Genomic DNA, 144,179 nt, shown 5'->3' on the forward strand with positions numbered 1-144,179 from the left:
CCACTAGGCTACCCTGCCGCTCCAAACACAAATGAAAGCATAATGCTAGCATGGAATGTATCGTCCCTTAGTGTAGCAATCAATAAAGACGTATGCGCTGATCCACCATCCTCAGCCACACTGTCAATCTATCATCAATACATCCACTCCTATTTACAGACTTTATCTTGTAATCTTGACAAAACCACTTTTGTTATGTCATGATCATGAAAAAATGATTGTGATTGACAACAAAAAAATGTATGTCGTGATCATGAGATACTGTACATAAATTGTGATCGACATGACGAGGGAGTAATTTTTTTATTCATGAGTCCTCTCTGGACTCAGCTGATAAGCAGGATGATATCGCCTGCGAGCTAGCTATCGTGTCCTACATGTCACCTAGCTAGGTTGGCAATGGCTGATCAGTTACTCAACATTTGACTTAAAAATTCATAGCTAAAGTTTTGCCTGTGCTGCAGACGGCTATATCAGTCAGCTAATAAAAGACAATTAAAACTTCTTACGGCTAGGGGTTCCACTAGCGGCACCCCTCGACAACATTCCGCTGAAAAGGCAGCTCGCAAAATTCAAAAATATTTTTGGGAAATATGTAACTTTCATACATTAACAAGTGCAACACACCAAATGAAAGATAAACTTCTTCTAAATCTACCCATCATGTCCGATTTCAAAAAGGCTTTACAGCGAAAGCACAACATATGATTATGTTAGGACAGAGCCTAGTCACAAAAACACACACAGCCATTTTTCCAGCCAAAGTGAGGAGTCATAAAAAGCAGAAATATAGATAAAATAAATCACTAACCTTTGATGATCTTCATCAGATGATACTCATAGGACATCATGTTACACAATACATGTATGTTTTGTTCGATAAAGTGCATATTTATATCCAAAAATCGCAGTTTACATTGGCGCGTTATGTTCAGTAATGTTTTGCTTCCAAAACATCCGGGGATTTTGCAGAGAGCCACATCAATTTACAGAAATACTCATAATAAACATTGATAAAAGATACAAGTGTTATTCACAGAATTAAAGATATACTTCTCCTTAATGCAACCGTGTCAGATTTCAAAAACACTTTACAGAGTAAAGGATAAGCAGCCAACAAATGCTCAGCATATGTGGGAACTCCTTCAAGACTGTTGGAAAAGCACTCCAGGTGAAGTTGGTTGAGAGAATGCCAAGAGTGTGCAAAGTTGTCAATTAAAAATGATCCTTGGTATGACCTTAAAACAATTCCATGTAGCTTAGTCGAACATAGACAGGGCTTTTACTGTAATGGGTTAAGCTATATAAAACAATGATTGTTTATGTGTACGGCTGCATTTCAGATACATTTTTGTACATTTGAATGTTGCAGTAATAGGACCTAGGCCTAGCATTTGAGTGAGCAAGAGAGAACATTATTTTGATAGCCCTGATCTCAAAGACTCGAATGCCCCCGCATGGAGAACCACTCACAAGGCTCATTTGAATTTCCTGATGCATCAGAAATATTCTCAGCGACAAAAGAGTGATCAAGTTAAGATCCGACATCTGTAGATGGTAACTTTACATGGAGTAAAGTTGTGGGGCTTGTTTAGCAGTTTACATTTTTTTTGTCATAGAGGAATACATTTAATAATAGAGCACTGAAGACAATGAGGGATTGTTGAAGTTTAAGAAAACCAAATACATCTTTTCACAACGTATTTTCTTGAAGTCCAGGGGGATCAGTCTGGGAAGAGGGACCCTCTGCACCTCTGCCCCCAGGGACACAAGTTAACTGAGCATAGCATACACAGGGCCATATACAATCCATTTAATGTTTTGCCTGATTCCTTTTTCTCTGTTTAGTTTTTCCAGGTTTCCTTTTTTTTTTAGGTTTTCGCTCTGAACACTCCAAAGGAACTAAGATCCCTCAAAAGAGCTACCGAAGCAAACCGAACTGAGACCATCTCGAGAAGTGGTCTGAGTTCCTATTCCAGGGTCAGGTTCCCTTTTTGAGTCCCAGGTGAATGCAAAGCTCCCCAGGTTCGCTTGTCATAATTCGTACACCACACACTAGACTACTGCAACACCATTTCCCCTGCCACAGACCCTAACATTGGTGCCACAAAAGAGAGACGATGATGTGCAGGTTTGCTGAAAAAAATGTGTGCGATTGTCAATGATGGACATATTCCAAAATGTGTCAAGTTTTTAGTTCAGATTATTTGTTTGCAATATGTGCATCATAGGCAAAGATAGCTTTATAAATGAAGATATCCCTCTAGTGGTGTGGGGGCTGTGCTTTGGCAAAGTGGGTGGGGTTATATCCTTCCTGTTTGGCCCTGTCCGGGGGTGTCCTCGGATGGGGCCACAGTGTCTCCTGACCCCTCCTGTCTCAGCCTCCAGTATTTATGCTGCAGTAGTTTATGTGTCGGGGGGCTAGGGTCAGTTTGTTATATCTGGAGTACCTCTCCTGTCCTATTTGGTGTCCTGTGTGAATCTAAGTGTGCTAAGTCTAATCTAAGTCTAATTCTCTCTTTCTCTCTCGGAGGACCTGAGCCCTAAGGACCATGCCCCAGGACTACCTGACATGATGACTCCTTGCTGTCCCCAGTCCACCTGGCCGTGCTGCTGCTCCAGTTTCAACTGTTCTGCCTTATTATTATTCGACCATGCTGGTCATTTATGAACATTTGAACATCTTGGCCATGTTCTGTTATAATCTCCACCCGGCATAGCCAGAAGAGGACTGGCCACCCCACATATGCTCTCTCTAATTCTCTCTTTCTCTCTCTCTCTCTCTCTCTCTCGGAGGACCTGAGCCCTAGGACCATGCCCCAGGACTACCTGAACATGATGACTCCTTGCTGTCCCCAGTCCACCTGACCGTGCTGCTGCTCCAGTTTCAACTGACCTGAGCTCTAGGACCATGCCCCAGGACTACCTGACATGATGACTCCTTGCTGTCCCCAGTCCACCTGACCGTGCTGCTGCTCCAGTTTCAACTGTTCTGCCTTATTATTATACGACCATGCTGGTCATTTATGAACATTTGAACATCTTGGCCATGTTCTGTTATAATCTCCACCCGGCACAGCCAGAAGAGGACTGGCCACCCCACATAGCCTAGTTCCTCTCTAGGTTTCTTCCTAGGTTTTGGCCTTTCTAGGGAGTTTTTCCTAGCCACAGTGCTTCTACACCTGCATTGCTTGCTGTTTGGGGTTTAAAGGCTGGGTTTCTGTACAGCACTTTGAGATATCAGCTGATGTACGAAGGGCTATATAAATAAATTTGATTTTTGATTTGATTTTGATTTATAAGCTGTTTATTGATTGTGTGGTTTGAATAGTGTGAGAAGACCCCATATTTGGTGTGAATCTCAACATAGGGTACAAAATCTATTCTCTCTCTTAAAGTGTACAATTTTCAATTACAGCATTATTTATTATGCAGTAATTATATTGCTATAATTCTGTTACCAATGTTAATAGTATCTTCTGATTACAATTATTACAGTGATTTCGGAAAAGTATTTGTATGACTTGACTTTTTCCACATTGTTACATTTACAACCTTATTCTAAAATTCAATCTACACACAATACTGCAAAATGACAAAGCAAAAACAAGTTTAGACATTTTTGCAAATTTATATTTTATTTTACTGTTATTTAACTAGTGAAAAAAGTCAAGGGGTCTGAACACTTTCCAAAAGTACTGTAAATGTCATAGTTTAACTAAATGCAGTATATTAGCTTCCAAAATGTAAGTTGTTATATCTAGCTTTCCAATAACGCATTCTGATTGAATGGTTTTTCCTGCACTTTGTAAAAACCCAGATTGCTTGTAGGAAAAATATATTGGTTCCTTTCTAAACATAGCAATGTGAATTTACAGATGACTTGGTCCAAAAAATTGTTGACGTGAACTGGCAAAAGAGTTGCGTCCTCACTCAATGGAAAGGGTAGTGTGAATACAAAGTGAACTGAATTATTTTGCTTTTTTTTTTAAAGAGAACTGAGATCGGTTCTTTTGAAGATAACTATATGTGAAAACACCCTTAAATAGCTGAGAAGTATACCAATATGTTATACCCTCTAAGTTTTTGTCTAAAGTGGTAAAAATGTCAGTTTGTAAAAGTTGAGACAAAAAGATGTTAATGTGGTAACTTAGCTGTCTTTTTTATTGGTATCAGCTAACTTTGTTCTGATTCCTGATTTGAATAGCAGAGAAGTAGACCAATATGTCGTACCCTCTAAGTTTTTGTTGTAAAAATGTAAATTGTTTGGAAGTAGAGGAATATTTCATTTGCTTTAACTTTTTGTTAAAATTGATGGGAAAGGGGTCAGAGTAGCGTATCTTTGTTCAAATTTGCATTGTTCACTGTGAATGGAATGTTGGGAGTCACAGGGAGTTGATGTCACAATGGGAACTTAAGAATGTTAAAGAAATCCCGTGAAAGTGAATGAAGGTGGACAAAAAACTTAATTGTTTTAAAAGTATAAAAGATACCGTATCAAAAAGTTGTATGCACACACTGGTCCTGACCGCTCTGCACATTTTAAAGTTTGAATGAGGTGTCTAGCATAAAGCTGCAATATGTAACTTTTTGGGGTTTTCCAATTCACATAGAAATGTGATTTATGGATATGTCATTCTCATTGAAAGCAAGTCTAAGAAGTGATATATGTTCTATGTGCGCTATTTCTATGATTCCTTGATTAAGTTTCCTTTTTGCATCTTTTACTTTTGGTTTTGTACACCAGCTCCAAACAGATAAATGCAATATTTTTTTAATTATGGAACATATATTTCACAGCGGTTTAGATGGTACAATGATTTTCTACAATATACATGCTTTTTTGTAACAAACTGAATTAGGTGAACTATTAGAATTTTAGCAACCAAGAAATGGTGGAGCGATTTCTGTGTAGTGCATTTTAAACGGTGTAAATGGATTCGTTTTCCAGATAGTAGTATATTTAAAGTTGGGACTTTTGCGTCACAAGTTCCATCTATGTAAAATGTCCTGTTAAGCCAGGCCAATGAGAGATGACGAAAGGGGGCGGGATCCTCTTGACTTCTGGTGCGCCGGCGCGGATGTTTGTGTAGCGCGAGATGATGTTTTTGTTGTTCTAATCTTCTGAATATGGCTTCGTAGTTCTTTTGACAAGGCGTAGGGAAAGCCCCCTCCCCAATTTATTTCAGCTTGCCTTCAAGCATCGCTGCAAGATCTGCGCTACACACACCGTGACACAGCCGAGGAAATGCGGACTTCTAGCCCTTGGGTTAAATGGCTGCAGCACCCACACGGTAGCAAGCTGGTAAGTAGTGCTAAACGGTGTAACTTCACGCTATGTATTTTTAGTCGTTCGAATGACCGGGTTAGTGAATAATATGAGCGCTAGGAACTATTAAGAAATATGGCAGTTGTAAGCTAATGATGTGAAGTGGCGGACTTTGGCACTCACTCTGTTTATTTGTTACAATAGTTGAGGTGCTCAACATTGAAGTTGCCCAATCTCAGTATAAAGTAGACAGTATAATATTGCTACTGTAACGGTATTGGAACTGTTGTACATGCCGTGAATTGAATTGCACTTCCTGACTGCCAAATCACAGAGTTTCTAAACCCAGAGGCACAACATCGTAAGACTTTCGGGAACGCTTGCGAAACAGACCAAGCAGTCCAGGTTTGAGAAGTCAGTGGAGAGTAATTGTTACTCAGTTAATTTTCATAAATCTAACGGCACAACCTTGATTCGAGCCTATGTCTTAAGTAGTTGAACACTCCAGTCTCTGGAAGATGACAAACGGACACGTTTTCACTTCATTCAGAAACAACTTCATATCGAAGGAGGGCCTTTATCTTACGACCTGCACATGCGCAGTTGGGCGCGAGACGACCGTTTGACCCATTTACGTGTTTCTGCGCATCAGTTTCGCAAGCTAACATCGCCATGACATCGCAAAGTGTGATAGGCAGAAACTGCTTCTTCAGTAGACATCCCCATCTTCATACTGTACTATCTTTGATCAAATTCTGAATATGCTATGCTATTATTAAGAATTTAACGTTTTTTTGACATAGGCTAAAATAAGAATATGCTATATATTTGACATACGTGCAGCTGTCTGTTTAAAATATGTTTGTTGTTGTAATATAGCATAATATCGTGCATGTCTAGTGTCAATTGTGTGCGTAAAATAACCGTGCGCAAAATATTTGTGTGCATAAACTCCAGCCAGGCAAAAGTTTTTAATTTGTCATTTTTCTTGGTTTTACATTCTTGTGCAATGGGGAAAAAGAAGGGTGGCAAAAATCGTTAGGTCTACCTGCCTTCATTCACCAACGTAAAGTCTGACCATTTATATGAATTAATGTGATAACTTGCTCAAGATATTCTTGATGATTGTAGTTCATCATGTCATACAGTGAAATAATAGCTTAGAATAGAACTTCATAGGCCAACATCTGCCAAGATGCGATTTCTAGAAATATCATCTTGAAATGTGAAAGCAAAGCATGCATTCATCCAGTTTTGGCTTACCTATATGCCAGTCATCTGTTGATTATGAATTCTGGAGAGCGCCCACTGCCCAGAATGAAATTACGCATAGCCTAGTGATGGGTTGCTTTGTTGGAAAAGCTTGAGTCAGTGCACTGTAGTGGGTCGCCTGTCAGAGAACACACATTACAGTAATGTTGATCGTATTTGATCTCCTCCTTAATATGGTGGTATGACATTTTCTGTGCATTTGTTATAGGACATGGTCAATATTTTTATTTTTTATTGTCCGCGTTTGACGCGATGCGTTCTTGGTTCTTTTTTTACACCCGTTAAAAGGTACTGCCGTCAAGGGCATTTTAGGCCAAACAGTTGTTAAACTATACCGTAGGCCTACATGACATGCCCATGATATAAAAATATGTTTTGCATGGAATCCTGAAGCATTTGCTTTGCATCTATTCCTTATTTCCTTCATATTTTCTATTACCCCATATATTAATTACTCATTAGTGCGGGTAACTTTAAAATCTGCATACATTTCTTTCATTTTTTTTATACTGTCCTTCATTCAGAGAGAAGTAGCTTGCTCTTTTGGAAGTTTAGAAGTTTCCCTGTGCACATTCCTAATAATCTCATTCACAACCCATCACCCGTTTCATTAGCAAATAAATCTACTCATTTCAATCAGGTCAGTGACCGGTCCAGTGGTTTCAAAAACCTGCCCTTTTATGTAATCTCTGTTGCCTGTGTCTTTTATTATTTTCCCTGTACAAGTGTGATTACAGCTTAAGTGTAATACTAACTAGCACCACCAAGACATTTTCTGACGGAATGTGTCCAAGATGCTCTCTGATCGCCCTCTGCAATTGGTTGGTCACTTCGTTTTGTTGTTCGATTCGATTTGTAATTGATTTCTGCCTCCTCTCCTAACGGCTAAGTAGAGAATGTCACTTCAATAATGTGTTGAAATATATTATTTTACTTACAATGTGTACTGCATTGAAACATAAACATGGTATTTTAAAACAAAAATCTTGTTCTTCTAGTAACTAAAATCAAAGAATGTTATTGGTCTCCTACACCTACTATATTTAGTAGATGTTATGTATGTTATGTAGGTGTAGCGAAATGCTTGTCTTCCTAGCTCCAACAGTGCAGTAATATATAACAATGCACAGAAATCAAAAAAAGTAAAATAATGGAATTTTGAAATTTTAGAAGGAGAAATGTCAGAGGCTGGAGTGCGTGTACAGTGCATTCGGAAAGTATTCAGACCCTTTGACTTTTTCCACATTTTGTTACGTTATAGCCGTGTTCTAACATTTATGAAATAATCTACACACATTACCCCATAATGACAAAGCAAAAACAGGTATTTAGAAATTTTTGAAAATGTATAATCTCTTAAGGATCGGCCCCTTTTTTTTCTATTTTCGCCTAAAATGACATACCCAAATCTATATGCCTGAAGCAAGCATGCATTTTCTTGGTACCACTTGAAAGAACACTTTGAAGTTTGGGGAAATGTGAAAGGAATGTAGGAGAATATAACACATTAGATCTGGTAAATGATAATACAAAGAAAAAAACTCTTCTTTTTTTTGGTATATTTTTTGTACCATCATCTTTGAAATGCAAGAGAAAGGCCATAATGTATTATTCCAGCCCAGGTGCAATTTAGATGTTGGCTGCTAGATGGCTGCAGTGTATGTGCAAAGTTTTAGACTGATCCAATGAAAGATTGCATTTCTGTTATTTAAAAAAAAAATCAAGACTGCCCAAATGTGCCTCATTTGTTAATTCATAACTTTTCATGTTCAAAACTGTGCACTCTCCTCAAACAGTAGCATGGCATTTGTTCACTGTAATAGCTACTGTTAATTGGACAGTGTAGTTAGATTAACAAGAATTTAAACTTTGCCAATATTATATATGTATATGTCCTGGGAAATGTTCTTGTTACTTGCAACCTCATGCTAATTACTTGCAACCTCATGCTAATAGCATTGGCCTATGTTAGCTCAACCGTCCTGCAGGGGACCCACCAATCCTGAAGATCAAATACAAAAAAAAACACATCACATTTACATAAGTATTCAGACCCTTTACTCAGTACTTTATCTTGGGTATGATGCTACAAGCTTGGCATGCCTGTATTTGGGGAGTTTCTCCCATTTGTCTCTGCAGATCCTATCAAGCTCTGTCAGGATGGATGGGGAGTGTAGCTGCACAGCTATTTTCAGGCTTCTCCAGAGATGTTCGATTGGGTTCTTGTCCGGGCTCTGGCTGGGCCAGTCAAGGACATTCAGAGACTTGTCCCGAAGCCACTCCTGCATTGTCTTGGCTGTGTGCTTAGGGTCGTTGTCCTGCTGGAAGGTGAACTTTCCCCCCAGTCTGAGGCCCTGAGCTCTCTGGAGCAGGTTTTCATCAAGGATCTCTCAGTACTTTGCTCTGTTCATCTTTCCCTCAATCTTGCTGCTGAAAAACATCCCCACAGCATGATGCTGCCACAACCACGCTTCACCATAGGAATGGTGCTAGGTTTCTGCCAGATGTGAATCTTGGCATTCAGGCCAAAGAGTTCCAATCTTGGTTTCATCAGACCAGAGAATCCTGTTTCTTTAAGGTGCCTTTTGGCAACTCCAAGTGGGCTGTCATGTGCCTTTTACTGAGGACTGGCTTCCATCTGGCCACTCTACCATAAAGGCCTGATTGGTGGAGTACTGCATGGTTGTTCTGGAAGATTCTTCCATCTCCACAGAGGAACTCTAGAGCTCTGTCAGAGTGATGATCAGGTTCTTGGTCACCTCCCTGACCAAGGCCCTTCTCTCCCGATTGCTCAGTTTGGCCAATCGGCCAGCTCTAGGAATAGTCTAGGTGGTTCCAAGCTTCTTCCATTTTAAGAATGATGGAGATCACTGTGTTCTTAGGGACCTTCAATGCAACAGAAATGTTTTAGTACCCTTACCCAGATCTCGTCGACACAATCTTGTCTTCAAGCTCCACAGACCATTCCTTTGACCTCATGGCTTGGTTTTTGCTCTGACATGCACGGTCAACTGTGGGACCTTACATAGACAGTGGTTTTTCTTTCCAAATCATGTCCAATCATTTTATTTTTATCACATGTGGACTCCAATCAAGTTGTGGAAACATCTTAAGGGTGATCAATGGAAACAGGATGCACCTGAGCTCAATTTTGAGTCTCTGAGCAAAGGGTCTGAATACATATTTAAACAAGGTATTTCTGTTAATGTTTAACCTCTTTCAGCTAGGGGGCACTATTTTTATGTTTGGAAAAATAACGTTCCCAAAGTGAACGGCCTATTTCTCAGGCTCATATGCTAGAATATGCATATAATTGACAGATTAGGATAGAAAACACTCTAAAGTTTCCAAAACTGTCAAAATATTGTCTGTGAGTATAACAGAACTGATATTGCAGGCGAAAACCTGAGGAAAATCAAACCAGGAAGTGGCTTCTACTTTGAAAACTCCATGTTCCATAGCCTCCCATTGCTCCATTTTAAGGGATATCAACCAGATTCATTTTCCTATCGCTTCCTCAAGGTGTCAACAGTCTTTAGACATAGTTTCAGGCTTTTATTTTGAAAAATTAGCGAGAAAGATAACATCACGTCATGGATACCTGGATGTTTGCATGAGTTTTGCTTGCGCAACACAGTGGGGCAGCCATTGACTCTCCCTCTCCTACTGAAAAAGAGACAGTGCCGGTTTATATATTTTAAAAACAACCTGAAGATTGATTATAAAAAAACGTTTGACATGTTTCTGTGGACATTACGGATACTATTTGGAATTTGTCTGCGTTCCTTGCCACCCATTCTGAAACGAACTGCAGCTCTTTATTAAGTGTTGCAGTCATTTCAGTCGCTGTAGTAGTTAACATGTATAGTGTTGAGTCATCTGTATACATATACACACTGGCTTTACTCATTTAAGGAAGTAAGGGGCCTAAGCACACTTTCTAGTGGGCTTAAATTGAAAATATGGAAAATAGGAGTGGCAATATTGTCTGCTATTATCCTCAGTAGTTTTCCATCCAACTTTTCAGACCCTGGTTGCTTGTCATTGTTGCTATATAACAATATTTTTTTCACCTCTTCCACACTCACATTACGGAATTCAAAATTACAATGCTTGTCTTTCATAATTTGGTCAGATATACATTACCAGTCAAAAGTTTGGACACAGCTACACATTTTTTTCTTTATTTGTACTATTTTCTACATTGTAGAAAGTAGTGAAGCCATCAAAACCATGAAATAACACATGGAATCATGTAGTAACCAAGAAAGTGTTAAACAAATAAAAATACATTTTATATTCAAGATTCTTCAAAGTAGCCACCCTTTTGGGAGCCCCGAGTTCCTTCAATCTGCAGTCCAAACCATCTCAATTTGGTTGAGGTCGGGTGATTGTGGAGGCCAGGTCATCTGATGCAGCACTTAATCACTGTCCTTCTTGGTCAAATAGCCCTTACACAACCTGGAGGTGTGTAGGGTCATTGTTCTGTTGAAAAAAAAGAAGAAGCGCAAACCAGATGGGATGGTGTGTTGCTGCAGAATGCTGTGGTAGCCATGCTGGTTAAGTGTGCCTTGAATTCTAAATAAATCAGACAGTGTCACCAACAAAGCACCCCCATAATACCACCTCCTCCGTGCATTATGGTGGGAAATACACATGCGGAGATCATCCATTCACCCACATCGCGTCTCACAAAGACACAGCGGTTGGAACCAGAAATGTCCAATTTGGGCTCCAGACCAATGGAGAAATTTTCACCTGTCTAATGTCCATTGGTCGTGTTTCTTGGCCCATGCAAGTCTCTTATTATTATTGGTGTCCTTTAGTAGTGGTTTCTTTGCAGAAATTCGACCATGAAGGCCTGATTGACACAGTCTCTTCTGAACAGTTGATGTTGAGATGTGTCTGTTACTTGAACTCTGTGAAGCATTTATTTGGGCTGATATTTCTGAGGCTGGTAACTCGAATGAACTTATCCTCTGCAGCAGAGGTAACTCTGGGTCTTCTTTTCATGTGGTGGTACTCATGAGAGCCAGTTTCTTCATAGCGCTTGATGGTTTTTGTGACTGCAATTGAAGAACTTTCAAAGTTCATGTCTGAGCCAATCAGTTACTTTAAAACTCATTAAGAAGGAAAGAAATTCCACAAATTAACTTTTAACAATGCACACCTGTTAATTGAAATGCATTCCCAGGTGACTACCTCATTAAGCAGGTTGAGAGAATGCAAAGAGTGTGCAAAGCTGTCATCAAGGCAAAGGGTGGCTATTTGAAGAATCTCAAATATAAAGTACATTTTGAATTGTTAAAAAAAAAAACGTGGTTACTGCATGATTCCATATTTGTTATTTCATAGTTTTGATGTCTTCAGTTTTATTCTACAATGTAGAAAATAGTAAAAATAAAGAACAACCCTTGAATGAGTAGGTGTTCTAAGACTTTTAACCGGTAGTGTATGTTTCACAAGTTTGGACATCAAAGTAGAGTATAGTACCTTTATCGTGTATTCAACTCTAGTACTGTATTGCACTATACTCTACTTTTATTTTCTTTACTATACTTTAACATAGTGTGCTGTCCAAAGTTGAGAACCAAACTGTGGTTTGTGATGACTATGATTTCCCGTTGATTGTAGCCAATTCTATTGACTCTTCCCTAAGTCCCGTCCCAGAATTTTTGGCAACCAATCGCAGCGCGCCAATGGATAGCAAATGTCGCCGAGTCCTACACCTCAGACAAGCACACGTTTGAAACGCACTACCAGTCAAAAGTTTAGAAATATCCTTGTTTTTTTGTCCATTAAAATAACATCAAATTGATCAGAAATACAGTGTCAGCATTGTTAATGTTGTAAATGACTATTGTAGCTGGAAATGGCTGATTTTTATAAAAAATAATACAAAATCATAAAATATCTACCTAGGCAAACAGAGGCCCATTATCAGCAACCATCACTCCTGTGTTCCAATGACACGTTGTGTTAGCTAATCCAAGTTTATAATTTTAAAAGGCTAATTGATCATTAGAAAACCCTTTTGCAATTATGTTAGCACAGCTGAAAACTGTTGTGCTAATTAAAGAAGCAATACAACTTCTTTAGACTAGTTGAGCATCGGCATTTGTGGGTTCGATTACAGGCTCAAAATGTCCAGAAACAAAAAACTTTCTTCTGAAATGCATCAGTCTATTCTAGTTCTGAGAAATGAAGGCTATTCCATGCAAGGAGTGGCCAAGAAATTGAAGATCTCGTACAACGCTGTGTAGTACTCCCTTCACAGAACAGTGCAAACTGTCTCAAACCAGAATAGAAAGGCACGTGCACCCTAGAAAAACAGCTTGCAGATACACCGGGTAGGCAAGTAAGTCTACATTATGAGACTATTGTGGATAAGAGCAATAATATTTTTATCTGTCAAATGGCAGTTAAACATTGATTGTCATATCACCAGAAAAGACAATCAATATTTATTGGAACGGAGCATCAAGCTCATCACCATGCACTTTCACCACCCTATGAAACATAACTTATTTAATCCGTAACTTAATAAACTGCATGGTGTCTCGAGGTGTAGTGGGAGGACCACACACCATATTGTCGTTTGACATGATGGTTATGGTTTCAATATATGCGCACAAAGGAACTTCCACTGCCATTTCTCGCATAATTAAGTTTACAGACACAAAAACATCCCACCACGTCAAACAAAATAATTCTGTCTGAATTTTTAAAATTGCACCGAAACTTCCAGTTTCCATCACAGTTGTTGTTTTATACAATTTGACTTTTGTGGCTGCAAACGTGGTTATGAGTAAGACTTGGAATCTAAAGAAATAGTCAAATGCCACCCACGGATACTCCAATCCCAACCCAATAAGTATGCAGTATCAGTTCTCTATGTCTGACAAGTAGGTTGGAGCTGCAGCCTGGAGTGTTGTTTCTTTATCCAATGTAATGTATTCTCATTGAATTTGGGGATTGTTTTTTGTCCATGTTCAGAGTTGGGACATTAACCTATCATACATCCTGGTTTTACCAGGTTCTGACCACTGGTGGTGTTAAGGTCATAGAGTATCTCTCCCTACAGTACAACACTATTTTTGCATAATGGCATGCAGTGTACTGGCCAAGGCAGAGTGGGAACACATGGGAGGCTTTTGTCAACTGTAAACCAACTCTGGGTCTGAAGGAGGTGTTTGTCACTGTGGGCAGAGAGTTATTACTTAGATTGGCTGGGCGGTGGTGTGGGTAAACTCCCTCCTCTGCAGGTTGCCTGCCGTGGGAGGTCTGTTTACTGGAAGACCCCTGACATCCAGCAACCTGTTGCCCTTTTTTTGAACACACTTAAACGGAGCTCCCACCTGTTGACTCTCCCTTGGGCCTATGTTTGTGCAGGGGAGCGCCCAACGGGTTATACTTCATTAGCATAGTTTATCATAGTCACCAGCGGTTACAAATATCCGCTGATATGCCGCCCGGTTACACTCAACGCACCAATAGTGATGGCAGCACTGGGATTCTGCTATACGAGGGAAGCTCTGTGGAGGGAATTTGAATTGGTCTTTCCCTGCCTTTCATGGCGTTGCTTCAACTACTTAGTTCCTGATGTTTTGGTATTTTAGTTGAAATTGATGGGATGTCTTTGCTCAGTTGTTGAGTTGTATGGTGAGTCATTCCATTTTTCATACAACTCCCTCTCTCTTTTCAAATTGTCATTCACCTTATATTATAGTTACCTTAGAATGACTCTATGGGCGCTATGGGACTATAGGCTGAGTGTGAGAGTTTTCTCTAGACAGAGAGTGTATGTAGAGGAGTGTGAAAGTGTAAAAATATTTGCATGCTGTCCTGACGCCCACACAACAGCAGCGAAACGTGGGTGGAGGGAGGGGCCTTGCGTCTAAAAATGACACATCCTCTTTCTATTTTTGTCTTCGATCTTTCCCTCATGCCATTGTGCATCACATTTTTTCTTTCCTTTGTGCATCTCTCTTGTCAGTTCTATGGCTCTGGGTGTTTTAAGGTTGGGTTCAGACAGCTACTTTCGCAGTTGAAAAGACTTAGACCGACAGTGAGTGTTTGGTTTCCTTCTGTTTGCTTTCTGTGTGGGCCTTCTTCTGACAGTTAAAAAAAAAAAAAAAAAAAAAATCATTTAACTAGGCAGACACAAAAAACATGTTCACAGATGGGTCGTTCCATCAATTCAGTGCCTTTTGACAAGTGTAACTTAAAATTGAACTTAAACTTAATTTTAACATGAAGAGCACATGTTCGTAAAAAAGCATGTTTATCCAAATCAAGAGGTAAAAAAAAGTGATTATCAAGGTGCAAATAAAGTAAGAGTTGACAGTAAAGGGGTTGACGATTTCTTCTTAAATCAGCCATAAATTCCCTTGTAACAGGGGGAATGGAAGCTTGTTGAGGTCACACAAGAAGTTTTGTCATGAATGTTATGTTGGCAGAATATTTGCTGGTCTGTGGAGTGAATTGAGGAGCAACCAGACTTGACACATTTCTGAAATTGCTTATTCCAGTTACTAATAAGCATGCACCTATAAAGAATTAATGTAAATACTGTCAAATCCCCTTGGATCGATGAGGAATTGAAAATTGTGTGGTTGAGAGGGATGAGGCCAAAGGTATGGCAAATAAGTCTGGCAGCCCAACTGATTGGCAAACGTACTGCAAATCAAGAAATCATGTGACTAAACTAAATAAAAATCAACAATACTATGAAACAAAAATAAATTATATAAAGAATGATAGTAAAACGCTTTAGAGTGCCTTATATGAAATTCTGGGGAAAAAGCAAACTCGGCTCGATCATTCATTGAATAAGATGGCTCATTTATCATAAAACCCACTGATATTGCTACATTAATGACTTTTTCATTGGCAAGATTAGCAAATTTAGGCATGATATGCCAGTAACAAATGCTGACACTATACATCCAAGTATATCTGCCAAAAAAATTAAAATGAGCATTGTATTTTTGAATTCCGTAAAGTGAGTGTGGAAGAGGTGAAAATTATTGTTGTTGTCTATCAACAATGACAAGCCACTGGGGTCTGACAATCTGGATTTAAAATTACTCATAGAGGATGATATTGCCACTCCTATTTGCCACATCTTCAATTTAAGCCTACTAGAAAGTGTGTACCCTCCGGCCTGAATGGAAGCAAAAGTCATTCCGCTACCCAAGAATAGTAAATCCCCCTTTACTGGCTCAAATAGCCGACTAATCAGCCTGTTAATAAACTTCAGATTTTGGGGGGGGACCAGATACAATGTTATTTTACAGTAAACAAATTGACAAACTTTCAGCACGCTTACAGGGAAGGACATTCAACAAGCACAGCCACTTACACTGATCACTAAACTGATGATTGGCTGAAAAAAATGGATAAGATTGTGGAGGCTTTTTTTTTTTTCAGTGCGGCTTTTGACATTAACGATCATAGTCTGCTGCTGGAAAAAGGTATGTGTTTTTTAATTTATTTTTTATTTCACCTTTATTTAACCAGGTAGGCCAGTTGAGAACAAGTTCTCATTTGCAACTGCGACCTGGCCCAAGATAAAGCATAGCAGTGTGAGCAGACAACAGAGTTACACATGGAATAAACAATTAACAAGTCAATAACACAGTAGAAAACAAAGGGGGGAGTCTATATACAATGTGTGCAAAAGGCATGAGGAGGTAGGCGAATAATTACAATTTTGCAGATTAACACTGGAGTGATAAATGATCAGATGGTCATGTACAGGTAGAGATATTGGTGTGCAAAATAGCAAGTAAATAAATAAAAACAGTATGGGGATGAGGTAGGTGAAAATGGGTGGGCTATTTACCAATAGACTATGTACAGCAGCAGCGATCGGTTAGCTGCTCAGATAGCTGATGTTTGAAGTTGGTGAGGGAGATAAGTCTCCAACTTCAGCGATTTTTGCAATTCGTTCCAGTCACAGGCAGCAGAGTACTGGAACGAAAGGCGGCCAAATGAGGTGTTGGCTTTAGGGATGATCAGTGAGATACACCTGCTGGAGCGCGTGCTAAGGATGGGTGTTGCCATCGTGACCAGTGAACTGAGATAAGGCGGAGCTTTACCTAGCATGGACTTGTAGATGACCTGGAGCCAGTGGGTCTGGCGACGAATATGTAACGAGGGCCAGCCGACTAGAGCATACAGGTCGCAGTGGTGGGTGGTATAAGGTGCTTTAGTGACAAAACGGATGGCACTGTGATAGACTGCATCCAGTTTGCTGAGTAGAGTGTTGGAAGCCATTTTGTAGATGACATCGCCGAAGTCGAGGATCGGAAGGATAGTCAGTTTTACTAGGGTAAGCTTGGCGGCGTGAGTGAAGGAGGCTTTGTTGCAGAATAGAAAGCCGACTCTTGATTTGATTTTCGATTGGAGATGTTTGATATGAGTCTGGAAGGAGAGTTTGCAGTCTAGCCAGACACCTAGGTACTTATAGATGTCCACATATTCAAGGTCGGAACCGTCCAGGGTGGTGATGCTAGTCGGGCATGCGGGTGCAGGCAGTGATCGGTTGAAAAGCATGCATTTGGTTTTACTAGCGTTTAAGAGCAGTTGGAGGCCACAGAAGGAGTTTTGTATGGCATTGAAGCTTGTTTGGAGGTTAGATAGCACAGTGTCCAATGACGGGCCGAAAGTATATAGAATGGTGTCGTCTGCGTAGAGGTGGATCAGGGAATCGCAGCAAGAGCAACATCATTGATATATACAGAGAAAAGAGTCGGCCCGAGAATTGAACCCTGTGGCACCCCCATAGAGACTGCCAGAGGACCGGACAGCATGCCCTCCGATTTGACACACTGAACTCTGTCTGCAAAGTAATTGGTGAACCAGGCAAGGCAGTCATCCGAAAAACCGAGGCTACTGAGTCTGCCGATAAGAATATGGTGATTGACAGAGTCGAAAGCCTTGGCAAGGTCAATGAAGACGGCTGCACAGTACTGTCTTTTATCGATGGCGGTTATGATATCGTTTAGTACCTCGAGTGTTGCTGAGGTGCACCCGTGACCGGCTCGGAAACCAGATTGCACAGCGGAGAAGGTACAGTGGGATTCGAGATGGTCAGTGACCTGTTTGTTGACTTGGCTTTCGAAGACCTTAGATAGGCAGGGCAGGATGGATATAGGTCTGTAACAGTTTGGGTCCAGGGTGTCTCCCCCTTTGAAGAGGGGGATGACTGCGGCAGCTTTCAATCCTTGGGGATCTCAGACGATATGAAAGAGAGGTTGAACAGGCTGGTAATAGGGGTTGCGACAATGGCGGCGGAAAGTTTCAGAAATAGGGGGTCCAGATTGTCAAGCCCAGCTGATTTGTACGGGTCCAGGTTTTGCAGCTCTTTCAGAACATCTGCTATCTGGATTTGGGTAAAGGAGAACCTGGAGAGGCTTGGGCGAGGAGCTGCCGGGGGGGCAGAGCTGTTGGCCGAGGTTGGAGTAGCCAAGCGGAAGGCATGGCCAGCCGTTGAGAAATGCTTATGTTATGGCTTTACACCTCCTGCTATATTGTGGATAGAGAGTTACTTGTCTAACAGAACACAGAGGGTGTTCTTTAATGGAAGCCTCTCCAACATAATCCAGGTAGGATCAGGAATTCCACAGGGTAGCTGTTTAGGCCCCTTACATTTTTCAATCTTTACTAACGACATGTCACTGGCTTTGAGTAAAGCGTATGTATGCAGATGACTAAAAGCATTGGATTTTGGGACAAATCTTTCACCTGAACTACATCACGTAATGGAAAATGTTGAAATTGAGCATGTTGAGGTGACTAAACTGCTTGGAGTAACCCTGGATTGTAAACTGTCATGGTCAAAACATATTGATACATCATTAGCTAAGATGGGGAGAAGTCTGTCCATAATGAAGTGCTGCTTTGCCTCCTTAACAACGCTATCAACAAGGCAGGTCATACAGGCCGTAGTTTTGTCGCACCTAGACTACTGTTCAGTTGTGTGGTCAGGTGAAAATTGCAGTTGGCTCAGAACAGGGCAGCATGGCTGGCCCTTAAAAGTACACGGAGAGCTAACACTAATGATATGCATGTCAATCTTTCATGGCTCAAAGTGGAAGAGAGATTGCCATCAACACTACTTGTTTTTGTAAGAAGTTTTGACATGCCAACTGTACCGAGCTGCCTTTAAAAAAAAATTCTTATGGCTGCAGGAGCAGTATTGAGTAGCTTGGATGAAAAGGTGCCCATTGTAAACGGCCAGCTCCTCAGTCTCAGTTGCTAATATATGCATATTATTATTAGTAGTATTGGATAGAAAACACTCTAAAGTTTCCAAAACTGTCAAAATATTGTCTGTGAGTATAACAGAACTGATATTGCAGGCGAAACACTGAGGAAAATCAAAACAGGAAGTGGCTTCTATTTTGAAAACTCCATGTTCCATAGCCTCCCTTTGCTGGATTAAAGGGATATGAACATCTGAACTCTGTCTGAGAAGTAGTTGGTGAACCAGGCGAGGCAGTCATTTGAGAAACCAAGGCTATTGAGTCTGCCAATAAGAATACAGTGATTGACAGAGCCGATGAAGATGGCTGCACAGTACTGTCTTTTATCGATGGCAGTTATGATATCGTTTAGTACCTTGAGCTTGGCTGAGGTGCACCCGTGACCAGCTCGGAAACCGGATTGCACAGAGAAGAAGGTACGGTGGGATTCGAAATGGTCAGTGATCTGTTTATTAACTTGACTTTCGAAGACTTTAGAAAGGAAGGGCAGGATGGAAAAAGGTCTAAAACAGTTTGAGTCTAGAGTGTCACCCCCTTTGAAGAGGCAGCTTTCCAATCTTTAGGGATCTCGGACAATACGAAAGAGAGGTTGAACAGACTGGTAATAGGGGTTGCAACAGTGGCGGCAGATAATCTTAGAAAGAGAGGGTCCAGATTGGCTAGCCCAGCTGATTTGTACGGGTCCAGGTTTTGCAGCTCTTTCAGAACATCTGCTATCTGGATTTGGGTGGTGGAGAACCTGGAGAGGCTTGGGCAAGTAGCTGCGGGGGGTGCGGAGCAGCCAGGAGGAAAGCATGGCTGTAGAGAAATGCTTATTGAAATTCTTTATTATCGTGAATTTATCGGTGGAGACAGTGTTTCGTAGCCTCAGTGCAGGGGCAGCTGGGAGGAAGTGATAAACAGTAATGTGCAGTCACTTCCATCATGGAACTTTTATTAATTGTTTTATTCTGTTACAACATTCAACCCACAATTTGTAGTGCTTGTAATGTAAAAGAAAATATTTGAAACCGAAATAAGTTTAATAAAGTTTATTAAAAAAATATTTATTATTAGTTTTTTTTTTTACTGAACCAACCTCAAGCACTAATCGGCCAGCACTAATGAGTTAAAAAATATATTATTAGTCTATTTCTCCCTATTTCTGTTTGCCATTCTGTCCTTGTTTGTCCAGTGTAGGTATCTTCTGCAGCATAGATCTGCCCCTGTGAGATGGAAAATGAGAGTGGGGTCCCCAGAGGGTGATGAGGGTAGTGAGAGAGGTGCAGGAGAGGGGGAGAGAGAGGCAGTGTGGTCAGTCTCAGTGTTTTACTGGATCAGATGTCAGATCTGGCTGAGAATAAGTATCGATCTGTATTAACAAAAGACTCGCATGCAGGACTCCATTAGTTGCCAGAGAGGCTAGTCGGCTTGAACCTCTCTTTCCTTCTGACTGGAGTGGAGCTGTGTGTTTGTGAGCATTCATAGGTGTGTGTTGACCTTTTGTGCTTTCTATCTACTTAGTTAAGGACATATTTGGCCCTGTAGGCCTGTGTTACGAAAAAGCTATGGCATCCCTCAAAGGGGCAGTTCCTTGAGTATAGTCTTTCTGCAGCAGTTGAGGTAGGCCTTCTTGTGGTATGTTTTTCACCCCCAGCCTACACAAATACAGAAAATGGGACAGACCCACACAGTGGCCCTCTATGTAAATTTTAACTAGATGGGCACAGTCTAAATGGATCATGTTTCTATCATAACACCACAGTCTGTGCACAGAGAGGGTTGGCTTAATGTAACCACCCACATCTTACAGTGCCTTTGCGAAAGTATTCGGCCCCCTTGAACTTTGCGACCTTTTGCCACATTTCAGGCTTCAAACATAAAGATATAAAACTGTATTTTTTTGTGAAGAATCAACAACAAGTGGGACACAATCATGAAGTGGAACGACATTTATTGGATATTTCAAACTTTTTTTTAAATCAAAAACTGAAAAATTGGGCGTGCAAAATTATTCAGCCCTTTACTTTCAGTGCAGCAAACTCTCTCCAGAAGTTCAGTGAGGATCTCTGAATGATCCAATGTTGACCTAAATGACTAATGATGATAAATACAATCCACCTGTGTGTAATCAAGTCTCCGTATAAATGCACCTGCACTGTGATAGTCTCAGAGGTCCGTTAAAAGCGCAGAGAGCATCATGAAGAACAAGGAACACATCAGGCAGGTCCGAGATACTGTTGTGAAGAAGTTATAAGCCGGATTTGGATACAAAAAGATTTCCCAAGCTTTAAACATCCCAAGGAGCACTGTGCAAGCGATAATATTGAAATGGAAGGAGTATCAGACCACTGCAAATCTACCAAGACCTGGCCGTCCCTCTAAACTTTCAGCTCATACAAGGAGAAGACTGATCAGAGATGCAGCCAAGAGGCCCATGATCACTCTGGATGAACTGCAGAGATCTACAGCTGAGGTGGGAGACTCTGTCCATAGGACAACAATCAGTCGTATATTGCACAAATCTGGCCTTTATGGAAGAGTGGCAAGAAGAAAGCCATTTCTTAAAGATATCCATAAAAAGTGTTGTTTAAAGTTTGCCACAAGCCACCTGGGAGACACACCAAACATGTGGAAGAAGGTGCTCTGGTCAGATGAAACCAAAATTGAACTTTTTGGCAACAATGCAAAACGTTATGTTTGGCGTAAAAGCAACACAGCTCATCACCCTGAACACACCATCCCCACACATGGTGGTGGCAGCATCATGGTTTGGGCCTGCTTTTCTTCAGCAGGGACAGGGAAGATGGTTAAAATTGATGGGAAGATGGATGGAGCCAAATACAGGACCATTCTGGAAGAAAACCTGATGGAGTCTGCAAAAGACCTGAGACTGGGACGGAGATTTGTCTTCCAACAAGACAATGATCCAAAACATAAAGCAAAATCTACAATGGAATGGTTCAAAAATAAACATATCCAGGTGTTAGAATGGCCAAGTCAAAGTCCAGACCTAAATCCAATCGAGAATCTGTGGAAAGAACTGAAAACTGCTGTTCACAAATGCTCTCCATCCAACCTCACTGAGCTCGAGCTGTTTTGCAAGGAGGAATGGGAAAAAATTTCAGTCTCTCGATGTGCAAAACTGATAGGGACATACCCCAAGCGACTTACAGCTGTAATCGCAGCAAAAGGTGGCGCTACAAAGTATTAACTTAAGGGGGCTGAATAATTTTGCACGCCCAATTTTTCAGTTTGATTTGTTAAAAAAGTTTGAAATATCCAATAAATGTCGTTCCACTTCATGATTGTGTCCCACTTGTTGTTGATTCTTCACAAAAAAATACAGTTTTATATCTTTATGTTTGAAGCCTGAAATGTGGCAAAAGGTCGCAAAGTTCAAGGGGGCCGAATACTTTCGCAAGACACTGTAAATAGGCTCCCCCCGCTGCTATGTTTTGGCCCTTTTTGAGGGCTGTGTGTCCAGTTAATGGGGTATAAACGATAACAACAGCATAAGTGATGAGTCAAAAGAGTTAGTCCAGGTAGCTATTGGTTAACTATTTTGCAGTCTTGTGGTTTGGGTGTAGAAGCTGTTCATGGTCCTGTTGGTTCCAGACTTGGTGCATCGTTAGCAGAGGGAACAGTCTATGACTTGGGTGGCTGGAGTCTTTGACACACAATGTTTTGGGGATCTGAGGGACCATGCCAAATTCTATCAATCTCCTGGGGGAATAGGCGTTGTTGTGCCCTCTTCACAATTGTGTTGGTGTATGGACCATGATAATTCCATAGTGATGTGGAGTTCTCAACCTGCTCCACTATAGCCCCATGGCTGTGGATGGGGGGCATGCTCGGCCCTCCGCTTCCTGTTCAACCAGCTCCTTTCTCTTGCAGATGTTGAGGGAGTTGGCATGGCACCACACTGCCAGGTCTTTGACCTCCTACCTGTACGCTGTCTCATCATCAGTGATCAGGCCTACCACTGTTGTGTTGTCGGCAAACTTAATGATGGTAAAGGAGTTGTGTGTGGCCATGCAGTTGTGGGTGAACAGGGAGTACAGGAGGGGACTAAGCACGCATCCCTGAGGGGACCCTGTGTTAAGGGTCAGTGTGGCGGTGGTGTTGTTGCCTACCCTCACAACCTGGGGATGGCCTGTCAGGAAGTCCAGGATCCAGTTGCAGAGGGAGGTGTTTCGTGATGAGTTTGGAGGCCACAATGTTGTTGAACTCTGAGCTGCAGTCAAAGAACAGCATTCTCACGTAGGTGTTCCTTTTGTCCAGATGGGAAAGGGCAGTGTGGAGTGCAATAGAGATCTATGGATCTGTTGGGGTGGTATGTGAATTGGAGTGGGTCCAGTGTGTCTGGAATGATGGTGTGGATGTGAGACATGACAAGCCTTTCAAAGCATTTCATGGTTACAAATGTGAGTGCTACGGGGTGATAGTAATTTCCACCGAAGTTCTTGGGTACAGGGACTATGGTAGTCTGCTTGAAACATGTACAGTGGGGCAAAATGGTATTTATTCAGCCACCAATTGTGCAAGTTCTCCCACTTAAAGATGAGAGAGGCCTGTACCTTTCATCATAGGTACACTTCAACTATGACAGACCAAAATGAGAAAAAAAATCCAGAAAATCACATTGTAGGATTTTTAATTAATTAATTTGCAAATTATGGTGGAAAACTTTTGTTATTGACCAAATACTTATTTTCCACCATAATTTGCAAATTAATTAATTAAAAATCCTACAATGTGATTTTCTGGATTTTTTTTCTCACTTTGTCTGTCATAGTTGAAGTGTACCTATGATGAAAATTACAGGCCTCTCTCATCTTTTTAAGTGGGAGAACTTGCACAATTGGTGGCTGACTAAATACTTTTTTTGCCCCACTGTAGGTAAGTCAGACTGGGTCAGGGAGAGGTTGAAAATGTCAGTGAAGACATTGGTCAGCGCATGTGTACACATCCTGGTAATCCGTCTGGCCCTGAGGCCTTTTCAAATCAAATTTGATTTGTCACATACACATTGTTAGCAGATGCTTGTGCTTCTAGTTCTGACAATGCAGTAACCAACGAGTAATCTAACCTAACAATTTCACAACAACTACCTTATACACACAACTGTAAAGGGATGAAGAATGTGTACATGAAGATATTTGAATAAGTTATGGTACAGAACGGCATAGGCAAGATGCAGTAGATGGTATCGAGTACAGTATATACATATGAGATGAGTAATGTAGGGTATGTAAACATTATATTAAGTGGCATTGTTTAAAGTGGCTAGTGATACATTTTTTACATCAATTTTTCCAATATTATAGTGGCTGGAGTTGAGTCAGTATGTTGTCGACAGCAGTGGCTGTTTAACAGTGATGGCCTTGAGATGGAAGCTGTTTTTCAGTCTCTCGGTCCCTGCTTTGATGCACCTGTACTGACCTCGCCTTCTGGATGATAGCGGGGTGAACCGGCAGTGGCTCCGGGTGGTTGTTGTCCTTGATGATCTTTATGGCCTTCCTGTGACATCGGGTGGGGTAGGTGTCCTGGAGGGCAGGTAGTTTGCCCCCGGTGATGCGTTGTGCAGACCTCTCTACCCTCTGGAGAGCCTTACGGTTGTGGGCAGAGCAGTTGCTGTACCAGGCGATACAGCCCGACAGGATGCTCTCGATTGGGCATCTGTAAAAGTTTGTGAGTGCTTTTGGTGACAAGCTGAATTTCTTCAGCCTCCAGAGTTTGAAGAGGCGCTGCTGCGCCTTCTTTACCACGCTGTCTGTGTGGACCAATTCAGTTTGACCGTGATGTGTACGCCGACGAACTTAATACTTACTACCCTCTCCACTACTGTCTCGTCGATGTGGATAGGGGGGTGTTCCCTCTGCTGTTTCCTTTTGAATTTTAACCTGTTTAAAGGTCTTACTAATATCTGCTACAGAGAGTGTGATCACATAGTCGTCCGGAACAGCTGGTGTTCTCATGCATGGTTCAACGTTGCTAGCCTCGAAGCGAGCATAGAAGGTATTTAGCTCATCTGGTAGGCTCACGTCACTGGACAGATCACAGCTGGGTTTCCCTTTTGTAATCTGGGATAGATTGCAAGCCCTGCCACAGCCGACTAGTGACAGAGCCGGTGTAGTACGATTCGATCTTGGTTCTGTATTGACACTTGGTCCATCGGAGGTCATAGCAGGATTTGTTATAAGCTTCCTGATTAGTGTCCCGCTTCTTGAGAGTGATAGCTCTCTTCTGGTTGGGATATGTACGTACGGCCACTGTGAGGATGACCCCCTCGATGCACTTATTCATGAAGCCGATGACTGATGTGGTAAAATCCTGAATGCCATCAGATGAATCCCGGACATATTCCAGTCTGTCTGTGCTAGCGAAATAGGGGCAAGGGAACGCTTTATATGCATCTCTGTTTGGCGTAAAGGTTTTTTCACCTCTAGTTGCACAGGTGACATGCTGGTAGAAATTAAGTACAACGGATTTCAGTGTTCTTGCATTAAAGTCACCGGAGCGCCGCCTCTGGGTGAGCGTTCTCTTGTTTGCTTATGGCCCTATACAGCTCATTGAGTGCAGTCTTAGTGCCAGAATCAGTTTGTGTTGGTAAATAGACAGATACAAAAAATATAGGTGAAAACTCTCTTGGTAAATATACTGAACAAAAATATAAATGCAATGGAAGCAACTACTCCCCCATTGTTGACTAGAAATGACCTATAACTGGGCTAATAACTCACTAACTAGCAAAGGATATAAACAAATGTGCACATGTGGTTCTCGCTTTGATCTCAAAACAAGCGCATCTACTCATGCTCATACTGTATTCTAAACACAGTCCAGTTCTGTTGTATAGCACACTGTATTACTTATACAACTAATATAAGGACAGGACATGAGACGGGAGTAGAAATTAACGTGGTCGTTATTTAATGCGTTTCACAGGACAAAACATTCCAAGAATTCTAATGTACGTAAGCAGGGCGGGTGTTACAGGTGCCCTAAAGGGACAAACTAGAATATCAATACACAAGTTCAAAGTAAATGGCACAGATCTATATATGGGAATGGCTATTTGCATATAGGCCTACTGCAACCCTGATTGGTTATGACACACCAGTGTGTGTAGAGTACAGGCCTGAGTCATGCCTGTCAATGCAATAGAATTCTACTCCAATGTGCTCTCCCTCAAGAAAATCTCTATGTTTTGCATAGTTCGTTTTGTTACGGTATGTTACATTGAAAGTGGCTAATATTGCGTAATTCGATCACAATTCCCACAGTAGAGCGCAACGTTGATAGTGTTAACTAAAGGGGAAAACTCTAGAAAGTTGAGTGATGTTCAATCTAGTGCTTCTTTGTGCTGGCTGATATTTCTGCAGTCTGAGGGGAGCTGCACGCCCCAGCACACACGCAGTTTAGAGGGAGCATTGGTCAGGAGACCATAAAAATGGATGCTATTCCCTCCAGCACCGTTCTCAAACAATACTATCCAGGTCTGGTTTGCGGTCAGTATCTCAATTTCAATCCATTTATTCAATAATTGAATTGTGCTCTTATGGAGTATTCCCATGATGTCCAATTGAACTGACAAGGATTGAAGTAATCCAAGCTCTTGTCCAGGAATTTACAACTTGAATCTGATTCCTTTGTTATGTATGGAATTATTGAATTTCCTACTTGTTGTATCTTATTTTCCAGAGAGTAACTGAGCTTGCAGCCTGGTCCCCAGCCCTTCTTATCATGTCAATGTGTAGCAGCTTCCCTGTCAATCATGTCCACAGAGGCTGTATTGTCGCTACCTACCGCCCATCCACTAAGCCCCACTCCTCCCCCAGTTTGAAGAACAGAGGACAAAAGGATGACGGATGGGTGAAACTCCCTCTCTGGGGAGTACAGTATGGGAGGTGTGTGCTAGGGCTGCCATACAACGGCCACAAAGATCACATTCAACCCAAACACAATACAGTACAATACTATAGAGCCCCTTCGGCCAGGACAGGACCGGCCCCAGGCCAGCACAGCACCACAACGCCTGGCTGCTACACAGAGCTGGGGGTTAGGGTTAGCACCAACAACTAAAAATAGAGAGTGGGACAGCAAAGGGGTTGAGGAAAAAGTGGATAAAAAGAGGAGAGTAAGAGAGAGGGACCGAGATGGGTGAAGAGAAGGTGGATAAAGAAAAACTAGCTGGGGGACAAAGGATAGCAAATGATATAGAGAGAGAGGGAAAAGTTGTTTTTGACCAAGGTTTAGAGACTGTAGAAACCTCCGTAGTGACCCCCACTGTGTCTTCCACTGTATCTCATGCCTGCTGCCCAGTAAGGAGAATGGTAATTGTCCAACTGGGTAATAATTAGCAGACTGCACCTCCCTCCCTTTGTCAGTATGTGTGCCGGTTGAGCTCGCTGTGTGCGACTGTTTATTTTCGAGTATGACTCACACTTCCTGTGCCCAACCAATGAGGCCTCAATGGAACAGTAGGGCCTCCTCTCATTCTCAATTCCACACAGCAATAATATTTTTCAAACTGTGCGGGGTACTTGAATGGATGAGGTGGCTCTGGCATTAATTTACTAGTGCACAGGGACTGCGGTAGATTTCTTTGGAAGGTAGATTTTTTTAAATGTAAAAAATAGAGCACCACGACTGATGGCAGGGAAAAGGCCACCGTTAGACACAGTCATTGCATTCCAGTGTTTCTTGAGTGAAATCTTCTGGGAATTCATCACGCCATCATCACTACTTCTGCTTACTTAGTCAATAATGGTTGGCGATGATGACGGGTTTCTAGGTTTTTCTGCAGGATCTGTCTCCCTTCGGTGTCCTGCCTGCTCTCCGGGGGAAAGACCTGTTTGTAATGGAATCTACAGCCCACTGGGCCACTTTATTAACCTCTTGCAGCTCCCCCCCTACTTTGTGCAATTTCCGCCTGAAGACATACCCAAATCTAACAGCCTGTAGCTCAGGCACAGAACCAAGGATATGCATATGGGGGGGACAATTTCAGTGAAAAACATCAGAGGGCCACAGTACTTGTGCAAAGTTTCAGAATGATAACTTCCAAAATGAGTGTGCTACATGACATTTATCATGAAGTCACCCAGGTGTCCCACACAAGTAGCCCAAATGTACCCATGTGGCCAAATTGGTGAAGGTATACATTTTGAAACAAATAAGTATACAAAATACCAAAATGCTATTCTAACACACCCCCCCAAAAAATTGAGTAAAATAAATGAGAAAAAAAATAATGGAAAAAAATAATAATTATTGATTAAAAAATATATGAAAAAATATATAAAAATACATTTACAAAATAACATGGCTAACTATTTACACACTTTCAATATTTGGAAGACCCTCTATCAAATCAAATCAATTTATATTGCCCCAGCCTAAAACCCCAAACCGCAAGCAATGCAGGTGTAGAAGCACGGTGGCTAGGAAAAACTCCCTAGAAAGGCAAAAACCTAGGAAGAAACCTAGAGAGGAACCAGGCTATGAGGGGTGGCCAGTCCTCTTCTGGCTGTGCTGGATGGAGATCACAGTGGTTGTAGAGGGTGCAACAGGACAACACCTCAAGAGTAAAAATGAACAATTTAGGGTTCCATAGCCGAAGGCAGAACAGTTGAAACTGGAACAGCGGCAAGGCCAGGTGGACTGGGGACAGTAAGGAGTCATCATGCCAGGTAGTCCTGATGCATGGTCCTAGGGCTCAGGTCCTCCGAGAGAGAGAAAGAGAGAATTAGAGAGAGCATACTTAAATTCACAGAGGACACCGGATAAGACTCCCATTCAGAGTCAGTGTCACTGTGAAAGACAATGTTCAGTTAGAATAGTTTTACATATGAGCCCTGTATCAACAGGTATAATAAACAGATATATATATATATATATAGAGAGAGAGAGTTGAAGGTTGAATATATTAGGTTGAATTATATTATTATTACCTGCTAGATCTACTGTCTCTTTTATATTATGAAATTTCGGCTAGATCTACTGTCTCTTATATTATGACAGACCAGCTAGATCTACTGTCTTTATTATATTACAACAGACCAGCTGTATCTACTGTCTCCATTTCACTTTGGCCATTGATGTGGTCCTGCCCTCCCCTCAACAGCCTCAAATAGGCTATTTCATGTGGGTTGGGGTGGGGCGGCAGACACACGCATCTCACATTTCATGACATTATATGTTTATATATTGCTTCTAAAAATTTTTTACAAAATCACTAATAATATTTTATATTATTAATTTCAAACAAGGGCATTAGCATGATAAGAACTTACCAGTCCAAAACGATGTCCTCTCCCGTTAAAAATATTCCTCCACAATCGCTAAATGAAGCATCCTACAACAATCTGTCTCACCTTCCCAATCAATTTATTCTAAAACATCTGTATATCTAGACTTAGATTTAGCTTTCCCTGACTTAGTCGTCATAATGATTGATATATAATTAGCCGAATCTGCGCGTTCACCAAACAATGCAGTGCGTAATATGCGTAGCTTCTTCCGGTATGAAACTTCAATAGCGAATGACTCACTTTACGCTGAAGCTTACTCCATGGGTTGGTCTTGCAACACATAAACATGGCGTATTGTCGTTTAGCTCAGCTCATTGGCTATCTACCCAGCTAGATTTCAAGATGATCAGTGGTCATTGGTTAAAACGAAACAGCGGGCAAATCATTGGTGCACAATGATGTCATGACTTTGTGTTACAAACAAACCAGTTGATTGCAATGAAACCAAACATGACTGGAAAAGTCACGTTCTGTGTGGGTTATTTACCTGGAATGTGTCGTCGTAAATGGAATGAGACGGAATTCACGACACAAGCGGTTCACAAAATGTTTCGTGTTCGGCTATAAAAACAGATTTTATCAAACAAAAGATCATGCATTGTGTAACAATGAGCATTGGAATTGCAAACAGACGAAGATCGTCAAAGGTAAATTTATTTATTTTAATGCAGTTTGTGATTGTTATGCCTGTGCTGGTTAAAATTGTTTAACAATCGCATTGTATACTTTCGCAGTAAATCCTTATTTAAATCTGACAACGCAGTTGGATTAGCAAGATTCTAGGCTTTCGATACATGTGAGACACTTGTATTTTCATGAATGTTTAATATGACTATTTATGTAGCGTATGTCGTGGAATTTCAGCCCGGTTCCGTGCGCAGAGAGGTTAAAGGTGCACAGGAGAGTAATTGTGATAAAGTCTCAAAGCAAGGGGTTTCAGACCTGGTTTGAATGAGTGTGTTTTCATTCTTAGTCCTGGCACTATGTTTATTCTGCTCGTAAAGTCTGACCACAAACTTTAATATTAGGGATGCATGATATATCAGTAAGCACATCGGAATCGGCCGATATTTGCTAAAAATGCCAACACCGGCATTGGCCCGATGTCTAGTTTAACGGCGATGTGCAAAAAGCGAACGTGCATACCTAATATAATGTAGGTAGACGACGTAATGACGCCACGAAAAATACAGAGCTACACATGCAACAGAGCAATTCCTAACCTAGCCCACAATGTCTGCTGCGTGGATCTATTTTGAAGTTTCAAAGGAAGATAACAAAATGGACATATGCAACGTTTGTGCCGCTATTGTTTCCCGAGGAGGGGAGAAGGTGAAATCATTCAATACCACAAACCTAATTACTCATTTGAAAGTGCATCACCCCCAAACGTTCAGCGACTACTTAGAACAAAAGCAGAAAAAAACTAAGCGCACTTCTAACAACTAAACAAGTTCAAGTCGAGCAGTCATTTGAAAGAATAAGAACATTTCAGCGAGACAACTCAAACGCAGAATCCATTAACGCCAAGATAATGGAATTCATTGCCCTTAAAACTTCTTACGGCTGAAATCCTGTTAAAGGGATCGACAGCCAGTGACGGTGCATGGCGCCAAATTCAAACAACCGATATCTCATCATTTAAATTCCTCAAACATACAAGTATTATACACCATTGTAAAGATAAACTTGTTGTTAATCCCACCACAGTGTCCGATTTTGAAAAAGGCTTTACGATGAAAGCACACCATCTGATTATGTTAGGTCAGAGCCTAGTCACAGAAAAACACAGCCATTTTCCAGCCAAAGAGAGGAGTCACAAAAAGCAGAAATAGAGAGAAAATTAATTACTAACCTTTGATCTTCATCAGATGGCACTCATAGGACTTCATGTTACACAATACATGTATGTTTTGTTCGATAAAGTTTATATTTATATCCAAAAATCTCAGTTTACATTGGTGTGTTATGTTCAGTAATGTTTTTTCTCCAAAACATCTGCTGATTTTGCAGAGAGCCACATCAATTTACAGAAATACTCATCATAAACGTTGATTAAAAGATACCAGTATTATGCATAGAATTAAAGATATACTTCTCCTTAATGCAACCGCTGTGTCAGATTTCAAAAGAGCTTTAAGGCAAAAGCACACTATGCGATAATCTGAGTACAGCGCTCAGCCACCATACAGATACCCGCCATGTTTTGGAGTCAACAGAAGTCAGAAATAGCATTATAAATATTCACTTACCTTTGATCTTCATCGGAATGCACTCCCAGGAATCCCAGTTCCACAATAAATGTTTGTTTTGTTCGATAAAGTCCATAATTTATGTACTAATACCTCCTTTTTGATTGCGCTTTTAGTCCAGTAATCCAAATGCACAACGCGCGAGCACTAAATCCAGAGAAAAAGTCAAAGTTCTATTACAGTTCGTAGAAACATGTCAAACGATGTATAGAATCAATCTTTAGGATGTTTTTATCAGAAATCTTCAATAATGTTTCAACTGGACAATTCCTTTGTCTTTAGAAATTAAAAGGAGCAAGTGCTCGCTTTCACGGCCTCGTGCGAGACTTAACTCATTGCATTCTGCCAGACACCTGGTTCAAACAGCTCTTATTCGCTCCCCCTTCACAGTAGAAGCCTGAAACAAGGTTCTAAAGACTGTTGACATCTAGTGGAAGCCTTAGGAAGTGCAATTGAACTAAATTTACATCTTGGATAGGCAAAGACTTGAAAACCTACAAACCTCAGATTTCCCACTTCCTAGTTGGATTTTTTTCTCTGTTTTTTTGCCTGCCATATGAGTTCTGTTATACTCACAGACATCATTCAAACAGTTTTAGAAACTTCAGTGTTCTATCCAAATATACTAATAATATATCTTAGCATATCTTAGCTTCTGGGCCTGAGTAGCAGGCAGTTTACTCTGGGCACCTTATTCATCCAAGCTACTCAGTACTGCCCCACAGCCATAAGAAGTTAGCAATCAACCGTTCTCTGTGGATGATGTTTGCTTTCGCCGACTGGTCGAGCACCTCAAGCCCCGGTAGGCGCTATTTTTGTAGATGTTGCCCTACCGGAGTTACACAGTATTGTTGAAACGCACATCTGTGAGCTACTTGCTATGGGCATCACTGCTATTAGCTTCACGACTAACATTTGGACCAGCGATGTCAGCCCCATGAGCATGCAGAGTTTGACCGCACAGTGGGTCAACAAGGATTTAATCCGGAGGAAAGCCGTATTGCATGCTCAAGAATGTGCTGGTTCTCATACCGCTGCTGCCATGTCAATGGCATTTGAGAACATGTTTGAAACTTGGAAACATGAACACCTAGCTCCATTCGAACAACTGACTTGAGAAATGAGCTCAATCATTCTCTCTGAGCCTCTTTACTGTGTTGCCACCATGCTCAATGCTAAGTACAAGGACCGCTACTTCGATACAGACAAGAAACAGGGTTTACGTGAAATGTTAGACCTAGCTAGACAAGTTGGAAACGGACACAGTGACAGTGCATACTGAGGAAGAGGGGCCACAGACAGACAGAGCTGGAACTTCACTGCTTGACCTGTATGATGAAATCCTGGTTGAATGAAATGACTAAACAAATGAACAACGAAATAGCACAGAAAGTAAGTGAAATAGATAGGTTTTGATTATGTTTTACTGGTAAGGGGGACATATGTAAATGCCAACAAAATAACTTTTTGGTGTGTGTGTGTTTGAACTATTTAACTACTGGAATGCTTAAAAGGCTGTTTACATTTTTAAATATTGCTATCGGGTTTTTTGGCGAGGAAAATATCGGTATCGGCCACAAATGTCATATCGGTGGATCTCCAGTTAATATGCTTCGATGTTACAGCGATGATGATGATGTTGATAATGTTTGTAATGATGATGGTTATTCTAAGGTGGCAACTTTGGAGGTCCCTCCTATCTCTCTCACTTTTTTTTCTTCCCATCCCTCTACTTTCCATTACAGGGCTAACACTTGTTAACGCTTTCTCTCCATCACTCTCTTTACGCCTCACCCCCTCCCTCTCTAAGAAACACACCCTCCCAAGCACTCATCTGCTCGCTCTCTCCCCGCATGTCTCTGTGACTGAAGCTCCTCTGAGGGGTGAAACCAGGCTACTCTCTCCCAGGTAAACTGTTCTCCATCCTCCCTCATTTTCTCTCTCTCTTTCCGTCCTTCATCGATCTCTCTGTCCTCATTCACTATCTCACTCTTTCGCCCACTCTCCGCTCTCCTCTCTCACAACTCTCTCTCTCTCATACACCCTGAGGCTAAATGGCCACTGTAATGGGATTAGTCTGTTAGATTGGGATTGATAGTCCTCATAACTATATGTTGTGTGATTTGCTGCTGTACCGTAGGTAGTGTTTCTATCTGTGTGTGCTTTCTCTGAATGGGATGCCGTTCCTGATTGTCTTCTTTACTCCAGTTTGCTTGAGTGTGTTATGTACTGGATGTGAGTGTAGCAGCTACCTGGATTCTAGGAGTTCTAGTTCTTTCATGGTTGAGTGCAGCTAAATGGGAGTGTTTTAAAGAGCATCGCTGAAAAGCAAAGTCCTCAATACTCTCCATTTGTTTTTGGAGGGTTAATGGTGGCTAGAGAGAGAATGACTAATCAGTGTATGTGAGTGTGTGTGGTCTACATATGCATGATTCAGTTATACAGGCATATTCCCTCCACTTCCTGGTGTGGGCGTGCTCTTTGCCTTTCTTGATACGTCGAAAAGGCAGTAAAATAAATATTGACAGCTTCTACGGGCTAATCAGCCTGGTCTTACTGGATTGGGTTGAATGAATCCCTAGACTTTGAAAATATGAGAACAGCACTTTGGTTAGAGCTCCTCTTCTTATAGTTTATAATGTTACCTGAATACATGATCAATGACCTTCATCCTAGCCCCTTGTTAATTTCTGTCAAATCCCTCTGGGTTCTTCTTGTGGTTCAGATTACTGTTGTGAACGTTTAAACATTTAATTAATGTTAAAAATCCCAACTTCGTTTAAGAGAAATTATCACAACTCTCTCTCTCCGAGAAGACGATCAAACTTGACTATCTAGAGGAAGTAAAAGTCGTAACAAAGTTTCCGTAGGTGAACCTGCGGAAGGATCATTCTGCCAGAATCTGGCTCGCCTGCTCTTTCTCTTCGCTTATGATGAGTGTGTGTGTTCAGTCTTCGGTCTGTTGCGTGTTGAATATCCTAGCCTATTCATTGATGACAGGCCAGCTTTACTGGAGTTGCAAGACATTGCAAGCCACAAAATTTCAAGGTACAGCATTCCATTGTGATATACAGCTTTTGATTGCCGATTAGAGTCAGGCCTAGTGCACAGTTCTGTCTGCCTGGTGGCGGATCTGCCTATACTGTGCCCCTCCCCCCTCGCTATTAAAGATGCGAGTGTTTGTGTTCTTGAAAGTATGGAAATGAATCAGTCTTCCTAGCGGAATCTAATCTTGACCCTCGGAAATGGGAGTCAACATGCAAGGAGTCGAGGAATAAACCATTTTGGAGTCTGCTCTCTGCCACTACGTCATCAGCAGCAAAGTCCTGTATGGCAATTATTTTAAGTTAAATGAGAACGAAATGCAAACTTTACGAGCTGGAATTGAGGTACAGTAATGGTAGTACAGGTGCAATGCATAACCATCTGAGAGACAAACTGTTGCTGGCAGCAGCGCAGCTGCATTGTGAAATCGCGTGGTTATTATAGTTTATCTTCTTAGGGCTGGGGGCAGTATTAAGTAGCTTGGATGAATAAGGTGCCCAGAGTAAACTGCCTGCTACTCAGGCCCAGTTTATAATATATGCATATTAGTAGGCGATTTGGATAGAAAACACTCTGAAGTTTCTAAAACTGTTTGAATGATTTCTGTGATTATAACAGAACACATATGGCAGGCAAAAACCCGAGGAAAAAAATCCAACCAGGAAGTGGGAAATCTGAGGTTTGTAGTTTTTCAAGTCATTGCCTATCGAATATACAGTGTCTATGGGGTCATATTGCACTTCCTAAGGCTTCCACTAGATGCCAACAGTCTTGTTTGATGCTTCTACTCTAAAGGAGGGATGAATGAGAGCTGATTGAGTCAGGGCTCTGCCAGAGTGGCATGAGCTGATCACGTGAGAGTTAGCTTGCGTTCCATTGCATTTCTACAGACTAAAGAATTCTCCGGTTGGAACATTATTGAAGATTTATGATAAAAACATCCTAAAGATTGATTCTATACTTCGTTTGACATGTTTCTACGAACTGTAATATGACTTTTCGTCTGAACTTTCTTGCCCGCGCCTCGTGAGTTTGGATTGTGTACTAAACGGGTGAATAAAATGGAGGTATTTGGACATAAATTATGGACTTTATCGAACAAATCAAACATTTATTGTGGAACTGGGATTCCTGGGAGTGCATTCTGATGAAGATCATCAAATGTAAGTGAATATTTATAATGCTATTTCTGACTTCTGTTGACTCCACAATATGGCGGATATCTGTATGGCTTGTTTTGTTGTCTGAGCTCTGTACTCAGATTATTGCATGGTATGCTTTTTCAGTAAAGGTTTTTGAAATCTGACACAGCGGTTGCATTAAGGAGAAGTTTGTCTAAAAGTTCCAAGTCTAACACTTGTATTTTCATCAACATTTATGATGACTATTTCTGTAAATTGATGTGGCTCTCTGCAAAATCACCGGATGTTTTGGAGGCAAAACATTACTGAACATAACACGCCAATGTAAACAGATTTTTTTATATAAATATGAACTTTATTGAACAAAACATACATTTATTGTGTAATATGAAGTCCTATGAGTGCCATCTGATGAAGATCATCAAAGTTTAGTGATTCATTTTATCTCTATTTCTGCTTTTCGTGACTCCTCTCTTTGGCTGGAAAAATGGCTGTATTTTTCTGTTTTTAGGTGCAGACCAAACATAATCGTTTGGTGTGCTTTCGTCGTAAAGCCTTTTTGAAATCGGACACTGTGGTGGGATTAACAACAGGTGTATCTTTAAAATGGTGTAAAATACTTGTATGTTTGAGGAATTTTAATTATGAGATTTCTGTCGTTTTGAATTTAGCGCCCTGCATATGCTGTTGTCATATCGATCCCGTTAGCGGGATCTAAGCCATAATTAAACATTACAGTTTTTTTCCCATTCGTCACATCCCTAGTTTAGATGTACATTTCGCTATGCCTTTGTGCTGCTTGTGGTTGATTTGGAGGGAATTGACCTTCAGGCCCAATCGGCTAGTGTTTAATCAGTCTTATCGAAGCTGTCTGAAATCCTGCTCTGCCTGCTCACGGCCTCAGAGGCACAGCAGAGCAGACCTCAAAGAGATGGTATGCAGTTTAAGAGAATTCCCTCTGAGTGTATACATCTCCTACTAGACACAGTGGGAGTAACCCTAGGTGGGTCTGGGGAACGTTGGTCTTAAATGCCATCTGGTTTTGAGAGCTTTCTGTCTTCTAGGTTTCGTTAATTGTAAGTTCTAGTAAAAATAGCTATATTGTGTTTTTGCCCCTTGGTTACAATAACACCCTCAAGTTCAGGTTTGGGCATTAGTTTGATCTGGTAAAAGTGCTTAAACTCTTTCTGAGAAAGAATACCAAGAACTGGGCGAATCTCTCCACAGGACATATGTATGACTATGGTATGAGCTAATGTCACTTCCACAGACCTAAGTAATGAATGTAAACAAGTTGCCCCGAGACACTGATCTTACAGCAATGTAGCATTGTCATGGTCTGATGGTTATGGTGACAATTTGATGAAGGTGAGCTGGGCCTAGATCTGTAGGCTGCTTTCTACCTTCAGCGACCCTCAGGCCCAGGGGTCAGGGGATAGGGGCTGTTCTGCATGAGTGCAGAGGTCAGGCTGTTCCACCACTTTCTCCTGCCAGCTTGCGTCCGTGCCCAGAGAGGGGCATGTAGTCCTCCAGCTCTCTCTCCATCTGCCGTACCTCCGAGTAGACCTGTTTCCATGGGAACCAGTGAACCAGCAGCACCAGGCTAAATCGAGGAAAGGAGAGGCGGGAAAGAGGGTTTATCGGTTCTCCAGGCACAAGCTAATTTAATGTTTAGCTCATATTTTTATCCATCATTACCAGCTGTGGAAAGACCTTCCACAATGAGCACAAACTCATAACCCAGACTGCTCTTTGTTCTTGGTGTCTGTGCATATTAATATGGAGACAGTTCTGATATTGTACTGTTACAGCTTTTTATGTATTGAGTGACTGAATGGTGCTTGTAATGATGCCTCATGTTATGTGACCTCAACTTATCAAAGTTACAGTAGATCTCGATTTGTTGCTGTGTCTCAATCTTCAGATGTTAAGGTTAACATAGCAGGATTTCCAGCAGACCTGGTTGCTCAAAGAACTCTTTAACAACATTATCACAATGTTTCTAGCTGTTATTGGCATGGTCAGGTTTCCTCTCTCTTTTACAAACATCCAATGTCAGAATAATCTTGCTCCCTAAAGAAGTTAGAACATTACACTGGAGCCTGGGTGAACATTTTGCTTAGCTACTCAGTGCTGTTCCTCATGTCGTCCACACATTACAACCACTTACAATCAACATGTTAATACCGTTTCAGCCAAGGTGCTTCAAGGTGCCATATTGATAAGGCTGATGCCCTACAAAGCTTATATCTTTTGTGTTGATGAAATCCATTGGTAACCCCTCAAGTCTTTGTGAGGACATTTTAAATGCATGACACATATCCAGAGAAGGGATATTTAACCTGTCCTGTATTTTTAAACATGTCTCTGCAGACTCACTGCAAGTGTTCCATGGAACAAGAAGAGCGGCATGAAGGAGAGCGAGACTGCTTCTTCCTGGGTCTCCTTTCCCCTGGGTACCGCCATCACTGTTTGTGTGTCTGCTGACAATGCACCGCACTCACACTCCCCCTCCTCCACCCACAACCCCCCTCCTCACTTACTGGTCTGAGCTAGGCAGGAGCTAGGCAATCCCTTTCACAGCATGATATGCACTCCTCACACGCATGCACACAGAGACATAAAAATACACTCCGACCACACCCCAAGTCTACTTGGTACTGTTTCCAACTGATGACAGCAAAGGAATGTACTGTACAGGCAAAGGTTAAAGATAGACAGTAGAGAGGTGTGTCCCATTACAGGTTCCCACACTGAAGGACCTGATTCTGCAGAGTAAAGGATTCGCTGTTTAATTTTCTGATACTGATATTAGCTCTGGAGTTTTGCTTGTGACAACTCCTCTCAAAGGAATGTGTCACTGTAAGAAAATGGAACACTGCTGCATCGTCGGCTTCACTAACAGTACATTCACACCCTATAAGACTATAAATAGATCTTTGTGAATGAGTGAATCAGCAACTTTTCCCCGTCTGCATTCATCCACAGTAGAATTCTAATTACCATCCTGAGATTCCAGCATTGAAGTGTTTTGACTGTCAGCCTTCAACTGCTGTGCATTTTCTGTCTCACTTCCTTCATATGGTTCCTTTCTACCTGGTTATTGTAAAGCATTAAGGTAAGGGGGTCAGTGGGAAGGAAAAGCCTTTGTGAAACAACAGGAGGAAACATTGAGAGGAACCAGAGCCACTGGGGAATGGCAGGATCTCTTTCGGGTCTGGTTTGCTTACCTGATCTGACTGTCAGAATGGATTTGAGACAGACAGGCTACAGAGGACGGTGTTCTGGGCAGTGTAACGTGGGAGAGAGTTTGTGTGTGCGTTTTCAAGAAAATAACATGAGAGTCTCTGCCATATTTCCCCAACCCAAAGTGATTGCTCCCTGTGTAATACAACGATTATGAATTTGCCTATTATTTCTAAGCAGTGTAGTTCCTTATCCAATCTCAAATAATTGTGAAAGGAATACAATAATGACAATGTAGCCAAGTGAAATAAACGTTATTAATACATTTAATTAATATGATGACAGTCTGTATAGGATTAAGTGTTTGATTCATGTCTCGTGTAGCAGCAAGAACCAACTCTGGAGTTCCAAGCTCTAAACAACCATATATTTGAGCCAGTTGAGATGAGTTTCCAGGTGATCCATTGTCTCTCCAAGGGTGTGCCTCTTGACTGGTAGCCATTGGCAGTATGGTTGTTGAGCTTATGCACCATCAGAATGCCTCAGCACCGGACTCATCTTTTGAGTCAAAGTAAAAGTCACCAGACTCAGTCGGACTGTGATGGCGCCGAAGAACATTATTTTGTAATATTTTTTTTTTCGTGTTTTGTGTAACTTTTTTTAATGTAACATAATGTTGCTGCTACCTTATGACAAAAACAAATTCTGGACATCAGAAAAGTGATTACTCACCGTGGACTGGAAGAAACTTTTTCCTTTAACGTATCCAACGAGAAGGATATCCTGCTTTCACTGGAACAGGCCCAGATCCACGCCTATTGTGTGAAGAAAAGACGCCGGAAAAGGGGCCGCAGATCGGGCATTCTTCTGAGAATCCGGAGGCGAGCGAGTGAACTCCCACTGCCTTCCATTCTGCTGGCTAACATGTAATCATTGGAAAATAAAATTGATGACCTATGATTTAAGATGATCTTACCAACGGGACATTAAAAACTGTAACATCTTATGTTTCACCGAGATGTGGCTGAACAAAGATACAGACAATATAGAGCTTGCGGAATTTTCCATACACCGGCAGAACAGAGACGCTACCTCTGGTAAGACGAGGGGTGGGGGTGTGTGTCTTTGTCAATAACAGCTGGTGCGCAATGTCTAATATTAAAGAAGTCTCGAGGTATTGCTCACCTCTCTCTACCAAGAGAGTTCTCATCTGTATTATTCGTAGCTGTCTATTAACCACCACAAAACGAAGCTGGCACTAAGACCGCTCTCAACCAACTCTATAAGGCCATAAGCAAAGAAGAAAATGCTCATCCTGAAGCGGCACTCCTAGTGGCACGGGACTTTAATACAAGGGAAACCTAAATCAGTTTGACCAAAATTTTTACCAGCATGTCACATATGCAAATAGGGAAAAGAAATCCTAGATCACATTTACTCCACACACCAAAATGCATACAAAGCTCTCCCCCACCCTCCATTTGGCAAATCTGACCATAATTATATCTCCCTGATTTCCTGCTTACAAGCAAAAGCTGAAGCCAGAAGTACCAGTGACTCGCTCAATACGGAAGTGGTCAGATGAGCAGATGCTAAACTACAGGACTGTTTTGCTAGTACAGACTGGAATATGTTCCTGGATTCATCCAATGGCATTGAGGAGTACACCACCTCAGTCATCGTCTTCATCAATAAGTGCATCGAGGACGTCGTCCAACAGTGACTGTACGTACATATCCTAACCAGAAGTCTTGGGTTACAGGCAACATCTGCATTGAGCTAAAGGCTAGAGCTGCCGCTTTCAAGGAGCGGGAGACTAATCCGGATGCTTATAAGTAATTCCGCTATGCCCTCAGATGAAAGATCAAACAAGCAAAGCGTCAATACAGGAATAAGATTAAATCCTACTACACCGGCTCTGATGCTTGTCGGATGTGGCAGGGCTTGAAAGCTATTACGGACTACAAAGGGAAACCCAGACGTGAGCTGCCCAGTGACGTGAGCCTATCAGATGAGCTAAATGCCTTTTTATGCTAGCTTCAAGGCAAGCAACACTGAAGCATATACGAGAGCACCAGCTGTTCTGGATGACTGTGTGATAACGCTCTCGGTAGCCGATGTAAACAAAACCACGCTGAGGCTCCCACGCTGAGGTCTGTCCAACGCTGGTCCGACCAAGCTGACTCCACACTCCAAGACTGCTTCCATCACATGGACTGGGATATGTTTCGTATTGCGTCAGATAACAATATTGACGCATACGCTGATTCGGTGTGCAAGTTCATTAGAACGTGCGTTGAAGATGTCGTTCCCATAGCAACGATTAAAACATTCCCTAACCAGAAACCGTGGATTGATGGCAGCATTCGCGTGAAACTGAAAGCGTGAACCACTGCTTTTAATCAGGGCAAGGTGACTGGTAACATGACCGAATACAAACAGTGCAGCTATTCCCTCCGCAAGGCTATCAAACAAGCTAAGCGTCAGTACAGAGACAAAGTAGAATCTCAATTCAACGGCTCAGACACAAGAGGCATGTGGCAGGGTCTACAGTCAATCACGGACTACAAGGAAAAATCCAGCCCAGTCACGGACCAGGATGTCTTGCTCCCAGGCAGACTAAATAACTCTTTTGCCCGCTTTGAGGACAATACAGTGCCACTGACACGGCCTGCAACGAAAACATGCGGACTCTCCTTCACTGCAGGCGAGGTGAGTAAGACATTTAAACGTGTTAACCCTCGCAAGGCTGCAGGCCCAGACGGCATCCCCAGCCGCACCCTCCAGCTGGCCGGTGTGTTTACGGACATATTCAATCAATCCCTATACCAGTCTGCTGTTCCCACATGCTTCAAGAGGGCCACCATTGTTCCTGTTCCCAAGAAAGCTAAGGTAACTGAGCTAAACGACTACCGCCCCGTAGCACTCACTTCCGTCATCATGAAGTGCTTTGAGAGACTAGTCAAGGACCATATCACCTCCACCCTACCTGACACCCTAGACCCACTCCAATTTGCTTACCGCCCAAATAGGTCCACAGACGATGCAATCTCAACCACACTGCACACTGCCCTACCCCATCTGGACAAGAGGAATACCTATGTGAGAATGCTGTTCATCGACTACAGCTCGGCATTCAACACCTAAGTACCCTCCAAGCTCGTCATCAAGCTCGAGACCCTGGGTCTCGACCCCGCCCTGTGCAACTGGGTACTGGACTTCCTGACGGGCCGCCCCCAGGTGGTGAGGGTAGGCAACAACATCTCCACCCCGTTGATCCTCAACACTGGGGCCCCACAAGGGTGCGTTCTGAGCCCTCTCCTGTACTCCCTGTTCACCCACGACTGCGTGGCCACGCACGCCTCCAACTCAATCATCAAGTTTGCGGACGACACAACAGTGGTAGGCTTGATTACCAACAACGACGAGACTGCCTACAGGGAGGAGGTGAGGGCCCTCAGTGTGGTGTCAGGAAAATAACCTCACACTCAACGTCAACAAAACTAAGGAGATGATTGTGGACTTCAGGAAACAGCAGAGGGAACACCCCCCTATCCACATCGATGGAACAGTAGTGGAGAGGGTAGCAAGTTTTAAGTTCCTCGGCATACACATCACAGACAAACTGAATTGGTCCACTCACACAGACCGCATCGTGAAGAAGGCGCAGCAGCGCCTCTTCAACCTCAGGAGGCTGAAGAAATTCGGCTTGTCACCAAAAGCACTCACAAACTTCTACAGATGCACAATCGAGAGCATCCTGGCGGGCTGCATCACCGCCTGGTACGGCAACTGCTCCGCCCACAACCGTAAGGCTCTCCAGAGGGTAGTGAGGTCTGCACAACGCATCACCGGTGGCAAACTACCTGCCCTCCAGGACACCTACACCACCCGATGTTACAGGAAGGCCATAAAGATCATCAAGGACAACAACCACCCGAGCCACTGCCTGTTCACCCCGCTATCATCCAGAAGGCGAGGTCAGTACAGGTGCATCAAAGCTGGGACCGAGAGACTGAAAAACAGCTTCTATCTCAAGGCCATCAGACTGTTAAACAGCCACCACTAACATTGAGTGGCTGCTGCCAACACACTGACACTGACTCAACTCCAGCCACTTTAATAATGGGAATTGATGGGAAATGATGTAAATATATCACTAGCCACTTTAAACAATGCTACCTTATATAATGTTACTTACCCTACATTATTCATCTCATATGCATACGTATATACTGTACTCTATCATCGACTGCATCCTTATGTAATACATGTATCACTAGCCACTTTAACTATGCCACTTTGTTTACATACTCATCTCATATGTATATACCGTACTCGATACCATCTACTGTATCTTGCCTATGCTCCTCTGTACCATCACTCATTCATATATCCTTATGTACATATTCTTTATCCCCTTACACTGTGTATAAGACAGTAGCTTTGGAATTGTTAGTTAGATTACTTGTTGGTTATTACTGCATTGTCGGAACTAGAAGCACAAGCATTTCGCTACACTCGCATTAACATCTGCTAACCATGTGTATGTGACAAATAAAATTTGATTTGATTTGAACCTTTAAACAGGTCAACATTCACAAAGTCGCTGGGCCAGACGGATTACCAGGATGTGTACTTAAAGCATGCGAGGACTAACTGTCAAGTGTCTTCACTGACATTTTCAACCTCTCCCTGACAGAGTCTGTAATACCTACATGTTTCTGCTAGAAACATGTACTCAAGGAAGCGAAGGTTAACTGCCTAAATTATTACCGCCCCGTGGCACTCACGTCGGTAGCCATGAAGTGCTTTGACCGCCCCAGAAGATCCACAGAAGATGCCATCTCAATTGCACTCCACTGCCCTTTCTCACCTGGACAAAAAACCTCAGACTTTTGTTCTTGATTAATGAAAATATTCTTGGGAAATGCCAAGGGAAATTACCATGGCTGCTGGCACCAGCCTTGCCCTTCAATGTATCCTTGTTAAAGGATTTAGTGTACTCATTCCAATTACAGGGCCTCGAAAGAGTCCTGTATTGTTGTTTTTTGTCACTACCACCCCGAGTCGGGAACGGGTAATTTGCGCAACCTCCGGCCTTCCCTGGAGAACGGCCGGGGCACGTTTCTACCCTGTGAGGTGAGAAGGTGCAATCAACCGCGTGCCCAGCAGGATGCCGTGCACTGCCCGTGGCCGACTCCACAGGAGCCGGGGCGCCGCTCGAGATGACTTTGTCAAGCTGGAGGTTTTAGTAGGAACCGCACAACCGAGCCAACAACACAGTTTGAGAAACACACGTGTCTCTGGCGCCTGGTGCGTAGCAGGGTGGCCCCCTACCACAGGCATTGCTTCCTGTGCGTGCCACTGCCCGCATTGGAACACCAATGTAGGGCCACTGGGTCAGACAGGTCGGCTGGGTCTCGCTCGGACGGGGCTCGGCTGGAGCGTATCGGAGAAACGGGGTAAACCAAATCCGAAAGGGGCTCCACCAATAGAGGCAAATCCACGTGGGGCGGGAGGAACCATCCTGCCAACGGGGGACCTCCCAGGTGGATAACGGATGCAATTGGTCAGAAGGAATGAAACTGGCTGGACAACAGAGGAACCATGCATCAACCATGCATGCAAGGTGAACGTTGGGATAGAGCAGCTGCCAAGGACAGAGCTCAATATCCTCCCGCAACCAAGCTGGGAACTGGGCTCGAGCAAACAACAACCAAACGGTCGCCGAAGGGAGGATCACCTTCGGAGCGTTAAAACCGTGGTCCAGAACCCTCGAAATAGCCCATTTCTACATAACCACACGGGTCTTGAAGTTTGCCACCGTCCCCGGATCTCTAGGACATTGTTCCCAGGTTTCTGAAATCGCGCTGGTTCCTGTCTAGTCAACCTGGAGCTGAGTGAGGCTACTACCGGACAGGCCGCATTATCGACATTAGCCCTGCCACCCACAGTGCTTCAGTGTTTCGCCGCCGTTAGGGGTCAAATCCCCCAACCCCCGTTTTCATCTTTAAACGTTAATAACTCAAGGTTCAAGTCCAACCAAACCGTTTTTCAATAACATTTTATAATAGAAAATCGCGTTTGAAAAAATGTATAGGGGTCGGGGGAGAGAGGCTTCCTGTGGGTCCAGTTCCGGTTTGACCACCGAACTGTAGCCCGTCACCAAAGAGGGTACCAGTCAAAATGTGGGACCTCTAGCCCCTCAAAGTATTTTTTAAATATAATTTATTAGATATTTTATTTGAAAAATTGTCCACTTTTTTTTTTTGTCCAGCCGTGCAACTGGTGATTACGAGGTGAAAATTTTGTGATGGCTCTTAATGGCTTCAGGGGGGTGCTGGAGGTCCATGGGAGTAACTCCAACCCGGGATTGTCTACAGGGGGGCGCCACTGAGTATTCTAAGCCGTTTTTAACTACCAGCACCTGGGAACCCAGTGTAAGTCAATGACAGAGCGCTGCTGAAAAATTATTATATTCAGCTGTGCATCTGGTGATTGAACAGGTTACCAGGTGTTGATATGGGGAAATGGGCCAGCCCTCATCCAGTAGCCCCCCCCCAAAAAAGGGGGACAGAGCAGCCAACCTCCACAGAGAGCCCCCCTGAAGGACAGTGGAACTACGGGCCTCTGGGCCTACACTCCCTGCCCGGGTCAACAAGCCCTCTCTCTGGGCCTGAGAGTATAGCTTACTCCATGGAACTACTGACCTCCAGACCACTAGGCCTGCACTCCCTGCCCGGGTCAACACCTCTCTCTCTCACTCTCTCTCACCCCCCTCTGTAACCTCGCCCAACAGGCGAACCGGGGTACCCACACTTAAGCACCCCTCCTCAGACACTAAAGTATATAGCCCACTGTGACGAACCACGTGCACCTGGTAACCTGAAACAGCATCTGTGCACCTGGTGACCCACCCGCTTTCTGCTCAGAGACTAAGTCCACACATATGGGTTACCAGGTGCTGGTGGAAATTTCAACCTGGGTCTCCTCCTTCGCTCATCTGCTTGTCCTCTCTCTCTCTGGGCCTCTGGTCTCTTGTACTCTGGCTCCTGGCCCTTCTCTGTGCAGCTGGTAACCCGTTAGTAAAAGGAGGACGGTGGAGGAAGCCGCCTTCCGTCCCCGACAAAAGCCTGGATCGAGGGCTGACTTTAAATAGATCACAGCGAGTGAGTTGCTCTGCAACATACGAAACCCTGACCCAGAATCAGGTAATCTACCAGTGATTTAGCACCATGTTCCCCACAAACATGTGGTGCGCATCAGGAGAGGAGCAGCAACTCATCTGGCCACACCCCAACCCCGTCACAAACGGCTCTACTCACCTGCCAAAAGAAGCAGGCTATCCCGGGCCAACTGAAGATCAACAGCGCTACGGTATCATTACGTTTAGGGGGGTTTAGTCATAATCCCACAGATGGTAGCTTCACACCATTGGCTCCTCAGCCAAGCACATACACCAAATGTCTGAACCTGCGGTTCCTCTTGTACTGAGAAGGATTACTATTGCAACAACAAATCATCAGTAGGGTAAAACTAACTTGTCTCACGACTGTCTAAACCCAGCTCACGTTCCCTATTAGTGGGTGAACAATCCAAGGCTTGGTGAATTTTGCTTCACAATGATAGGAATAGCCGACATCAAAGGATCAAAAAGCGACGTCGCAATGAACGCTTGGCTGCCACAAGCCTGTGGTAACTTTACTGACACCTCCTGCTTAAAACTCAAAAAATCAGAAGGATGGTCAGGCCCCGCTTTCCGGGTCTGTATTCATACTGAAAATCAAGATCAAGCGAGCTTTTGCCCTTCTGCCCATTCTCGATGCCTTGTTTTAATTACACAGTCGGATTCCCCTGGTCCGAACCAGTTCTAAGTCAGCTGCTAGGCGCCGGCCGAGGTGACCTGCCAGAGACCCTGCGCAAATGAGGCCGGCGAGCGTCGTAGCTGGGGAGATCAGCGAGAAGAGCCTGGTACGCATCCAGAGTCGCTGCTGCCAACCACCGGACCCAATCCATCACCGGTCCGCCTTTGGCCCACTGGCAGACACCACCCCGATGAACCCCCGCACGCAGCCCCTTGCGAGACCACGCAAGATAGCCCCCGAGAAGAGTCAAACTTCCAACGTTGGCGAGGGTGACTGAGCAACTGCTCCCCCAGCTGCGGCTTGAGATCTGACTTGCCGACTTCCCTTACCTACATTGTTCTAACATGCCAGAGGCTGTTCACCTTGGAGACCCCCCCCGAATGGCGTTCGCCCATCTCTTAGGACCAACTGATCCATGTTCAACTGCTGTTCACATGAAACCCTTCTCCACTTCGGCCTTCAAAGTTCTCATTTGAATATTTGCTACTACCACCAAGATCTGCACCCGGGCCCGTGCCCTAGGCTTCCGTGCTCACCGCGGCGGCCCTCCTATTTGTCGCGGTGTAGCCCTCGAGGCTCCCGTGGCCGGCGACGGCCGGGTATGGGTCCGACACTCCAGTGCCATCCATTTTCAGGGCTAGTTGTTTTGGCACGTGAGCTGTTACACACTCCTTAGCGGATTCCGACTTCCATGGCCACAGTCCTGCTGTCTATATCGACCAACACCTTTTCTGGGGTCTGAGGATCATCGGCATCGGGCGCCTTAACCCGGCATTAGGTACATCCCGCAGCGCCAGTTCTGCTTACAAAAGTGGCCCACTAGCGGCTCACCTTCCACAGTCGGCTCCAAGCCAGCGAGCCGGGCTTCTTACCCATTTAAAGTTTGAGAATAGGTTGAGATCGTTTCGGCCCCAAGACATCTAATCAATCGCTTTACCAGATAAAACTGCGAGACTTCGAGTGCCAGCTATCCTGAGGGAAACTTCGGAGGGAACCAGCTACTACATGGATTGATTAGTCTTTCACCCTTATACCCAGGTCGGACGACCGATTTGCACGTCAGGACTGCTACTGACCTCCACCAGAGTTTCCTCTGGCTTTGCCCTGCCCAGGCATAGTTCACTATCTTTCAGGTCCTATCGCACGCGCTCACGCTCCACCTCCCTGACAGAGCGTGTGAGACGGTTTCCCCACAGGGCCGGGATCCCACATCAGCCGGCGCGCACCGACCCTCACTTTCATTGCGCCACGGGGTGTGTTCAGAGAAAGCGCTCTGACTTGCGGGTTAGACTCCTTGGTCCATGTTTCAAGATGGGTCGCCACTGACCCCTGGCGCCAGTTTACGTGAGCCGATCCCCGACCTGGTGACGCAATGCGGTCGGGTGCACACTGAGGACAGTCCGACCCGGTTGACAGTCGTGCCGGGGCCAGGGGACCCTGTGCCCCCCGCAGGGGGACATGATGCGGCCCGGGAAGCGGCGAGTACGGAGAAGGGGCGCTGTAAAGAGCATGGACGAAACCGGTAGCCACATTTTCCCCCAGCCCTTTTCCTCCACTTAGTAGTATGCTTAAATTCAGGGGGTTGTCTCGTCTGATCTGAGGTCGTAGTCAAAGTAAATGGAATGTGGCTGGGCGTCCGGGCTCACCTTTTCAATCCAGTTCAGGTCGGCGGTCAGAGCTCAGCGGCCCAAACTTAACCCCGAGCGCTACCCTGAGAACTGGTGGCGGCCTGCGACCCAGCCGCGGAACCCCGTGGGTTCCGGGGATGGCAAAGCAACCCTCAGACAGGCGTAGCCCCAGGAGGAACCTTGGGCCGCAAGGTGCGTTCAGTGTTGCTGATCAATGTGTCCTGCAATTCACTTTAGTTCTCGCAGCTAGCTGCGTACTTCATCAACACACGAGCCGAGTGATCCATCCACGAGCCGAGTACAAGGTTTGAGGTTGAACGAAAAGCATCCGGGTGCGCCACCACCGCGACGGACTGGGAGACATTTAAACCCTCGCCTGCACCGGGGTGCAGAGTGGTTGGCTAGGTTCCCTGAACCGTTCGAGGGTCCTGGGTGAAACCCAAAGCTTAATGTTGGAGACCAAGGCGGGAAGACCCGCTTCAATGGCAATCCCCTTCGGATGCGGCTAACACACCTGCCCACGGGGAAAGGTGGGGTGGAGCCGGCCGGGCGCAACCCAGATGACATGGAGATGCAGGGAACCAGGCTGGGGCCGATGCCACCCTCCCGGCCAAGAACCCCACCCCGAGGGAAGGGAGAGGCGGGGGGCGTGAGCCCCCAACCCACAGCAGAGTTGTTATTTTTTGGAGCACAGCCCCGTGCCGGCGGCTGGAAACCCGTTAATGATCCTTTTGCAGGTTCACCTACGAAAACCTTGTTACGACTTTTACTTCCTCTAGATAGTCAAGTTTGAGCGTCTTCTCGGCGCTCCGTCAGGGCCGTGACCGACCTCCGCAGGGCCGATCAGAGGACTTCACTAAACCATCCAATCGGTAGTAGCGACTGGTGGTGTGTGTACAAAGGCCAGGGACTTAATCAACACGAGCTTATGATCCGCTCTTACTGGGAATTCCTTGTTCATGGGAAATAATTGCATTCCCCAATCCCTATCATGAGTGGGGTTCAGCGGGTTACCCACGCCTCTCTGTGGAGGGTAGACACAAGCGGAGCCACTCAGTGTGCCGCGCGTGTAGCCCCGGACATCACAGACCTGTTATTGCTCAATCTCGTGTGGCTGAAAGCCACTTGTCCCTCTAAGAAGTTGGACACCGACCGCTCGGGGCCGCATGACTAGTAGCATGCCGGAGTCTTGTTCATTATCAGCGTTCAACACCATAGTTCCCACAAAGCTCAACAATGAGACGACCTATAAGGAAGAGGTCAGAGAACTGGCAGTGTGGTGCCAGGACAACAGGCCCCAATTAACATCGACTGGGCTGTAGTGGAGCGGGTGGAGAGTTTCAAGTTCCTTGGCGTCCAAACGTAACAAGACAGTTGTGAAGAGGGCACCTCAAAACCTTTTCCCCCTCAGGAAACTGAAAAGATTTGGCATGGATCCCCAGATCCTCAAAAGGTTCTACAGCTGCACCACCTGTGTGTGCGTCCTCACACACTATTGAACTAGGTGATTGATTAGCAATGCATATGGAGCTGTCTGACAATCTACTGACAAATTTTCAAAGCTAATCAGTAGCCTACGTCAGCTAGCTGCCTAGGCAATTTTGTGTTGTTGTATAACTCCAGGATTTTTGGAGTCAACTCTGACTCTTGTGGTCAAGGAGTCGACTCCACTACTATTCATTAGTGTGTGTGTACACATGCTTGTGTGTGTGTACACATGCTTGTGTGTGTGTACACATGCTTGTGTGTGTGTACACATGCTTGTGTGTGTGTACACATGCTTGTGTGTGTGTACACATGCTTGTGTGTGTGTACACATGCTTGTGTGTGTGTACACATGCTTGTGTGTGTGTACACATGCTTGTGTGTGTGTGTACACATGCTTGTGTGTGTGTGTACACATGCTTGTGTGTGTGTGTACACATGCTTGTGTGTGTGTGTACACATGCTTGTGTGTGTGTGTACACATGCTTGTGTGTGTGTGTACACATGCTTGTGTGTGTGTGTACACATGCTTGTGTGTGTGTGTGTACATGCTTGTGTGTGTGTGTGTACACATGCTTGTGTGTGTGTGTGTACACATGCTTGTGTGTGTGTGTGTACACATGCTTGTGTGTGTGTGTGTACACATGCTTGTGTGTGTGTGTGTACACATGCTTGTGTGTGTGTGTGTACACATGCTTGTGTGTGTGTGTGTACACATGCTTGTGTGTGTGTGTACACATGCTTGTGTGTGTGTGTGTACACATGCTTGTGTGTGTGTGTGTACACATGCTTGTGTGTGTGTGTGTACACATGCTTGTGTGTGTGTGTGTACACATGCTTGTGTGTGTGTGTGTGTGTGTACACATGCTTGTGTGTGTGTGTGTACACATGCTTGTGTGTGTGTGTGTACACATGCTTGTGTGTGTGTGTGTACACATGCTTGTGTGTGTGTGTGTACACATGCTTGTGTGTGTGTGTGTACACATGCTTGTGTGTGTGTGTACACATGCTTGTGTGTGTGTGTACACATGCTTGTGTGTGTGTACACATGCTTGTGTGTGTGTACACATGCTTGTGTGTGTTTATGTGTGTGTGCACGTACATACTGTATGCATACTTGTTTAAATGGGTGTGCTTGCATGAGAGATGATGATGTGCTTGCTCACTCTGGCAGGCTTTCCCCTTGTCGTCCTGGCAAAGCCCTAATGTGTGTTTCCCTGCTCTGAGCTGGAGTCTAGACTACACTGCCATGCATAATTCAGACGGTGCTCTCCCCCACCCTAAAACCGCCTAATCATTCTGTTTAAAGGTTGCATCAATACTATGCCAGAGATTATTACGCCTTACACTGTGATGGCCAACGTGTGCTCAGTTCAAACAACACAAGTAGGAAGGGGGAAGTCACTTTCCTTTCTTCTTTTTTCTTTCTCTCTCTCTCGATATTTCAAAATACAATATGTTTCGCCCTCCTACGCACTCTGCCTTCATAGTGGGGTCTTTTTTCTCCCCATTCATCTTCCCACTCTTTACCTGTCTTTTCCTGTCTCTCCCACTCATGCCTTTTTTATTTCTCAGTCTCACACTCCTGTAGTATTCTCACACTCACTTTTCTTTCTTGGGAATTGTGTGTGAAGAGACCACATTGGTACATGACCTAGCTACAGTATAAAACAATCCCTTTTCTAACTATTCTAGCTAATTCCCAAGACTTAACACCACAATGTAGCTGGACAGCTCAGAACATTTTCTTGTCTACCTCTCTTACTGTGAGGCATTTGAGTTCATTTTAATGCTGTCACACTACTGTTGATGGTACTCTGCTGTAAACAAAGTTAACTTCTGTTTGGCGAAACAGACTAAATGGATGATCATCATATGTGGGGGAACATGGAAATGGAGCTGATAATCTGTCAATTCACTTCCAAAAAGGAAGAGTGTTTCTGTTTTATTTTACATTGTAATGAACCCAGACTGTGCTGTGTTTTTCAGGAACATATGGAGAGAGAGAGAGAGAGAGACCCGGGCTCATGTCAAAACCTGTCACCGCTGCCCAAGCTGGAGTCTGTCAGACTAGTCTTCTGCTAGGCCTGTTTAGCCAGCCGCTGGAACACTGAATGACTCCACACAGCCTCTCAGAGTTCTCTCTCTCTCGCACACTCACTCACCCTGTCAACTTGTCAGCCTCTGCCACTGCTTTTGCCTTACCCAGGGAAGGTGGGAGGAGACACTGTCTTACACACTGTCTTCTGAAATATTATTCAGACTAAATTATGATTTACTCCTGATTGATTTAAAATAAAACTTGTTAAAAAGTATTATATATTAAGATGTTATCATACTTTTATTGATTGTTATACTTATGCACCTGATTACCTAATAGTGTGGCCTATTATGAACACCAGAGATATGGAGGGATATCTTTATATCCTGTTGCAGCAGGGAGGAGAACACAGTTTAAAATGCAAAGATCACTATGCACATGAGCAGAGAGAGTAAGAGAGTAAGCTATCCTGAGAAGTGTGTGTTGATGGCTCTGCTCTGATGATGATGATGGATGTCAGTGGATGGGCCTCAGCTCGGACTGTCAGCAGTTGGCTACGGCAGCTCAGTGACATTTGCTCCCAGAATGTGTTTTGATTGGCTGCGGTACAAGATTTCTGTGTGTGGAGTTGAGACCTGGGTTTCTCCTAATGTGGGAAATATAGCAGCAGATATGTCTTGATAAAAGAGGGGAGCACTTCCTCATCTTCCTGCAGTCTTTTTTTTCTCTTCAGCTACTTCACCCATTGCTGTCAACTCATTTTTACTCATTACAAGAAGATAGCCCCCCTTTCCCTAGCTTTAGAACAAGATCAAATAAGCTCAGGCTGAATTTCAAACGTTTGTTTAGACTTGGTGCCATGACATTGTGTCACACTTTTACCCCCTCTGTTGGTGCTGCTGCCCTGGATGTTGACCTTGCTTGGCCATCTCAGAGCAGTGGTGTCTCATGCAGACTGTGCTCTAGCCAGATGGTTTGGAGTCAGAGGTAGATACACAGTGGTGTGGTAGACTTTTCTCTCTCACTGTGTCTGATCTCTTTTTGGAACTAGGAGGTTTTATGTTTGATATTGCACATTAGTGCATTGAGACCATTCGAGCACATTTCTGCATACCGAACCAATATTACAGGGTAGAGGTACACTGAAATAGACATGTTCTGTATGTGGCAGAGACCCTTCAGCATACAGGTAGGGCAAGAACAGATCAGAGCAATAACAGTATTACCGCAATTACGTCGCTAATGTGATCATTAGAACTCTTCCCCCACTCATCAGGCCAAGGAAATGTGGCCTTATTTGTCAGGGTATGATATGTGGCAGTAATATCAACGTGAGAGTCAGTGTTTGGTCACAGGGCTTTGACTAGGCCTCAACCCCATGACAAACAGTCTGTTTTTGGTGTCTGTGGGGACTGGCCACCTAGCCATTGATAGTGTCACGAGTCATAACCAATAATGATGAAACAAATGCCTAGGTGTATTTTGTCAGGTCTGCCTAAGCTCTGTGACTCACTTCTGCTTATTTCTGTTTCTGCAGATCCAGTGAGGTGCTTAGATTGACCAATGACGGCCTAAGAGGAACAAGAGAAGACCCAGAGGTTTCTACTCAGCAGAACCACAGTGTCAGAACGGTCCAGCAGTATGCCAAGCCAAACCCTCCTCTAGCTCCCAGTCCACGGTGAAGACCTGTCACAATGGCTCAGGCCGGATGGGAACAGGCTTACTCCGTGATGAGAGAGGATCTATGTTTACCTACATCCTCTATGCTGCTCTGGGGCACATTTTAATTATGTCTTATTTGATCCTCTTGAATGACTTTTGGCCTGCTCATAAAAAAGGTACTCCATTAGATGTTCCCTTGTCCCAGGCATCTCTGCGGCACTGTGGCTAGCCTCATGAGGCTGTGTGGCACACTGCTCCCAGAGGCATTCCCTGTGTGTCTGTAAGGCCTCCTCCCCACTCTATGGAGGCGGAGCACAGCCATCCTGCTGATGGTGAGCGATCCGGAAGGAAACAGCAGCCTCTGTCTGCTGAGGCCGCTGAGTCCCCCACAGGGTCCCGTCCACCTCAGCCACAGCAGCCGCCATCCAACCCCTGCCCTGTCCACGTTGGCCAGGGACGCCACCACCACCGCAAGCCCAAGCGTAGCGACCTGCTTCTCAGGCTTCAGCATCAGCACAAGACCCAAGCAGCAGCATGGCAGCTCTCAACAGACACCCCAGGTCCTTCAGGAGGCAGCATCTCCTCCCCCTCCCCCTCCACCTCATCCCTACAATCCTCCTCTACCCAAGGCCACAAAACTCAGGGGGTCCAGTCCCAGCCCAGTCAGGAAGCCCCAGAGGACAGCCCGTCTAAAAGAGGTGAGAGGAAGCCCCAGAAAACGGGGAAGTATGTGTGCACTTACTGCGGCCGTCCATGTGCCAAACCCAGCGTTCTCCAGAAACACATCCGCTCTCACACAGGGGAGAGGCCTTACCCCTGCGTCCCCTGTGGCTTCTCCTTCAAGACCAAGAGTAACCTGTACAAGCACCGCAAGTCCCACGCCCACCGAATCAAGGCAGGCCTGGCATCCAGCCAGGACGAGCTGAGCCTGAGCGGACCTGCGATGAGCGCCCCGGGAGAGGATCCCGAGGAGCCTACAGAGGGGGAGAGCACAGACTCTGAGGAGGAGTCGGGTCAGTACAGGAAGGAGAGGTTGAGCAAGCAGAAGAGTAGCAGCAGTTTGGCACTATTAGAGCAAGAGGGAGGCCAGAGGTCTGACGACTCACAGGCCGTGAAGCAGAGACTGGCCATGAGGCTGAGTGAGAGGAAGCGTGGCCCCATGGCCTCCCCAGAAGACCCTCCCTCCTCCTCCACCTCCTCCTCACTGGGCCCCAGCAGTAAAGGCAGCCAAGAGTCAGGCTACTTCTCCCTTTCGAGGAGCACTGAGATGAGCCGAGCTGACTCCCAGGTGAGCCCTCCCACCGCCAAAACTTATGCCGAGATCATCTTGGGCAAGTATGGATGGCTTGGAGGGCAGCGCGGTCCCCATCAGCAGCACGCCCACTCTTCTTCACCAGGGATGGAGGAGAAGAGCAGCATGCCCTTTAGCGTGCCCAAGACGCAGGTCATCGAGCACATCACCAAACTCATCACCATTAACGAGGCGGTAGTGGACACCAGCGAGATCGACAGCGTCAAGCCCAGACGCTCCTCACTCTCCAGGAAGAGTAGTCTGGAGTTACCCAAGTTCTCCTGCCCCAAAGACCCCTATATGTTTGAGCCTAAGGGAGAAAGCCCAAGCCCCAGTATGGCAGGCCAATCATTCTTTCCCCATGTCCAAGACGTGGACCCATCTGGGGTCCAGAAGTCTTCCTCCTCAGTGCCTCTGCTGAGAAGCCACTCAATGCCCACCTCAGCAGGCCAGGGAAACCACTCCACCACCTCTCCCTGGGGCTTCTGTCGTCTGAGCCACTCCGTTGATGAGCAGCAGGCCGTGGTGGCTGAGATGAGGGTGGGCGGGCAGCACCGTTTGCTGAGACGCCAGCCCGCCATCGAGATGCCCGTCGGGGCTGAACTCAGCCTGGAGGAGGCTGGCCCCTCCTACACAGTAACAGAAAGTGGTCTAACCAGGAAGCAGCAACAGCAGCAACGCAAATGTCCAAGGCTCTATGAGTGCAAGGCCTGCGGAGTCTGCTGTAAACAAAGGGAGAGTTACGAGGCCCACAAGGGCCTTTGCACAGGCCAGCCAATAAAGGAGCTGGAGAGAGGAGAGGTGGATGGGGCGTGCCGGGATGACCGTCCCCAGATGATGCACTATAAATTCCAGGCACTGGCCATGGCAGTGAGGAAGAGGAGGAAAGAGGAGAGTCTGGAGGAGGATCCTCCTAGCCCCGGGCCTACAGCTGTTGTGACCTGCAGCCACGCAATCACCACTGCAGTGCCAAGCCTGGTGGAGCAGAGTGAGGCCTTTTCAGGTGCTCTCTCACAGGCTGAGCAGCAGCAGCAAGATAGGAAGGGCATCTCTGTCATCCAGCACACCAGCTCCTTCGAGAAGCAGGAAAGTATGTCCATGGAGAGCCAGGAGTCTATGGGTCTCAGAGAGAGCCAGTCAACACTGCAAAAACAGCCGCAGCCAAAATCATCACCCTCCATGTCCCGCCTGGTCCGCCAGCACAACATCCAAGTGCCAGAGATCCTAGTGACGGTGGAGCCTGACGCTGATATGGTGTCAGTGTCGCCTACGGTGATGGCATCCTCGTCCAAGGAGCCAGAGAGAGTGGTGGAGGAGTTCCAGTGGCCTCAGCGCAGCCAGAGTATGGCTCAGCTCCCTGCCGAGAAGCTGCCACCAAAGAAGAAGCGTCTCCGTCTAGCCGAGGCTGCTGCCCAGTCTTCCGGGGAGTCCAGCTTTGAGTCGGTATCGCTGGGGCCCCGGAGCCCCAGCCAGGAGAGCAACATTTCCCACTCACCCAGCCGATCTGCCTCCTTTGAAGACATGGGGGGAAAACCTGCTGAGCCTTCCCCCTGGGGTTCCAGCTGCATCCAGGGCTCCCACATGCTAGCCGTGCCCTCGGGCCCCCACCAACAATATCAACCCCAAAGAGAGATGCGGCGCTCAGCCTCGGAGCAGGCCCCTGCCAGCCCACAGCATACGGACGAGGTTGTGGAGACGAGGAGCAAATCCTTTGACTATGGGTCCCTATCGCCGCAGCAGTCTGCATCAGCCTGGAGGGAGAGGAGGAAGTGCCTACTGGTGAAGCATGCCACCCTGGGCGAGCCAGACCACGAGGAAGGGGCCGTGGCCAGCCACTCGGGCAGACCAGGGAGCCCCAAGCCGAGCCCATCCTACACCAGCCACCTTGCCCTCCACCCAGCTGAAGCCAGCACCTCGAGGCTCAGCCCGGAGGCCATAGGGAAGACTGTGCAGCTGTTCCACCAGCCCCGGATACCCCCATTCCCCATGCAACCAACTGGGCATGATCGGTTCCCTCTTGGCCAGATAGCCCAGCTCCACCCTGTCACCACTGCCATCTCAGATGTTCTCTCCACCCACATCATTCACAGAACCTTCTTACACAAACACCCTTCTCCTCCAACCATACAAGTCCACCCAGGGCAGCTTCACGTGGCAGAATGCTTAGGCCTGCCCCTCCATCCTTTCTCAGCTCTGCTCTCCCTGCAGAACCCCACCGGGGCTGGCGAGACTGTGTACCTCCCTGTTTCCCCTGGGCTCACCATCCAAGTCCCCACACAGACCCCCATACCCTCCACTGTGGTTCTCCCTTCCCCATCTCCTCAGTCCTTAGTCCCCCTACCCTGCCTCTATCCCCCGCCTGTCATCGCAACGTGCCTGGCGCAGCTGACGCCAGTCGTGTCACTGGTGGTTCCAGTGCGTCTCCAGACCCACATGACCACCTATGCCAGTGCCCTGTACACCACCCTATCCCAGATCTTGGCATCAGCCCACTCCCAGGAGCCCATCTGCTGCATGGCCATGGTTATCATGGGCCAGCTGGAGCAGGACAAGCTGTAGAGGTCCTATCTGAAGATCCACACCCCGGACTTCAAGAGCTACCTGCCCCTGTCTCTGCCCCTGGTGCTGGGCTCTGTGTCCAGGGAGGGCTACGGGCCACTGGGGGCTGGAGGGAGCAAACGCATGCTCTCCCCTGCAGCCAGTCTGGAGCTTAGCACAGAGGCCCAGCGCCAGCAGAAACGAGTGAAGGAGGAAGAGAAGGTGGGAGAGGAAGAGCAAAATAGGGGTACTGGGGGAGAACCTGAAGCAGGGGAGGATGAAGAGAAAGAGCCGGAGAGGGCACAGATAGGAGTAGTTACTGTGAAAGTCGAGGAGGAAGAGAAGGTACGGGACCCAGAGGGGCACAGGGAAGAGAGGGAGATACAAGGGAAGGCTGAACCTAAGAAAGAAAAGGGGAGGGAGGAGAATGCGAGCCAGGGAGTGAGTGCTTCCTTTGTACCCCAGAGTCCAGAGCGAGCCAAAGCCCCCTCGTATACCAGCCTTCACACAACCACCTCAGTCAGCTGGTGCTACTTGAACTACGTGAAGCCCAGCCCATCTGCTCAGAGGGAGTCTCAAACCTCCGTTTACACCTCCTGGAGCGTCAGCATGCACAACCCCAACCTGCCAGGCCTGTCCACCAAGCTGGCCCTGTCCCTGCTGAGCTCCAAGCAGAAGCACAGCTCGGAGACATACACCATGGCCACAGCTCTAACCCCTGCAACAGGCAAGGTGGTCTCTGCCAGCAGCAGAAAGACCTACATTTCAGAGGTAAATATAACAGCAATATTCAATAACTTGGAAAACACAGCATGGGCCAATTAGACCAAAACTACCAAAACCACTGATTTAGTTTTAGTTATGATTTATATAGTATAATGCATACCCCACAATTCCACAGCTGGAAATTACCAGACACTATGCTGTTAGATTATATACTACAACCAAAACATTAAATGTTTGACATTAATTGTTGTTCCAATGTACTGTATATCATCATTGCCAACCACGATGTCAGAGTGCGTTGGTGAATTTGCCTGTGTCTGTCTTTGAGTGTAGGTACATGCTATCCCACCCAGCACCCCCGTCGAAGTGAAGGAGCCACCACAGCAGCCTGAGAAGAAGGGGAAGAGAGAAGAGCAAGGGCCCTCCACCTCCAAACAGAGCGAACCTCTCCGCGTCCAAATCTTCGAGGGCGGGTAAGAGAAAGAGGCCACAGGAGTACTGCATACTTCTCTGATCAGCTAATACTAGTGCATTTGTTCTATGAGCAGATAGATTTTTCTGCAAAATTCATCATGCAGATATTCAACTTTACTGACCGATAAAGGCAAAGGCAGTAGAGATGTAACAAAACAGTAGATGTGAGTCACTGTATTCAGATACGGTAGCCTTACCAGGCAGCACAGAGCTGCCACCAAATGCAGAGTCTCAAAATATAAATGCCACATTATTGAAGGGAAAAAAGGCAGTGATAGTGGAGAATGTTTTACACTTCAGTCTCCCAGAATAACAGAGAAACAGGTGAGCTAGCCCCCAGGGACTGAATTTATACCGACAGCAGAGCCTTTCCCATTCACAGCTGGTAGAAAATGTAGATCTGAATGTGTTGAATGGGGTTGGTATTTGTGCAGTGCAGCAAACAAGCAGAAGGCATCCATCCAGATTTTGTTTTGAGATTCTCATTTTTATCTGTATACCTTCCTCTCAATGACACGAGAGCAACTGAAGTTTAGCTACTGTACATACATGTGTAGGAAAGAAGTCACTGTAAGTATCTTGAGTAAAGGCAATATTTGGGTGTGGGGATTGAACAAGGCTAATTGCTGCGAGTTGTGAGTGTCAGTCTTCCCACTGCAGTATCTGCTCTCACTGTTGCCTCTGAGCGCAGCTCAGAAAGCTGCCTTTCCTGTGGCAGCTGCTACAGTCTAGCCAACAGATCGTGATCTGCCAAGAGCACAGTAAAAGACAGTGTGCCTGAGATGGAATTGAAAGGGAAAGACAGAGGGGAAATGGTGGAGAGAGGGAAAAATAAAAGGAAGCCTTGGACATTTTTTGTTTCCTTATGACAGACAAGGACGTGTGCGAAAGAGATGGAGACAGAAATACAAACGGATAGGTGTTGATAGAAAGATGTGTGATGGAGAGGTTTTTACAACGAATGACAGATGGACAACATAAGAAGTGCATGTGGGTGGGGGGTGATTAAGCTTACACAATGCTGTCTGTGGTCTAATTATTGACAGTATTTTAGGATATTAATAATGATTTCTCGTAAAATTGTTACTTATACATTGATTTATTATAACATTTGTGAAGAATGATAATTCCAGCTTTCCATAAATCACCATATATAATTTTCTAATTTAGAGAGCTTGCTTTGTCATAATTATCAAATCTGAAAAATTATAATTCTATATAGTTGGCTCTGAACACATCTACATTAATGTGGATGCTACCATGATTATGGATAATCATGAATAATGATGAGTGATAAAGTTAGAGGCATACAGTAAATATCATGCCTCCCCCCAAAACATACTAACCTCCCTTGTTATTGGTAATGGTGAGAGGCTAGCATGTTTTTTTGGGGCATGATCACAGTTTTCCACTAATGGAATATAAAGGGAAGGAATCTGTTAAATATAATGAAAATAAGTTATTGTGTTTAATACATGCAGATATTATAAATCAGCGTTCCCCAACTGGCAGTTGTTTTACTTGGCTCCCCAATGAAACCTTTTTTATTTTGGGAGGGGGGTGTGAAAGACTGTAAATCACAAGGAAGTCAGCTCCAGGTGATTTTAATTTTGGTAATCTGTTCCCAAGTATTCCCACGCATAATGGACGGGTAGGCTGTTTGGCTGGATTTAGGACCGTGTGGACACCACAAAGCGGGCAAACAAGCTGTGTGAAGGCAAAGCTTCTGGAAGGCTGGCTGGACCAGCACAGGAGAGTTGAACATAGTGGTGCACGACTCCAGGTTTTTTGGAGTCGACTTCGATTGGAGTCGACTCTTGCTCAACTCCCAAAACACGCTGAAACGGATGCGCACACACATACACCTCATTGTTGCAGAGTCCTACTAGGAAGACTACATTTGCATTCTAGAGGACTGACATGAGCATGTTGCTGCCCATTTGCCTATGAAAAGGTTATTCTGTTTGAATATAGAAGGTGATGTGTAGGAACTCGAATATTTCAGTGATATTTCTGCTGTGTGCCGCATTGACCGATCCCATGGGATGATGCAGTGCACTCTATGCTGATAAGGCTATTCTTTGCCATGTTCTAGCCCTATTCGGACAGCTATTACTAGATATGTTGGTTTTGTAATTATTATCCTAGCATGTGCCTTATTCCAGAGGAATTCACACAGGATTCGTTTTTCAAAACTGCCCCATGTAATTCTTAATTTTTCGAATTGAATCGACTCTTATGACGGAAGCCTGCAGATATTTCAACGTCATGTCAAGACGATAATAGGCTACACTGATACCTCGTGCTTGGCTTCCAAATGTATAGGTCTCCCCATAATATTTAAATGAATGAATTGTGATCATAATCATTATTTTAGCAATCCATCCATGGTAGACGTCCTTCCTAATAGCAATCCCCCCCATCCTGCTGATTTCCGCTGCTGAACCATATTTGCACTTGACCGTGTTTATGGATGAGAAAGTGAACTTGCTATTTCCAAAAGGTTTAGCGGGGATCCTGCTTTGTGATCTATTTCCTAGGACAGGGCTCTCCAACCCTGTTCGTGACATCAACAGCCAGCCAGGGTTTCATTCCTATAGCCTACATATTTTGATTACCTGCACGCTTCTGACTGTCTGCCTGGTGGCCGACATGCCTAACTATGCCTGGCTGTGCCACTTCTCTCGCTCTCACTCTCTCTCTCTCTCTCGCTCTCTTGCTCTCGCTCTCTTTTTCTTCTGTGAAAGATGCAAGAGTTTGTTCTCGAAGTAGACTACAAAAAGTGGTGTCCTTCCTTGCAGAAATACTGAATCTTCAGAGTCTTTTCCTAGCGGAATCTAAGCTTGAAACCCAGAAATGGGAGTCGATGGACAAGGAGTCATCTCCCCACCACTAGCTGAACATTGGCAGCTGCTGTCGGTGTGTACAGTGCCTTCGGAAAGTATTCAGACCCTTTGACTTTTTCCACATTTTTGTTAGGTTACATCCTTATTCTAAAATAAATTCCCCCTCATCAATCTACAGACAATACCCCATAATGACTAAGCCAAAACAGGTTTTTATAAATGTTAGCTAATTTATAAAAAATTCAAAAACTAAATATCACATTTACATAAGTATTCAGACCCTTTACTCAGTACTTTGTTGAAGCACCTTTGGCAGCAATTACAGCCTTGAGTCTTCTTGGGTATGACGCTAAAAGATTGGCACACCTGTATTTGGGGAGTTTCTCCCATTCTTCTCTGCAGATCCTCTCAAGCTCTCTGGTTGGATGGGGAGCATTGCTTCACAGATATTTTCAGATCTATCCAGAGATGTTAGATCGGGTTCAAGTTCAGGCTCTAGCTGGGCCATGCAGGGACATTGAGACTTGTCCCAAAGCCACTCCTGCATTGGCTTGGCCGTGTGCTTAGGGTTGTTTTCCTGTTGGAAGGTGAACTTTCAACCCAGTCTGAGGTCCTGAGCGCTCTGGAGCAGGTTTTCATCAAGGATCTATCTGTACTTTGCTCCATTCATCTTTGCCTCGATCCTGACTAGTCTCCCAGTCCCTGCCTCTGAAAACACCCCCACAGCATGATGCTGTCACTACCAATCTTCACCGTAGAGATGTGCCAGGTTTCGCTTGGCATTCAGGCCAAAATGTTCTATATTGGTTTAATCAGACCAGAGAATCTTGTTTCTCATTATCTGAGAGTTTTAGGTGCCTTTTGGCAAACTCCAAGCAGGCTGTCGTGTTCCTTTTACTGAGGAGTAGCTTCCGTCTGGCCACTCTACCATGAAGGCCTGATTTGGTGGGGTGCTGCAGAGATGGTTGTCTTTCTGGAAGGTTCTCCCATCTCCACAGAGGAACTCTAGACCTATGTCAGACTGACCATTGGGTTCTTTGTCACCTCCCTGACCAAGGTCCTTCTCCCCTGATTGCTCAGTTTAGCCGGGCAGTCGGCTCTAGGAAGATTCTTTTTGGTTCTAAACTTTTTCCATTTAAGAATGATAGAGGCCACTGTGTTCTTGTACCTTCAATGCTGCAGACAATACCCTTCTCAAGATCTGTGCCTCGACGCAATCCTGTCTCGGAGCTCTACGGACAATTCCTTCGACCTCATGGCATGGTTTTTGCTCTGACATGCACTGTCAACTGTGGGACGTTATATAGACAGGTGTGTGCCTTTCCAAATCATGTCAATTTATAAACGTACACCAAGGTATTTCTTTGTCATGTCTCATCTTACGAGAATCAGATTGTGATAGGGGTCTCAGCAGGGTCAGGCAGCCAGGGAAGACTCAGTCTGTGACAGTGCTGAGATACATTTTTAGAGATGCAAGACTTTATTCTCTCTGTGCAGCAACCACTGGACAAGCAAGATACTTCAAAGATTGAAACTATTTTAAGGCAGTCTGAAAAACCTCAAGTTGATTTCCAAACTATACCAAGGGTTAATAGAGGCTTTTCCCAATGACCCAAAACATGTCAAACAAAAATATTAGGAAGACCTAGTGGAAGCTATTGATGATGATTCATGGATTCAGATATGTTTGAATGCCCAGTCATGTTCATATAATCTCAGACATAAATTACTGCAGTTTTAAGACAGTCCATAGTACTATATGCCAGTGAAACTGAATTACATGCCCTCCGAAGTGTAATTCCTCTGCTGGAGGTGTAAAACTCAAAAGGGGACATAATTGCATAAGTTATGGTCTTGTGAAGGCCGGCTGAATTCTGGCAAAGAGTATGTTATTTTACCTCCGCATGTCTACAGATTCCCTTCTCCCTGTTTTTGTTTGCTTGGAAATGTTGATACTGGAGACTTATCCGAAGAAACTGTTGAACCAAGTATTTATAGGCATTGCCATTCATTGGAGGGTTGGTTATCCTCCCTCAATGTCACAATGGATGGCAGAAATATCAAGTTATGTATCACCAGAATTGATTTATTAAGGGTATACTGGGCACTTTCATAAGGTCTGGATGCCTTATATGTAATGTAGTACTACAAAAGGAGTCTATTGAAAACATGCCCAAGTCAGGGGAGATACCTTTTTTTGTCAATCCCTAGCTGCTGGACTGCTCAAACCTGGCCCTAGGGGTCTTCCATCTTGTGGGTTGTCACTCTGGCCTTGGCCTAACACACCCAAAACCGATCATTTATGTTTCTCTACGATCCTAAAGCTGAGTGGGGTGTGTTTGGTTGGGGCGCTGCAGGGTGTTGGACCCCTAGGAACAAGATGGGGCGACCCAGCTATTTTGTGTGCATGTAAAAGCAGCTCTACAGTACTATTAGGCCTATGAGATTAATTATATGGAGGATTTGCTGTTTCTTTGTGTTAATGTATATTCTGTTGAGAAAAAGTTGCGTTATGTACTAGACTGGTGGTGGTCGGGGTTGCAGGCGGCTCGGGCTGGCTGGGCAGTCTGGCAGAAATGTTATATAGATGATGTCTTAATAAAGACAATCAAGTCTTTGTATTTTGTTAATTTGTATGTCCTCCCACATCTATAACTATCATCAGTGGTTGCTAACAGGGGTTTACAATTTACAAGCCATAAAGTTTTGACCTTAAATGGATAGTTTAGTGATTTTACATATGTAAATATTTGTTTAAATTGAAAGTAGTCTATGGAAAAGGAGTAACTGCAATCCACACTTTGGCTTTCTGAAACTAGCCATTGCAAAGATTTGGCAACATTAGCATTTTGGGAGACCCATGCCCAAATCTCAACAAAAAAAATACCAATTCATTGAGTAACGCTATCAATTTAAAAGGTGATTTTAGCATGAAATGTGATACATGCTAAACGGGGAAGATTGACTTGGGGAATGGGGAACAGCTGCTGCTCATCAGGAAACAAAACAATGACCTAAACAGAATTTAGACATCTGGGAGATTTTTCTAGAAGCACTGTGCTCAAATCCAATTTCCAGGTTGCACAGCAAAAAATACAATATGTTACAGCTGACTTCTCTCTCGGTTCCGTAGCAAACCGATTAACCTAACATAGCGGGCGTAAAATAAACGCCTGAATCTAGATCCCCTACAATGGCCTACATACTGGTCTTGAGGAGAAGGGGAAAACACTGTTGGGAGGTGCTCTTCTGCACTGTTCAACCAGTTCAGTAAATGTGGGGGAAGAGTTAAGATGGAGCAGAAGTCCAATCACAGGCTCTCTTTCCATTTTCCCTGAAAACTGGAACTAGCGTTTGTTGGGGACTCGGCAGAGGTACTTGACATGCGTTTTCCACGGGTTAGTGCCGCTTTTCGTACGGGTGTCCCCTCTTAACACATCTCAGACTACAGCAAAAATATCAAACATGTCTGAACATTTTTGTGATGTCCCAGTCTTAATCTGGAGAATTTAACATCATCCATCAGGGCTCGTTGACCATCTCGCACTATGAGCAGAAGAATGCGCAAATTAGTTTCTCATGCGTGCATATTTCACCCTTCTCTTTAAAACTTGTCTGGGACACTTAAATCTTGCAAATATTGGGGAGCACACAAACACACACACAATGCATGTAGCACTCCAGAAACAGTGTGCCATTCATTCTACCTCTCTTCTCTGTGTTCTCAACCACGACTGCTGTCATCAGAACACAACACACATCACTACTTTCTATAAATACACGGCATGCAGGCAGCTCAGCTCTGTTTTTGTGGTTTTAATGACTTGTATGTTTCCATCCTGATCCAATTAAGTCACGTCTGTGAGAGAGGAGGGACTGACTGGGGGCTCTCTGGAGCACATTAACATTATTCAGTTGGAGAAACAGATGCTGTAACATGGTAGGCTTTTTCCTCGCTGTCGCTTTTCTCATAAACTAAAGGAGCCGTGGGCGTCCTCTGTGACAGCGGAACATTGGATTTAATCTCCTTAATCTGCATTTAGTGCAGCTGCAACTGTCTAGTTGCTCTTTACACAGCCACACATACATTTTTATGGAGTAAATACATTGTCACATTTTCTCATTGGCTTGGTGACATAGTCAGCTTTAGCTCATTCCACTGTTATCCTATGAGGTCATGATCAGTGTGTTTATCATATTGTGTTGTATGAAGTTCAACAGGATGCAGGCTTTACCATAATTCACAGTCACATTCATGACAACCAGAAACCGATTGAAATTGTCCATTAAGGTAATTTTTCACTTATTTTGTCCTGTTTCTCCTGCTGGGTGTATGCCGTGTGCCTGCACTCACAGTAGTGACTGAAAACACTGTTGCATTCCATCAATGGCATTATCACCATCCGTTGTTGCTGCTTTGAAATTCACAGTCCCCATCTAAAAGAGCTATAGGAAGAGTTGTGCTTCGTCACATCTGTTTACTCTATCAGTTATGCCATTGTAGAACTGGGAATGATTTGTCAGCTTCCTTGCAGGAACACCGTGTGTGCCCCCGATTGAAAGGCAGATGTGTGCAGCTTGAGTCTCACTCTGCTGGAAATGTGAGGCAATATTTTTAGCCATGCCATGAAATGTGTCAGTGTGCAGACACAGGCTGTACTGAGTGAATGCAATAGAATGGCACTCTGGAGACTGTTTCTCAGTTGAGTAAGAATGTGTTCAAAGTACTGTTGTTGCCTCATTGGAAATCTCAATGCGAATACTGATCTTTATTCATGTTGATCTAGTATACTGTATGACAAATTCTCTATTTAAAGATGAGTGTACATCGAGTTGGGTAGTGCATAGTATTTCCGTAAGCATTAAAAACAAAATATAAACTAGTCTTTTATAGAGTAGGGCTAAATGTAGAGTTGGATTTTGTAAGTATTGTAGTTTTGGGGCAGTTGGCTAAAGCCAGGCTTCCCTCTCTATAGCTGCTGCTGTTGTAGGCCGAGCCAACAAAACTGAGGATAAAGGTTGGGTTCTCTGTCTACCTGCCTGCCTGCCTTCTATGGGTGTAGACAGGCTGGAGAGAGCGAACTGTAGAGGGGGACTTAGTGGAAGCTGGGGTTTAGTGGGGCTAACCCGTTCTGATGTGAAGAGTGCCTTGTGTAGAGTAGGCCCAGGGAGCTATCTTTACCTACTTTTAACTTACTATGTATTTTGTTTTAATTTCTCACTCTCTCTCCCCCCACTTCCTCTCCCTCTCCCCCTCTTTCCCATCAGGTACAAGTCTAATGAGGAGTATGTGTATGTGCGGGGTCGTGGAAGAGGAAAGTACATGTGCGGAGAGTGCGGGATCCGCTGTAAGAAGCCCAGCATGCTAAGGAAGCACATTCGGACACACACGGATCTCCGGCCCTACATCTGCAAACACTGCAACTTCGCCTTCAAAACCAAAGGTGAGAAAGAGAAGGTGTGACCTTTCTACAAACAAATTACCAACCATTTCGAATCCCACCGCACCTTCTCCGCTATGCAATCTGGTTTCATAGCTGGTCATGGGTGCACCTCAGCCACGCTCAAGGTCCATAACGATATCTTAACCGCCATCGATAAGAAACAATACTGTGCAGCCGTATTCATTGACCTGGCCAAGGCTTTCGACTCTGTCAATCACCGCAACCTCATCAGCAGACTCGATAGCCTTGGTTTCTCAAATGATTGCCTCGCCTGGTTCACCAACTACTTCTCTGATAGAGTTCAGTGTGTCAAATCGGAGGGCCTGTTGTCCGGGCCTCTGGCAGTCTCTATGGGGGTGCCACAGGGTTCAATTCTTGGGCCGACTCTCTTCTCTGTATACATCAATGATGTCGCTCTTGCTGCTGGTGAGTCTCTGTTCCACCTCTACGCAGATGACACCATTCTGTATACTTCTGGCCCTTCGTTGGACACTGTGTTAACAACCCTCCAGACGAGCTTCAATGCCATACAACTCTCCTTCCGTGGCCTCCAACTGCTCTTAAATACAAGTAAAACTAAATGCATGCTTTTCAAACGATCGCTGCCTGCACCTGCCCGCCTGTCCAGCATCACTACTCTGGACGGTTCTGACTTAGAATATGTGGACAACTACAAATACCTAGGTGTCTGGTTAGACTGTAAACTCTCCTTCCAGACTCACATCAAACATCTCCAATCCAAAGTTAAATCTAGAATTGGCTTCCTATTTCGCAACAAAGCATCCTTCACTCATGCTGCCACATACCCTCGTAAAACTGACCATCCTACCGATCCTCGAGTTCGCCGATGTCATTTACAAAATAGCCTCCAATACCCTACTCAATAAATTGGATGCAGTCTATCACAGTGCCATCCGTTTTGTCACCAAAGCCCCATATACTACCCACCACTGCGACCTGTACGCTCTCGTTGGCTGGCCCACGCTTCATACTCGTCGCCAAACCCACTCTGCTCCAGGTCATCTACAAGACCCTGCTAGGTAAAATCCCCCCTTATCTCAGCTCGCTGGTCACCATAGCAGCACTCACCTGTAGCACGCGCTCCAGCAGGTATATCTCTCTGGTCACCCCCAAAACCAATTCCTCCTTTGGCTGCCTCTCCTTCCAGTTCTCTGCTGCCAATGACTGGAACGAACTACAAAAATCTCTGAAATTGGAACCGCTTATCTCCCTCACTAGCTTAAAGCACCAGCTGTCAGAGCAGCTCATAGATTACTGCACCTGTACATAAGCCCATCTATAATTTAGCCCAAGCACTAACTACCTCTTCCCCAACTGTATTTATTTATTTATTTAGTTCCTTTGCACCCCATTATTTCTATTTCTACTTTGCACATTCTTCCACTGCAAATCTACCATTCCAGTGTTTTACTTGCTATATTGTATTTACTTTGCCACCATGGCCTTTTTTGCCTTTACCTCCCTTATCTCAACTCATTTGCTCACATTGTATATAGACTTATTTTTCTTTATCTTGGCCAGGTCGCAATTGTAAATGAGAACTTGTTCTCAACTTGCCTTCCTGGTTAAATAAAGGTGAAATAAAAAATTAATTAAAAAAAACTGCTGTGTTGTTCAATGAACATATAACCAGTTAAAAACAACATAAGGAAATAGAGCCTGCAAGAAGAGCCATGTGGCTTTAGGCTATTCGACATGGAAAATATGGGATCCGGTTCCCAAGTAGGCTACACGTAAAGTGCATTCAGAAAGTATTCAAACCATTTGACTTTTTACACATTTTGTGACATTAGTCTTATTCTAAAATGATTTCTAAAATGGATCAAAAAAATTAAAAAATTCCCACAATCTACACACAATACCCCATTATGACAAAGCAAAAACAGGTTTTTAGAAATTGTTGCGAATTTATAAAATTAAAATAAAAACTGACATCACATTTACATAAGTATTCAGACCCTTTACAGAAACAGACCATTAGACCATTAACAGTACTTGGTACTTGCACCTTTGGCAGCGATAATAGCCTTAAGTCTTCTTTGGTATGACCCTACAAACTTGGCACACTTGTATTTGGGGAGTTTCTCCCATTCTTCTCTGCAGATCCTCTCAAGCTCTGTCAGGTTGGATGGGGAGCGTCGCTGCACAGCAATTTTCAGGTCTCTCCAGAGATGTTCGATTGGGTTCAAGCCCGGGCTTTGGCTGGGCCACACAAGGACATTCAAAGACCTTGTCTCAAATCTACTCCTGCGTTGTCTGCTGAACAACATCCCCATAGCATGATGCTGCCACCACCATACTTTACTGTAGGGATGGTGTCAGTTTTCCTCCAGATGTGACACTTGGCATTCAGGCTAAATAGTTCATTATTGGTTTCATCAGCCCAGAGAATCTTGTTTCTCATGGTCTGAGAGTCTTTAGGTGCCTTTTGACTAACTCCAAGTGGGCTGTAATGTGCCTTTTACTGAGGAGTGTCTTCCGTCTGGCCACTCTATCATTAAGGCCTGATTGGTGGAGTGCTGCATGGTTGTCCTTCTGGAAGATTCTCCCATCTCAACAGAGGAACTCTGGAGCTCTGTCAGAGTGACCATCGGGTTTTTGGTCACCTCCCTGACCAAAGCCCTTCTCTCCCGATTTCTCAGTTTGGCTGGGTGGCCAGCTCTAGAAAGAGTCTTGGTGGTTCCAAACTTCTTCCATTTAAGAATGGAGGCCACTGTGTTCTTGGAGATCTTCAATGCTGCAGAAATGTTTTTGTACCCTTCCCCAGATCTGTGCCTCGAAACAATCCTGTCTCGGAGCTCTACGGACAATTCGTTCGACCTTCATGGCTTGGTTTTTCTCTGACATGCACTGTCAACTGTAGGTCCTTATATAGACAGTTGTGTTCCTTTCAAAATCTTGTCCAATCAATTTAATTAGTTCAAGTTGTAGAAACATCTTAAGGATGATGAACGTAAACAGAATGCACCTGAGCCCAGTTTCAAGTCTCATAGCTAATGGTCTTTTACTGACTTGCCTAGTTTAAAAAAATTTTTTTTTTTTTTTTTTTTAAATGACGGTGCTAGCAGCCACGTGAGTGCTAGCTACCTACCGACTGGAACATTAGCCAAAACCAACAACATAAACAAACAGACTATACCAGTAGTGAGTGGAGTTATAAATGGACTACACTAAAGTTAAATGTCTTACCTGTGATGAAAAGTTTAACACACACATAGCTACAGTGCATTCGGAAAGTATTCAGACTCTTTGCCACATTTTATTACATTACAGCCATATTCAAAAAAAAATATATATATATTTTTATCCCTCATCAATCTACACACAATGCCCAATAATGACAAAGTGAAAATAGTATTTTATTTTTTTTGCAAATGTATAAAAACATATGAACCTTATTGAAGAACAAATTCTTATTTACAATGATGGCCTACCAGAAGACGTCATGAAAAGGGGCATGAGGGAAGCCCTACAATATTACTTTTAGTAATGAGAATGTTGAAAAGTAATCTTTAGACATGTTGTACTTAAATGTAATTTTGTAGTTGACTAAAACAAGCAGACAAGAAAATTCAGTTTTAAAAAGGTCACGTTTTTTCTGTGAGCCAATGGGGTAACCTAGATAACAAGAGGTGGTTTTCCTCACAGGCGGGCTGTGACATTCCATCTAAAAATGACTGGGAAATGGCTTAGAGTTGCAAAATTCAGGGAACTTTCAATGAATTCCCTGGTTTTACAGAAATTTTGGTTGGAGGTTTCTGGATTCTCTCCTGATTCCAGGAATCTTCCAACTGGGATTCTGGAAAAAACAGGGAATTTATTGAAAGTTCCCAGAATTTTGCAAACCTAGCTATGCTCGACTATTTGGTTGTACTCTGTTCTCTCCCCGCACCATCAATTATTCCTCATCTACCCTGCTCCGGTTCAGTCTAATGTGGCTTTGCTGTTCTTGTTTTCCTTGTCTTCATAGGGAACCTTACCAAGCACATGAAGTCCAAGGCTCATGGGAAGAAGTGCCAGTCAATGGGAACGTCTGGGTCTTCACTGGACGAGCCAGAGACCGAGGAAGCAGGTACAATAACATAGGGAGGAAACTTCACCCATCAAACATCTTTCCTCAAACCTGACTCGATAGCTAGCCTTGCAGCTATATCTGCTCCTCTAAAGAAACTGGAACTGGGCATGACATGTATGTTGGATATGTAAGGCAATATGTTGCTATTCTCGTTCCTCTGTCGTGCTAAAGAGAAATTAAAAATATTAAATTAATACATAAAAAATACATGGCCAAATACATTCCATAGAGTCTGTTTCTGGTGCAGGATGGGAGAGATGTACAGTGTTGTTTTCAAGGCTGCAGTCCTGGCCTTTAAAGAACAGCATTCCAGACATTCACATCCACCCCCTCTCTGTGCAGGCTCAATGCCACCCATCCCTCTCTCAATCCCTCCCGGTAGCAGACTGCAGTCAACACTGAGCCGAGGAAAGCCCATTCAAATAACCCTTCCATTCAAAAGCCAGCTGTTAGACTTCATGAATGGAAACAGCAGCACGATTCCATTAAATCAAACCTTGTCCGTCTGCTTGCTATTTATAACATCAGGTTGATAGAATGTTATGTTGGATAGGAAGCCAGCCTGTCCTGGTCCTTGTGCCCATTTCATGTGTTTGTGTGTTTATGTGTGTGTTCATATACAGTGAGCTCCAAGTATTGTGGTAGTGCCCAATTTTTTTATGTTTTGGCTCTGCACTCCACCAATTTGGGTTTGAAATGATATAATGACTAGGAGGTTAAAGTGCAGACTGTCAGCTTTAATTTGAGGGTAATTTCATCCAAATCTGGGGAACCGTTTAGAAATTACAGCACATTTTGTACGTAGTCCCCTCATTTTCAGGGACCAAAAGTATTGGGACACATTTAGTTATGTGTTTTAAAGTAGTCAAAGTTTTAGAATTTGGTCCCATATTCCTAGCATGCAATGATTACATCACTCTACAAACTTGTTGAATGCATTTTAAGTTTTTGATTGTGTTAAGAAATGTTTTTGCCCAATAGTAATGAATGGTAAATAATGTATCGTGTCATTTTGGAGTCACTTTTATTGTAAATAAGAATATAATTTTCTAAACTCTTCTACGTAAATGTGGATTCTACCATGATTATGGATATTCCTGAATGAATCGTGAATAATGATGAGTGCGAAAGTTAGACACAAGAATTATGCCCCCAAGACATGCTAACCTCTCACCATTACAATAGAAGGGGAGGTTAGCGTATTTGTGCGTCTAACTTTCTCACTCATCATTATTCACGATTCATTCAGTACTATCTGTAATCATGGTAGCGTCCACATTAATGTAGAAGAGTTTAGAAACATATTCTATTTTTATTGAAGCTCATAGTCAAATCCAAAGTGCTGGAGGACAGAGCCAAAACAACAACAAATGTCAGTGTCCCAATACTTTTAGAGCTCACTGTAAGTCCAGAGTGACTTAGATGAACTCCGCATCTGGAGAGCTGAATTGTCTGCTGGTTTTCAGTCTTGCCATTCAATCTGGAACTAGTTTAGATCAAGTGTTTCGTATTGGACAAGTTCTGATAGTACCTTCCCGTTTCACTCTGTTTCTGACTACTTTCTTCCATTTCGTGACTACTGAACACAACTGTGTTAATTTAGGTGTAGCCTGGAGGACTGAAGTTTGGAGAATTGGGCTTTGTGTAAGTTTCCCCCTCTTCTCATCAGGAGGTATTGAAGAGCATTTGTCTGGATCCGAGGACCAGGATGAGCACCAGTTCTCTGACGTGGATGATTCAGAGGAGGACGATGATGAGGAAGAAGAAGAGTCCTCATCTCACGATGAGCCGCCCTCATCCTGCTCCTCCAACTGCAGTCTGTCTGCAAGGGGGCACTCCAGCAGCGGAAGACAGTCCCAGCAGGGCATGCCTGACCCCTCAGCCCCAGAACCCCAGCCAGATCCCCAGCCAGATCCCAGCCCCTGTCCCAGCCAGGAGCTCTCTCCCACCCGCAGACTGTGGCCCAGCGGGCATGCTTCCTCTCCAAAAAGCCGGAGGGCACTGTTCTCCCGCCGGGGCTGGGACTCCTCCCCCAGAACATTCTCCCCTAGCAGTGAAAGCTGCTCTCCCATCCGAAGCCTTTCCCCCAGACGGGAGCTGGCCTCCCACAACCGACACCTCTCGCCTTCCCCCAAGAGAGGACCATCCCCCATCAGAGCTCTATCCCCGATGAACCCTATGCGGCCTCTCTCCCCTCTCCGGCCAATGTCCCCTAGCCAGTATCGGGTGTTGTGGGCCCGGGCCTCTCCCTCGCCCCTGGGGGTTCAGCATAGACCTCGGAGCTCACCCAGTCGTTTGCCATGGGACATCCCCAGTATGATGGCCAGCGATCGCAGACAGGTGGGTTCAATGGTAAGTTATGTATTTAATTCACTTTCTGATCCTGTAGTTTTTCATGTTATTTTAATCCACAGTTATTCTTGTCAGTTACAAAATGAGATGTAATTAGCCATCCGTCCACATAACTACATTGTCAGTAATGGTCAGTAGTAAACGTACATCTTATTGCAGACTAATTTCCCTTTTGGTACTAAGCTAACACTCACTATATGAAAATAGCAGAGGCCTAAATACATAACTATGCTATACTTTGTAAATGTACTTTTGATGGCTGATGGTGTTTAATGCCTGTGGTTGCGTCTTGTTGCTTCCCTCCCCTGCATTTTAAAACCTGCATTGGAAGCCCAGTTTAGCCAAAGGCAATGTGAAAACAAGTTCAGTGTTTTGTTCTACTGTGTGAAGTAATGATGTGGTCCTTGCTCCCCCAACAGGAGAGGATAGGAACACCAAGTGAAGGGCAGATTGGTCCAGAGCCCTGCCTGTCATTCCCCCCAGCTTTCCGTCTGTCCCCCAGTAACAGCCCTAAAGCCCAGTCCATGGACCGCATCTTCAGCCACCTGCCACTGCACTCACAGCAGGCCAGGGTGCCCTACCTGATGATCCCTATTGGGGGCATTCAGATGGTGCAGGCTCGTCCCCGCTCCCACCCCACTACCCCCACCTCGGCCTCCTCTCCACCGATGGAGGGGCTTCTACTGGGCCAGACCAGGAGGGAAGCCCCTTGGTGCAGGACCCCCAGAACTCAAGGGCTCAGAAATCCTGAGGACCACTGGTCAGACAGCCAGGAAGTAGTAGGAGCCAGCCAATCAGGGCTGTGCATTCCCAGTTTAACCCCACCCATACGTTCCAAACCCTCCACCTCGCAGCAAGGTAGGATGGACCCAGGGATGATAAACACAAAGCAATACGACAGCTCACACAGCTCCTCCCACTCACACAGGTCTGAGGCAGAGACCAGAGAACGATGGCCCTCACATGGCCAGGCAGGACCATCCCCCTAGTCAGCCAGTTCCCCCCCCTCCCACATACAGGATTGGACAGCTGTTTGAGAGGCAGAAGCTACCGGGGTTGGGGTCCAGAGCGACTGGTTCAGAATTGGTAGAGGGAGGAGCTAAAGGCGGAGACTCAACCAATCAAGGCCAGAGCACTTAGTCTCCACCCTTTGATATGTCATGCGTCCTTTATGCTTTTTGTTGCTACTCTTGTTTTTGGGTTTTGTATTGCTTTGTTTTTATACAGTTTTCAATACATTTGTTAACTTAAATATTTGTTCTGCAATATTCAGGTTTGTTATAAAATGCACTTTTTTCTTTTTGACGATTTCTTTAAGTATCTCTATTGATACTGCTATCTTAATATATATTTGAATATATAAATATGAATACATTTGTAAATGACCAAAATCTTTAATCAACAATAAATGCACATGTTGTTTTCTCTTTGTCCAGTATTACTCAAACTGTAGTTACTTGTGCCTTTTCTGTCTGGGTTTGTGTCTTGAGATGACGACAAAGATAAAAGGCTGTGATATGCACTCTGTGTTTCCAGGAAGGGGGTTCCTGTGTGGCGTGATGACTGTTTGTATCCGTATTAAAGGGATAGTTAAGGGTTAGAGGTAGTTTTGCGAGCCAATGCTAACTAGCTGTACCCGAAGACTTCCAGTCTTTGCACTAAGCTAGTTAGCATTGGCTTGCGAAACTACAGCACCTCTACCTTCATTCATACTGGATGCAGAGACATGAAAATGAATTGCCAAAACCCCAAACTATCCCTTTAAGGCCATTGCATTGATGTCAGGGTATTTTAAAACATGGTATATGAGGTGGTATATAGAAGGAACAGTGAGCGCTTTGCAAAGAAAATGCACTGAAGTCATATTTTTTTATAAAACAAGATTTGTCAATGTAATGCCTATGTACAGAGAAGTGCTCCATATTTATTATTTTGTTTAACTATGAAAGTGATTCTTGTTTAAGTTCTTTTACTTTGTAATTTTGGAGGGAAAAAAACATGTCTGTCTTTTTCATAATGTTCTCACAACTTGAAATGGAGATGGACAGGAAGGTCTCTTTAAGATTGGATATGGTACAAGGAGGAACAAGTGCCCTAAAGATTTTCACACATAGCAAATGTTTTGTCTCTGAACCAATAAAAAGTGCACCATACTTCTTTGAGGCTGTTTTACTGGTTCTTGTTTTTGAAAAATGTTTTTTTTTTAAATAGATAAACTAAAATAACAATTGATTAATACATATAGAATGCTTCTGTTTGAATTCCACAAAATAACAATTGGAGTTAAAATCAACAAAAACAAATACATTTGTCACTTGCTTCGTAAACTAACAGTGAAATGCATAGTTAACAATGAGAACAACAATCCCAACAATGCAGAGAAAATGTTTAAAATAATAGAATAAAATTCTAACACGAGGAATAAATACACAATGAGTAACGATTACTTGGTTTACAGTGTCTTGCAGAAGTATTCATTCCCCCTTGGTGTTTTTCCTATTTTGTTGCGTTACAACCTGTAATATAAATATATTTTTATTTGGGTTTCATGTAATGGACATACACAAAATAGTCAATTGGTGAAGTAAAATGAAAAAAATTACTTGTTTCAAAAAATAAATACAAAATTGAAAAGTGGTGCATGCATATGTATTCACCCCCTTTGCTAGGAAGCCCCTAAATCAGATCTGGTGCAAACAATTACCTTCAGAAGTCACACAATTAGTTAAATAAAGTCCACCTGTGTGCAAGTGTCACATGACCTCAGTATATATACACCTGTTCTGAAAGGCCCCAGAGTCTACAACACCACTAAGCAAGTGGCACCATGAAGATCAAGGAGCTCTCCAAACAGGTGAGGTTTGGGTTATAAAAAAATATCAGAAGCTTTAAATATCCCACAGAGCGCCACTAAATCCATGGTTTAAAAATGGAAAGAATATGGCACCACAAAAACCTGCCAAGAGAGGACCGTCCACCAAAACTCAGGGACCAGGCAAGGAGGGCATTAAAGCATGTGGGAGACTCCCCCAAACATATGGTAGAAGGTACTCTGGTCAGATGAGACTAAAATTGAGTGTTTTGGCCATCAAGGAAAACAAGGAGATTTGAGACTGGGATGTAGGTTCACCTTCCAGCAGGACAATGACTCTAAGCATACTGCTAAAGAAACACTCGAGTGGTTTAAAGAGGGAAAAAAATGTCTTGGAATGGCCTAATCAAAGCCCAGACCTCAATTCAATTGAGAATCTGTGGTATGACTTAGATTGCTGTACACCAGCGGAACCCATCCAACTTGAAGGAGCTGGAGCAGTTTTGCCTTGAAGAATAGGCAAAAATCCCAGTGGCTACCTGTGCAAAGTTTATAGAGACATACCCCAAGAGACTTGCAGCTATAATTGCTGCAAAAGGTGGCTCTACAAAGTATTGACTTGGGGGGGGGGGTGAATAGTTATGCACCCTCAAGTTTTTTGGGGGTCTTGTTTCTTGTTACACAAGAGAAAATATTTCTTCAAAGTGGTAGGCATGTTGTGTAATTCAAATGATACTAACCCCCCCAAAAAATTATTTCAGGTTGCAATGCAACAAAATTGGAAGAAAATGCGACAGGGGGTGAATACTTTCGCAAGCCACTGTATATACACGGGGTACCAATACTGAGTCAATGTACCTAATAGAGGCCAGTTTATTAGGTACACCACCCTGTTCACAAATGGTGAGACACGTGACTGTGGCTTGCTATATAAAGCAGGCAGACAGGCATTGAGGTATTCAGTTACTGTTCGGTTGAACATTAGAATGGGCAAAATGAGCTTTTCACACACGACAGTGTCTAGGGTTCACCAAGAATGGCGCGACAAACAAAAGTCTGTGGGCGCTAACAACTCGTTGATGAGAGGTCAGAGGAGAATGGCAAGAATCTTGCAAGCTAACAGATGGAAACAAATAGGGAAATAACGGCGCAGTCCAACTGCAGTGTGCAGAACGCCATTTTGGAATGCGCAACTCGTTGGCCCTTGTCACGTATGTATGGGCTATTGCAGCAGATGACCACACCGGGTTCCACTCCTATCAGCTACAAACAAGAATAGTCTCCAGTAGGTTGCGCGATTACGCCGGCTCCATTCTCCGGTAATCCCTCTTCGCACTGCTCAATTGAATCCCAGGCAGGCTCTGGCACTCTCCCTGGGTCGACCGACCACCTCTCTACCTCCTCCCAGGTTGTCTCATACTCCTCCTTGGGACGGTGATGTTCCCCAGCCTGCCTCCAGGGTCCTTTACCGTCCAGGATTTCCTCCCCAGTCCATGAGTCCCCCTTACCACGCTGCTTGGTCCTTTGGTGGTGGGTAGTTCTGTCACGGCCGTTGAATGAAGAGGACCAAGATTCAGCGTGGTGAGTGTACATATTCCTTTTTATATGATGCCGACAAAAACAATAAACAATCCAAAACAAGCTAAAGGCTATAGTGCCAACAAACAAAGTTAACTACCCACGATCACAGATGGGGAAAAAGGGCTGCCTAAGTATGGTTCCCAATCAGAGACATCAATAGGCAGCTGTCCCAGATTGAGAACCATACCCGGCCAAAACATAGAAATACAAAATCATAGAAAAACAAAACATAGAATGCCCACCCATCACACCCTGACCTAACCAAATAGAGAAATAAAATGGCTCTCTAAGGTCAGGGCGTGAAACTCGGTGTCTAATTTGATTTTAGCTCCTGGTGATGGGCAGGAGGTATGTTTGCAAATTAATTTGATTAAGCTATTAAGCCTATTCATTCCTTCTTGATGAAGAAATGTGAACAATGTTTTGTTTCTCTATAAAACGAGTCGCCTAGCAATTTTATAAAGTTGGCTTTTAGGTATCCAGCTAGATAAATTCCTAGTCAATCAACCTCATGACTAGCAAGTAATTTCCAGGCTATCAATCAAGTTAGAGTAGCTTGTCTAACTATCATAGCTGCCAAGCCTGCTGGCAAGGTTGCTAGCCTTTAGAAAAGCAGGCAATAACTACATGTTTTGAATAAGACTTGCATTCCTTTAAATCTTTTACCCAGATTTTAGCAGTGAAACACCATTTACTTTATAAAAAAACACTGGTCAGGAGGGTACAGACATCTCAAGCGGTATGATCAATATGCAGAAAAGCTGTTTCAGGTGCTTCCCATTAAGTTTTGTTTTTATTTTCAGTTTTGTGCACTAGTTTACAACAGCTGAAAAATACAATATGTTTGCATGTTAAAAATATACACTGCTCAAAAAAATAAAGGGAACACTAAAATAACACATCCTAGATCTGAATGAATGAAATATTCTTATTAAATACTTTTTTCTTTACATAGTTGAATGTGCTGACAACAAAATCACACAAATTATCAATGGAAATCAAATTTATCAACCCATGGAGGTCTGGATTTGGAGTCACACTCAAAATAAAAGTGGAAAACTACACTACAGGCTGATCCAACTTTGATGTAATGTCCTTAACCTCTAGTGACACCCCATCCCGTGAACGGGACCGTTATCATCTGACACTAATTAGCATAACGCAACGGACATATCTTCCTAGAAAATATTCCTATTCAAGAAAATCACAAGTGAAATATATTGGAACACAGCTTAGTCATCTCAGATTTTCAAAATATGCTTTACAGCCAAAGCTAGACAAGCATTTGTGTAAGTTTATCGATAGCCTAGCTTAGCATTATGCCTTACTAGCAGCAGGCAACCTTGTCACAAATCAGAAAAGCAATCTAATTAGATCGTTTACCTTTGAACTTCGGATGTTTTCACTCACGAGACTCCCAGGTAGATAGCCAAAGTTCCTTTTTTCCCAAAATATTATTTTTGTAGGCGAAATAGCTCCGTTTGTTCTTCACATTTGGCTGAGAAATCGACCGGAAATTGCGGTCACGACAACGCCGAAAAATATTCAAAATTAGCTCCATAATATCAACAGAAACATGGCAAACGTTGTTAATAATCATTCCTCAAGGTGTTTTTCAAATATCTATTCGATAATATATCAACCGGGACAATTGGTTTCTCAATAGAAGCGATTGGAATAATGGCTACCTCTGTATTTTACCCGAGAATTTCTCTGGGAGCATCAGGTGACAACTTGTGCAATGAAGCCGGGCATTCTTCAACATAAATGCGTAAAACTAGGTCACAATGCTGTAGACACCTTGGAATACGTAGAAAGCGTAATCTGGTTGATAGGGCATTCACAGCTCAATAGGGACTCATCAGAACGCAGGGCTTTCAAAAGATGAGTCACTTCCGGATTGGAGTTTTCTCAGGCTTTCGCCTGTAAAATCAGTTCTGTTATACTCACAGACAATATTTTTACAGTTTTGGAAACTTTAGATTGTTTTCTATCCTAAACTGTCAATTATATGCATATTCTAGCATTTTGTCCTGACAAAATATCCCGTTTAATTTGGGAACGTTATTTTTCCAAAAATGAAAATACTGCCCCCTAGTACCAACAGGTTTTAAAAGTCCAAATTATGCTCAGTAGTGTGTGTGTGTGGCCTCCACGTGCCTGTATGACCTCCCTACAACGCCTGGGCATGCTCCTGATGAGGTGGCGGATGGTCTCCTGAGGGATCTCCTCCCAGACCTGGACTAAAGCATCCGCCAACTCCTGGACAGTCTGTGGTGCAAATTGGTGGATGGAGTGAGACATGATGTCCCAGATGTGCTCAATTGGATTCAGGTCTGGGGAACGGGCGGGCCAGTCCATAGCATCAATGCCTTCCTCTTGCAGGAACAGCTGACACACTCCAGCCACATGAGGTCTAGCATTGTCTTGCATTAGGAGGAACCCAGGGCCAACCGCACCAGCATATGGTCTCACAAGGGTTCTGAGGATCTCATCTCGGTACCTAATGGCAGTCAGGCTACCTCTGGCGAGCACATGGAGGGCTGTGCGGCCCCCCCAAAGAAATGCCACCCCACACCATGACTGACCCACCGCCAAACCGGTCATGCTGGAGGATGTTGCAGGCAGCAGAACGTTCTCCACAACGTCTCCAGACTGTCACGTCTGTCACGTGCTCAGTGTGAACCTGCTTTCATCTGTGAAGAGCAAAGGGCGCCAGTGGCGAATTTGCCAATCTTGGTGTTCTCTGGCAAATGCCAAACGTCCTGCACGGTGTTGGACTGTAAGCACAATCCCCAACTGTGGACGTCGGGCCCTCATACCACCCTCATGGAGTCTGTTTCTGACCGTTTGAGCAGACACATGCACATTTGTGGCCTGCTGGAGGTTATTTTGCAGGGCTCTGGCAGTGCTCCTCCTTGCACAAAGGCGGAGGTAGCGGTCCTGCTGCTGGGTTGTTGCCCTCCTACGGCCTCCATGTCTCCTGATGTACTGGCCTGTCTCCTGGTAGCGCCTCCATGCTCTGGACACTACGCTGACAGACACAGCAAACCTTTTGCCACACCTCGCATTGATGTGCCATCTTGGATGAGCTGCACTACCTGAGCCAGTTGTGTGGGTTGTAGACTCCGTCTCACGCTACCACTAGAGTGAAAGCACCGCCAGCATTCAAAAGTGACCAAAACATCAGCCAGGGAGCATAGGAACTGAGAAATGGTCTGTGGTCCCCACCTGCAGAACCACTCCTTTATTGGGGGTGTTTTGCTAAATGCCTATAATTTCCACCTGTTGTCTATTGCATTTGCACAACAGCATGTGAAATGTATTGTGAATCAGTGTTGCTTCCTAAGTGGACAGTTTGATTTCACAGAAGTGTGATTGACTTGGAGTTACATTGTGTTGTTTAAGTGTTCCTTTTATTTTTTTGAGCAGTGTATTTCACAGTGGTTTAGATAATCATTGTACTATCTACACTTGTTGCTTGTTTTGTCACACACTGAAATTAGGCAAACTATTCGAATTTTAGCAACCAGGAAATGGCGACGCGATTTCTTCATATAGCACCTTCAATATTAATATTATACTCCCCTACTTCTTACTACATTTTAACACCACATTATTTTCTTACATCTGGAGTGACTGCTTGTTCTTTGATAGAGCAGTACCACTAGATGTCACTACTGATTCACATAGAGATAAGGGATGTTTGCACTTCTCATTTCTAGCTGCCTTGCTTGCAGTTTGTACTTCAGCATGGGTCTGTTCCCCTGCTCCTGCCTGTTTCTTGCTCCTGTTTTTCTAGTCCTTCTCGGTTTTGACCGTTCTGCCTGCCCTGAGACTGCCTGCCGTTCTGGACCCTTTGCACCCTCTCTGGATTATTGACCCCTGCCTGCCCTGACCCTGAGACTGCCTACTGTTCTGGACCCTTTGAACCCTCTCTGGATTATTGACCCCTTCCTGCCTTTGACCTGTCGTTTGCCTGCCCCTGTATTAGAAATAAACATTTGTTTCCTTGACACTGTTTGCACCTGGGTCATACCTGAAACGTGACCGTATCTTTGTTAGAGTTAATTTAGTACTGGTGTATTGTACAGCTGTGCTGTGCTCAGGGCACATTTGAAAATGGGTTTCCCCTGACTAAATAAAAGTTCAATAAAAAATAAATCTGAATTAATACAAAAATCTCATATTATATCAGAAAGTATTTTTGGGCATATCCAAACATACCTCTTGAGCTGTCTGTATCCTCCTGACTGGTGGTTCTTTTTAGCAGCTCTGCTAAAATCTGGGTAAAAGATTGAAAATAATTTTAATCTTATTCAGTACATTTTGTAATTGCTTGGTTTTCTAGCAACCTTACCATTAGGCATGCTAGCTAAGATCGTTAGACAATCTACTTTAACTTAATTGATTGTGCTGTTGTCTGTGGCCAGTAATGTTTGTACCATGTTTTGTGCTGCTGCCATATTGTGTTGCTACTATGCTGTGTTTTCATGTGTTCCTGCCATGCTATGTTGTCTTAGGCCTCTCTTTATGTAGTGTTGTGGTGTCTCTCTTGTCGTGATGTGTTTTGTCCTGTATTTTTATTTGATTTTTAATCCCAGCCCCCGTCCCCCCCAGGAGGCCTTTTGGTAGGCCATTGTAAATAAGAATTTGTTCTTAACTGACTTGTCTAGTTAAAGGTTCAATAAAAACTCAAATGGCATGAAGTCTAATCAGATCCAATTGTATATGTCACATGCGCCGAATACCACAGGTATAGATAGACCTTATAGTGAAATGCTTACTTACAAGCCATTAACCTACAATGCAGTTTTAAGAAAAAAAGAAATAGAAATATAACACAGACTTAGTAGCATGTAACGGCTCTCTTCTATCTCCTCCTCTAACGAAGAGGTAGAACAAGGATCGGACCAAAATGATGATTCATGATATATTTTAATGAAGGAAAACCTATACATACGGAAACTACAAAACTAACGAAATGAAAACCGAAACAGCCTATCTGGTGAAATACAAAACACTAAGACAGGAACAATCACCCACAAAACACACAGTGAAACCCAGGCTACCTAAATATGGTTCCCAATCAGAGACAACGAGAATCACCTGACTCTGATTGAGAACCGCCTCAGGCAGCCATAGACTATGCTAGACACCCCTACTCAGCCACAATCCCAATGCCTACTAAAACCCCAATACGAAAACACAACACAAAATAAACCCATGTCACACCCTGGCCTGACCAAATAAATATATAAACACAAAATACTAAGACCAGGGCGTGACATAGCAACAATAAAATAACAGTAGTGAGGCCATATACAGGGGGTTCCGGTACAGAGTCAATGTGCGGGAGCACCGGTTAGTCGAGGTAATATGTACTGTACATGTAGGTAGAGGGAAAGTGACTATGTCTGGATAATAAACAGAGTAGCAGCAGTATAAAAATGGGGGGTGGGGACAATACAAATAGTCAGGGTAGCCATTTGATTAACTGTTCAAGAGTCTTATGGCTTGAGGGTAGAAGCTGTTAAGAAGCCTTTTGGACCCAGACTTGGCCCTCCGGTACCACTTGCCATGCGGTGGCAGAGAGAACAGTCTATGACTAGTGTGGCTGGAGTCTTTGGCAACTTTTTGGGGCCTTCATTTGATTTCGCCTGGTATAGCGGTCCTGGATCGCAGGAAGCTTGGCCCCAATGATGTACTGGGCCGTACGCACTACCCTCTGTAGTGCCTTGCGGTCGGAGCCTGAGCAGATCCCATACCAGGCAGTGATGCAACCTGTCAGGATGCTCTAGATAGTTCAGCTCTTGAACTTTTAGAGGATCTGAGGACCCATGCCAAATCTTTTCAGTCTCCTGAGGGGGAATAGGCATCGTCGTGCCCTCTTCACGACTATCTTGGTGTGTTTGGACCATGATAGTTTGTTGGTGATGTGGACACAAAGGAACTTGAAGCTCTCACCCTGCTCCACTACTGCCCCGTCTATGAGAATGGGGGTGTGCTCGGTCATCCCTTTCCTTTGTCCACAATCATCTCCTTTGTCTTGATCACGTTGCGGCAGAGGTTGTAGCTTGTGATAAGGTTGGGAAATAGGGAACCTAAAGTCGACTTCATAAAATGACTAGGTGGCCAGTATGACAGAGAAACAACAGAACATTTTCGTCCAGCCCATCACCGGCAGCTAAAATCAAATCAAACGATGTGTGTTTGTTCCTTTGTGCACCTTGGAAGGAACCACTTACTATGGAGAAGAGGGGATGGGTCCGCTGCCTGGTCCAGTCAGTGTGCCCCCTCCGCAAAATACAGCTGACAGATATTTTATATAAATAATTATGATAAAGCGTGGCCTTAAGTTGAGTAATTGAAGTAATGAGTTTAAAATGAAAAATCTGAGGGGGCATGATGCCTCTGCAGACAGAGGTTATGAGTTCATCCCATAAGGCGCACAACCATTCTTAGTCTCTTCAGCAGCAACACACCACATGAAAAAAAGCCGGCAGCTGCCGACATCAAATCAATAACAATGGAGTGTCTGCAAGTCAGGGAAAAGCAAGATAAGCAGTTTATACACTTAGCCCTCTTCTCTACCTTCTAGACAGAAGGGGGTGAGTCTGAATAGTCTTCAGTCCTTGCTGTTGGTATTTTGTCTTTAATTAGCTACCACACCCCCATGCACAATTACTCAGCTTTAATAAACTCCCCAGCCCAACATCCCCTGCTTCCCTATCGGTCTCTGCACTTTGACCTCCTCTGCACACTGCCGTGGAGGAGGTAGCGAGTAATTCATAATCACTTCTTCCCTTCTATTTGGGACATGAAACCTACAAAATAGGGTGTCTCCAGATGTTTTGTGTGCAAGTCACTAAAGTATTCCCCTTTTTCCCCCTTTGATGTGCTCTGTCTGTCCGCAGTCTGTTTGAAGTGTAGATAATCCTACTGAAGTCTCTATGTAGATTTGTGAACGACCAAGAGTGGATGGATACAGTTGGGGACAACAGGGGTTGGGTGGGCAAGCAGTGGTGTAAAGTACTTAAGTAAAAACACTTTCAAGTACTACTTAAGTTTTTTGGGGGGGTATCTTTACTTTGCTATTTTATATTTTTGACATCTTTTACTTCACTACATTCCTAAAGAAAATGTATGTACTTTTTTACTCCATATATTTTTCCTTGACACACAATAGTACTTGTTACATTTTGAATACTTAGCAGAACAGGAAAATTGTCTAATTCACACACTTATCTCTAGTCATCCCTACTGCCGCTGTTCTGGTGGAATCACAAAACACATGCTTTGTTTGAGTATTGGCTTGAGCCTCTTGCTGTACGTAAATAAATAAAAACTAGAGAATGTGGCCATCTGCTTTGCTTAATATAAGGAATAAAAAATTATTGTTTACTTGTACTTTTACTTTTGATACTTAAGAATATTTAAAACCAAATACTTTTAGACTTTTACTCAAGTAGTATTTTACTGGGTGACTTAATTTTACTTGAGTCAATTTCTATGAAGGTATCTTTTTATTTATTTATTTATTTATTTATTTTATTTGACCTTTATTTAACCAGGTAGGCAAGTTGAGAACAAGTTCTCATTTACAATTGCGACCTGGCCAAGATAAAGCAAAGCAGTTCGACAGATACAACGACACAGAGTTACACATGGAGTAAAACAAACATACAGTCAATAATACAGTATAAACAAGTCTATATACAATGTGAGCAAATGAGGTGAGAAGGGAGGTAAAGGCAAAAAAGGCCATGGTGGCAAAGTAAATACAATATAGCAAGTAAAACACTGGAATGGTAGTTTTGCAATGGAAGAATGTGCAAAGTAGAAATAAAAATAATGGGGTGCAAAGGAGCAAAATAAATAAATAAATTAAAATTAAATACAGTTGGGAAAGAGGTAGTTGTTTGGGCTAAAATTATAGGTGGGCTATGTACAGGTGCAGTAATCTGTGAGCTGCTCTGAGAGTTGGTGCTTAAAGCTAGTGAGGGAGATAAGTGTTTCCAGTTTCAGAGATTTTTGTAGTTCGTTCCAGTCATTGGCAGCAGAGAACTGGAAGGAGAGGCGGCCAAAGAAAGAATTGGTTTTGGGGGTGACTAGAGAGATATACCTGCTGGAGCGTGTGCTACAGGTGGGAGATGCTATGGTGACCAGCGAGCTGAGATAAGGGGGGACTTTACCTAGCAGGGTCTTGTAGATGACATGGAGCCAGTGGGTTTGGCGACGAGTATGAAGCGAGGGCCAGCCAACGAGAGCGTACAGGTCGCAATGGTGGGTAGTATATGGGGCTTTGGTGATAAAACGGATTGCACTGTGATAGACTGCATCCAATTTGTTGTAGGGTATTGGAGGCTATTTTGTAAATGACATCGCCAAAGTCGAGGACTGGTAGGATGGTCAGTTTTACAAGGGTATGTTTGGCAGCATGAGTGAAGGATGCTTTGTTGCGAAATAGGAAGCCAATTCTAGATTTAACTTTGGATTGGAGATGTTTGATATGGGTCTGGAAGGAGAGTTTACAGTCTAACCAGACACCTAAGTATTTGTAGTTGTCCACGTATTCTAAGTCAGAGCCGTCCAGAGTAGTGATGTTGGACAGGCTGGTAGGTGCAGGTAGCGATCGGTTGAAGAGCATGCATTTAGTTTTACTTGTATTTAAGAGCAATTGGAGGCCACGGAAGGAGAGTTGTATGGCATTGAAGCTTGCCTGGAGGGTTGTTAACACAGTGTCCAAAGAAGGGCCGGAAGTATACAGAATGGTGTCGTCTGCGTAGAGGTGGATCAGGGACTCACCAGCAGCAAGAGCGACCTCATTGATGTATACAGAGAAGAGAGTCGGTCCAAGAATTGAACCCTGTGGCACCCCCATAGAGACTGCCAGAGGTCCGGACAGCAGACCCTTCGATTTGACACACTGAACTCTATCAGAGAAGTAGTTGGTGAACCAGGCGAGGCAATTATTTGAGAAACCAAGGCTGTCGAGTCTGCCGATGAGGATGTGGTGATTGACAGAGCCGAAAGCCTTGGCCAGATCAATGAATACGGCTGCACAGTAATGTTTCTTATCGATGGCGGTTAAGATATCGTTTAGGACCTTGAGCGTGGCTGAGGTGCACCCATGACCAGCTCTGAAACCAGATTGCATAGCAGAGAAGGTATGGTGAGATTCGAAATGGTCGGTAATCTGTTTGTTGACTTGGCTTTCGAAGACCTTAGAAAGGCACGGTAGGATAGATATAGGTCTGTAGCAGTTTGGGTCAAGAGTGTCCCCCCCTTTGAAGAGGGGGATGACCACAGCTGCTTTCCAATCTTTGGGAATCTCAGACGACACGAAAGAGAGGTTGAACAGGCTAGTAATAGGGGTGGCAACAATTTCGGCAGATAATTTTAGAAAGAAAGGGTCCAGATTGTCTAGCCCGGCTGATTTGTAGGGGTCCAGATTTTGCAGCTCTTTCAGAACATCAGCTGAATGGATTTGGGAGAAGGAGAAATGGGGAAGGCTTGGGCGAGTTGCTGTTTTGGGTGCAGTGCTGTTGTCCGGGGTAGGAGTAGCCAGGTGGAAAGCATGGCCAGCCGTAGAAAAATGCTTATTGAAATTCTCAATTATGGTGGATTTATCATTGGTGACAGTGTTTCCTATCTTCAGTGCAGTGGGCAGCTGGGAGGAGGTGTTCTTATTCTCCATGGACTTTACAGTGTCCCAGAACTTTTTGGAGTTAGTGTTGCAGGAAGCAAATTTCTGCTTGAAAAAGCTAGCCTTGGCTTTTCTAACTGCCTGTGTATAATGGTTTCTAGCTTCCCTGAACAGCTGCATATCACGGGGGCTGTTCGATGCTAATGCAGAACGCCATAGGATGTTTTTGTGTTGGTTAAGGGCAGTCAGGTCTGGGGAGAACCAAGGGCTATATCTGTTCCTGGTTCTAAATTTCTTGAATGGGGCATGTTTATTTAAGATGGTTAGGAAGGCATTTAAAAAAAATATCCAGGCATCCTCTACTGACGGGATGAGATCAATATCCTTCCAGGATACCCCGGCCAGGTCGATTAGAAAGGCCTGCTCGCAGAAGTGTTTCAGGGAGCGTTTTACAGTGATGAGTGGAGGTCGTTTGACCGCTGACCCATTACGGATGCAGGCAATGAGGCAGTGATCGCTGAGATCTTGGTTGAAGACAGCAGAGGTGTATTTAGAGGGGAAGTTGGTTAGGATGATATCTATGAGGGTGCCCGTGTTTAAGGCTTTGGGGAGGTACCTGGTAGGTTCATTGATAATTTGTGTGAGATTGAGGGCATCAAGTTTAGATTGTAGGATGGCTGGGGTGTTAAGCATGTTCCAGTTTAGGTCACCTAGCAGCACGAACTCTGAAGATAGATGGGGGGCAATCAGTTCACATATGGTGTCCAGAGCACAGCTGGGGGCAGAGGGTGGTCTATAGCAGGTGGCAACGGTGAGAGACTTGTTTTTAGAGAGGTGGATTTTTAAAAGTAGAAGTTCAAATTGTTTGGGTACAGACCTGGATAGTAGGACAGAACTCTGCAGGCTATCTTTGCAGTAGATTGCAACACCGCCCCCTTTGGCAGTTCTATCTTGTCTGAAAATGTTGTAGTTTGGAATTAAAATTTCTGAATTTTTGGTGGTCTTCCTAAGCCAGGATTCAGACACAGCTAGAACATCCGGGTTGGCTGAGTATGCTAAAGCAGTGAATAGAACAAACTTAGGGAGGAGGCTTCTAATGTTAACATGCATGAAACCAAGGCTATTACGGTCACAGAAGTCATCAAAAGAGAGCGCCTGGGGAATAGGAGTGGAGCTAGGCACTGCAGGGCCTGGATTCACCTTTACATCGCCAGAGGAACATAGGAGGAGTAGAATAAGGGTACGGCTAAAAGCTATGAGAATTGGTCGTCTAGAACGTCTGGAACATAGAGTAAAAGGAGGTTTCTGGGGGCGATAAAATAGCATCAAGGTATAATGTACAGACAAATGTATGGTAGGTATGGTATCTTTACTTTTACTCAAGTAGGACTATTGGGTACTTTTTCCACCACTGTGGGCAAATCAGTCCAGTCACTGCATTTAGAAATGCATTTATAAATGATTGTCATATCAGATAATTGCTGCAGTGATGGATGTGTTCATTTTTAGACAGAGTGATAAAGTATGATGCAGTATGAATGTGTTAACATAATAAAAACATAACTGGAGATGGCACCCAGCTCTTTACCCATAAACTAACAGAGATACTGAGATTTATTATTCTGTTCCTTAAATCTTGAAGGCTCTTTATGGCTCTGGGATGACAAGCATAATCTCCTTCTGACAAGGCAGATGAGGAGCACTAGTGACCTCTGCTCTACTGGGCCTCTGCACTTAGAAGACAAGCCATGAGGTTTCTCTTCTCGAAGTCAAACAGCCAAGCTCAGACACACTTGCCGCTGTACAAATTGCAAACAAGGCAGCTAGGAATGTGAAGTGCACACATCCTGAGTTAGTGTGAATCAGTAGGGACAACTTGTGGTACTGCTCTATCCGAGAACAAGCAGTCACCCAGAGGTTGTAGGTAAATGAAGTGTTCAAATGTATTAAGAAGTAGGGGAGCCGAATATTAATAATTCAGATAAAATATTAGCATGCCCTACCTCTAAACATAAACTGGCACAGTAAACGCATGCACAGATGATGGTTAGAAAATAGGAGCAGGGTTTATTGGGAGCGTGACTGTGTGTCTAACCAGAGTCAAACGATACACCACGGACTGGTGAAGTTATGTAATCCCTTTACCACCGACAATGCTTCTGTTTAGTGAGCTTGTATGGCAGTACTGATATTGAGACTGTGTTATTGGTTCAAATCACATGGTAAGCCTATCAGTGCTTATAGGACCAGTACCACATCCTCTTCATGCACAACTTAATGAACCTCCAGATGAGCTTCAATGCCATACAACTCTCCTTCCGTGGCCTCCAACTGCTCTTAAATGCAAGTAAAACTAAACGCATGCTCGTCAACCGATCGCTGCTCACAACCTGCCCGCCCGTCCAGCATCACTACTCTGGACGGTTCGGACTTAGAATATGTGGACAACTACAAATACCTAGGTGTCTGGTTAGACTGTAAACTCTCCTTCCAGACTCACATCAAACATCTCCAATCCAAAGTTAAATCTAGAATTGGCTTCCTATTTCGCAACAAAGCATCCTTCACTCATGCTGCCAAACATACCCTCGTAAAACTGACCATCCTACCGATCCTCGACTTCGGCGATGTCATAAAATAGCCTCCAACACTCTACTCAACAAATATGATGCAGTCTATCACAGTGCCATCCATTTTGTCACCAAAGCCCCATATACTACCCACCACTGCGACCTGCATGCTCTCGTTGGCTGGCCCTCACTTCATACTCGTCGCCAAACCCACTGGCTCCAGGTCATCTACAAGTCTCTGCTAGGTAAAACCCCGCCTTATCTCAGCTCACTGGTTACCATAGCAGCACCCACCCGTAGCACGCGCTCCAGCAGGTACATCTCACTGGTCACCCCCAAAGACAATTCTTCCTTTGGCCGCCTCTCCTTCCAGTTCTCTGCTGCCAATGACTGGAACGAACTGCAAAAATCACAAAAGTTGGAGACTCTTACCTCCTTCACTATCTTTAAGCACCAGCTGTCGGAGCAGCTCACAGATCACTGCACCTGTACATAGCTCATCTGTAAATAGCCCATCCAATCTACCACATCCCCATACTGTATTTATTTATCTTGCTCCTTTGCACCCCTGTATCTCTACTTGCACATTAATCTACTGCACATTTTACCATTCTAGTGTTTAATTGCTATATTGTAATTACTTTGCCACCATGGCCTATTTATTGCCTTACCTCTTATCCTACCTCATTTGCACATGCTGTATATAGATTTTTCTACTGTATTATTGATTGTTTGTGTATTCCATGTGTAACTCTGTGTTGTTGTGTCGAACTGCTTTGCTCTATCTTGGCCAGGTCGCAGTTGCAAATGAGAACTTCTTCTCAACTGGCCTACCTGGTTAAATAAAAAATTGAACAGAGGCGTGGCCCTAGGACCAAGTTTGGGAAACCCTGCACTAGAGTATCTCATGTCCTGTCTAGTCATCTCTGGTAACACTTTACTTGACACCCAGTGTCATAACACGTTAACACAGCATAACCATGTCATAATATGTAATAACAGCTGACATAACTTGTCATAAAACTGTCATGATCCATATATTTACTCCTGTTGTGACACGTGTTATTTTATGGCTGGTTATGAGGCCCACATAAGGGTGTCAAAACCCACATTTATTTATTAGTTTTTTCCCTGCCAAGAAGTTTCCTTTTGTTTGAATGTGTGTTTCTTAAATCATTTGTTGTTGTAATGAATTCTTCACTGTCCTGTTTTTTTCATCATATTTTAAATACCTTTTAGAAAATACACTTCATGACACAGTCAAGAAGCATTATGACCATCCTGTTTCACTTTACTTTGACTAAGAAAATACAAGTTTAGTAAAAGATGTAACATTTGAAAATGTTTAAAACTGGACAAATCTAGGATCATGTGACCCTTGAACGAGATGGCCGCATGAACTAAGAGCTTCGCACAAGTAGTTTCCAATTCTTAATCTTACCTCCAATTCAAGTTCATTTAGCTTTAGTCAAAAAGTCATGGCGGCTACAAAAGGCGACCATTACAGGTGACATTTTTACCCGGACTGAAGCATTAGCTGCGGAAAAAGCCTCTAAGAAATAGCTAGCTTCAGAAAAAGCTAGCGCCAGGAGCAAGAGGACCCGTCCCCCAAAAAATGTCAACCTCTAACTCTGTTGAAGACATCCTTTCTGAGCTGAGATCCCAATGTACAGAACTCACATCAAATTAGATGACATTAACTCTCTGCTCAGTGCAATAGGGGGCAAGGTGACAAACCTGGAATCCTATCCATGGAAAACTCACTGACAGACGCCATGGAAACAATAGCTATGCTAAAAAGAAATAGAGCATCTTGAAGAGAAAAGAGAGGACCTGGAAAACAGGGGGCGAAGGAATAATTGTGTTCTATTAAATCTGGGCGAAAAATAAGAGGGGAACATGCCATTGTTCCGCTACCTGCAAGACAAACTTCCCAAGTGGCTCCACCTGTAACGCTCGTCGTTGCATGAAGGAGTGGACCAAAGCGCAGCGTGGTACGTGTTCATGATAATTTATTTAAACTGAACACTGAGACAAAATCCTGGTCACTGAGAAATGGACCAATGACTAAAAGCGGTTACTGTTATTACTAATGGAGTAAAACAACATATAGCCGCCATCAAAAGACACACCTGCCCCGCTAAATGTCGTTATAGCCAATCGATTAGCCCTACGTCCTTTGGGGGATGTATGTGTAGGCTGGGCTATTGATTTTATTTAATATATATACAGTATACATATTTTTTTTCTTTTTTAAAAAATTGTTAGTTTTTTCAAAAGTCTGTCACATCTGTGAATGTGGAAGGTGTTTTGTTGGTTGATTGAAAAACAAAACTTAACTTTAAGTTGAATTGTTTTTTTTTTTTACAATTCTGAGGGGGCGTGTGACTTGGTGCCCCCTATGGGCATGACACCACTGTCTGTCTGATCCAGGAATGTGTGTAGGAATCTGGGCTATAGTGCAGCAGTATGGGAATTTCATCACCGTGTCAAACATTCCACTTATCTGTTGGTGGGGGAAATGGAGGAGGAAGTGTTTTTTTAACTTCTTTCCTCTGGTAGATATGGCAGATTAGCTCTGACAGTTGATACTATGAGATCCTGATAGATAAATCTGTTAATCTCTCATTCCCAACAGTCTAGCATTTGGATCCCATGATTCACCCTATGATTCTCCCATGATTGGAAACTCTACATTTTGAATAGTACCAAATATTGTTTGTCTCATTAATGTTATTGTCATAATTGATTTGTGTGTTTAGTTTACCCAGGAAATGTTGTCTGTTGTGGTGTAATCCATGTTGTGGCGTACAGCAGGTGAGCCACCAGGGGGAGACTCGTCAAGGTCTGGTGACAGACGGAGAATATATCACGAGGCGATAGCTCCATCTGCTGGACGTGCCAGGTCTAGACGGGCTCTCCACCCAGGACTAATTGGGGCTGATTGGGGAGTTGGTGAGTAATCAAGGGCTGATTGTTCACCAGCTGTACAAGCCCCATAAAACTGCCAGAAGGGCAGCACACAGGAGAGGACTGGGGGAAGAAAGGTGACTTCTGTGTAGTTGAAGACGGTGTCCGAGCTAAGACGTTTGTGTGCCCGACAGGATACAGCAAGACCTGGAGCCCAGGAGACGGTATCCCGGAAAGGGTCTCATGGGGGAGACATATCCTTTTCTTTTGATTTTATTATTTAATAAACACCCTTGAAACTGAACTAATCATACTCTGACCGTGTCTGATCTGTGTAAACATCTTGACCCAACCCCCTGGTCTGCCACAAGTGGTGGAGAATGCGGGCCTTCTGATAACGTGGTCAGATCAGGGTTGACGTGTATGCAGCATCAGCATGGATGAGTTGATAGCTCAGTTTGTCCAGGCCCAACAAGCACAACAGGCGGTTCAGGAACGAACGCTGGAGAAACAGCGATTACAAAACGCCCACCTCGTTGAGGAAATCAGGAAGCTGCAAGGAGGAGCGTCTCCTGAATCACATCCCAACCAGTTTTTACTCAAACTCACGGAAGATGACATCGAAACCTACCTCTGTATGTTTGAACGGACAGCTCTACGGGAAGGATGGCCAAAGCCGAATTGGGCCAGTCTGCTGGCCCCGTTCCACTTTGGAAATGCCCAAAAGGCATATTGTGACCTGAACTACGAACAGGTGGCTAATTACGACGGACTCAAATGGGAGATACTCAGCCGCTACGGGTACAGCCTGGCCCATCAGGCTCAACAGTTCCATGACTGGAGGTTCGTAGCCGACGCATAACCCCGAGCACAGATGGGCGACCTACTGTGCGTCACCAGGGCATGGCTCCTAACCGACGTATCCATCCTCAACAAAGTGGTCCTGGATCGCTTCTTACGGGCGCTACCCTACGACATGAAGAGGGCAGCGAGTCTATGCGCACCCCGCACCTTGGAGGGCCTCCTGGAAGCAGTGGAGACGCATCATAACACACAGGCCCTGCTGAGTGGGAGCCGGGATGAGTCGGCGACCCGTCCGAGGGGACGGAAGGACAGCCCCACCACGGTGTACCCCGTCTGGGGTAGGGCCGACACATCCCTACGACCCCAGGTAGATGGAGACCAAAGGAGGTGTTTTGAGTGTGGCGCCCGGGGGCACATTGCCTGGAATTGCCAGGCTCGGGAGGAGTCGATGCCATCAGCTAGCCCTGGCGGCAAGGTAGTTCACGCTGTGAACTATGTCACCTCCTATTGGACGCACTCCGAATCAACTGCACCCATGGTCCTGGTGAAGGTTGACGGGACACAACACGGAAGCGCTATTGGACTCCGGAAGTATGGTTATGCTCGTAACCACGAGCCTGCTGAACCAGGAGAACGAAAGGGGTAGGGAGGTGTCCATTTCCTGGCTTCACGGTGACATAAAGCGGTATCCAACAGTATGGACCACCATCGTGACGCCACAAGGGAGCTGCCAGATGGTGGTGGGTGCCGTGCCAGAGTTGCCGGTACCTCTCCTAGTGGGACGCGATTGTTCGCTGTTCACGGCTCTATGGGGGCACGAGTTGAGGAAGAAGGTACGAGCCGGCCGAAGAAGAGAGCGGGGACGACCAATAGCCTGTGCGGCCCGGAAGCAACCAGTTAACCAGCATGGGTCTATGTCTCTAGAGTCGGAGGGAGCGCCGGAACCCGAACCCCCTGGGGAACCCCTGAAGGAGGAGCCCATCCTCCCCCTCGATTTTGAGGGGCCAGTCGAGACCCCCGCTGAGGGCCAACTGAGGGGACAATTCGGGACGGCCCAGTGGGAGGTTCCGAACTTGAAAGCCGCCGCAGCCCAAGTGATAGCGGTGGATGGACAGCTACTTCCGGGGGTGAGTGACTGGCGATACCCCTATTTCCAAATCAAGAATAACCTTTTGTGTCAGGTGTCATGCCAACAGGGGGAACTTCGAGAGGTATTGTTGCTGCCCCGACGGTACGTGGGAACCGTTCTCCAGCTGGCCCACACCCACCTGTTGGGGGAGCACCTGGGAATGGAGAAGACCCAGGAACGGATTGCCGCCCGGTTCCACTGGCCCGGGATGAGGATGGCTGTGGAAGATTACTGTCGCAGCTCCTGGGAGTGTCAACTCACTGCCCCGAAAGCCCACTTCCGAAGCCCATTGGTCCCCCTACCAATCATCGGGGTGCCCTTTGAATGCATCGCCATGGACCCCTGGTAGTGGGACCCCTGGTAAAAACAGCATGAGGACAGCAGGTCACCATGTTGGTCTACAATGTCGTCATGGACAATTTTGTCTAATACAAAAGATTTGTGTAGGAAAAGTACCAGTTTAAAGAACTTGTACTCTGTTAGATTCCATTTTAAGGTGTAAAGTCTCTCACAGAAGTAATTTCCCAGCAGGCACACACCAATTTCTCCAAAACATAGTACATGTAGTACTCACAGAGTTGCCATCCCTTTGACTCAGGGAACAAATCAAGGAATATTTGCACAAATATTAATAGAGGCAGAGGGTTGCGGGTTCAAATCTCTGTGCTATACTGGGGCTGACCATGTGCTTGTGTGTGTGTGTGTGTGTGTTATATTTGTCAACAGACTGCATACTAGATGCAATACTGGTAAAGAATAGACTAGTTCATTAGTACTAGAGCGAGTTCATTAGAACGTGCGTTGAAGATATCGTTCCCATAGCAACGATTAAAACATTCCCAAACCAGAAACCGTGGATTGATGGCAGCATTCGCGTGAAACTGAAAGCGCCGAACCACTGCTTTTAATCAGGGCAAGGTGACCGGAAACATGACCGAATACAAACAGTGTAGCTATTCCCTCCAAGGCAATCAAACAAGCTAAGCGTCAGTATAGAGACAAAGTAGAATCTCAATTCAACGCCTCAGACGCAAGAGGTATGTGGCAGGGTCTACAGTCAATCACGGATTACAAAAATAAAACCAGCCCCGTCACGACCAGGATGTCTTGCTCCCAGGCACAGACTAAATAACTTTTTTGCCCGCTTTGAGGACAATACAGTGCCACTGACACAGCCCGCAACCAAAACATGCGGACTCTCCTTCACTGCAGCCGACGTGAGGAAAACATTTAAACGTGTTAACCCTCGTAAGGCTGCAGGCCCAGACGGCATCCCCAGCCTCGCCCTCAGAGCATGCGCAGACCAGCTGGCCGGTGTATTTACAGATATATTGAATCAATCCCTATCCCAGTCTGTTGTTCCCACATGCTTCAAGAGGGCCACCATTGTTCCTGTTCCCAAGAAAGCTAAGGTAACTGAGCTAAACGACTACTGCCCCGTAGCACTCACTTCTGTCATCATGAAGTGCTTTGAGAGACTAGTCAAAGACCATATCACCTCCACCCTACCTGACACCCTAGACCCACTCCAATTTGCTTACCGCCCAAATAGGTCCACAGACGATGCAATCTCAACCACACTGCCCTAACCCATCTGGACAAGAGGAATACCTATGTGAGAATGCTGTTCATCGACTACAGCTCGGCATTTTAACACCATAGTACCCTCCAAGCTCGTCATCAAGCTTGAGACCCTGGGTCTCGACCCCGCCCTGTGCAACTGGGTACTGGACTTCCTGACGGGCCGCCCCCAGGTAGTGAGGGTAGGCAACAACATCTCCACCCCGCTGATCCTCAACACTGGGGCCCCACAAGGGTGCGTTCTGAGCCCTCTCCTGTACTCCCTGTTCACCCACGACTGCGTGGCCACGCACGCCTCCAACTCAATCAAGTTTGCGGACGACACAACAGTGGTAGGCTTGATTACCAACAACGACGAGATGGCCTACAGGGAGGTGAGGGCCCTCGGAGTGTGTTGTCAGGAAAATAACCTCACACTCAACGTCAACAAAACTAAGGAGATGATTTGTGGACTTCAGGAAACAGCAGAGGGAACACCCCCCTATCCACATCGATGGAACAGTAGTGGAGAGGGTAGTAAGTTTTAAGTTCCTCGGCGTACACATCACAGACAAACTGAATTGGTCCACCCACACAGACAGCATCGTGAAGAAGGCGCAGCAGCGCCTCTTCAACCTCAGGAGGCTGAAGAAATTTGGCTTGTCACCAAAAGCACTCACAAACTTCTACAGATGCACAATCGAGAACATCCTGGCGGGCTGTATCACCGCCTGGTACGGCAACTGCTCCGCCCACAACCGTAAGGCTCTCCAGAGGGTAGTGAGGTCTGCACAACGCATCACCGGGGGCAAACTACCTGCCCTCCAGGACACCTACACCACCCGATGTTACAGGAAGGCCATAAAGATCATCAAGGACAACAACCACCCGAGCCACTGCCTGTTCACCCCGCTATCATCCAGAAGGCGAGGTCAGTACAGGTGCATCAAAGCTGGGACCGAGAGACTGAAAAACAGCTTCTATCTCAAGGCCATCAGACTGTTAAACAGCCACCACTAACATTGAGTGGCTGCTGCCAACACACTGACTCAACTCCAGCCACTTTAATAATGGGAATTGATGGGAAATGATGTAAAATATATCATTAGCCACTTTAAAACAATGCTACCTAATATAATGTTTACATACCCTACATTATTCATCTCATATGTATACGTATATACTGTACTCTATATCATCTACTGCATCTTTATGTAATACATGTATCACTAGCCACTTTAACTATGCCACTTTGTTTACATACTCATCTCATATGCATATATTGTACTCAATACCATCTACTGTATCTTGCCTATGCCGCTCTGTACCATCACTCATTCATATCTTTATGTACATATTCTTTATCCCCTTACACTTGTGTCTATAAGGTAGTAGTTTTGGAATTGTTAGCTAGATTACTTGTTGGTTATTACTGCATTGTCGGAACTAGAAGCACAAAAGCATTTCGCTACACTCGCATTAACATCTGCTAACCATGTGTATGTGACAAATAAAATTTGATTTGACTATTTGAAAAAGATAACACATTTTTTCACATCCACAAGAACCATAGTATAAGTATATTATAATCCTATATAATCAGAAATGTTCAGAAGGGCGCCGAGACTCCTATGGTCATAAAATGCACATGTAAAACTGATTCAGATTTACACAGATGGACAAAAAAACACACTCAACTGTTTTTCACTTTCATCATACTCTAGATATTTGTTGTGTGTTGTCAAGACACGTGGACCCCAGTATCTAAGTCTGACAGAGCTCATCACAGCCCACGTTGATGACTGACAGCTGTATCCACGCAGCATTTCCATACACATTTGCCCTATTTCCCTATCAGATAATTGACCATCCACTCATCGGCCATGCCCCGGTGGCTTTAACCAACACCTAAGCCACTTTATGGCACTAGTGATAAAATCCCTCTTGATTAACCTGACTAATCTGAGTGTGTGGGGAGATTAATGCTGCAGTTCATTTGCATGAGTGAGTGCTCCCATTTGGCTATCTGCATAGCAGTGGTAAGGTTTCCCCCTTGGCTCCTGGGCCAGTCACTCACTGGGCACTGTGTGGGTGGCACAATGCACTGGGAGCACCAGTACCCTCAGGCAGGGAAGAGAGCTGTCGGTTTATCTGTGCATGGGCTAGTGCCAGCCATCACGGAACAAGAGTATTTTGGTCAAATGTAATTCCAGAAACAGTTTAGCAACTTCTTTGACAGTGCAGTTGTCCAAACAATCATAACGTAATAGCTGGCAATGGTAGTAGAGATATTGCTGTTGGTCTGTTGCCTTCATTTTCAAAATACTGCTTCTGTATTGCATAAGATGTTTTGTATTGTACGTTGCTGACTTTGAGGTAGTGTGTCATAAGGGTTGGCTCGTGATTTACTGTGAGTATTGTACCTTGGCCTTATCCTCTACATCTATTGTCTGACTCTCTTCAACCCAATAACCATTTTTAGATGAAGTGTTCATCACTTCCACATCCTTTAGATTAATTGATATAATTGATTGGATAATTAAAAGTAGTAGGCTGCTCTAGCTGGAGACAAAATTCAATACATCAAAAAACCACAAAGCCCAGGGCCTTTATTTCCATTCTGTTCTTCAATTTCCATTGTACCCCATTTATCTTGTTCAATGACTAATCAGATGAACGTAATACTCTCAGACTTCAATAACGCATCATGTTCTCAAAACACATTGCCTGACTCATTTATTGTACAGTGCCTTAGTATTCAGTATTCAGACCCCTTGACTTATTCCATATTTTGTTACGTTACAGCATTATTCTACAGTGGATTAAATACATTTTCCTCAGCAATCTACACACAATACCCCATAATGACAAAGTGAAAACAAGTTTTTAGCAATTAAAAAACATACCTTATTTACATAAGTATTCAGACCCTTTGCTGTGAGACTCTAAATTGAGCGCAGGTGCATCCTGTTTCCATTGATTATACTTGATGTTTCTACAACTTTAATCAACTCCACCTGTGGTAATTAAATTGATTGGACATGATTTGGAAAGGCACATACCTGCCTATATAAGGTCCCACAGTTGAAAGTACATGTCAGAGCAAAAACCATGCCATGAGGTTGAAGGAATTGTTCGCAGAGCTCCGAGACAGGACTGTGTAGAGGCCAGATCTGTGGAAGGGTACCAGAACATTTCTGCAGCATTGAAGATCCTCAAGAACACAGTGGCCTCCATTCTTAAATGGAAGAAGTTTGGAACAACAACTCTTTCTAGAGCTGGCCACCCAGCCAAACTGAGCAATCGGGAGAGAAGGGCCTTGGTCAGGGAGGTGACCAAGAACCCGATGGTCACTTTGACAGAGCTCTAGAGTTCCTCTGTTGAGATGGGAGAATCTTCCAGAAGGACAACCATCTCTGCAGCACTCCACCAATCAGGCATTTATGGTAGAGAGGCCAGATGGAAGCCACTCCTCAGTAAAAGGCACATGGCAGCCTGCTTGGAGTTTGCCAAAAGGCACCTAAAGACTCTCAGACCATGATAAACAAGATTCTCTGGTCTGATGAAACCAAGATTGAACGCCTTTGCCTGAATGCCAAGCGTCACGTCTGGAGTAAACCTGGCACCATCCCTACGATGAAGCATGGTGGTGGCAGCATCATGCTGTGGGGATGTTTTTCAGCGGCAGGAACTAGTAGAATAGTCAGGTTCAAGAAAATTGAATGGAGCAAAGTACAGAGAGATCCTTGATGAAAACCTGCACCAGAGTGCTCAGGAAAGGTTTACCTTCCAACAGGACAATGAACCTAAGCACACAGCCAAAACAACGCAGGAGTGGCTTCGGGACAAGTCTCTGAATGTCCTTGAGTGGCCCAGCCAGAGACAGGACTTGAACCCGATCGAACATCTCTGGAGAGACATAAATTGCTGTGCAGCAACACTCCCCATTCAACCTGACAGAGTTTAAGAGGATCTGCAGAGAAGAATGGGAGAAACTCCCCAAATACAGGTGTGCCAAGCTTGTAGCGTCATACCCAAAAAGACTCAATGCTGTAATCACTGCCAAATGTGCTTCAACAAAGTACTGAGTAAAGGCTCTGAATACTTATGTAAATGCAATCTTTTTTTTTCTATATATAAATTAGCAAACATTTCTTAACTGTTTTTGCTTTGTCATTATGGGTATTGTGTGAAAGCTTGATGAGGGGAAAAAAAACAATTTAATACATTTTAGAATAAGACTGTAATGTAACAAAATGTGGAAAAAGTAGGCACTGTAGACTGAAGGCACTGTAGACCCACAACTGTGTATGAATGACATTTTTACTCTGTGGCGCCCGTGTGGCCTAGTGGTAACACTCCCAGCGGTATTCAAACAGTACATGTTACAACTGCAATCTTCGGCACTGTCTATACTATAAATAGAGCTTGAGAAAAGAAGTATCGTAAGGATGGTGGAATTCCTTTCGTCTTTAAAAGAGAAAACAAATGAAATAATATTGTTCGGTCAACACACCATGGGGGATTAATTTGTTCTGTCAATCAATCCCGAATTGAGTCAATTGTCACCCAATGCACATCTGCTCCACCACCACAATCTGCCAACCCCCCTGTATTGGATAATGTTCCCCCTGATCATTGTTTCCACAGCACCCGGGCCTTCCCTTGCAGACTCCATGCAAAGCAGGCAATCAGGAGCCATCTCTTTCCTTTTCCACATGGTCTTCCACTCCCTCCCTCTCCTTCCCTCCTACCCTCCCCCCTCAGGCTCTCGCCATATGTCAAACATCACTCAAAATATGACAGCAAAAGTACATGTCACACAACCAAATTGCATGTGGAAAGTGAATGCAACATGCTACAGGTGATAAGTACAGATGTTGTCTGCCCATTGACCTGCAGGCTGGAGGGTTGGTGAGTTGTGGTGGGGTGGAGTGAATATAGATTCCAATGATAATAGGAATCTCAAACCCTCTGAAGGAGTTGTGTAACATTGTAGCAGCAAGGGGCAGGACTTCCAGTGTGACATTATGGGGAAAGAGGACTATAAATTGAGGGCCACCTCTCAGGCACCTGCAAACAAACAAGCAAGCTGCAAAGCAGAAGACGGCTGGGATAATTTGGCAAAGTGCATTTAAGGATATTCTACTTCACCGTGAGCTCTACAAACAGACCAACAGCAACCATGTCAGCACACACCAACCTGCTCCTTCTCATCACTGTGTGTGTGTCCATTCAGGAAGGTGAGTACTAGCGCTATTACTATAATAAATTATCTTAGGAATTATGTCTTCCACAAGCAAAAATAGACTTAATCATGTCATTGAAGTTTTGAAAAATAATGGTCAAGTGTCTTCCACTGATCATTTTTTGAATGCATAACTAAATATAAAAATATCCTAAAAATATTACTTTGGAATGACACACTATATAAAAAATTATGTAATTGCATCAACAAAACACTGGCTGACTTTCTATTTAAACTAATTAATATCCCTATACAATGACGACATGGTGCAGCATTGACTACATGTTTTTATTGTCCAGAGCAATGTAAAGACTTACTCATAAGCACACTCATTATATTCAGTGACAAGATATACAAAGAGACACGTTTCACCAAGCCCCGTTCCAACTGTTCCATCATCAATGAAGATTTATCGTTAACACATTAGGACCAGTGTTACATCTCACTTCAACCTTGCTGACTAGCTCAGGGGTACACACTCTCAAATGTTGATTCTCTGGAGAACCTCTTCATCTCACACAGCAAATGGATTATCTTGTGTTTGAGTGATCTTGGTTGTCAAAAGCACCTTAAACTTGAACTTGTGAGAGCATTACAATGTTTGTTTGCTGGTTGTAGACTTATCATTGTACAGTCAGAAAATACCAGAGGCTGTGTTTCTCCATATTCTGGTCATCTCTGTATCGGGACAAATGAGATGTACTGACTCCACTGAAACACTAGTACACATTCCCTTCCTATCGAGGGACCCACTTACTTACTTAAAACGGTCAATAAAGAGGTGAAGTCTCCTCCAGATGTCTGTTTGCCCTTTACTATTGGCATTGGCACTCCCTTCAGAATGTTTGAACAGACAGATAACAGAGATTACAGATGATTACTAGCTTTCCACAGAAAGGATTGATTAGACTGGTGTGATCGATCAAGGCAAATAGTGGAGTACCGGTAATAATACATTTGTCTAGTGTCCATTTATGTTGGTGACAGGGTTGGGGAGTAAGGGATTACAAAAAACTGTCATCCGTTACATTACAGCAAAAATATTGTAATCAGATTACAGATACTTTTGAAAAACTAGATGATTACTATGAGAACTACTTTTAAATTCAGAAAGGATGTTTGCGGAAAAAAAATCTTTGACACTTCTCTGTTTTCTCAATGACATTCAAATCAGCATTGAAAAAGGCACGTTTAAGTTTGTTCCACCTGAGTCTGACCACAAATCAAAGACCACTATGATGACACACCAAATGTGTTTGATGGATCGCGGGAAAAGAGCAGGAACAGGCTTTTGTAGGCTACAATCTAAGCTATGCTTTCCAATGGTGCGACTGCTGTCAGCATCCAAAGGTTATCCAACTTGAATAAACGCTTGGAGGTAAGGATGACAGCAGTGGGTTAGTCTACAGTGATACAGATATCACTTATTATTGATCTCTGCATTGATGTAATTGTGAATCACAGTTCTGCTCTCTCATTTAGCTTTTTGCGTGTTATGGATTGTGGTTGTTGTGGATGGCTGTTCACAAATCTAAAATGTGTATTTGAACCCAATAATGGTTGAATTCAAGAAGTTTAAGCTGTCTATCAATCATTGTTTTTGAAACCAGTGGACAGCCAGTGAAAAATGTGCTCTTGCAACAGCTGCATAGCGCGGACCCCAGCCTATGGAATAAAAGTGGGGCTTTTATTGCTCAATCTAATTCAGGCTGATTAAAAAAAATATATAATCCATAGGCCTAATGGACACATGCTCAAACTCGCACACTTTTGATAGACTTAAAGGGGCAATATGTAGCTGCTACATCCATTTTTGGATTCATAAATGATATATATCTATCAATTTATTATTGAGGAATATAACTTATAAATGCCTCATGAGCTTTGTTCAAATGTCACACTCCATGAGAAACCAGAATATGAGCATGTTTTTCTCCAATGTTTGTAAACATTGTAAATGTAAGTACTCCATGACAACAAAATCATAAACAACAGAGTAGGCCTGGCTAATACATCCTTAGTTTTGGGGCTATGCTCAGGTAAAACAATTTGGCTAATCAATACTTACCATGTTTCCAAGTCCTATTCTTGAAGATCAAGGGGTATAACATTTATTGGAATAACTGGAATTCTGAATGACTTTGGTTTTTAATGTAAAGACAATTTAATCGTATTATTATTTGTAGCTGAAAGCAGAATCCTACATAACAAACTCATAAAGTAAAATGTAACATCCCATCCCAGCTATGTAAACTTTAATAGTGGTTTATCCTGCAATAGATGTTGTTCAATTGGTAACATACATTTGTGTCTTCTTTTAATGACTCTTAAGGGGAAAGTAATCTAAAAGTAATGGAATGTAATCAGAATGCGTTACTGAGTTTGGGTAATCCAAAAGTTATTTACTGTTAACAATTTTGGGCAGGTAACTAGTAACTGTAAAGGATTACGTTTAGAATGTAACCTACCCAACCCTGGCTGGTGGATTGTACGGTCTTGATGCACCAGGATTGCTTTCTTAGCTATATCCTTCTGTCTGTCATGTAGGATTTGGACTTCCACTGTCAGAGAGGCCTAAATCCAGTGATCTGGCTCCACCTCACAGAGTGCGGATCAAACGCTGTGCCTGCAACAACCAGCTGGACTCTGAATGCCACTACTTTTGCCATCTCGACATCATCTGGGTCAACACACCAAGGTGGGCAAACACACCTCACAGAAATATATGCATTCACAGAGAGAAACACATGCTCATACACTTACTTACACTAACACACCATCAAAGACGTAAAACAAATACCTACTCAGCTTTGCAGACATATACTTGAGCAATTCACTTATGTGGGTCAATTACGTCACCGTGTGATGATATCAACATTAATATTTGCACCGTTTTTTTATTTTAGCTGGGTATCATTGGTATCAATATGACATTATTCTGGCAATCATCCCTGTCTTGCAACACTGCATTTTATTAATGCCAAGGAACAAAGTCTATAAACATTGTGGTTATATCTTGAGAGTGACTGAGCAAACTGATATTCCCTTTCTCTCTTTCCCTTTCTGTAGTAAGACCACTGTTTACGGCTTGGGCAGCCCTCTGTCACGTCGCCGTAGGTCTGCCGGTCGCTGTGTGTGTGCCGACTCTGACGACCACACCTGCACCAGCTTCTGTCAGGACAGGTGAGTTGGGGTCAAAACAATGGCCAAGACACTATCACTCAGACTGACAGACTGACTGACTGACTGTTCGTTCTAGTTTTATTAGTTAGCCACTTGTACACAGAACAAGAGGGACTCTCTGTTGAAGCTCTTCAAGGTGTGGTCTGAGAGCATAGCTCACTTCTCTGGGATGCTATTATTAGCTTGAGGGAGTGTTGTTGTGTGTATCACACAGGCGTTCCCTCTTTGTGGTGGGATGAATCTTGCACCACAATGTTACGGAGTGCCCGAAGGGGCAGTGTAATCCCAGGCTGTGTAATCCCCACTGCATGTTTTGATTGGCTCAAGGGACAGGGGAGTGAAGTGTCTAGGAGTCTCTAGAATTGAAAGGCTGAGTTTGAGATTAATGGTTCCTAAGGATGATAGAGAAACAAATACAGGCACCTGGAGACACCCAGAGACTCAATGCACACATTGTTCCTCCTTTCTAGCGCGCAATCTGTACCGCTACACGCTTGGATAGAGCCGTTAGACATTATATTGTAAAGACATTATTGTTTGGTCTATGACCTTGATGTCAGTAAAACTTTTAGTGTACAATAAAGTTGTCTTTAGATTGCCAAATTGGCAAAAAAGAGGCAACAGTTCTTTACACACCTGATTCTTTGATCAAAGGTATTGTGAGAATTCACTGATCTGAATTTGTTTGAAGGGTATCTACAGTGCCTTCAGAAAGTATTCATACCCCTTGACTTTTTCTACTTTTTGTTGTTACAGCCTGAATTCAAAATGGATGAAAAAAAAATCACACATTACCCCATAATGACAAAGGAAAAACATGTTTTTAGAGAATTGTGCAAATTTATTGAAAATTAAATACAGAAATATATCATTTACATAAGTATTCACACCCCTGAGTCAATAGTTTGTAGAAGCACCTTTGGCAGCGATTACACCTCTGAGTCTTTCTGGGTAAGTCTCTAAGAGCTTTCCACACCTGGATTGTGCAACATTTGGCCAGTATTCTTGTCAAAATTCTGCAAACTCTGTCAAATTGGTTATTGATCATTGCTAGACAACCATGTTCAGGTCTTGCCATAGATTTTCAAGTAGATTTAAGTTTAAACGGTAACTTGTCTTCCCTGTCTTCTTAGTAACCAACTCCAGTGTAGAAATGGCCTTGTGTTTTCGGTTATTGTCCTGCTGAAAGGTGAATTAATCTCCCAGTGTCTGGTGGAAAGCAGACTGAACTAGGATTTCCTCTAAGATATTGCCTGCACTTAGCTCCGTTCCGTTTATTTTTTTATCCTGAAAAGGTCCCCAGTCCTTTAACGATAACAAGCATACCTATAACATGATACAACCACCAGTATGCTTAAAAATATGAAGAGCGGTGCTCATTAATGTGTTGTATGTTTGGAGCAAATCCAATAAGACTTTGTAGTCAGGACAAAATATTTAATTGCTTTGCCAATTTTTTTTGCAGTATTACTTTAGTGCCTTGTTGCAAACAGGATGCATGTTCTGGAATATTTTTATGCTGTACCGACTTCCTTCTTTTCCCTCTGTCAATTAGGTTAGTATTGTGGAGTAACTACAATGTTGTACATCCATCATCTGTTTTCTCCTATCACAGACATTAAACTCTCATTAAACCCTCATGGTGAAATCCCTGCGCGGTTTCCCTCCTCTCCAGCAACTGAATTAGGAAAGATGCCTGTATCTTTGTAGTGACTGGGTGTGTTGACACACCATCCAAAGTGTAATTAATAACTTCACCATGCTCAAAGGGATATTCAATATCTGCTTTTTATTTGTATTTTACCCATCTACCAAAAGGTGCCCTTCTTTGCGAGGCATTGGAAAACATCCCTGGTCTTTGTGGTTGAGTCTGTGTTTGAAATTCACTGCTCGACTGAGGGACCTTGCAATTATCTGTATGTGTTTGGTACAGAGATGAGGTAGTCATTCCTAAATCATGTTAAACACTATTATTGCACACACAGTGAGTCCATGCAACTTATTGTGACTTGTTAAGCACACTTTTCTTCCTGAACGTATTTAGGCTTGCCATAACAAAGGGGTTAAATACTTATTGACTCAAAACATTTAATCTTTTCATGTTTTATTAATTTGTAAAAATGTTCACTTCAACGTTATGGGATATTGTGTTCAGGTCTTGCCATAGATTTTCAAGTAGATTTAAGTCTAAACGGTAACTTGGCCACATTCCATGTCTTCTTAGTAACCAACTCCAGTGTAGAAATGGCCTTGTGTTTTCGGTTATTCTCCTGCTGAAAGGTGAATTAATCTCCCAGTGTCTGGTGGAAAGCAGACTGAACTAGAATTTCCTCTAAGATTTTGCCTGCGCTTAGCTCTGTAGGCCATAGGCCAGTCTGCCCCCATCTCTCTCTCTTTTTGTGTGCAGCTCAGATAACTCTTCACCCAGAGCTCAATTAAGAGCTCCCCAACCTTTTGACTTTCCTTAATGAGCTTGAAACAGCTGTTTGCTATTCTGGTTTTCAAATGAAGCATAGGCTGTACACAGAATTATTTAATATTGTACCACAAGATGACCGTTGTTATTATGTTGCTGACCAGTGTCTCTTTCCTCCAAAGATCTATGGTCAGAGCCCCTGTGAGAGCCAGGGGATGGGCCTTTCCACCCAGGAAGGAAGCAGCCAGGGCCCCTGGGCTTAATGAGCGCTAAACGACATTGTGTGGCAGACAGTGAGGAGTGAAGAGCGAGTACCAGAACAAATGACACTCTAACATTGAGAGGAGCAGAACAAAGGGCTGCTGATAGAGAGATGTGTCACATGCAGGAAGGCCACAGACTGGTGGGACTGCCTGTCTGTTTGTTGGTTTGCACCCATAAGGAGAGGTTGGAAAGCAAAATGGGACAGAGGCTTGAAGACAGAGAATAGACACTAGATCCAAACCTTGAGGGATGGATCAGGCATGATACATACAGGGTTTTGTGATTTGTGCAGCAAAATGTTTGTTAGGGCCAGGAGGGACAAGGATGGTCCATGCTACTGGCAGACTCTGGCCAGGTAGCCGTAGAGGAAAGAACACTTGATGTGTTTATGCTGGTTGTCTGTGTTCAAAACAGTGGCAGACCATTGCTGTCATGATGGAAAGAATGTAACAGGGAGAATATGACTGTTACGATCATCAAAATTATGTATGAGATAGCCACTGTGTTTTTCTCATTATTTTGCCAAACATATTTGATTTGTATAATAACAACATATTATGATTGCCATGCAGGTTATTCATCAAGGAAAATGACTGAGGTCATTTAAAGGTGCAATGTTTAGGATTAAACACTGAGTGTACAAAACATTAAGAATACCTTCCTAATATTGAGTTGTAAAGTTGACTGGATGTCCTTTGGGTGGTGGACCATTCTTGATACACACGGGAAGCTGTTGAGTTTGAAAATCCCAGCAGCGTTACAGTTCTTGACACAAACCGGTGAGCCTAGCACCTATTACCATACCCTTTCCAAAGGCACTTAGATCTTTTGTCTTACCCATTTACCCTCTGATTGGCACACATACACAATCCATGTCTCAGATGTGTCGAGGCCTAAAAATCCTTATTTAACCTGTCTCCTCCCCTTCATCTACACTGATTGAAGTGAATTTAACAAGTGACATCAATAAGGGATCATAGCTTTCACCTTGATTCACCTGGTCAGTTTATGCAATGGAAAGAGCAGGTGTCCTTAATGTTTTGTACAGTCAGTGTATATGTGTGTATGGTTGGGTGGGTCAGGTGGGTCAGGTGGGTGGGAGTAAAAAATACATAACATTGAAACATACGGTATATTGTTGTATTAAATTGATTTCGACCACTTCTGTATTGAGTGACTGTGTGAAGCAGTGTGTAATAATAAACAAATGAATAGTTGAATTATACAAAATACTTGTCAGACCCTCCTTATTTGACTGTGTTGACTAGATGTACGTTTACCTACAACACAGTGTAATAGTTCCATTATAAATATTCTGATGGGTCAAGGAGTGCAGGCGGAATGGAGTTGTAAGTCTTCTTTGGTTTATAACCCTGCAACAGAACATGTTATAAAGGAAATGTCAAGGGATGAGGAATTGCACCCAAGTCATGTGGCCGATTCTCCTGTGTTATTGTTTTATGGTGTGATACAGAACACGTCTAGCCCATGGGATAAGAGACAGGAAGCATATTCAGTCAAACAAGTTGCCTGGGTTTTTTTCCCCCTGGTGTATACTTAGATCAATAACTGGGACAGAAAGGGAAACACTTAATAAGCAATGACTGAGCACTTTGAATTTACGGAATCATATAAATCATTATCACTCCACATCATACTGTATGTATTGTTAATTCATGAGGTATGTGTGGAAAAGTAAAAGGTAACTTTAGAGTTGTGTGAAGAGTGAACTTTATTATGAGAACTCCCTGCACTGCATGCAGGAATAGGTGAAATTACATAGTTTAGAAATGGCCTATTCAATGTACAGTATATGACTGTTCATTTGGCAGGGGTGTTGAACTGACACCAAGCCACTGAATCTCACCAGAATGTGAAATGTTGAAAGGATACTATAGAAATTAGCTTATGATGTAACACGTCTGTAGTGAGGAAGAAAATGCTGTAATATTGAATTGTTACGTAAATATGGTACATTTTAGCTCTCCAATAGACCTATACATTAGGATTCTCCATTCACTTTACTAGGAAGCAAACTAATAACAATAACTGTTTTGAAAAATACCCTCACATGCTGATATATGCCACATGGAGCAAATGATCGAGAAATTTGATTTTTCTGTTTGTGTATAGTATTTTCAACTTCTCCCAGTCTCTCAAGCCAATGCAAACACTGCTCTTAGTTCAAACGGAGGCCCAAGGTAGATAAATGTCCAAGGAATTCAAAACCTCAAATTAATAAAAAAAAAATGAAGATTTTCCCTTCAAAAGCAGGCCAGTTTCTGTTGTCATAAGGATTTCTTGGCATATTTCCTATGACCAAATGTGTCATTGCGGTAGTGTCCTGCACCCCCCATTCTTAGTTACCATGACCCCTCGCTGACCTGTAGGACATAGGCCTATTGCTGAGACGATGAGTAACACTGGGAATCGTCTTACTGGGGTTTTTAATGAGATGACTTTCAAGTAATCTATCTCCCCTTTGGCAGTGTGATGCAATCAGCCCCATTCCTGTCATACCTGTTGTCATACATCTACTGCAGAGTATCCCTGTGTCCAGGCTCTCCAGACAGGCCCCAACATAGTCTTCCTTCCATCAAGAGCAGGGCCGGGTGCCATTTCCTCATGTCACCACAACGACAATAGATCAGAGGGCAACAAGATCACACCATGTCCCATAATATACTCTTATACTGTACATTGTTGTAAATATTTGTCACCCTATTGGGAGAATTCTAATAAGTCGTAAAATGGCCAATTTCTTAGCAATGTTACAATTAGTCTGGATTCATTGTACGTCTTGTGTGAATGTAACATGTATATTTCTCCATTATGAATTGTTGATCCACCTACAGTTCTGCAACTGAAATCTATCCTCTGCCAAAACCCTGCTCCATTTAAAGTAACCTGCTATGCTCAAACCTGTTCTACTGCAACAAGGGTCACAAAACTCAGATCATTTTCATTCCTGTAATTCTGAAAGTGACGCAGGAAGTGTTTAAAATGTACCCTGGATATTTGATTACCAGTGTTACTCATCGGCTGGGTAAACCTTCCGGTTTGCTATGTAATGGTGATGGATTATGAGAATATGAAATATACTTATTCATGTCACTGAAGGAGAGAGGGAACTGTATAACGTTTACATTCTGTCCGGATATGTTATTGTTAGCCATCAGGGATCCTATGGGAGGAGAAAAGACACAGTCTGGTACGAGTCAACATGACAGCCGTGAGTTGGGAAGGAGTGAGCACTTTGGGGCAGAGGTCAGGTCAGGATGAAGTGAGGAAGAACAGATAACACTTAGGTTCTGTCTAGCAACAGAGATGCATTGGCTGTTCAGATGTGTAGGAGGAGACTCAGAGTAGGAGAAGGGTTAAATATCAGTGCTTGTGTGAATATGTATTTTGTGTTATGCAGCTGTATCGATTCAATTGGTGAATAAACTTGGTTTGTGCTTTATTAAGCGTCCGTGAGTTTTAATAGGTTAATTAGAACCTAACAATGGTCATATTGGTTCTACACAGAAAAACAGGATGCTTTCTCCCATTCCTTTTCATCCAAAGTTGAGGGAGAAATTACAGGAAGTAGCAGGCTAGTTGTTGGTCAATGAGAGGAAGTGATATGAAGTAGCGGAGGGTTGATAATGAGGTGAGTAATGTTTTCTCCCCGTTTGGCTGTTGCCAAGGTGCACTTTTGTCATACCCCAATACGATCTGTAAGCAAAAGTACCCAACAATATTTATATATGAAAACAGCATGCCACTCAATGGGTATAGTTTATGTTAACCCACTTCTACATTCTATTCATTAGTAACAATGAACAGCTATACTGTGACCTTGTGAAGTGATTTCCTATGAGAACCTGCATCATGGATTTTAAATCAGCTGGCAGCAGAATCTTGCATCTGTCTGTGCCTCTACTGGGCTGGCTAAACTTTATCCATGGTGCTGTAAGTCTCTAAAGGACCTACTGTATAAGCCAGACTTCAAACTGCAGACGCTCACATCACTTTCATCCTTCCTGTGTTCAGTTAGCCTAAACTGACAAGAGGAGATAATGCATTGATTGAAGACTATTCTAAGATATTGCGTTCTGAGAGAAGTAAATTACTAGCTTACCTCAAAAGTTACTGAGCTGACATTATTTCCAACATTTCAGTTTGAGGAGATATGTTGGTATAGTTGGTTCATGCTCTTTTGTTCACTTGATTTATTATTGCCACTAATATCAATGTGTCACTCTTACATTCTACAACCTAATGTACCATCAAACCTAATGTTCAAGGAATTAATCAAAAAATGTATTATAATGTACTTGTTCAAGTATGTACAAGAAATAAGGGTACATTATCACGTAAGTCATCCACTCTAGTATGTCAGTGCATTAGTAAATTCATGAATTCTGTGAATATGTAACTAGCGGGGTACGAAAATCAAATGCAGCCTTGTTAATAAGGCTTGCAGTCGCTTACAACTACAGTGCATTAATAAATCAAGTGAAGCGTATGCAGTTTGTTCATTCTTCACAACTCATTTGATATTAGAGCCAAAATGATTCACATCACTGCAGACAGTGGGTCAGGAGGGCACACACACAGGCTTAGAAAGTCTGTATAGTTCTGTAACTGATGATATAACAATTTGTCAGCATTCCAATTCCAAGCATTCCAATGAAGTAATGTCAGATAGATGATCGTGTCAGATTGTCCTTTTCAAAGAGGTCTTTCATATCGGTTAGGAAATAAGGAGAAAATGTAAGATAATGTTTCATCATAAGGTAGTCAGTCATCTCTTTCAGAATGAGATTCTGAAAGAAATTGTGGCATGAAGGTTCATCATGGGAAAATGATGAATGTTTCATGACTGCAATGATGAGATAGAAAACAATGACTATTGGTAATCATTTTAGATCCTCCAATATAATCTGGTTTCAAAGCTTGGAGCCTGCAGTAAAAGAAAATGGTGATGTTTTTGTAACAGCTTGTATACTGTTACATGCCAGCGTACATACAATATATGGACACACTAGTTTGCCTGACTCTGTGAGACTAGTATACAATACACTCAGTATAGAGTGTACAGTTGGCTATCCACCTCTTATCCAACCCCAGACAACCTCTGTAACTCTTTGCCTTTTACATGGTGGTCTCCAAAACAGGAAGGGCTGTTTCCTCAACAACCCAAACAAACAAAGTTACTTTTGCCCCCGTTCTACTCCCCCGGATAAATGCCTCGCACTCCTATTGTCCCCGATTTGGCTGCTTTGCAAAGCGACCCCAATAACCCCGTAGAAAATCTTCTGTAGCTGCACAAGTGCACTTGTTGTCCCTGTGACTGGGTTGACGTTGGCTGAATTACAGTAGGTCAGTCATCAGTGCAGAGTATTTAGAAAGGCGGTATCCAGTTGCTATGTCTTTCAGATGACTGTGTGATCTCGCTCTCTGTAACCAATGTGAGTAAGACCAAGAGAAGGCTTATAAAATTACAATACAAATTCAAACCAGTTTAATTAAGGCCCTTAACCCCCTACTGTATAATTTCAGTGTTTGACCTGATGGGGCATGGATAGGTGTCGCAATATGGTGATGACTCCACCCTGCTGTGTAATGGGCTCTCGGACACTTCTGCCATATTACTTACACAAATCTAGAACCTCCAGATATGCAAACACTAACTAGAAACCGATGTCCAATTCCAAACCAACCCTGCTCTAAAGTTTGATTTGTAATTGGGCACAAAATATTAATTGCCAGGGAGAAGGGGTTTTAAAGACAAGTAAGGGAATGAACAGTCAATTTCAGTCAATATTTTATTACTTGCAATGAACATTCACAGCCAATTCATTCAAATATTCACCAGAAAGCAAACTCAGAAAAAAATATACAAATATTTACATGCTTGAAAACGTTACTTACAATACAAGACAGTTACCTGTGCTATATATATACAGTTGAAATCGGAAGTTTACATACACTTAGGTTGGTGTAAGGATTCTCGTTGGTGGAAGGAGAGGATGACCAAAAAGCAGCGTGGTAAGTGTTCGTCATATTTTAATTGAAAAACTGAACACTACACAAAATAACAACGAAGAGAAAACAAAACAGTTCTGCCAGGTGAACAGACACTAAACAGAAATTAAACACCCACAACCAAAATGGGGAAAACAGGCTACCTAAGTATGATTCTCAATCAGAGACGAACGACACCTGCCTCTGATTGAGAACCATAATAGGTCAAACACATAGAAATATAACAACATATAAAAAGGAACATAGACTACCCACCCCAACTCACACCCTGACCAACCTAACACAAAGACATAAAAAAGGAACTAAGGTCAGAACGTGACAGTTGGAGTCATTAAAACTCGTTTTTCAACCACTCCACAAATTTTTTGTTAACAAACTATAGTTTTGACAAGTCGGTTAGGACATCTACTTTGTGCATGACAGAAGTAATTTTTCCAACAATTGTTTACAGACAGATAATTTCACTTATAATTCACTGTATCACAATTCCAGTGGGTCAGAAGTTTACATACACCATGTTGACTGTGCTTCTAAACAGCTTGGAAAATTCCAGAAAATGATGTCATGGCATTAGAAGCTTCTGATAGGCTAATTGACATCATTTGAGTCAAATACCTGTGAATGTATTTCAAGGCCTACCTTAAAGTTCAGTGCCTCTTTGCTTGACATCATGGGAAATCAGCCAAGACCTCAGAAAAAAATTGTAGACCTCCACAAGTCTGGTTCATCTTTGGAAGCAATTACCAAATGCCTGAAGGTACCACGTTCATCTGTACAAACAATAGTACACAAGTATAAACACCACGCAGCCGTCATACTGCTCAGGAAGGAGACGCATTCTGTCTCCTAGAGATGAACGTACTTTGGTGTGAAAAGTGCAAATCAATCCCAGAACAACAGCAAAGGACCTTGTGAAGATGCTGGAGGAAACAGGTACAAAAGTATCTATATCCACAGTAAAACGAGTCCTATATCGACATAACCTGAAAGGCCGCTCAGCAAGGAAGAAGCCAATGCTCCAAAACCGCCATAAAAAAAGCCAGACTACGGTTTGCAACTGCACATGGGGACAAAGATAGTACTTTTGGAGAAATGTCCTCTGGTCTGATACAAAAAAAAAAAACTAGAACTGAAAAATAGAACTGTTTGGCCATAATGACCATCATTATGTTTGGAGGAAAAAGGAGGCTTACAAGCAGAAGAACACCATCCCACAGTGAAGCATAGGGGTGGCAGCATCATGTTGTGGGGGTGCTTTGCTGCAGGAGGTACTGGTGCAATTCACAAAATAAATGGAATCATGAGGCAGGAAAATTATGTGGATATATTGAAGCAACATCTCAAGACATCAGTCAGGAAGTTAAAGCTTGGTCGCAAATGGGTCTTCCAAATGAACAATGACCCCAAGCATACTTCCAAAGTTGTGGTAAATGGCTTAAGGACAACAAAGTCAAGGTATTGGAGTGGCCATCACAAAGCCCTGACCTCAATCCTATCGAAAATTTGTGGGCAGAACTGAAAAAGCGTGTGCGAGCAAGAAGACCTACAAACCTGACTAAGTTACACCAGCTCTGTCAGGAGGAATCGGCCAAAATTCACCCAAGTTATTGTGGGAAGCTTGTGGAAGGCCACCCGAAACGTTTGACCCAAGTTTAAATGGTTTAAGGCAATGCTACCAAATACTAATTGAGTGTATGTAAACTTCTGACCCACTGGGAATGTGATGAAAGAAATGAAAGCTGAAATAAATAATTATGTCTACAATTATTCTTACATTTCACATTCTTAAAATAAAGTGGTGATCCTAACTGACTTAAGACAGGGAATTTTTACTCTGATTAAATGTCAGGACTTCTGAGAAACTGAGTTTAAATGTAATTGGCTAAGGTGTATGTAAACATCTGACTTCAAGTGTACTTGCCAACCAATTTACCAACTTTCACACTGCCAATATCTGCAAGAAAACTCATATTTAAACAAATGAAAAACATTTATTACAGCATGATTAAAGTTATTTACAATAACATGCAAATGACAAGGCATGTAATGTTGTAAAATACCTATCGCCTTGAGATGGGGAGACGGCCAAGGAGTGACAACAAGAGTGGGGAAAACAGACAAAACAGATTACGGACAACGGACACCATGGACAGACAAATTCACGGACATTGATGACATGAGACAAAGAAGACACATGAAAATGCTTGCTCCTGCACCAGCATAGGCGGTAGATTGATGCAGCACCCCTGAAAAATCCCAATTAAAAAATTATTCATATTTAAAATAAATGTCCATCAAATTAGTGAGCTCGGGCTTTATTACGCCTGTATGAGCAGAGAAAAATACTCCTCAGCAGAGCAGGGAGTAAAATATCCCCATGGATTTCTGATGGTATCGTGCCATAGAGGGTTCCTCACCTCTGCAGAGGGTTAAACCTTTTCCAATAGCAAACAGCCCAAAATCTGTGCCTCCTTTCTGCTGCTTGACGGCCGGCAATGTGTACAGTACCAGTCAAAAGTTTGGACACACCTACTCATTCAAGGGTTTTTCTGTATTTTTACTATTTTCTACATTGTACAATAATAGTGAAAACGTCAAAACTATGAAATAACACATATCATGTAGTAACGCAAAAAATGTTTTACAAATCAAAATATATTTTAGATTCTTCAGAGTTGCCACCCTTTGCCTTGATGACAGCTTTGCAAACTCTTGACATTCTCTCAACCAGCTTCACCTGGAATGTTTTTTAAGAGTCTTGAAGGAGTTCCCACATATGCTGAGGACTTGTTGGCTGCTTATCTTTCACTCTGCGGTCCAACTCATCCACAACCATCTCAATTGGGGTGAGGTCGGGTGATTGTGGATGCCAGGTCATCTGATGCAGAACTCCATCACTCTCCTTCTTGGTCAAATAGCCCTTACACAGCCTGAAGGTCATTGTCCTGTTGAAAAACAAATGATAGTCCCACTAAGCGCAAACCAGATGGGATGGTGTATCACTGCAGAATGCTGTGGTAGCCATGCTGGTTAAGTGTGCCTTGAATTCTAAATAAATCAGTGTCACCAGCAAAGCACCCTCACACCTCCTTCTAAACGGTGGGAACCACACATGTGGAGATTATCCGTTCATCTACTCCGCATCTCTCAACGACACATCAGTTGGAACCAAAAACCTAAAACTTGGACTCATCAGACCAAAGGACAGATTTCCACCGGTCTAATGTCAATTGCTCATGTTTCTTGGCCCAAGCAAGTCTCTTCTAATTATTGGTGTCCTTTAGTAGTGGTTTCTTTGCAGCAATCTGACTGTGAAGGCCTGATTCACACAGTCTCCTCTGAACAGTTGATTTTGAGATGTGTCTGTTACTGTCACATCTGTTCCAGGGCCCCCTCCCTGGTGCTCATGGTCGCCAGGCTGCTTATCATTACGTACACCTGTCACCATCTTTACATGCCTCAGAGCTTCATCGGACTCACCTGGACTCCATCACGTTATTAATTACCTCCCCTATATCTGTCACTTCTTCAGTTTCTTTCCCGAGTCGGCATTAATGTCGTTGTGTCCCTTGTCCAGACGCAGTTCGTATTTTGTTTCCTGTCTGTTTATTCATTAAATATTCACTCCCTGTACTTGCTTCTCATCTCCCAGCGTCTGTCCTTACAGTTACTTGAACTCGGAAGCATTTATTTGGGCTGAAAATTAAGTTATCCTCTGCAGCAGAGGTAACTCTGGGTCTTTCTTTCTTGTAGCGGTCCTCATGAGGGCCAGTTTCATCATAGCACTTGACACGGGTTTAGTGACTACACTTTAAGAAACTTTCAAAGCTCTTAACTTTTTCCTTATTGACTGACCTTCATGTCTTAACCCTTTCACACGTACCATTCTACAGTGGTCCCTGAAGCGTACATCACACCCGTGTGGTTAGAATGCTTATTTAGAACGGCAAGGTTCGAATGACGCAACAATCAGCATTTGAGCTGGCCACACTTTTTTCAGAAACTATTTACACAAACACAGTCTTTACAAAGTTATGTCCAGAATTGAGCAGTTTATTTTTGGATGCAGTGTTCAGATATTCACATAAGTATCTATTGCATAACACAATCATCCAAACCGTAAAAATGTAGGCTACATTTGTCCTAGCGCTAACTGAACACAAGCGGTCATATTTGCTAACTCTTGGTTGACATACACTACAATATGAATTAGCTAATAGCAATTACTATGTATAATTAATCACATCAAGGGTGAGCTCACCATTGATCGAAATAAATGAGTAAAACACTATCTAGAAAACGACAGTAATCCGACGATGATTAGTTTCAGCGCGCAATAGAAGACACGTTTGGTCTGTTTATAGTATGCATGTTGAAGGGGTGTTTCATCTACCATCGTTCATATCCCACCATTCACTTCCTGAAGTTCTCAAAAAAATGAGTGAACCCTTACTCACCTCATTTTGTTATAGCATCTTTGGTCCCGACAGATGATTACGTGAAACCCAGAATGCATTGTATGTCAACAAACATGGCTCCACACATAGCTGGAATTAGCTTAGCTCATCATAATCAGTACAACCTTCAAAAACGTATTTTAAACATACTATTTGCCCATTACAATCTATGCAAGAATCGGAATTAATGATTTATCACTGGTAATTTAAAAACGCTAATAAAACAGTAAATATATCAATAATTACCACACAAAACATTTTCTGATAGTGATTTATTGATACAAATGGCGTGTACAGGCAGTCAATCACGTAACCTCTCACTCCCACTCTCAACCATTCAGTGTTGTTGTTTATGTGTGTGGCTAGTGAGCTAAGTTGTAGCATTAGCAATGTCTTTCAAAAAGGAGTCAACTTCTGGAGATTTAAAAAAATTCTGACAATGAGTCTGAAAGTCAGGTCGGTATTCGGACACGATTACTACAAGTTTACAGTAGATAGATGGCTAGGCTAGACTAATTTATCTATCAAAACATTGTTAGCTGGCATGGCTAATTGAGTGACTGTCAGTGATTAACATAACAAGAGAAATACTGCTGATGCACATCCACATTTTGAAACTGCACCTACTATTCTATATATAAAGAATAAGTTGAGACTCTGACTGAGTTCCTAAAAAAAATTACAATTGTTTTTGGGTCGGGGGACCCCTAGCGCTGCAGCCAGTGATTAAATCTCTGCAGCTGGCCTGGTCTCCGAACATAGACATTCCTGCCTAGATTATGACCTAATCCATTCTACCCGCTGCATACTATTATTGGTGCAAGTATGTAGGAGGACCACTGGAAGAAATAATGTCTCATAACATGCAAAGGCAACATGATACAGCACAAGAACACCTGAAACAACCTATCACAACACATATCTGTCTCTTGCCTTCACTATGTTCTGATGTTTTTCTAACACCAGGGAAGCAGATCATGTTTTGTTATGTTGGACAAAACATCTGGCTGCAGTGTTCCATCAACATCTCAGACAGACAGAGTTCTGAAGAAATAAGAAATACAGTAGAGAGCCTAACTCTATTATACTGTACCTTAATGTTGCTCTTGTTGTTGTTAGATAGAGAGAGGCATGGGAATGTTATCAGAGCAAAGGGCACATGCTCATATTGAAGGAGGTGTAATACTGTCCAATGCCTGATTACTTTATAATGTCTCAATCTAAGAACAACCATCAAGCTGGAATCAGATTAATAGACTTAAAAACGCTTCTTCCTTGAGAAAGTTACATGGAAAAGTTGTTGACACATGATCGGCAATGATTTAGTCAAGTGCATAACGGGTTTCAAAATACAAGAATATGTATTCAAAAAACATCCTCCATTTAGTTCTAGCTGTGGAGAACCTATTAGAGAGTACCAACGGAGTAGTACATTTGATCAGATGTGCATGTTGTAAAGGTTCAAATATTTGTTTTCAGTAGTCATCATTGCATTCCTTTGTTAAACAAAAATCAATCATTTATTTTTAACCAAAGTCCACGTATGATCTGTTTTCAATTCAGTGTCCTACCATAAACCTTCCAATAAGACACATGGCATTTAGGCAAATTGTGATTATGGAAAATTATGAGTTCTGTTATACCAAAAGATATTCCCTCTGAAATCTATTATGGCCAATATAAACACTAGTGTATTTGTTCTGCCGCAGTTTCCAGCTGATCCAACACTTTGTTTCATACTCTGTTAGTCCTTCCTGCCTTGCCTTCCCTTCCCTTCACATCACATGCCACTGGCACAAGATCATTCCTAGAGTATGACTACAACATCAAGAAAATAAGCAGCATGTTCAGGAGGCAGTAAACGATTTACTACAATTCAGCCACTAGATGAGGCTGTATGTCCTATGTAAATTGAAGTTGAAGCTTGCAGAGAGTTTACAGACTTTAGCTATTCTGTAGCCTACTTGGTCTGATTCAATCCAATGTACCTTCAATCTAAAATTCCCTTCAATATGATAAACATACATATATATATATATATATATATATATATATATATATATATTTGTTCTATTCATGGCAACAGTTAGGCTATTACAGTTGATATGACACATTCTGTATATTTGTTACATATAAAACAAGAATACAATTGTTCGACATAAAGTAAGACTTATGCCTAAACCTGCACATTCTTAGAAAAAGGGTTCAAAGCAGGTTCTGCAGTTGTCCATGTAGGAGAATCCTTTTTTTGGTTCAAGGTAGAGCACGTTTAGTTCATAAAACGGTTCTACCTGATACCAAAAAGGGTTCTACCCAGCCCAAAAGGGGTTCTATCTGGAACCAAACAAGTGTTATCCTACATGGACAGTCGTAGAACATCTTATGGTCCTAGTTAACCCCCTTTTCCCCCCATAAGAGTGTAGTACATCGAGAGCTTTGTCTTTTGCTAAAAAGATTTCAAGTTTGACTCATCAAAAGATCTTAAAACACATTTATCTTTAGAGTTGTCCATGCTCCAGTTGTGCTTAAATTGCTCTGAAAGCTTATTTTACCAGCATATCTTGGGTCTTTTGTGATGATAAAAATATGAAAGTATTGAATTAAACATCACTGACATTGAAACAAAGAATACTGTCTTGTAACATTAAGCTGCAATGCATTATTTCATTGAGGAACATCATAATGATTTTAGATTACGAAAACAGTTATAACAGTGCGCTTGGACTGTTTTCCTTACAATGCTTGCTGGGTATTGAAGTCTTTCTAATCCGAGGAAGATTCTATTTGCGACTACCATCCATAGTAGGCCAATTGAGATGCCCTGCCTGCGGTTTTACACAAGAACTACTATTACCAAAATGCCCTCCGGGTTGTTTCCGGTCATTCCGGTAAAAAAAGTTTCGATGGGAGCCTGGGAAAAAGTGATGAGGAAATGGCTGAGTAACCTAGCTATATTAAATCGATTGTAACCGATTTCCAAACAAGAGGAGGGCAATTCATGAGTCAGGAGAGAAGGTATGAAGCAACATGGTAGAGTAAACAGAGATGGAATAATTTCCTGCAAAACACAATGAACGTGGTTTTAACTTGGCAATCACTAAGACACTGTCATTGAAAATATAGATTTGTTAACAACTTTTTTTCCAAATGTAATTTTTTATTAGTTTTCGTACATATTTATTTTGTTTTTACCGCTTAAATCAGTGACGGTGTATTGTCCACCTTGATCTCCATTGATGCTCTGTTGGCGTTCAAGCACAATGGATGCGAGTGATGATGCTCTCTAGATGTTATCAGTGGAATGGAGTGGTGATGTTACACTGGGTAGCAATTAGCAAACCTCTTTTTCCTACAAAGAGGTGAGCTACAGGCTGCGGTTTGATTTTTAGATATGTGATGACTATCCTTCATCCTTGTGGGTTGACTACAACTGCGTAGTCTATTCAATTCGTTTTTTGGCAATAATATGATCGGCTACAGTTGACGGAATAGCTAGTTGCTAAGTAGGCTACTTAATAGTTTGAAAACAGCCGCTATAGCTATCTATGCGGTTGGTTTCCTGAAGGTCCAACATTTGTTAGATTTGCCCACTGTTCAGCCATAACCAACAGTTAGAAATGTTGCTTGCGGCTTTCTTTGATATGCACAATAGGCTAAACCGAGTCTACGAATAGACTATGCATTTTATTGAACACCCATTTGATTGTTTACCTGTTCCGTTATTCGCGGGAGAATGTGCTCTGCATAGTTGCCCTTACATGTTGCGCTGCAGCAAACCGCCAATCTTTCATGCATTATAACCAACAGTGTTAACGTTGCTTCAATGTTGCATTGTAACAATTCCACCCAACCGCAACAAGAGAGTACGTTTACATGCACACAATAATGCGATTATTGTGGATGATCGGATTCATGTAATATAGTTCGATTAAAACGTTTACATGCTTTGCAAGAATAACGATTTTCCTAATCCTGTTTACATGGACGCATCTGAAATCAGTCTACTAATACATGCAGAAAATCGCCAATCGAAATAAACGATCTACCACATCGAACATATTATTTTTGGGAAGCATATTTGATTCTGATTTTGGACATAAAGTTTGTATGCGAAAACTACTTCTAAAACGCATACATTCAGTTATTCAGAACTCACTACACTCGTGCCAAACATGCTGATGCTAGCACATGCGCAGATCAAATAGACCACTGGAACGCCAATTAAGGCGTTTAAGTGTCCTAATAATTCGAAATATTTCTCAGAAAACCAGGTGTTTTAATCTACGTATGTTTACACCGATTTTGACTTTACACAGTTTAAGATAAACATGTGTTTACATGACCATTCTAATCATGAGACATCTGTGGCATTATGTTGTGTGACACAAATACACATTTTAGTGTCCTTTTATTGTCCCCAGCACAAGGTGCACCTATGTAATGATCATGCTGTTCAATCAGCCTCTTGATTTGCCAAACCTTTCAGGTGGATATATTATCTTGGCAAATGAGAAATGCTGATTAACAGGAATGTTAACAAATTTCTAAACAACATTTAAGAGAAATAAGCTTTTTGTGCGTATGGACAATTTTTGTGAACTTTTATTTCAGCTCATGAAACATGGAACCAACACTTTATATGTTGCGTTTTATATTTTTGTTCAGTATATTTCCCTCTTCAGTGCACATGATTTAATCCTTTTTCATCTTAACTATTTTTTTTTAATTATATTTTTTTACCCCTTTTTTTTTCTCCACAATTTTGTGGTATCCAGTCTTGTCCCATTGCCACGACTCCCGTATGGACTCGGGGGGGTGACAGCGCCACTCAGGAGGCACTTTTTCATATTTTCTACACCTGTTACTAGGTTACTAGTGGGTTCGTTCCTGTGTGTCTGTACTGTCTGTTTTGGCCACCTCCAATACCTGCCCCATAAAACTGTATCTCATTATCTGATGCTGACTATTTGTGGCCTGAGAGGTCTTGAAGTTAATTTGCCTGTCAGAGAAAACGCTGTCTCAGTGCTCTTGGAGTGCTCGCCACATCCTATTGGAATGCAATGTAATGGGTAATGGGCCATTATAAGCTGAGCAGGATGCTTAACCCATCAGCTGGGCAGGATTCAGTTACACCAAAGAGGAGACGGGTCTCTGACAAGCCACTTCAATATAGCTCCCAGCCAGGGTTTCCGTTAGGAAAATTTTGCGCCGGACAACATAACCGGGAAGATTTTAATTTACCGGCCATTTTGAGAAATGTACCTGACCCATATGCACTGGGTGCATAACCCATTAGGGTGTCCACACATGGTTCACAGAATGACAGAAATCACATTTAGATTATGGTAATGCATCTTAACAGAACATGCAACTCATGTAATGAAGCAGCCAATAAAACATCCTTTACAAAAATTGGCCACGATGCAATTAGCTGGAAAACCCCATTCTAAACGGCACACCAGGGAAAACCCCATTCTAAACAGCGCACCTGATAGCAGTTCCATGTGACACAGATGAAAATGTCTGTCAGAAACTTTGAAAGAGGGTGAATCTAAAGATACAACAACTCAAATGGGTTGCTAATATGAAAAGGATTGTGCCTTTAAATTGAAAACTAATAGAACTGGAGAGAAATGGCATAGTGGTTGGCCCAATGGGGAAGTAAATGGAAATACATTTGCCAAAATGAAATCACTTCTCCTGTCTATACAGGGGAGTGGCAAAAGGCATCGCTGATTTATTGAATTGCGGCTGTCAGTAAAAAGCATCTCAAATATGTGTGAAGATAATGTGTCTTGATTATCATTTAAAATGTTGAGACAATAAGGGTGTGGCGACGATATAGGCATCTCTCCAGAATGGCTTAGCTGTATCCCGCCAATTCTACGCATTCATTGTTTTATTGATTCTCCATTTACATATGTACCGTTAATCCCTGTCATTTGGTTGCATTAATTTGGTTGTCACTCTATAGCTAAAGAAGAAGCAGAATGGAAGAGTGATTGGGGAGGTTGTACAGTGCATTCGGAAAGTATTCAGACCCTTTCCCTTTTTACATTTTTTTTACGTGACAGCCTTATTTTAAAATAGATGAAATAATCATTTTTTTCTCATCAGTCTACACACAATACCCCATAATGACAAAGCAAAAACATGTTTCCCGAAATTTTAGCAAATTTATAAACAAATAAATGACAGAAGTACCTTATTTATAAGTATTCATACCCTTTGCTATGAGACTTAAAATTGAGCTCAGATGCATCCTGTTTCCATTGATCACCCTTGAGATGCTTCTACAACTTTATTGTAGTACATCTGTGGTAAATTGAATTGATTGGACATGATTTGGATTGGCACCCACCTGTCTATACAAGGTCCCACAGTTGACAGTGCATGTCAGAGCAAAACCAAGCCATGACGTCAAAGGAATTGTCCATAGAGCTCAGAGACAGGATTGTGGCGAGGCACATATCTGGGGAAGGGTACCAAAACATTTCTGCAGCATTGAAGCTCCCCAATAAAACAGTGGCCTCCATTCTTAAATGGTAGAAGTTTGGAACCACCAAGACTGTTCCTAGAGCTGGCTGCCCAGCCAAACTGAGCAACCGGGGGAGAAGGGCCTTGGTCAGGCAGGTGACCAAGAACCCAATGGTCACTCTGACAGAGCTCCAGAGTTCCTCTCTGGAGATGGGATAATCTTCCAGACGGAAGCCACTCCTCAGTAAAAGGCACATGACAGCTCGCTTGGAGTTTACCAAAAGGCAACTAAAGGACTTTCAGACGTTGAGAAACAAGATTCTCTGGTCTAATGAAACCAAGATTGAACTCTGAATGTTGAGCATCACGTCTGGAGTAAACCTTGCACCATCCCTACTGTGAAGCATCAAGCTGTGGGAATGTTTTTCAGCGGCAGGGACTGGGAGACTAGTCAGGATCGAGGGAAAGATTAACGGAGGAAAGTACAGTGATCCTTGATGAAAACCTGCTTGAGTGCTCAGGACCTAAAACTGGGGCGACAGTTCACCTTCCAACAGGAAAACAATCCTAACCACACAGCCAAGGCAACGCAGGAGTGGCTTCCGGACAAGTCTCTGGATGTCCTGGATGGCCCAGCCTGAGCCCGGACTTGAACTCGATCAAACATCTCTGGAGAGAACTGAAAATGGCTGTGCAGTGACGCTCCCCATCCATCCTGACAGAGCTTGAGAGGTTCTGCAGAGAAAAATGGGAGAAACTCCCCAAATACAGGTGTGCCAAGCTTGTAGCGTAATACCCAAGAAGACTCAAGGCTGTAATTGCTGCTAAAGGTGCTTCAACAAAGTACTGAGTAAATTGTTTGAATACTTATGTAAATGTGATTTTTCATTTTTTATACATTTGCAAAATTTGCTTTGTCATTATGGGGTATTGTGTGTAGATTGATGAGGACAAAAAAACAATTGAATACTTTTTAGAATAAGGGTGTCACGTAGTAAAATATGGTCAAGGGGTATCAATACTTTCCGAAAACACTATGTTCTTTAATCATGGCTTAAGCAACAAAAGAGGGGTTATTATTCTTATTGGTAATCAGATTAGCTAATATCCATGTGACTATAGGAGATTCTCACGGGAGATGTATTTTGTTAGAAAAATCAGTGGACAACTTTCGTTTTTTGTCTCATCAACCTCTATGCCCCAAATTTGTACAATTCATTATTCTTTGAGAGGAGACGATACAGAAATTGAAGGATTGTAATGAACAAATTATAATGGTTGGAGTTTTTAATACAGTGATAGATTCAGTAATCTATAGAACTGGGAGCCGCATGTCAAATTATCACCCACAAACTCTTTCAACAATCGGGGAGAATATATCCTCTCTGGATCTAGTAGATATCGGGAGATTTAAAAGTCCGAGTCAATTAGATATACTTGGCGAGAAGGGAGAAGGCGAGACTAATTTATTATTATTTTTATTAGCTTTTTTACTCAGTTCTAAGGTATCAAACTGTTATTGCTGAACATTTATGTTCAAAGTACTCTGTTATTACAATCCAACTTGTCAGTGAGGAATTCCCAAGTGGTCCAGGGTTTTGGAAGTTTAACCAATCCTTACCGGAGGATGTGAATTTTATTCATAACAAAAAAATTTTTAAACATACATTTATTTAACCACAATACAGACGCAGATGATCTGCATATTGTATGGAATGCCATCAAATGTGCTTTCAGTGGGCATATGTGATAAAACATGCTTCTTGGAGAAACAGAGGAATTCTTTGCTCTAAACCAACAAATTGACAATTATTTTAAAGATTTAAATTACAACATTACAATTACTCAATGGAAAACAAAGAGAGCTAGAGAGACTTCATCAACATGTCGTTGGTGGTATCATCTATACTGTAGGTGGTGAAAATATATATATTTCATGCATTTACAGCAGAGAAATTTGCCTGAAAAAAAATCAACTAATTTTAGAGAATTGCATTATTAATAGAAGGAGCAAATTATTTCAGTTGTTCAAACAGAAGCCAGCCCTACAATCTCACAAGCATTCACAGACAAGCATTTTGCTACACACCCAATAACATCTGCTAAATATGTGAATGGGTCCAATACAATTTGATTTGAGATGTTTTTTTGTATTGAATATCCCCCCCACCTGAAACGTATAGATGAGCAGCAGCTTTTAGGTGAAGGTTTGATCACAGAGGAGGAATTACATTATGCCATTGAGTCATTCAAAATGGGAGAGTCCCCACTTTTAGATGAAATTCCAATTTGAGGTATGCAAAATGTTCTTCACAGAAACTAAGAAACCCTTACTCTTCTTTCGATGCTATAATCCAATCCGGCACCCAACAGGAGGGAGACTCCTCACGTCACTTGGTTTTAATGTCCGTATTACTGTCAATGTATTTCCTTGAGAGTTAGAAACTTCAAGTTGTAGAAACATCCCAAGGATGATCAATGGAAACAGAATGCACCTGAGCTCAAGTTTGAGTCTCATAGCAAAGGGTCTGAATACTTTTGTAAAAAAGGTATTTGTTTTTTTATTTGTAATACATTTGCAAATTTTTTTGCTTTGTCATCATGGGATATTGGGTTTGATGAGGAAAATATATTTTAGAATAAGGCTGTGACCTAACAAAATGTGTAAAAAGTCAAGGGGTCTGAATACTTTCCTAGTGTACTGTATATCCCAATCCAAACTGGATTTCAGCGAAATGTACTACATTTTCACACACAACCTCCTCCCTTTTCATCAACTTAAACATTTCTCTACCAAAATAGCATAATTTATTTTTAGCAGTGCATCTTCATTACTTCAGGAGGCAATGGTTACACTTCCAATTCTATTCTTCCAAAAACCCAGAGGAAGTTCTTCAGCAACGTATTTAGTACAACACAAATGTTGAATATTAATGGCTAACCTCTTTTGTTGGCCATCTTATTGAAAAACACATTTTCTAAAGGACATTGTGGACAAGGACAGAAAGTTGTTTGATTTTGTAATAATGTGTAGAACCTACGGGGGATATATGTACAAATCATACATGAGCTCAATTAGTGTCTGCTATACCCCCCCACATGGAAAGTTAACTTGTGCTTTCCTTTCTTCATCTTAACTGTATGCTGTCCTACTCTAAAAAACTATAAATGGATACAAAATGACAAGTTATATTTGTCTGCAACACCATAAAAATGAGGAAGATATCTTTGACAACCCAATACCATGGAAGCAGGTCTGAGCCTTTCAGTTAAAGGTATTTTATAAAATTATGTCAACAAAGACAATGCTTTGTATTTGGTTTATTGAGCAAGACTCGAAATGCAGATTCTGTCATAATGAGGAGGACATAATGCATTTGTATTGGTACTGTTTGACAGTAAGTTTATTCTGGCTACAGATTCAAGGCTGGCTTTTCCCATCGCTCCATCAAACTACAGTTGATGTCGAAATGTTACATACACTTAGGTTGGAGTCATTAAAACTCGTTTTTCAACCACTCCACACATTTCTTGTTAACAAACTATAGCTTTGGCAAGTCGTTTAGGACATCTACTTTGTGCACGGCACAAGTCATTTTTCCAACAATTGTTTACAGACAGATTATTTCACTACATCACAATTCCAGTGGGTCAGAAGTTTACATACACCAAGTTGACTGTGCCTTTAAACAGCTAGGAAAATTCCACAAAATTATGTCATGGCTTTAGAAGCTTCTGATAGGCTAATTGATATAATTTGAGTCAATTGGAGGTGTACCTGTGGATGTATTTCAAGGCCTACCTTCAAACGCAGTGCCTCTTTGCTTGACATCATGGGAAAATCAAAAGAAATCAGCCAAGACCTCCACAATTCTGGTTCATCCTTCCAAACGTCTGAAAGTACCACGTTCATCTGTACTAACAGTACGCAAGTATAAACACCATGGGACCACGCAGCCGTCATACCGCTCAGGAAGGAGACGCGTTCTGTCTCCTAGAGATGAACGTACTTTGGTGCGAAAAGTGCAAATCAATCCAAGAACAACAGCAAAGGTCCTTGCGAAGATGCTGGAGGAAACAGGTACAAAAGTATCTATATCCACAGTTAAACAAGTCCTATATCGACATAACCTTAAAGGCCGCTCAGCAAGGAAGAAGCCACTGCTCCAAAACCTCAAAGCCAGACTACGGTTTGCAACTGCACATGGGGACAATGATTGTCCTCTGGTCTGATGAAACAATGGCCATAATGACCATTGTCATGTTTGGAGGAAAAAAGGGGAGGCTTGCAAGCAGAAGAACACTATCCCAACCGTGAAGCACGGGTGTGGCAGCATCGTTTTGTGGGGGAGCTTTGCTGCAGGAGGGACTGGTGCACTTCACAAAATAGATTGCATCATGAGGGAGGAAAATTATGTGGATATATTGAAGCAACGTCTCAAGACATCAGTCAGTTAGGTCAGTCAAGTTAAAGCTTTGTCGCAAATGGATCTTTCAAATGGACAATGACCCCAAGCATACTTCCAAAGTTGTGGCAAAATGGCTTAAGGACAACAAAGTCAAGGTATTGGAGTGGCCATCACAAAGCCCTGACCTCAATCCTATATGAAATTTGTGGGCAGAACTGAAAAAGCGTGTGCGAGCAAGGAGGCCTACAAACCTGACTGTTACACCAGCTCTGTCAGGAGGAATGGGCCAACTTATTGTGGGAAGCTAGTGGAAGGCTACCCAAAATATTTGACCCAAGTTAAACAATTTAAAGGCAATGCTACCAAATACTAATTGAGTGTATGTTAACTAGAGGTCAACCGATTTATGATTTTTCAACGCCAACACCGATACCGATTATTGGAGAACCAAAAAAAAGCCGATACCGATTACTCGGACGATTTTTATATATATATTTGTAATAATGACAATTACAGCAATACTGAATGAACACTTATTTTAACTTAATATAATACATCAATAAAATCAATTTAGTATCAAATAAATAATGAAACATGTTCAATTTGGTTTAAATAATGCAAAAACAAAGTGTTTGAGAAGAAAGTATAAGTGCAATATGTGCCATGTAAAAAAGCTAACGTTTTATCTCCTTGCTCAGAACATGAGAACATATGAAAACTGGTGGTTCCTTTTAACATGAGTCTTCAATATTCCCAGGTAAGACGTTTTAGGTTGTAGTTATTATAGGACTATTTCTCTCTATACCATTTGTATTTCATATACCTTTGACTATTGGATGTTCTAATAGGTACTTTACTATTGACAGCCTAATCTCGGGAGTTGATAGGCTTGAAGTCATAAACAGCGCAATGCACAGCTAAGAGCTGCTGGCAAATGCAGGAAAGTGCTGTTTGAATGAATGCTTACGAGCCTGCTGCTGCCTACCACCGCTCAGTCAGACTGCTCTATCAAATCATAGACTTAATTATAATATAATAACACACAGAAATACGATCCTTAGGTCATTAATATGGTCCTATCCGGGAAAACTATCATTTCGAAAACGAGACGTTTATTCTTTCAGTGAAATATGGAACCGTTCTGTATTTTATCTAATGGGTGGCATCCATAAGTGTAAATATTGCTGTTACATTACACAACCTTCAATGTTATGTCACAATTATGTAAAATTCTGGCAAATTAATTACGGTCTTTGTTAGAAAGAAATGGTCTTTACACAGTTCGTAACGAGCCAGGCGGCCCAAACTGCTGCATTTACCCAGACTCTGCTTGTACAAAACGCAATTCATGTAAGCAAGCAATATTAACTAAATATGCAGGTTTAACAATATATACTTGTGTATTGATTTTAAAATGGCAATGATGTTTATGGTTAGGTGCACATTGGTGCAATGACAGTGCTTTTTTTGCGAATGCGCTTGTTAAATCACCCGTTTGGCAAAGTAGGCTGTGATTCAATGATAAATTAATAGGCACCGCATCGATTATATGCAACGCAGGACAAGCTAGATAAACTAGTAATATCATCAACCATGTGATTATGTTAAGATTGATTGTTTTTTATAAGATAAGTTTAATGCTAGCTAGCACCTTACATTGGCTCCTTGCTGCACTCGCATAACAGGTAGTCAGCCTGCCACGCAGTCTCCTCGTGGAGTGCAATGTAATCGGCCATAATCGGTGTCCAAAAATGCCGATTACCGATTGTTATGAAAACTTGAAAATTGCCCTAATTAATCGGTCATTCCGATTAATCGGTCGACCTCTAATGTAAACTTCTGACCCACTGGGAATGTGATGAAAGAAATAAAAGCTGAAAGAAATAATTCTCTCTACTATTATTCTGACATTTCACATTCTTAAAATAAAGTGGTGATCCTAACTGACCTAAGACAGGGAATTTTTACTAGGATTAAATGTCAGGAACTGTGAAAAACTGAATTTAAATGTATTTGGCTGAGGTGTATGTAAACTTCCTACAGCTGTATATATGAATCCTCAGCTTATCTTTGGTGACCTCATTGTCCACAGTCCTTCAATTAACAGTACAATACTTCTGCTAGGTAAAATATTTATATTCAAAACACAAAATTCTACCTGTCTAACACCAACTTTTTAAAAACATTTTGTGAGACACCTATTCATCCTTGAAATTATAATTGCTATTAGAAATCAGAAAATTCAACAGCATCAAAGAAAGTGTGTTATGTCTGTCATCGGAATGAGACCAAAGCGCAGCGTGGAAAGTGTACATCTTCTTTATTTGGATGAACACCAAAAAACAACAAAAGATAAACAAACGTAAAGTTCTGCAGGGCTATACAGCTACTGTGCAAAAACAAGATCCCACAAACTCAGGTGGAAAACAGGCTGCCTAAGTATGATTTCCAATCAGAGACAACGATAGACAGCTGCCTCTGATTGGGAACCATACCCGGCAAACAAAGAAATAGAAAACTAGAATGCCCACCCAAATCACACCCTGACCTAACCAAATAGAGAAATAAACAGGCTCTCTAAGGTCAGGGCGTGACAAAGTGGGAGATGTTAAGCAATGGGTAGTATTGAGAAACTCTTTAGGCATATTTTTTGGACCAAGTCGACTAGAGTTCTATTGAACAATATTAATTAAAGCAAATATGTTTTTAAAATTGTCCAAATGCCATGGAATGTAAGCTAACGATGTTTTGTACTTATTTATTTTTTGTATTAGGCTACACCATGGCATTGCTAATAACTGTTGTCCAAATGTGTTGTATCATGTGTGTTTGTTTTGATATTTTGATATGTACATTGTCCTTAGTTCTTATGGTTGTTTTATCCTGTCATCATTTTTTATTTTTTATCTGTTAATTCATGTCATTTACCTTTCTCAATCTCGGAGTGGAAACGTTGTTTGCAGAGTTCACAACCTGCTACACTTGTGAGAAACATTGTCTTTTGTTTGGGGTGCTCCATATGAGCATGCGTCTGATTTCTCTTTCCTGATAATGTTGAGGTAGCGTGTGCGCACTTGAGCATGCATAGAAGTACCTGTCCTGCTGCACAGAAAATGTAGGAAAGTGTTTATTATTTTATTTTTTTATATCCATTGCGAATGATAATATATTGAAACTATAGTTCCTCACAGTAAGCTATTTGAAAAAGGTTTTAAACAATTAAGTATGTTTTCAAAATGCATACTGCCTCCAGCTCACATTGCAAAGTGGTGGGTGATGCACTATTAGGCTGGTGCCTGCACTTGAATGTTGAATGGGAGGCGTGCTTCAATTACCAGTTTAGAGAAACAAAATTGTAGCTCTTTTTAATTGTGCACTAAAACTGTTTTAAACATGCGATTTGCATTGGGATTTGTGGCGCAATGAATGGGCTTATAAAAGCACATTTTACTCTAGCAGCAACCAGCTGAGGAGCTGCAGGAGAAATCCCGCTCAAAATAGGCTCTGTATGCCTTGCGCATATGATAGTTGTTGGATAAATAAGATGCATGATGACTAATGAATACACAGGCCAATTGAATTACACTAAATTATTCTAATTAGCCTATAGACCGATAAGCATGACGGTGAAATGTATTTCCATGAACTGGTGTTTCCACCAATGAATTAAAATGTTTAACGGAAACCCTGTTGGTTAATGTACTCTGCCCTCTCCTCATTTTAGTCCACTAGCAGGGGGTAGGGTGGAGGGTGCAGAGACTGCGGACTCACTGACTTTAAACAGTGGAAGTGCATTTATGCACGAGGATGGAAATATGGGATGCAGAGAGCTTGGAAGATGGGTGTGTGAAAATACTGACCATGCAAAAGGTGTGGGTTCAAGCTAGATTACCTGACAGCTGTCCCTGCTGATACCTGACAGCTGTCCAAGCCAGCGATCTTGTCTATTGTATGTAATCAGGAACTTCACTTCCACACACCACATTGGGTGGAGTCCTTACTTCTGCCTTTAGGACAGAGGATATAAACACATTCTCATTGCTCATAGTTACCGAAGAACAGTGAGTTTCAAAGGTCCATTTGCACTAGCTTCCTGTTGAACAGTGCTCTAAAACAGGTGGCGAGATTTTTAAAAAGTTTTTCAGGGGATAGGAGCGTTTTGGGCTCCTTGGGAAAGTGGGCCACAAGTCCCTGCGGTGAGTGGTGCTATTCTGGGGTAGGCTCGGTGATGACGTGTAGCCGACCCGGATTGAGAACAGACTCCATTTTCTGTCCGTATCCGAGAGGGGGGGGCTGGGGAGCGGTGCTGATCGGAGATATTCGCACGAGAGGGACTAGAGAGGCTGTAAGTCTGCCACTGCGCACCCAGCTCCAAGACACCTTTGGCGGGGGAGAGATCTGGCATAAAGACCCTTCTGGAGCAGTGAGTATGGCACTGGGTCCACCTGCTTTAGGCTCTGGTTCTGGACAACTGCAGTGCTTACCTTCTAGATGTGTCGTGCTATATGCATGCCATTAGCTGAGAGTGTTGTCTTGGTGAAGTGTAGAGAACTGGGGATAACTATTTTTTTTCTTCACTGTATTGGTGGCTGTTTGTGCCCAAAACCCAAGCAGCCCTGCTGTGAGAGGAGGTGGGCTGCTATTAAAAGATCACATAACCAAGCCAGCTGCTCCCGTTTCCGCTCTCATCTTAATTGAATCATCGCTAGTGGAGTGCGCCAGCCAGTGAGAGTGCACTCTACAAATGATTATACAGTGGTGACTCTAGCAACAAATAGTTTGTGATTCCTCCTGACCAGTGCTTTCTGACCTGTGCTTTGTGATGTCTGATCTTTGGTGACTGTGTGTGTGTGTGGGGGGGGGATAGGTGTGTGTCTGATTTTGGGGGGCAATAGCAGGTCTTAAAAGTACCCTCCTAGGTAGAGTTGTTGTAGGTTTAGTCTGTGTTGGTTGTAAAGAGTTGTTGTGGGTCTAGTCTATGCGGGTCACCTCAGGTTGTTTGCTACGGCAAGATAATCTTTCATACCAATCGGAGCTGATCAGAATGAGTTATAAGACAACCACTGACTCTAAGTTCATCAGGATCGATTCAATCGGCTACTCACCACGGTGGAAATCATTACGGTCTCTAATTAGTTAGGACTATCACTGACCAAGGTGTGCCAGGTCTTGCACCCTCCTGCTTGACAGTCAGTGTGAGGTGTTATGTGAGGTCAGGTGTTATCAGCTGTGGTCTGGACTGGAGACTGACATGTTATGATGTGTCAAAGGCAAGTGGAGTGTATATCTGGCATCGCTATGTTGGAAAGGTGAGTGGTTTGAAGTCTCTGGACTGTTTGACTTTGACACAGTGAGACTTGTGGTGGTGCAGAAAAGCATTGATTGAGCACAGCGGTTTCACCCAGCAGTGAGACGGTTAAAAACTCAAAAGGGAACTAGGCCATGTACATCCCTTTTTCACAAGCACCATCCAGAGGGTGTGCTGTGAGCATGAGAGGGAGAGAGAGCGAGCGAGGGAGGGAGAGAGCACATTTCTTTGTTTCAAATTACATGCAGTGATGCATTCAAAGGCTGAGCATAAAGATGAGGGGATGACGAGATGTATAAGATCACACACACCTTTCTAAGATCGGGAAATGCTCGCCACTCTACTCCAGATTCTGCTGTGACTCACCAAGCCGTGGTGCTAGGCGGGTCGGGAGTGACTACTTGTCTTTCAATGCTAAAAGTCCAGTACATTTAGCCCAGGCTCTAAACTCAAGGAAAGGATGGGGCTTATTTGGTGTCGCTGCCACTTGTTCAGTTGGGTTTCATTCCTTTACCCTTTTAGCTTTCTTTTGTGGTTAAAAAGCAAAGCTTTGTTCCCACACTCATACAGCAAGAGAAACTCAGAAGTGGTGACGGTACATCTGAAACAAAGCAATCAGTCATATTAAATGGTCGACTGATGATGGGAAGTGCGTTTGTGTGTGAGTGAGAGCAGTAGAACCCTGTGCATAGCTGAGTCCTAGATAGACTATTAGCCTAGGTTATGGCTGTGTGTGTGCGTGAGTGTGTCCATGCATTTATGATTGTGCGTGTGTCTGTGTGTAGTAGAGCAGTAGAACCCTGTGCTTGGCTGTGTCCTGAACATAATTATTACTTCATGGCAGGGCATTGATTGGATGGTGTGTATTTCTAGCTCTGGTCAATGGGGCCTCTCAGGACAACAGCCATCACATTGTTTTAACAGGCTTTTGCCTATGTAGTCATGGGTTAATAACACTTCATTAAAGAATAGTGATAGTCATTTGTAGGGCTGGGAATTGCCAGGGACCTCACAATATGATATTATTACGATACTTAGGTGCCAATACAATATGTATTGTGATTCTCATGATTTTATATGTATTGCAATTCAATACTGTGATTTTATTGCAGTGTTCAATGTTATAAATATATTGCTCTCCATGTCTGCTGCAGAGATGAGAGCCATGAGAAGTTTTGATCAGTTATGGAAATAAAAGTGCTGAAAACAAATTGGCTCCCTATAAAAAGAAGATTGAGAACAAGCTATGACGTTTTGGTGCAGGGAAAGCAAACTAGCACAAAAATGATATTGTGATATTGTCGAAATCATGTCATAACTTTTCTGGCCTTGCATTTATGGAAGTGTAAGTTGTTGTTAAATCATATATTAAGCATTAATCAATTAAATTAGACATTGAACATTGAACCCTGTAAGAAATCTGGATCTAGCTGTCGGACAGTTTTTTTTTTATATAGAGATCTGAAAAATGCAGTCTAAGTAACATTTTGTGTCTCCTTATGTTACAGGGTGAGCACATGAATCCAAAAGGATGAATGCGATTGCAAAATCAAATGCTTCTAACCGAAAGAGTCACCTTCCCTTGTATTTGTATTTATTATGGATCTCCATTAGCTGCCAAGGCAGCAGCTATTCTTCCTGGGGCCTGGCAAAATTAAGGCAGTTATACAATTTTAAAGACATTTCAATACATTCATTACAGAATCCACAATACACTGTGTGCCCTCAGGCCCATACTCCATTACCACATATCTACAACGCAAAATCCATGTGTACGTGTGTGTATAGTGCGTATGTTACCGTGTTTGTGTGTATGCATGTGTCTGTGCCTATGTTTGTGTCACTTCACAGTCCCCGCTTTTCCATAAGGTGTATTTTTATCTGCTTTTTAAATCTGATTCTACTGCTTTTGTCAGTTACCTGTTGTGGAATAGAGTTCCATGTAGTCATGGCTCTATGTAGTACTGTGTGCCTCTCATAGTCTGTTCTGCTGCATGTCTTGTGGAGTATGCATGGGTGTCCGAGCTGTGTGATAGTATTTTAAACAGACAGCTGGGTACTTTCAGCTTGTCAACACCTCTTACAAAAACAATTAATGAGGAAGTCAATCTCTCTTCCACTTTGAGCCATGAGAGATTGAAATGCATGTCATTTAATTTTAGATCTCCATGTACTTTTAAGGGCCAGCCGTGCTGCCCTGTTCTGAGCCAACTGCAATTTTCCCAAGTCCCCCTTTGTGGCACCTGACCACACGACTGAACAGTAGTCCAGGTGCGACAAAACCAGGGCCTGTAGGACTTGCCTTGTTGATAGTGTTGTTAAGAAGGCAGAGCATTGCTTTATTATGGACAGAATTCTCCCCATCTTAGCTACTGTTCTATCAATATGTTTTGACCATGACACCTCAACTTGCTCAATTTCAACATTATTCATTACGAGATGCAGTTGAGGTTCAGGGTTAGTAAATGATTTGTCCCAAATACAATGCTTTGTCCCAAATGCAAGTAACTTATTCCTTGCTACCCATTCCGAAACTACCAAGAGCTCTTTGTTAAGTGTTGCAGTCATTTCAGTCACTCTAGTAGCGGACGTATATAGTGTTGAGTCATGTGCATAGATAGACACACTGGCCATACTCAAAGCCAGTGGCATGTCTTTAGTAAAGATTGAAAAAAGCAAGGGGCCTAAACAGCTACCCTGGGAAATTCCTGATTCTACCTGGATTATGTTTGAGAGGCTTCCATTAAAGAACACAATCTGTGTTCTGTTAGACAAGTAACTTTTTATCCACATTATAGCAGGGGGTGAAAAGCCATAACACAAGTTTTTCTAGCAGCAGACTATGAATGATAATGTCAAAAGCCGCACTGAAGTCTAACAAGACAGGCCCCACAATCATTTTATCATCAATTTCTCTCAGCCAATCATCAGTCATTTGTGTAAGTGCTGTGCTTGTTGAGTGTCCTTCCCTATATCCGTGCTTAAAGTCTGTCAATTTGTTTACTATGGAATAGCATTGTATCTTTTCCAGAAGTTTACTAAAAGTTGGTAACAGGCTGATCGTTTGGCTATTTGAGCCAGTAAGGGGGGGCTTTATTTACTATTATTGGGTAGGGGAATGACTTTAGCTTCCCTCCAGGCCTGAGGGCACACACTTTCTAGTAGGATGAAATTGAAAATGTGGCAAATAGGAGTGGCAATATCGTCTGCTATTATTCTCAGTAGTTTTCCATCCAGATTGTCAGACCTTCACCTTTTCAACACTGACTTTAAGGAATTCAAAAGTACAATTATTGTCTTTCATAATTTGGTCAGATATACTTGGTTGTGTAGTTTCAGAATTTGTTTCTGGCATGTCATCCCTACGTTTGTTTATCTTGCCAATGAAAATGTAATTAAAGTAGTTGTAACGGTTTTCCTTAGGTGAAAAAGAGTCGGACCAAAATGCAGCGTTGTGATGATTCATGTTATTTTAATAAAGGAAAAACTATACATGAATAAACTACCAAAATAATGAAATGTGAAAACCTAAACAGTCCTATCTGGTGCAAACACAGAGACAGGAACAATCACCCACAAAACCCAACACAAGACAGGCTACCTAAATATGGTTCCCAATCAGAGACAATGACTAACACCTGCCTCTGATTGAGAACCATATCAGGCCAAACATAGAAATAGACAAACCAGACACACAACATAGAATGCCCACACAGCTCACGTCCTGACCAACACTAAAACAAGAAAAACACATACGAACGATGGCGCTGGACGTGGACCCCACTCCATAATTGTCTTAGTCCACCTCCTTAGCGTCCCTTGAGTGGCGACCCTCGCCGCTAACCTTGGCCTAGGAAACCTAACAACGGGCCCCACTGGACTGAGGGGCAGCTCCGGACTGAGGTAGCTCAGGACTGAGGGGAAGCTCGGGACTGAGGGGAAGCTCGGGACTGAGGGGAAGCTCAGGCAGGTAGCAGGCTCTGGCAGATCCTGGCTGGCTGGTGGCTCTGGCAGATCCTCGCTGACTGGCGGTTCCGGCGGATCCAGGCTGAATGGCGGATCCTGGCTGAATAGCGGATCTGGAAGATCCTGGCTGACTGGCAGTTCCGGCTGCTCCATGCTGACTGGCAGCTCCGGCTGCTCCATGCTGACTGGCAGCTCCGGCTGCTCCATGCTGACTGGCAGCTCTGGCTGCTCCATGCTGACTGGCTGCTCTGGCTGCTCCATGCTGACTGGCCGCTCCATGCTGACTGGCGACTCTGGCTGCTCCATGCTGACTGGCAGCTCTGGCTGCTCCATGCTGACTGGCGGCTCTGGCTGCTCCATGCTGACTGGCGGCTCTGGCGGCTCCATGCTGACTGGCGGCTCTGGCGGCTCCTTGCAGACTGGCAGCTCTGGCGGCTCCTTGCAGACTGGCAGCTCTGGCGGCATCCTGCAGACTGGCAGCTCCTTGCAGACTTGCAGCTCCTTGCAGACTGGCAGCTCCTTGCAGACTGGCAGCTCCTTGCAGACTGGCAGCTCCTTGCAGACTGGCAGTTCTGAACAGGCGGGAGACTCCGGCAGCGCTGTAGAGGCGGAAGGCTCTGGCAGCGCTAAACAGGTGGGAGACTCCGGCAGCGCTGTAGAGGAGGAAGGCTCTGACTGCGCTGAACAGGCGGGAGACTCCGGCAGCGCTGGAGAGGAGGAAGGCTCTGGCAGCGCTAAACAGGTGGGAGACTCCGGCAGCGCTGGAGAGGAGGAAGGCTCTGGCAGCGCTGGACAGGCGAGGCACACTGTAGGCCTGATGCGTGGTGCTGGCACTGGTGGTACTGGGCCGAGAACACGCACAGGAAGCCTGGTGCGGGGAGCTGCCACCGGAGGGCTAATGCGTGGAAGTGGTACTGGGTAGACCGGACCGTGCAGGCGCACTGGAGCTCTTGAGCACCGAGCCTGCCCAACCTTACCTGGTTGAATGCTCCCGGTCGCCCTGCCAGTGCGGCGAGGTGGAATAGCCCGCACTGGGCTATGCAGGTGAACCGGAGACACCGAGCGCAAGGCTGGTGCCATGTAAGCCGGCCCAAGGAGACGCACTGGAGACCAGATGCGTAGAGCCGGCTTCATGGCACTTGGCTCGATGCTCACTCTAGCCCGGCCGATACGCGGAGCTGGAATGTACCGCACCGGGCTATGCACCCGCACTGGAGACACCGTGCGCACCACAGCATAACACGGTGCCTGCCCGGTCTCTCTAGCCCCCCGGTAATCACAGGGAGTTTGCGCAGGTCTCCTACCTGGCGTAGCCATACTCCCTGTGAGCCCCCCCCCCCAAGAAATTTTGGGGGCTGACTCTCGGGCTTCCGTCCGCGCCGCCGTGCTTGCTTCGCCAACTCCATTCTCCGATAACCTTCCGCGCACTGCTCCATCGAATCCCAGGCGGGCTCTGGCACTCTCCCTGGGTCGACCGCCCACCTGTCTATCTCCTCCCAAGAAGTATAGTCCATACTCTTGCCGTCCAAACCGTCCTCCCATGTCCATTCCTCTTTTCGATGCTGTTGCCCGTTACCACGCCGCTTGGTCCTGTTGTGGTGGGTGATTCTGTAACGGTTTTCCTTAGGTGAAAAAGAGTCGGACCAAAATGCAGCGTTGTGATGATTCATGTTATTTTAATAAAGGAAAAACTATACATGAATAAACTACCAAAATAATGAAATGTGAAAACCTAAACAGTCCTATCTGGTGCAAACACAGAGACAGGAACAATCACCCACAAAACCCAACACAAAACAGGCTACCTAAATATGGTTCCCAATCAGAGACAATGACTAACACCTGCCTCTGATTGAGAACCATATCAGGCCAAGCATAGAAATAGACAAACCAGACACACAACATATAATGCCCACCCAGCTCACATCCTGACCAACACTAAAACAAGGCAAACACATACGAACGATGGTCAGAACGTGACAGTAGTTAGCAATATCAGTGGGTTTTGTGATAAATGAGCCATATGATAATTTCAAATCAAATGTATTTATATAGCCCTTCTTACATGCTGTACAGAAAACCAGACTAAAACCCAAAACAGCAAGCAATGCAGGTGTAGAAGCACGGTGGCTAGGAAAAACTCCCTAAGAAAGGCCCAAATCTAGGAAGAAACCTAGAGCGGAACCAGGCTATGAGGGGTGGCCAGTCTTCTTCTGGCTGTGCCTGGTGGAGAGGATAAAAAAACATGGCCAAGATGTTCAAATGTTCATAAATGACCAGCTTGGTCAAATAATAATAATCACAGTAGTTGTCGAGGGGCAGCAAGTCAGCACCTCAGGAGTAAATGTCAGTTGGCTTTTCATAGCCGATCATTAAGAGTATCTCTACCACTCCTGCTGTCTCTAGAGAGTTGACAACAGCAGGTCTGGGACAGGTAGTACGACCGGTGAACAGGTCAGTGTTCCATAGCCGCAGGCAGAACAGTTGAAACTGGAGCAGCAGCATGGCCAGGTGGACTGGGGACAGCAAGGAGTCATCATGCCAGGTAGTCCTGAGGCATGGTCCTAGGGCTCAGGTCTTCCGAGAGAAAGAGAGAATTAGAGAGAGCATACTTAAATTCACACAGGACACCGGATAAGACAGGAGAAGTACTCCAGATATAACAAACTGACCCTAGCCCCCCGATACATAAACTACTGCAGCATAAATACTGGAGGCTGAGACAGGAGGGGTCAGGAGACACTGTGGCCCCATCCGATGATACCCCCGGACAGGGCCAAACAGGAAGGATATAACCACACCCTCTTTGCCAAAGCACAGCCCCCACACCACTAGAGGGTATCTTCAACCACCAACTTACCATCCTGAGACAAGGCCGAGTATAGCCCACAACGATCTCCGCCACGGCACAACCCAAGGGGGGGGCGCCAACCCAGACAGGAAGATCACGTCAGTGTCTCAACCCACTCAAGTGACGCACCCCTCCTAGGGACGGCATGAAAGAGCACCAGTAAGCCAGTGTCTCAGCCCCTGTAATAGGGTTAGAGGTAGAGAATCCCAGTGGAGAGAGGGGAACCGGGCAGGCAGAGACAGCAAGGGCGGTTCGTTGCTCCAGAGCCTTTCCGTTCACCTTCACACTCCTAGGCCAGACGACACTCAATCATATGACCCACTGAAGAGATGAGTCTTCAGTAGACTTAAAGGTTGAGACCGAGTCTGCGTCTCTCACATGGGTAGGCAGACCATTCCATAAAAATGGAGCTCTATAGGAGAAAGCCCTGCCTCCAGCTGTTTGCTTAGATATTCTAGGGACAATTAGGAGGCCTGCGTCTTGTGACCGTAATGTACGTGTAGGTATGTACGGCAGGACCAAATCAGAAAGATAGGTAGGAGCAAGCCCATGTAATGCTTTGTAGGTTAGCAGTAAAACCTTGAAATCAGCCCTTGCCTTAACAGGAAGCCAGTGTAGGGAGGCTAGCACTGGAGTAATATGATACATTTTTGGGGTTCTAGTCAGGATTCTAGCAGCCGTATTTAGCACTAACTGTTGTTTATTTAGTGCTTTATACAGGTAGCCGGAATGTAGAGCATTGCAGTAGTCTAACCTAGAAGTAACAAAAATATGGATGAATTTTTCTGCATCATTTTTGGACAACGTTTATGATTTTGCAATGTTACGTAATGGAAAAAAGCTGTCCTTGAAACAGTATTGATATGTTCGTCAAGAGAGAGATCAGGGTCCAGAGTAACGCAGAGTTCCTTCACAGTTTTATTTGAGACGACTGTACAACCATCAAAATTAATTGTCAGATTTTACAGAAGATCTCTTTGTTTCTTGGGACCTAGAACAAGCATCTCTCTTTTGTCCGAGTTTAAAAGTAGAAGGTTTGCAGCCATCCACTTCCTTATGTCTGAAACACAGGCTTCTAGCGAGGGCAATTTTGGGGCTTCACCATGTTTCATTGAAATGTGCAGCTGTGTGTCATCCGCATAGCAGTGAAAGTTAACATTATGTTTTTGAATGACATCCCCAAGAGGTAAAATATATAGTGAAAACAATAGTGGTCCTAAAACGGAACCTTGAGGAACACCGAAATTTACAGTTGATTTGTCAAGGACAAACCATTCACAGAGGCAAACTGATATCTTTCCGACAGATAAGATCTAAACCAGGCCAGAACTTGTCCGTGTTGACCAATTTGGGTTTCCAATCTCTCCAAAAGAATGTGGTGATCGATGGTATCAAAAGCAGCACTAAGGTCTAGGAGCACGAGGACAGATGCAGAGCCTCGGTCTGATGCCATAAAAAGGTAATTTACCACCTTCACAAGTGCAGTCTCAGTGCTATGATGGGGTCTAAAACCAGACTGAAGCATTTCGTATACATTGTTTGTCTTCAGGAAGGCAGTGAGTTTCTGCGCAACAGCTTTTTCTAAAAATTTTGAGAGGAATGGAAGATTCGATATAGGCTGATAGTTTAAAAAAAAAATTCTGGGTCAAGGTTTGACTTTTTCAAGAGTGGCTTTATTACTGCCACTTTTCGTGAGTTTGGTACACATCCGGTGGATAGAGAGCCTTTTATTATGTTCAACATATGAAGGGCCAAGCACAGGAAGCAGCTCTTTCAGTAGTTTAGTTGGAATAGGGTCCAGTATGCAGCTTGAAGGTTTAGAGGCCATGATTATTTTCATCATTGTGTCAAGAGATATAGTACTAAAACACTTTAGTGTCTCCCTTGATCCTAGGTCCTGGCAGAGTTGTGCAGACTCAGGACAACTGAGCTTTGAAAGATTACGCAGATTTAAAGAAGAGTCCATCATTTGCTTTCTAATGATCATGATCTTTTCCTCAAAGAAGTTCATGAATTTATTACTGCTGAAGTGAAAGCCATCTTCACTTGGGGAATGCTGCTTTTTAGTTAGCTTTGCGACAGTAGGCAGCAGCAGGCTCGTAAGCATTCATTTAAACAGCACTTTCATGCGTTTTGCCAGCAGTTCTTCGCAAGCACAGCTCTGTTTATGACCTAATGGCTGATGTAACCGATGTGAAATGGCTAGCTAGTCAGCGGTGGTTCGCACTAACAGCGTTTCAATGGTGACGTCTCTCACTCTGAATCCTGAAGTAGTTGTTCCCCATGCTCTGCAAGGGCCGTGGCTTTTGTGGAGCGATGGGTAACGATGCTTCGAGTGTGGCTGTTGTCGATGTGTTCCTGGTTCGAGCCCAGGTAGGGGCGAGGAGAGGGACGGAAGCTATATTTTTACACTGGCAATACTATAGTGCCTATAAGAACATCCAGTAGTCAAAGGTATATGAAATACAAATGGTATAGAGAGACGTAGTCCTATAAATACTATATTAACTACAACCTAAAACCTCTTACCTTGGAATATTGAATTCTCATGTTGAAAGGAACCACCAGCTTTCATATGTTCTCATGTTCTGAGCAAGGTACTCAAACGTTAGCTTTTTTACATAGCACATATTGCACATTTACTTCTCCAACACTTTGTTTTTGCATTATTTAAACCAAATTGAACATGTTTCATTATTTATTTGGGGCTAAATGGATTTTTATTGATGTATTATATTAAGTTAAAATAAGTGTTCATTCAGTATTGTTGTAATTGTCATTATTACAATTCCATTTTTTTTAATCGGCCGATTTAATCGGTATCGGCTTTATTTGGTCCTCCATTAATCGGTATCGGCGTTGAAAAATCAGAATCGGTCGACCTCTAGATGAGATGATAGGTCCATACCGAAATGGTCTGTCCACACTATGAGCGTTTATGATTGATCATGCAGAAAGAAAGCCGTAGAGAAGCCAGGTTTCGACATTGCATATTAACCGTTAACGTCATGCTGTTAAAATAAATAATTTATTATAATTTACCGGTTTCTCGCAGTTATTTAACACAGGAAAAGGGAGTGGTTTTGTGTGGTTAATCTTGGTAACCGGGTTCCCGCCATTCAACCCTAACCTGCACTGACACTTTTTCACCTCTCCCTTGACCCTTCACCATCTCTCCCTTGACACACACACACACACACACACACCATTCCTGTGCTCCTCCTTCATTCTCCCTGTTAAAGGTCCCTGTTACAGCAGAGCTGCTCGAGTTGGTGAAATGTGCTCACGCTCTGTTCCCAGGATTTAATATTGTCCTCCTGGCTATGACACTGTCACACCAAGCTGCAGCTAGAGTCAGTGTGCGT

At 43.3% G+C, this 144,179-nt stretch overlaps 2 protein-coding genes, 1 long non-coding RNA gene and 1 pseudogene across 3 annotated transcripts; 3 read left to right on the forward strand and 1 right to left on the reverse strand.

Moving 5' to 3' along the window:
• The first annotated feature begins 5,031 nt into the window (after positions 1-5,031).
• On the forward strand, positions 5,032-75,340 carry LOC112223189 (transcription factor HIVEP3-like). The gene is given in 7 exon segments (XM_042304419.1): positions 5,032-5,305; positions 53,296-58,020; positions 58,309-58,448; positions 66,564-66,739; positions 70,731-70,832; positions 72,439-73,187; positions 73,607-75,340. Coding segments are annotated over 6 exon segments (6,036 nt in total). The 5' UTR covers positions 5,032-5,305; positions 53,296-53,721; the 3' UTR covers positions 74,177-75,340.
• LOC112223191 lies at positions 48,379-48,530 on the reverse strand (annotated as a pseudogene).
• A 659-nt stretch (positions 75,341-75,999) lies between the features above and the next one.
• Positions 76,000-92,844, forward strand: LOC112222648. Its single transcript, XR_002949171.1, has 3 exons — positions 76,000-76,041; positions 77,408-77,580; positions 92,614-92,844. It is a non-coding gene; the product is annotated as an uncharacterized LOC112222648 (long non-coding RNA).
• An 8,361-nt stretch (positions 92,845-101,205) lies between these two features.
• LOC112222647 (endothelin-2-like) lies at positions 101,206-108,015 on the forward strand. The gene is made up of 4 exons (XM_024385375.2): positions 101,206-101,445; positions 103,998-104,148; positions 104,520-104,633; positions 107,232-108,015. Exons 1-4 carry the CDS (start codon positions 101,388-101,390, stop codon positions 107,320-107,322), a joined length of 414 nt encoding a protein of 137 aa, XP_024241143.1. The 5' UTR covers positions 101,206-101,387; the 3' UTR covers positions 107,323-108,015.
• The last annotated feature ends 36,164 nt before the right edge of the window (positions 108,016-144,179 follow it).

The sequence above is a fragment of the Oncorhynchus tshawytscha genome, linkage group LG23 (assembly GCF_018296145.1).
Source record: "Oncorhynchus tshawytscha isolate Ot180627B linkage group LG23, Otsh_v2.0, whole genome shotgun sequence".
NCBI classification, from domain to species: domain Eukaryota; kingdom Metazoa; phylum Chordata; class Actinopteri; order Salmoniformes; family Salmonidae; genus Oncorhynchus; species Oncorhynchus tshawytscha.

Bases quoted from the DNA above. Each gene is read 5' to 3' on its own strand.
- LOC112222647 (XM_024385375.2), top strand. From the start codon at position 101,388: ATGTCAGCACACACCAACCTGCTCCTTCTCATCACTGTGTGTGTGTCC. The intron at 101,446-103,997 runs GTGAGTACTAGC...TCTGTCATGTAG, and splicing joins GTGTGTGTCCATTCAGGAAG to GATTTGGACTTCCACTGTCA. The intron at 104,634-107,231 runs GTGAGTTGGGGT...TTTCCTCCAAAG, and splicing joins ACCAGCTTCTGTCAGGACAG to ATCTATGGTCAGAGCCCCTG.